Source organism: Dendrobates tinctorius, unplaced genomic scaffold (assembly GCF_039654945.1).
Source record: "Dendrobates tinctorius isolate UK_male_01 unplaced genomic scaffold, ASM3965494v1 ptg000059l, whole genome shotgun sequence".
Taxonomy (NCBI): Eukaryota; Metazoa; Chordata; class Amphibia; order Anura; family Dendrobatidae; genus Dendrobates; species Dendrobates tinctorius.
The window spans coordinates 10,268,786-10,412,964 of record NW_027361727.1 but is presented as its reverse complement, the minus strand read 5'-3'; the positions used below and the strand labels follow the sequence as shown (position 1 = coordinate 10,412,964).

Sequence of the window (144,179 nt, the reverse complement as noted above, 5' to 3'; positions counted from 1 at the left end):
TTCCTTTGCTGCGTCTGCCCAAGCCTCTGCTTGTTTTGTTAGCTTATTGTCAGCAATCCATCCCCTGCTTCCTGCTAAAGCAGACTCCCAGAGAGAGCAATCCAGTGGATCGTTCTCCATTCCTAATCCTTTTAACAACTTCCTTGCGTCTTTTACAGCAAACTTTCCTTTTCTTTTCTCAACTATCTCACACGCCTTGCAACCCTCCTGATGCTCTGAACTTTCTGCATTTCCCATTTTGCCTAGTCTCTCTGCCTGCCTCTTTCTCTGGTTGTTACTCACTATTTTCTTGATATACGCTGTTACTGTGTGCCCACCTCTCAACTATTCTTCTTCTTTATCACTGTGCTTAGCAAATATCTATGCCGACTGTATACATAGACTGCGTACCGTTGTTATATGAGGTTCCCGCTCAATGTTTGAACTTGCGTGTCCTAAACTGAAACTGATCAGTTGATAGGCATCAAACCCATGGGAACCTTGATAAGAAGGTTAACTATTTAGTGGTCTGACCATGACCCTCCTGGTCATCTAACACTAAATCTCTACGTGTTGAGTATGAGATGGCACTTCTCTATAATTAGTCCTAGTGTATTCAGCAATTCTATATATCAACCAGAGAGCAAATCCAAGTAACCATAGGCAGGCTAATATAACCCAGATCCTCTCATAATCTTCTAATCCCATATGAAGCAAGGCAGAAATGGAACATGGAGGGTGCACTCATACATAACCCACACAGTTGCAACTTCCCCAAGATATTAGCTAAGTTGTTGCAAAACCATAGGCCACCAGGAAAGCACGGACAGGACAAGCCCGACTACGTGTAACCCAGTCTTTCTGCGTAGCTCCGCAACAATAGCAAAATATATTGGTTTCAGCTTATCTCATTCACTCAGGTGTGACTATGTGTTTAACTTCCTAGTGTTCCTCCACTCTATTTCTGGTACCAAGGTACCAAGTAACCAATTAGCATACCTAACGGACTCCCTTATACATTCAGGATTGTATGTGACAATCCGTTTGTCATGCATACAGTCATTCAATTCATTCAGGGAGTCTCATTGTCCACATGTGCATCATATGCATACACATACACACCTCCAATCCGGTATACCATTAATATATCACAAGGATATTCTACGGTTCTTTAACAAAACAACTGGTCATTTAAGAAGACGGCTATACTTATACCCGGGACCTGGCTGCAGATGCGGCAAGAGGAGGCACAGAGGGATGTAAGAATCAATGGCTCTTACCTTCACCGGTGATTTTGGTCTGTGAGTCCTCTGTAAGCCTCAGTCTGCGGGTGGTGCCGGATCTCGGATACTGGATGTCTTCTGGTTGAGACCAGCCCACCCAGGGACGCCAACTGATGGGTTTATCTCTCAACGGGAGATCTTTAGGTATGCCGGATGGTAGCCAGATTGATAGCGTGTTGCCCGGGCAAGGTGACAAACCGACACAGAGACAGGGTATGTATCTGTAAGATGCCACGCTACGCCTGGCTAATTTTAATCAGGTCAAGCTTATATGCTCATTTGAGTAGGCGGTTACATTACATAATCATATTTCATTGGACAATTGATCATTCAACAGTAAGCATAAATGGTTCCAACCAATCATATTCATATTCGTTAACCAATCAGATTGTACTAGGCTGTTAATTATTAGTATTTGTGTAGACGTGCTGAGAGCTTTAATAGGTCTTGGGTAAATTACACAAGACCCCAATATTATTCTCATTAATCTATCCTCATGACAGTTAAAGCTCTATTAGCCTCATTAACCTGTCTTACTAAGTATTCATAGCCCCTTTATCTATAGTGATTTATCTATTTCTAAGAGTATGAACTCATTAGGCCTACGTGGAACTCGTGATGTATCCTTCAGTTACATGAATCATAAGTATTACAGAGGTAAGAGGAGAGAATAACAGGATTAGGTGAGAAGTGATTTCTTCTGTCAGCTAATATCATAGAGGTATGGAGTGTGAGACCCTAAGAGTGTATGAAAGGACCCCACAGAATCATGATTCCCCTATCAAGTCTAATTTAGACGTTTTATGGCTCAGAGTCTAATTTAGACGTTTTATGGCTCAGCTTATATGCAGAATGTGAAGTGGAAAATCTGAAGTTAGATTCCAAGCTTTTCAATAGAGAAAGAGAGAAATTAAAAAATATTCTACAAATTGTAGATGTATTTTATAGGTCGGTGTCAGAGAAATCCAAAAATGATTGTTGTGTGAAGGAAAATAGTGATGTTCCCGAGATTGGCTGTAAAGTTAGGGAGATTGAACAAGACTGTAATCAAGTGTCTGTAGCAGCCATTGAAGGTGACCTTGCAGACGTGAAACAAGATGGAGAAGTAGGAGGAGACTTCAGAACTGACGTAGATGCCGTACAAGGGAAAGATGTACCACTAAAAATAGACCACTCACAGGCCCAACTCCGAAGTAAAGTAAGGAAAAATTTGTTAAAAATATGCAAAATCATTCCTGCATATGATAACAAAATCCATGTTTGTAGAAACTCTGAGGTTTTTGAAAGCTGTGTTGACAAATTTGATTTAACTATGGAGGAAAAAAAACAGTTGTTTAAAATGTGGGTCTCTGTAACCTTTGCCAGGTGGTTATCTTTAAAGATATCTGGTGAAACACATGTGAACTTAAATGATAAAGACTAGAGTTGAGCGAAACGGGTCGAAAAATTTCAAAAGTCGCCGACTTTTCGTTTCATGAAACGAAACCCGACCCTAGGATGAGGTCGGCCACGAGGTCGGTGACTTACGCGCCAAAGTCGCGTTTCAAAAGTTTGTTTTGCGCTCTTTTTCAGCCAATCAGGATCCACGGACACTGTGGGCAACGTGATGACATAGGCAGGGGTCACCACCATCTTTCAGAAGGGCATGCAAGTGATTGGCTTGCTTTGGTGGGCATCACAGGGGTTATAAAAGGGCGTGCACGCCGACCGCCATCTTACTTCTGCCGATCTTAGCATAGGGAGAGGTTGCTGATTCTGTAGGGAGAGCGTTAGGCAGGGAAGAAGAAAAAAAAAACTGCTTCTGCTGCTAGCGATTTTGCCTGTACAACACACCAGTCACTGTGTGTGCAGTGCAAGGGGAGGCTATATTGTGGTGGATCAGCGGTGTTGGTTGTTAGGCTGCCTTCTAAGGCTTCCTGACAGCTGCATTGCTGTTTACCCACTGCTCTGCAAACTGCTTTTTTAAAAGCAATCCCAATTTTTTTTTTTGTCCTGCTGAGGTACTGAGCGTGCATTTTTTCACACCATACAGCATCAGTGGGCCTCACACAATCCAAAAGTGTCCAGTGTCCACTAGTGTCTGCAGAAATTCAAAATCTCCCTTATCCTGTAGTCACTTTTTTCACACCTGTGCCATCGAGCCTGTGACATAGCGCTCTGATATTCAGTGGGCCTCACACAATCCAAAAGTGTCCAGTGTCCACTAGTGTCTGCAGAAATTCAAAATCTCCCTTATCCTGAGGTCACTTTTTTCACACCTGTGCCATCGAGCCTGTGACATAGCGCTCTGATATTCAGTGGGCCTCACACAATCCAAAAGTGTCCAGTGTCCACTAGTGTCTGAAGAAATTCAAAATCTCCCTTATCCTGTAGTCACTTTTTTCACACCTGTGCCATCGAGCCTGTGACATAGCGCTCTGATATTCAGTGGGCCTCACACAATCCAAAAGTGTCCAGTGTCCACTAGTGTCTGCAGAAATTCAAAATCTCCCTTATCCTGAGGTCACTTTTTTCACACCTGTGCCATCGAGCCTGTGACATAGCGCTCTGATATTCAGTGGGCCTCACACAATCCAAAAGTGTCCAGTGTCCACTAGTGTCTGTAGAAATTCAAAATCTCCCTTATCCTGTAGTCACTTTTTTCACACCTGTGCCATCGAGCCTGTGACATAGCGCTCTGATATTCAGTGGGCCTCACACAATCCAAAAGTGTCCAGTGTCCACTAGTGTCTGCAGAAATTCAAAATCTCCCTTATCCTGTAGTCACTTTTTTCACACCTGTGCCATCGAGCCTGTGACATAGCGCTCTGATATTCAGTGGGCCTCACACAATCCAAAAGTGTCCAGTGTCCACTAGTGTGTGCAGAAATTCAAAATCTCCCTTATCCTGTAGTCACTTTTTTCACACCTGTGCCATCGAGCCTGTGACATAGCGCTCTGATATACAGTGGGCCTCACACAATCCATAAGTGTCCAGTGTCCACTAGTGTCTGCAGAAATTCAAAATCTCCCTTATCCTGTAGTCACTTTTTTCACACCTGTGCCATCGAGCCTGTGACATAGCGCTCTGATATTCAGTGGGCCTCACACAATCCAAAAGTGTCCAGTGTCCACTAGTGTCTGCAGAAATTCAAAATCTCCCTTATCCTGTAGTCACTTTTTTCACACCTGTGCCATCGAGCCTGTGACATAGCGCTCTGATATTCAGTGGGCCTCACACAATCCAAAAGTGTCCAGTGTCCACTAGTGTGTGCAGAAATTCAAAATCTCCCTTATCCTGTAGTCACTTTTTTCACACCTGTGCCATCGAGCCTGTGACATAGCGCTCTGATATTCAGTGGGCCTCACACAATCCATAAGTGTCCAGTGTCCACTAGTGTCTGCAGAAATTCAAAATCTCCCTTATCCTGTAGTCACTTTTTTCACACCTGTGCCATCGAGCCTGTGACATAGCGCTCTGATATTCAGTGGGCCTCACACAATCCAAAAGTGTACAGTGTCCACTAGTGTCTGCAGAAATTCAAAATCTCCCTTATCCTGTAGTCACTTTTTTCACACCTGTGCCATCGAGCCTGTGACATAGCGCTCTGATATTCAGTGGGCCTCACACAATCCAAAAGTGTCCAGTGTCCACTAGTGTCTGCAGAAATTCAAAATCTCCCTTATCCTGTAGTCACTTTTTTCACACCTGTGCCATCGAGCCTGTGACATAGCGCTCTGATATTCAGTGGGCCTCACACAATCCAAAAGTGTCCAGTGTCCACTAGTGTCTGCAGAAATTCAAAATCTCCCTTATCCTGTAGTCACTTTTTTCACACCTGTGCCATCGAGCCTGTGACATAGCGCTCTGATATTCAGTGGGCCTCACACAATCCAAAAGTGTCCAGTGTCCACAAGTATCTGCAGAAATTCAAAATCTCCCCTGTCCTATAGACACCTTGTACCTTGTTTTACATTACTATATAGTTTGTTGGATTTTGTCTACATTTCTACCAAAAATGAGGAAGGCTGGTGGAAGAGGCCGTGGAATTGGGCGGGGGTTGACAGCTGGTAATGTTGGTGTTGATGGTGGATCTGATGGTAGTGTCAAAAGCAAAATAGGACCGAATGCAGGAGGTGTTGAGCCTGCGTCATCGTCTGGCTCCACAAGGCCTCGAAGGCTTAGTTTTCTAGGAGTTGGCAAACCGCTTTTAAAGCCAGAGCTTCAGGAAAAGGTTTTGTCTTACATTGCTGACTCAGCCTCCAGCTCTATCGCCTCCTCTTCTGAAGTTGTAAAAAATAAAAGCACTGAGTCGTCATTGGAGGCTCATGTTCATGAACCACACCTTTCCTTGTGTCCTTCACCCCAACCAAGATTGAAGGATGACGCAGGCCATACTACTGATTACTCCATGGAGCTGTTTTCACATACCATGCCTGGATTATCAAGTGAAAATGGTGAATTACCCAGGCCAAGATGAATCTGACATGGAGTGCACTGATGCACAGCCGCTGATAGATCATTCTGCTGGTACATTCAATCAGAGCACTACATTGTCCTCGCAGTGTACAGAGCCAGATTCTGACCCTGATGAGACTCAGGTGCCCCTTCCCGCACACTATACCACCATACACGGTGACACAGAGGAAGGTGCACATGACATTGAAGAGGAGGTGATGGATGACCCAGTTGTTGACCCAGATTGGCATCCATTGGGGGAAGAGGGTGCTGCTTCCAATAGCTCAGATGAGGAGGAGCATCCACAGCAGACATCGACATCGCAACAGCTGTTATCTGGCAGGCCCGGAGCACTCCAAAGACAGGTTCCAAAAATCAAAAGAGTTGCTGGACAGCTTGTCCAGAGGGTCAAAAGATCACAGCGTGCTAGGCCGCAAAATGTCTGCCAAAGTAGGAAGAGTGCAGTGTGGCACTTTTTTGAACAAAATCCTCATGATCAGGCCAAGGTTATCTGTGAGAAGTGCGCAAAGACCTTTAGCCGAGGGAAAAATCTGAAAAATTTGAATACCAGTTGCATGCTTAGACATTTAACCAGCATGCACTTGCAAGCGTGGACACAACACCAAACCTCAAGTGCCACATGTGCAACTGATCACAAAGAAGGTAGTCAACAACGCTACATTGTTTCCCCCACTGTAAGCCCACCGGATAGCACAGCAGCAAATGTTGAGGTGTCGTTGCAAGGCCACAGCAGTCAGGGAATCCCACTGTTATATCAACGAAATACTGAATCTAGGCCATCAGAAAGAACACCAACTCCATCACCATCATCAACCCTCTCTCAGTCCGCCCTGTCCACCGCTACTTCCACCATATGCAGCTCTCAAGTCCAGCTCACCCTCCCAGACACTATGAGTAGGTCAAGAAAGTACTCAGTCTCTCATCCGCGTACTCTGGGTTTGAACGCCCACATTGCCAAACTAATCTCGTTTGAGATGATGCCCTATCGGTTGGTGGAAAGCGCAGCTTTCCGCGAACTCATGGCCTATGCAGTACCACGCTATGACCTACCCAGTCGCCACTTCTTCTCTCGCAAAGCCATCCCAGCCATCCACCATCATGTAAAAGACCGCATTGTCCATGCACTCAAGCAGTCAGTGAGTGGAAAGGTGCACCTCACAACTGATGCATGGTCCAGTCTGCATGGCCAGGGCCGTTACGTGTCCATCACTGCGCACTGGGTTAATGTGGTGGATGCAGGGTCCACAGGGGACAGCGGTGGTGGGACAGTGCTGCCTAGCCCACGGTATAGGAAACAGTTGGCTGTAGGCGTTCGACCCTCCTCCTCCTCCTCCTCCAGAAGCGAAAGCTCGTCCACAGAGCGCAGTCGTACGAGCACTCCATCTGCAGCTGCCACTGTTGCACACGAGGTGTCCCCCTATCGAGCAGCTAGTGGAAAGCGTCAGCAGGCTGTGTTGCAGATGATGTGTTTGGGCGACAGACACACCGCCGAGGTGCTGGCCGAGTACTTGAAGCGACAAACTGAGTCATGGCTGGGCAGTGTACATCTTGAGGCAGGCAAGGTAGTTAGTGATAACGGCCGTAATTTTGTGGCAGCCATAGCCCTTTCAAAACTCAGCCACATACCTTGCTTGGCTCACACCTTGAACCTGGTTGTGCAGTGCTTCCTCAAAAATTATCCGGAGTTAACAGCCCTGCTCCAGAAGGTGCGAAGACTGTGCGCGCACATCCGCCGGTCGCCTGTACACTCCGTTCGTATGCAGAAGCTGCAGCGATTGCTCCACCTTCCCAACCACCGCCTCATTATCGACATTGCAACAAGGTGGAACTCCACCCTGCACATGGTGGAGCGGCTGTGCGAGCAGAGGCAGGCCATAATGCATTTGTGGGAGGATACAGGGCCAGGCACTTTGAGAGCAGACATGGAGTTGACAGGTGTGCAGTGGTCGAAGATGAAAGACCTCTGTAAAGTCCTTCAGTGTTTTGAGGAATGCACACGGCTGGTAAGCGCAGACGATGCCATCCTGAGCATGAGCATCCCACTTATGCGTCTGCTCATGCAAACTTTGACGCACCTTAAGGAGCAGGCGTCTGCAGCCAATGTTGATGAGGAGGAAGAGGAGGAGGGAATCCTTGATGACATTCAGCCATTGTCTGCTCAGGGACCTCTCCTGGACGAGGTGGAGGAAGAAGAGGAGGAGGAGGAGGATGATGGGGATGATTACTTAGGGGAGGAGGATGCATCTCGTGGGGCAAGTGAAAATGTTGGCGTGGCAAGGTCTGGTACAGGGTTTGTGCGTGACTGGAGGGATGTGGATTTGCCAGAAAGTGCTCCTCCACCCAGCACTCGCAGTGCATCATTGACACCGGGAACATTGGCCCACATGTCAGATTATGCCTTGCAGATCCTAAAAAGGGACCCCCGCATTGCCAAAATGATGAACGATGACGACTACTGGTTGGCCAGCATCCTGGATCCACGCTATAAAGGCAAATTACAAAACATCATGCCACAGGAGAACCTTGACCTAATATTGGCTAATAAACAAGCAACTCTGGTAAATCGGTTGCTTGAGGCATTCCCAGCACACAGCAGCGGTGATGGTTCTCACACGAGCCGTAGGGGCCGGGGGCAGCTTGGCAGAGGTGTTCATGGTGCACACAGCAGAAGTGGCGTTGGAGACAGGGGTTTCATGACAATGTTGTGGACTGATTTTTCACAGACTGCTCACACAACTGGTAATACTGCATCGATGGAAAGTGACAGGAGACAGCAGTTGTCAACTATGGTTACAAACTACTTTTCCTCCCATATCGATGTTCTCCCACACAGGTCATTCCCCTTTGACTATTGGGCCGCTAAACTGGACACCTGGCCTGAATTGGTACAATATGCCTTACAGGAGCTCGCTTGCCCAGCTGCAAGTGTGCTATCGGAAAGAGTCTTCAGTGCAGCTGGATCAATCCTGACAGAAAAAAGGACCCGTCTGTCAACCCAAAATGTGGATGATCTAACCTTCATTAAAATGAACCATGCATGGGTTTCCAAGGATTTTGTCCCACCTTCCCCTGATGACACATAGGGTGACAGAAAAATGGCTTGCTTTAGTCCACCTCTTCCTGGGACTTGACCTATTTCGCCTTTTGCATCAGCTGAATGTCCAACATCAACATATGCCACTTTCTAAAACTCCCTAACTGTGCTACCTCCCCCCCCCATGGCCGGGGTCACCACCTAGCGCACGACACCGTGCGAGTGCCGTTGCCCTGGACAGGTGGGTAGGCCGACTCTTGGGCGCGGGCACTGGCACAGGGTCCCTCATAGTGCAATCAAGTGTCTCTGACGGTGGTGGTGCACACCCGCCGTCAGACACACCGCAGTACTATGAGGGGCCCAGTGCCAGTACCGACGCCCACGAGTGGGCCCCCCTTGCTTGGGCAGGGCCCCAGCATTTGCAATCTTTACCTCTCGCTGCTCCTCCGCTGTGTAGTCTGGGCCGTCAAATCCATACTGTGCCTGACACCGTCTGAGCCTGCCTCCTGATGTATAGACATATATTTTGAATGTGTACGCTATCCATACATGTTATCCTGGGATACGGTACCCTTTCTCACCTTTGTGCAATCACGTGCAATCCATACTGGGCCTAACACCGTCTGAGCCTGCCTCCTGATATATAGACATATATTTTGAATGTGTACGCTATCCATACATGTTATCCTGGGATACGGTACCCTTTCTCACCTTTGTGCAATCACGTGCAATCCATACTGGGCCTAACACCGTCTGAGCCTGCCTCATGATGTATAGACATATATTTTGAATGTGTACGCTATCCATACATGTTATCCTGGGATACGGTACCCTTTCTCACCTTTGTGCAATCACGTGTAATCCATACTGGGCGTGAGAACGGCTGGCGAGCTGTTAAGCAAGCTACAGCACCTGTGGTTTGCACACGTAAGTTTTTCATTTTTTCAGGAATGACGGTTAGGCCTAATTCCGGAACTGCGGTTGACCTGCACTTACTGGGAAATCATCGTTCGCGGGTAATAATTGTAATCAGTGATCCCCATCACTAACGTTGTTCAGCGGGTTATCTGCACCTGTAAGCGACAAATGCTGGCCTTTTCAGTGTAGCGCACATGCAGCCACGGACATGTAAGGGCATGATACACCAGTTATTGGCCAATCTCATGTGCCAGAGCCTCACGTGTCCCTCTAGTAAGCCGGACTCGGACCGCGGGGCATGACGGAGTCTCGTTCGTTAACGGAATTAAGCTTGCAATGTGTGCATCTGTTCTGTAGCTGGCATGGTTGAGGTTTCCCAGGTGGAGTCGAATTTAACCGTAGGCTCCACTCCTGGTGGTGCCCTTCTGGACATTCCTTTAAGGTTCAGCTTTGCAACCATACTGCCCACGTAAAACAAACACTTTGCCTTCATGAAAGCTGTTTGGAGGGTCATGACTCGTAGGAATAACGCCGCCCAATCAGTTAACCTGCTAGAGAGATCCTTCGTTGCTCCCAAGCATGACATCACACTCCCTAGGAGGAAGGTAATGCCACTGTGGCGACCGTACTCCTGGGGGCGACACAAGTGCACTAATGCCCAGCCACTGCTCGATGAATCTGCTGGTACATTGACCCAGACCACTACATTCCGCTCGCACGCTACACGGCCTGAATCTGACCCTGATGAAACTCAGGTTACCCTTCCCATATACAGTTCCATCTTACACGGTGACAAAGAGGAAGCTGCAGATGAAAGTGCAGGTTCGGCCCACCCGCCATCAGACACACCACCGTACTATCAGGGGCCCTGTGCCAGTGCCGTCGCCAACGAGTGGGCCCCCCCTGCTTGCTCAGGATCACAGCACTTGCAAGGTTGAAATACTGTGCAGTGAGATGGAAGATGGGGACGACGAGGAGTCCAGACTAGTACAGGGATTCCCTAGCGAGGAGACTTATTTGATTGTTTTCAATGTTGGGACAGCAATTTTTGGGGAGCACTATACTCTGGAGAATGATAGATGGGGCCCACCATACACTGGAACATTCCAAAGGTGGACATCAGACACTGGAGCAGCATTTACAGGGCCCATTATACACTAGAGCGTTAGAAATGGGGCCCATTATGTTTGGAGCATTATTTGGGCCCATAAGACAGTGGAGCTTCATCCATGGGGACCAACATATACTGTAGCATTATGTGGAGCTCATCATATACTGTTTCAAACATATGGGACCAATGATTCTGTATGGAGAAATAGATGGGCCTCGTCATGAGATGTAAAAAGTGAAGTATTTTTCATTGTACTATACCGCTATTTCTCAGCCGTATCGGAGCATGATGAGTTGTGGTATGTGTTAAAGGGGCGCTCTTTGGCCCAGGGCACATGAAAACCTGGAGCCAGCCCTACCCCCCCACAACTTTAGCCAAATAACCCCCATTTTTCAGTGCGTAACTTGTATTATGAAGTTAATTAAGGTTGACAATCTTAAGTAAGAAGAATTGATGCTTTTGGCATTCAAATGGGCACTGTAGGTGTGTTTCCTGTCCTCCTCTCACTGCCGACTTTTATTCCCCATTGACTTACATTGGGTTTTGTGTTTCGGGACGACCCCGACTTTTCCCTATAATCGGCCGATCTTGCTCGACCCGACTTTTGGAAAAGTCGGGTTTCACGAAACGAAACTCGACCCTAAAAAAACCAAAAGTCGCTCAACTCTAATAAAGACAGATTAAAAATTCTGATTTTTTGTGCATCAAATGAAAATTATCCAGATATTGATATTCTTCAAAAATTAAGGATTGGTCGGAAGGAATGCACTTTCACATTCATGTCCATATTTGAACGCTTGTACAAAATGCTGAGTGAGAATGTCAAAACACAGTCCCTCATAAAGACTTTTGTAACCAAATTTTGGTTTCTAAATCCTGCATCTCGTGTTATTGCGTCACAAAAAGATTCTTTAGTTGAATGTGCGCAATCCCTTGATTTTGCTAGGAAACACGAGAATCGTGAAAGGAAAATAAATCGTGCTAATTTTGAAAAGACAGGCAGAGTAAAATCTTATCAGAAGCCTGTATCAAACTGTCATGGTCACATGTGTCTGGACGCAGCGAGTACCGCAAGGCGAACCCATATGACACACGTGACCCTGGATACACCGCCTCCAGAGGGACGAATTTAAATAATAAGACGTGCAGCTGGATACGCCACCTCCAACAGGCGAATTTAGGTATTACACGTAAATCTGGAAACCCTGCCTCCAGTAAGGCGAATTTAAATAATAAAGGGGAACCTGGGTAACATTAACAATGGTGGGCCCTGCGATAGGGAATAGGGACATGGAGACCTCCTGTACTCCCCTGAGCCAGTGTCCCTGCACTCCTAACGTTCTCTATGCCGGTTCCACACCGGGCGACGCACAGGATACCTTTTAACCCTAGCTCGCCCTGACCTAAACCCTCACTAGGGAATTGGTCAGTGCGGAAACTAATCCCACCACTGCACTAAACACACATGAGGGAAAATGACAATACAGGGGAAACACCACTTAGCTTTGCTCTGTTGCGTACGCTCCTAGCAACAGAGCCCACCACCTGCGTGCATCTTCTCCACCCGGATCCATCACCATAATCGGATCCATCACCATAGTGCAGCCTTGGAGCAGAGTCCACCACCAGTTGCAGCTGCCCAGTAAACAGAGTCCCAAAGATGAGTTCAGCTCCTGCCCAAAAAGTCAAGCATGCTTGAGTCCAGCTCTCAGCAACCAAGTCCCGCATGCTGAGTGCAACTCTCTCAATAGTCGCCACTCCACCAAGCCATGCAAGCACTTCCTGCCGATACCATAAACTGTGACTCCACCACGCCATGCCAGCCCTTCTTGCAGACCACATAGCTGCCACTCATCCCCTCTGGATGGGCTGCGCAGGACTCATGTTCAGCTCCTTCTTTCACCCAGGCTCCCTTGTGAATGACTAACACACAATATCACCAACCGTGATTGAACACACCTGGCTCTCTTTTATAGAGCCTCACACCTGATTTATAATTACGTGTTCTAAACCAAAGAAACTAAAGTGCACTACCACTCACCACCACCAGGGCAACTTAGAATGAACGACACCACGTGTAATAATTCTAATGGCCACCGGGGGGCAATCAACCCACTTTGGCACCTAGCCAAAGGAAAAAAAAGTTCACTTATCCATTTAATCTGTCAGATCCACGCTGGATCATGACAGTACCCCCTCCTTAATGAGGGGCCTCAGGACCCTCAAGACCACTCCTCATCAGGAAAACACCTACAGCGGGGACGCCCAGATCCTGGGTTCACCCCACCACCCCCTGAAACTACAGGTTTAAGACAAATGCACCGCTGGTATTGGCAATAATGTTCGTTTTGGAGGCACCACTCATCTCCACAGTGCTGACCTGGGGAACGAGGTTATGTATGTGAATGTTTAGTATGCGCTGGTAACACTTCGCAACACACTTCCACTGATGTTTTTTTTTTTTTTGGTGGCCACCCATACACGCTCGTTCACACACAGGTCCGGGCCTGAACGTTTATTGCCACACATTCGTTTGTCATATTTTGGTGAACTCATTCTGGACTCGACAACTGAGGCGCCCCCCTGCTGTCACCACACTCACACCCCCGCTATTTACCAAGGGACACCACCCTCCAACCCTTTCACCATGAGGTCTGCGTCTCCCAGGGTTGGTTAATGGCGAGGGTGGAGATTTGTCCCTACTCCCCCGCAGCACACCTGCTGCTCACACCTGGAGGAGAAGGGGACAGGAATATGGAGGAAATATACACTCGCTGGTCGCCTTCCTCCAAACGACCAGGAGGGGGCGGCCTCTTCGGTGGTATAGAAGATTTGGCGTCAGCCCCGTGGACTATAACACCAGTCTGCTCACTACAGGGACGAACCCCTTCACCTCGGGGAACCCCAGACAGCACCATGGGGATCACTAACTCCACCCACCTGTCTGGTTACATCCGCCTGTATGAACAAGTCCCGCTCCCCAGCAGCGACTCTAGGGGGCTTTTGCCAGACCCGCAATTTGCCAAAGCCGCCATTTTGATTTCCTGGTTGCCTGAGCAGAGGCCCCAGACCCTGATAACTGCTGCTGCAGCAGCTCTAACACACCTTGCCGCTCCCCACTCACCTCAGTGAGGCCCGGTAGCAATTGCTCACAGGTCTCCACATGGCCAAAGCTCACCAGAAAAAAAATGTAAGGTTGGTGATAATGTCACGGTCACGTGTGTCTGGACGCAGCGAGTACCGCAAGGCGAACCCATAAGACACCCGTGACCCTGGATACAGCGCCTCCAGTGGGGCGAATTTAAATAATAAAGGGGAACCTGGGTAACATTAACAATGGTGGGCCCTGCGATAGGGAATAGGGACATGGAGACCTCCTGTACTCCCCTGAGCCAGTGTCCCTGCACTCCTAACGTTCCCTATGCCGGTTCCACACTGGGCGACGCACAGGATACCTTTTAACCCTAGCTCGCCCTGACTTAAACCCTCACTAGGGAATTGGTCGGTGCGGAAACTAATCCCACCACTCCACTAAACACATGAGGGAAAATGACAATACAGGGGAAACACCACTTAGCTTTGCTCTGTTGCGTTCGCTCCTAGCAACAGAGCCCACCACCTGCATGCATCTTCTCCACACGGATCCATCACCATAATCGGATCCATCACCATAGTGCAGCCTTGGAGCAGAGTCCACCACCAGTTGCAGCTACCCAGTAAACAGAGTCCCAAAGATGAGTTCAGCTCCTGCCCAAAAAGTCAAGCATGCTTGAGTCCAGCTCTCTGCAACCAAGTCCCGCATGCTGAGTGCAACTCTCTCAATAGTTGCCACTCCACCAAGCCATGCAAGCACTTCCTGCTGACACCATAAACTGTGACTCCACCATGCCATGCCAGCCCTTCTTGCAGACCACATAGCTGCCACTTGTCCCCTCTGGCTGGGCTGCGCAGGACTCATGTTCAGCTCCTTCTTTCACCCAGGCTCCCTTGTGAATGACTAACACACAATATCACCAACCGTGATTGAACACACCTGGCTCTCTTTTATAGAGCCTCACACCTGATTTATAATTATGTGCACTAAACCAAAGAAACTAAAGTGCACTACCACTCACCACCACTGGGGCAACTTAGAATGAATGATACCACGTGTAATAATTCTAATGGCCACCGGGGGCAATCAACCCACTTTGGCACCTAGCCAAAGGAAAAAAAAAGTTCACTTATCCATTTAATCTGTCAGATCCACGCTGGATCATGACACAAACTATCCCTGTAATCAAATCTATAAAGAATGAAGAAAATCACATGCTTGCTTTAAGCCTTATGGAATGATGCAGACCACCAAAAAAACTTCACAGTTTGAGTTAAGAAAAATTCAAAGGTCTGATCTTTCTGTAAAAAAGATGGTGAAATTTGACAGACAGAAGCAGGTGGTGAGTGACATCATGGCCTGTAAACTGAACACTTTGCTCAGACAATCCATCAGCTTCAAGAACTTTTCAGGATATTTTTTGCAGAGAAATAAGTTTGGGTTTAGGAATTGGCTAAAAAAGTAATTATATGTTGTGTAAAAGTGTTATACAATGTATTAGTCAGTTATATGTAATTATTATATAGAGCATAATTCTGTAGTTCTATAGTTTTGTAGATATACGTATTCATACAGTATATATAGAGAGTTTGTAGAAGTAGAGATTGTAGAACTGTATTTTTTAGTGAAAATTAAAATCTACTCCAGTAATAATATTTAGAATTATGAATATGATATTAACCTTATCTTTTATTTTTCCTTAGAATTTTCATTTCAAAGGACTTAATTGGGAAAAATTCTCTTTCAAGGATTTATGCCTTTATTTACACAGGAAGTTGCAATAATTGCATGATTTCATATATTTAACACTTAAAAGAAAATAACTAACTGCATTTTAAATGTGTTCTGTGTGTAGCCTTTATTGCATGGCTTGACATGACAAACCACAGCATGTGATATCTGAACCTTGTTATAATAATACGTATACCATGTGTTAGGAATCTGGTTTCTATCATGCCTATGCGGCAATCCAGATCCTCACATTTGTCTCCAGAGGCTAAGTCCTTCTTCCCAGCTTCTGAGCATGCTCATGGGACGAGCTCCCATTGGAGTTCAGGAGTCAGGTGCTCAGGTCCTGCTCCTGATTCCATTGATTCTGCTCAAGGCTCTGGAGATTTCCGGCAGGTCCCGTACGCTATAAAAAGTGCGCATGGCCGTTCCGCCATGTGCTAGTATTTCATACTTGCTGCTGTATGTTTGCTGATGGATGCTTGGACTGGTGAATGACTCATTAAATACCCTCCTTGGTTATTACGTATGTGTGAGTGATTGTGTTCAGCCAGTATCAGCGCCAGCACGCCCAAGCTTCAGCCTTGCCAGCAGCTAAGCGTCCTGCATCGCGCTGCCAGCGTAGCGGTGCCTTTTCTGCGGCTCAGTTCTCTCCGTGCTGCGGTAGCAGCTGTTCGGGCGTTCGCAGTCCTATTTTTATGGCAGGTCTAGAGGGGATAGTCCTGGTGTTTAAGGCTATTTCTGTGACCTCTAATACCGTGTCCACATCGCTGAAGTCTGTGACCCTATACAGACTCAGCGTTATTCATGTTTTTGTTGGCAGCTCTGTGCATATAACAGAGTCTGCTTTAGTGCACTGGGTGCAGCTAAAACCCTGTGCACATTACCGCCTGAGTGCCCTGCCTCTTTTAGCAGCGGTTACTCCATCTACCGCACGGTGGACCCCGAGCGGTGAACGCACTTTATTTTAATTTTATTTAGTGCGTTCCACCGCTCATAACATAATACTAGCACCAGGGTCTGGCTGGAGATGGCAGATCAGCAGCAATTGTTGCAATGCGTGCGATAACTCAAGGCTCGCTTGGCTACCCTTGAGAGGGCCCTCGCAGCTTCGCAGGCAACAGATGCTGCTGTTCAGGCACTCACAGATGCGGTAGGGCGTATGTCCATGTCCGCCCTTGCGCCGACAGTTACCCACCTCCCGTTACCCGAGAAATATTCTGGGGATGGTGCCTCTTGTAGGGGTTTTATCAGTCAGTGTTCGATCCACCTGGAGCTGCTGGCTGTGCAATTCCCTACGGAGCGGGCCAAAGTGGCCTTCATTATATCCCTACTGTCGGGCAAGGCGCTGGAATGGGCTACGCCGCTATGGGAGCGTGGTGACCCCGATATTCGGACCGCTGCCAACTTGCTAACTGCCATCAAGCAGGTAGTTTTCGGTCCGCGGGTCACGCACGACACGTCTCTGTAGCTACTCGCCCTTACCCAGGGGTCACTCTCGGTTAGCCGGTATGCCGTTCGTTTTCGGACACTGGCGTCCGAGTTGGAATGGTCTGACAAGGCCCTTATCCCCATTTTTTGGCGAGGTTTAGTAGAGCATGTGAAGGATGCTCTCTCCACTAGAGAGATTCCCACCAGATTGGAGGAGTTGATTTCCATTTCCTCACGTATCGACCTCCATTTTTCGAAGCGTGGTATGGAGCGGGCTCACTCCAAGCGAAGAACTGTTTCAGCTCCTAAATTTTTCGAACCTCTTGAGCTGTCAGAGCCGGAGGTCTTAAGCCCTGAGCCCATGGAGGTGTCTCGTACTAATTTTAATACGGACTCAGACCAGGAATCCGTTTGCGGTTGTCACCACGTATGTGCGGTTTCTCCGGAAGCCAGCTCCCCGCAATGGTCAGTGTCTGAGCCAGTTGTCGAGACCTTTGTTCCTCCTCATCTTAAGGCTCAGGTACTCGCCTGGGCGCATGACTCCAATGCGTCTCGCCACCGAGGCTACATGCAAGTCTCGAAGCTCTTGGCCGGAGCGTATTGGTAGCCCCATAGAGCTCAGGACATCAAAAAATGTATCCAGGCCTGTACCTCTTGTGCTTAGGACACCCTTCCTAGGCGGAGACCGGTGACGGTCGCCGATTCACGGCGGCGCTCTGCTACAGCGCCCGCTCCCGTTATTTCTCAGGTATCCCTTCTGAAACCTGGTGACCTTGATTCCACTAATGCCATCCAAGTGTCCTGGTTCACGGTAACACCTACCAGGACACTAAGCTCGCCTTTGGACGAGTTTGAGCCCTATGCCACTGTTGGGCACGGGATGGTGGACCGGAGGTTTCAGGGAGGAAGGGGCCCTAGGAGGGGGTGTAATGTTAGGAATCTGGTTTCTATCATGCCTATACGGCAATCCAGATCATCACATTTGTCTCCAGAGGCTAAGTCCTTCTTCCCAGCTTCTGAGCATGCTCATGGGACGAGCTCCCATTGGAGTTCAGGAGTCAGGTGCTCAGGTCCTGCTCCTGATTCCATTGGTTCTGCTCAAGGCTCTGGAGATTTCCGGAAGGTCCAGTACGCTATAAAAAGTGCGCATGGCCGTTCAGCCATGCGCTAGTATTTCATACTTGCTGCTGTGTGTTTGCTGATGGATGCTTGGACTGGTGAATGACTCATTACATACCCCCTTCCTTGGTTATTACGTATGTGTGAGTGATTGTATTCAGCCAGTATCAGCGCCAGCGCACCCAAGCTTCAGCCTTGCCAGCAGCTAAGCGTCCTGCATCGCGCTGCCAGCGTAGCGGTGCCTTTTCTGCGGCTCAGTTCTCTCCGCGCTGCGGTAGCAGCTGTTCGGGCGTTCGCAGTTGCGACGACCCGCATCCTATTTTTATGGTAGGTCTAGAGGGGATAGTCCCCGTGTTTAAGGCTATTTCTGTGACCTCTAATACCGTGTCCACATCGCTGAAGTCTGTGACCCTATACAGACTCAGCGTTATTTATGTTTTTGTTGGCAGCTCTGTGCATATAACAGAGTCTGCTTTAGTGCACTGGGTGCAGCTAAAACCCTGTCCACATTACCGCCTGAGTGCCCTGCCTCTTTAAGCAGCGGTTACTCCATCTACCGCACGGTGGCCCCCTAGCGGTGAACGCACTTTATTTTAATTTTATTTAGTGTGTTCCACCGCTCATAACACCATGTTCCTGTAGCCTTAGTGAAAAAAATTTTAAGGGGTCTCAGCTTTTGCAAATCAAATGAATTTTTTTACTAGGCCTAAAGTATATATTTATGTTATGTGTATTTGGGGAATATTCAAAGAAATATTAAGATAATAAATGTAATAGTTTACAATGCATTGATAATTAGGATACAATAATTTGGGTTAATATATATGAATTCATACCTCTGTATGTGGGATAATTTGGTTTAAAGTTATATGTGACACAGTCTGAGTGACATATGACAGATGCGTGTATGAGCAGCTGCTTAGGAGTAATGTGATAAGTTTGATGTATGTGAGGCCTCAGGATTCTGAATGCAAAAAAACCCCCGAAAACCTTTATTTTTAGGAGAAATATGCAGGTCAGTCAAATTATTAGAATATTAAGATATTTAATGCTGCACAGCATATATTTCTATATTTCTTTAGTAATTATTTCTTGATTTAGTTAATTGTGGATAGGTGCAATCGCACATCAAAATGGTTTATGAAGAAAATCTACATTTAAATTAATTTTTCCAAAGGAGAATTTTATGATATTCAAATTAATTTTAATGGTTACACATCTTTAGACAAATAAATGGTATAACGCAATAATAATATTCACACAATTTATAAATTAATTATTTTTAATTTGGGTTTTGATAAATGAATTATTTCATGAAACAATATTTTTTGGTATTAAGGGGGAAATATGTTTTTGATCCTGACTACATCATCACATTTGATTAATACCTCTTCTTCACACATTTTAATAAAGAAGAAATATTAATAAGGTACAATGGTATAAGTATTGGGGATAATAACATTGAGTATTATAAAGAGTCATTTCTTTACACTAAGAAGAGTATTACATGCAAAGTTGCATAATTTGAATATTTTGGTAACACAAGTTTATGACAATTATGAAATAATCCAGATCATGGAAATATTAAGGGTATATGTTACTGAGGACATAACTACTCTGCATTTGGTATCAACATAAAGGCCTTATTTTTTATTCTTATTTTTATTCTTATTTTTATTCTTATTTTTAGTTTTCATTTTCAATTTTTATTATTCTATTTTTATTTTAATTCTTAAATTTTTATTTTTTCTGTCAATCAAGAAAAAAACCATCAATATTTAATAAAGTAAAGTCTAGTATGAGAATATTGCTTCATTAAATATAGCGAGGATATGGTTCCATTACAAAGAAAAATGTTTCAATTCTGAGTTATATGCAACAATTCTTTCATTCATTCGCTCACTCATATATTCTTATTTTGGTTCATGGCTATACAGTCTTACATATTATTGGTATAATTAATATATTCTATTAATAAAGTTGATTAATAAAGATTAAAACACTTGTTACATAAAACACACTGACACCTATGGGTTGAAAGAGGTAATTACACCTATGGCATAAAAAATGTTCTATCACATGAAGAATATGGTTAATAATGTATTATCACTTATTATTGTTTTTGAAATCCATATATGGTACAAATTCTGATAATAATTATATGGATATTACTGATTGCTATGGTTCGCTGTGATATTATAGGTTAGGAAAATTGCCAGATTTGGTATAGAATAGGGAATGAAGACTTCAAGCAAGATACTGAAATTATGTTAATAAAGACTTTTCATATTTCTAAATTGATTCTTACCAGTTGCAAGAAGAAGAATGCGATCCAGAAGTCTCAGAAGGTAACAAAGCTATGATTTCTGAGTAATAGACTGTGTCAATTACAAGTGTAGTATCCACCACTGACAGTCACAAGTGCAGAATCCACCACTGACAGTCACAATTAAAGTGTCTAACCTGACACCTAGAGGACGATGATCCTATGATGCTGAGATGAACTGTGTTGTCACGCTCTTATCAAGTTTCAGTGGTTTCCAATCACCTGTAAAGCTTCAATGAAGGCTGGTGAACAATAAGGTAATTGTCAGGAAAACCCCAACCCTGACATGTGTCCTGTGCATTAGGACTAAGGACTGGTTATGGTGCTATGTTTAGCAAGGAAGAGTCATTTTAACCCTTGCTTTGCTGATCAAACACGTGACACCTGTTCAAAGACCAGTGCCGATGAAGGATTCCAGAATATCCAAGGCGAGCCAATGTAAGTCCAGGTTTTTAAAGGTGACACTGCACAGATATTAAAAGCTACATTTCATCTATAGACTTTGTTTTCTTATCAACATTTGAATTTATGGACTTTGATTTGATACAACATGATTCCTACAACATCTATATGTTATCTCAAAGGAATTATAATAGAGAAAAACTGTGTTTTTAAAAGAACCAAGAAGACAGAAGACATCAAAATGAAGACCAGATGACATCAGATGATGACTAGAGTTGAGCGATACCGTCCGATACTTCAAAGTATCGTATCGGATGGTATCGGCCGATCTTTAAAAAAAGTATCGGTATCGCCGATTCCGATACCGGAAGTCCCATTCAAGTCTATGGGACTTCCGGTATCGGAATAAGAAAAACCCTTTCCTGCCCTTGTACAGCCTCTCTGGGGTCTGTATGGGCCTTTCGGGGGGCTGTGCCGGCCTGCCAGGGGGTCTGTGCAGGCTCCGGTGGTCTGTGCCGGCCTGCCGGTGGTCTGTGCAGGCTCCGGGGGGCTGTGCCGGCCTGCCGGGGGGCTGTGCCGGCCTGCCGGGGGGCTGTGAAGGCTCCGGGGGGCTGTGCCGGCCTGCCGGGGGGCTGTGCCGGCCTGCCGGGGGGCTGTGCCGGCCTGCCGGTGGTCTGTGCAGGCTCCGGGGGTCTGTGCAGGCATCGTCCGATGGGACTACAAGTCCCATCGGGCGATGCCTGCTACCATGACAGTGATTGACACATTAGCCAATGATGGGACAGTAGTAGTCCCATCATCCGGCTAATGTGTTAAATGTAAAAAAAAAAAAAAAAAAAAAATTACATGCTACATTCATACTACATACTACATACATGCTACATTCATACTACATAAATACTACATGCAACATACATACTACATATATACTACATGCATGCTACATACATACTGCATGCTACATACATACCACATATATACTACATACATACTACATGCATGCTACATGCATGCTACATACATAACATATATACTACATGCATGCTACATACATACTACATGCTACATACTACATATATACTACATGCATGCTACATACATACTACATATATACTACATGCATGCTACATACATACTACATGCTACATACTACATATATACTACATGCATGCTACATACATACTACATGCTACATACATACTACATATATACTACATGCATGCTACATACATACTACATGCTACATACATACTACATATATACTACATGCATGCTACATACATACTACATGCTACATACATACCATATACATACTACATGCATGCTACATACATACTACATGCATGCTACATACATACTACATGCTACATACATACTACATATATACTACATGCATGCTACATACATACTACATGCTACATACATACTACATATATACTACATGCATGCTACATACTACATGCTACATACATACTACATGCATGCTACATACATACTTCATGCTACATGCATGCTACATACATACTACATACATACTACATGCTACATACATACCACATATATACTACATACATACAATACATTCATACAATACATACATAGACATACAGTACATATAACATAGAGTAACATACTTACCAATACTTGTCACATTGTTCCCCGAAGCCATTGTCTTTTCCGGAATAAATATTAACATAACAAACCACAAAAATACTCACCCACGATCCGAAGCAGTCCACGAGTGTGTCCCACGACGATCTTGGGTAGAGAACTGCAGCATCAGCTGTTGCTGCCGTTCTCTACGGGCTGCAGGAATCCAATGACGGAAGGTAGGTATCCTTCCGCACTGTATTCCTCCGCCACTTAAAAAAAAAAAAAAGTCCCTAGTCCCACGCAGCAATGGCATAAAGTGAGACTAGGGACTTTTTTTTTTAAGTGGCGGAGGAATACAGTGCGGAAGGATACCTACCTTCCGTCATTGGATTCCTGCAGCCCGTAGAGAACGGCAGCATCATCTGATGCTGCCGTTCTCTACCCAAGATCGTCGTGGGACACACTCGTGGACTGCTTCGGATCGTGGGTGAGTATTTTTGTGGTTTGTTATGTTAATATTTATTCCGGAAAAGACAATGGCTTCGGGGAACAATGTGACAAGTATTGGTAAGTATGTTACTCTATGTTATATGTACTGTATATCTATGTATGTATTGTATGAATGTATTGTATGTATGTAGTATATATGTGGTATGTATGTAGCATGTAGTATGTATGTAGTATGTATGTAGCATGCATGTAGCATGTAGTATGTATGTAGCATGCATGTAGTATATATGTAGTATGTATGTAGCATGTATGTAGTATGTATGTGGTATGTATGTAGCATGTAGTTTGTATGTAGCATGCATGTAGTATATATGTAGTATGTATGTAGCATGTAGTATGTATGTAGTATGTATGTAGTATGTATGTGGTATGTATGTGGCATGTAGTATGTATGTAGCATGCATGTAGTATGTATGTAGCATGCATGTAGTATGTATGTAGTATGTATGTAGTATGTAGCATGTATGTAGTATGTATGTGGTATGTATGTAGCATGTAGTATGTATGTAGCATGCATGTAGTATATATGTAGTATGTATGTAGCATGTAGTATGTATGTAGTATGTATGTAGTATGTATGTGGTATGTATGTGGCATGTAGTATGTATGTAGCATGCATGTAGTATGTATGTAGCATGCATGTAGTATGTATGTAGTATGTATGTAGTATGTAGCATGTATGTAGTATGTATGTGGTATGTATGTAGCATGTAGTATGTATGTAGCATGCATGTAGTATATATGTAGTATGTAGTATGTATGTAGTATGTATGTGGTATGTATGTAGCATGTAGTATGTATGTAGCATGCATGTAGTATGTATGTAGCATGCATGTAGTATGTATGTAGTATGTATGTAGTATGTATGTAGCATGCAGTATGTATGTAGCATGTATGTAGTATGTATGTAGTATATATGTAGTATGTATGTAGTATATATGTAGTATGTATGTAGTATGTATGTAGCATGCATGTAGTATGTATGTAGCATGCATGTAGTATGTATGTAGCATGCATGTAGTATGTATGTAGCATGTATGTAGTATGTATGTAGTATATATGTAGTATGTATGTAGCATGTAGTATGTATGTAGCATGCATGTAGTATGTATGTAGTATTTTTTTTTTTTTTTTTTTTTTTTTTTTTAACATTTAACACATTAGCCGGATGATGGGACTACTACTGTCCCATCATTGGCTAATGTGTCAATCACTGTCATGGTAGCAGGCATCGCCCGATGGGACTTGTAGTCCCATCGGACGATGCTTGCACAGACCCCCGGACATCAGCACAGCCCCCCGGCAGGCCGGCACAGCCCCCCGGCAGGCCGGTACAGACCCCCACAGGGTGCACAGACCACCGGCAGGCCAGCACAGCCCCCCGGCAGGCCGGTACAGACCCCCACAGGGTGCACAGACCACCGGCAGGCCGGCACAGCCCCCCGGCAGGCCGGTACAGACCCCCACAGGGTGCACAGACCACCGGCAGGCCGGCACAGCCCCCCGGCAGGCCGGTACAGACCCCGGGCAGTCCACACAGCCCCCCGGCAGGCCGGCACAGCCCCCCGGCAGGCCGGCAGAGACCCCCGGAAGGCCCAAAATGACGGCGCATCATGATGCGCACACACCGCGCATCATGATGACGTCAGTCTGTCAATCAACTTTGAACTTCCGATTCCGATGCCGAATTCTGATATTGAAAAAATATCGGAAGTCGGTATCGGAATTCCGATACAGCAAGTATCGGCCGATACCCGATACTTGCGGTATCGGAATGCTCAACACTAATGATGACTGAACCTGAGATGCTTCAATTTAGACTTAGGGAAGTATAATTATACATATTTTATATGAATATTGTTCACGGCTTACCATAACATGAATTCACATCAATTATGTCATTGAGTACGTATAACAATAATCTGATGTTTTTGATATTAAATTATTTTGTCAAAGAAGAAGAAAAGAAGAAAGAAGATCTCATTATATTTTGAGGGTTCCAATTAATGTCTTTCACCCGCAAAAGGGGAATTGTTAAATATTAATAATTTGGATATGTATTTCTTATTACAATTCTGTACTGAACAGTGCCTTCAGCTGACACTGCATGTGTTATTTTTGTAAGTTTAGCGCATGGTAAATGTCAACTCCATATATAGAGTTGAGCGAAACGGGTCGAAAAAATTCAAAAGTCGCCGACTTTTGGCAAAGTCGGGTTTCATGAAACGAAACCCGACCCTAGGATGAGGTCGGCCACGAGGTCGGCGACTTACGCGCCAAAGTCGCGTTTCAAAAGTTTGTTTTGCGCTCTTTTTCAGCCAATCAGGATCCACGGACACTGTGGGCAACGTGATGACATAGGCACGGGTCACCACCATCTTTCAGAAGGGCATGCAAGTGATTGGCTTGCTTTGGTGGGCGTCACAGGGGGTATAAAAGGGCGTGCACGCCGACCGCCATCTTACTTCTGCCGATCTTAGCATAGGGAGAGGTTGCTGCTGATTCTGTAGGGAGAGCGTTAGGCAGGGAAGAAGACAAAAAAAACTGCTTCTGCTGCTAGCGATTTGGCCTGCACAACACACCAGTCACTGTGTGTGCAGTGCAAGGGGAGGCTATATAGTGGTGTATCAGTGGTGTTGGTTGTTGGGCTGCCTTCTAAGGCTTCCTGACAGGCTGGCATTGCTGTTTACCCACTGCTCCGCAAACTGCTTTTTTAAAAGCAATCCAATCTCCCTTATCCTCTAGTCACTTTGGTCACAGCTGCGCCATCGAGCCTGTCACATAGCGCTCAGATATTCATTGGGCCTCAAACTGCTTAAGCAATCCCAATATTTTTTTTTTGTCCTGCTGAGAAGAAAAAAAAAACTGCTTCTGCTGCTGATAGCAATTTGGCCTGCACAACACACCAGTCACTGTGTGTGCAGTGCAAGGGGAGGCTATATAGTGGTGTATCAGTGGTGTTGGTTGTTGGGCTGCCTTTTAAGGCTTCCTGACAGGCTGGCATTGCTGTTTACCCACTGCTCCGCAAACTGCTTTTTTAAAAGCAATCCAATCTCCCTTATCCTCTAGTCACTTTGGTCACAGCTGTGCCATCGAGCCTGTCACATAGCGCTCAGATATTCATTGGGCCTCACACAATCCAAAAGTGTCCAGTGTCCAAAAGTGTGTGCAGACATTCAAAATCTCACTTATCCTCTAGTCACTTAGGTCACAGCAGTGCCATCGAGCCTGTCACATAGCGCTGAGATATCAGTGGGCCTCACACAATCCAAAAGTGTCCAGTGTCCAAAAGTGTGTGCAGATATTCAAAATCTCCCTTATCCTCTAGTCACTTTTGTCACAGCAGTGCCATCGAGCCTGTCACATAGCGCTGAGATATCAGTGGGCCTCACACAATCCAAAAGTGTCCAGTGTCCAAAAGTGTGTGCAGATATTCAAAATCTCCCTTATCCTCTAGTCACTTAGGTCACAGCAGTGCCATCGAGCCTGTCACATAGCGCTGAGATAACAGTGGGCCTCACACAATCCAAAAGTGTCCAGTGTCCAAAAGTGTGTGCAGATATTCAAAATCTCCCTTATCCTCTAGTCACTTTTGTCACAGCAGTGCCATCGAGCCTGTCACATAGCGCTGAGATATCAGTGGGCCTCACACAATCCAAAAGTGTCCAGTGTCCAAAAGTGTGTGCAGATATTCAAAATCTCCCTTATCCTCTAGTCACTTAGGTCACAGCAGTGCCATCGAGCCTGTCACATAGCGCTGAGATAACAGTGGGCCTCACACAATCCAAAAGTGTCCAGTGTCCAAAAGTGTGTGCAGATATTCAAAATCTCCCTTATCCTCTAGTCACTTTTGTCACAGCAGTGCCATCGAGCCTGTCACATAGCGCTGAGATATCAGTGGGCCTCACACAATCCAAAAGTGTCCAGTGTCCAAAAGTGTGTGCAGATATTCAAAATCTCCCTTATCCTCTAGTCACTTAGGTCACAGCAGTGCCATCGAGCCTGTCACATAGCGCTGAGATAACAGTGGGCCTCACACAATCCAAAAGTGTCCAGTGTCCAAAAGTGTGTGCAGATATTCAAAATCTCCCTTATCCTCTAGTCACTTTTGTCACAGCAGTGCCATCGAGCCTGTCACATAGCGCTGAGATATCAGTGGGCCTCACACAATCCAAAAGTGTCCAGTGTCCAAAAGTGTGTGCAGATATTCAAAATCTCCCTTATCCTCTAGTCACTTTTGTCACAGCAGTGCCATCGAGCCTGTCACATAGCGCTGAGATAACAGTGGGCCTCACACAATCCAAAAGTGTCCACTGTCCAAAAGTGTGTGCAGATATTCAAAATCTCCCTTATTCTCTAGTCACTTTTGTCACAGCAGTGCCATCGAGCCTGTCACATAGCGCTGAGATATCAGTGGGCCTCACACAATCCAAAAGTGTCCAGTGTCCAAAAGTGTGTGCAGATATTCAAAATCTCCCTTATCCTCTAGTCACTTAGGTCACAGCAGTGCCATCGAGCCTGTCACATAGCGCTGAGATATCAGTGGGCCTCACACAATCCAAAAGTGTCCACTGTCCAAAAGTGTGTGCAGATATTCAAAATCTCCCCTGTCCTATAGACACCTTGTACCTTGTTTTACATTACTATATAGTTTGTTGGATTTTGTCTACATTTCTACCAAAAATGAGGAAGGCTGGTGGAAGAGGCCGTGGAATTGGGCGGGGGTTGGCAGCTGGTAATGATGGTGTTGGTGGTGGATCTGATGGTAGTGGCAAGAGCAAAATAGGACCGAATGCAGGAGGTGCTGACCCTGCGTCATCGTCTGGCTACATAAGACCTCGAACGCTTAGTTTTCTAGGAGTTGGCAAACCGCTTTTAAAGCCAGAGCATCAGGAAAAAGTTTTGTCTTACATTGCTGACTCAGCCTCCAGCTCTATCGCCTCCTCTTCTTCAGTTGTAAAAAGTAAAAGCACTGAGTCGTCATTGGAGGCTCATGTTCATGAACCACACCTTTCCTTGTGTCCTTCACCCCAACCAAGATTGAAGGATGACGCAGGCCTTACTACTGATTACTCCATGGAGCTGTTTTCACATACCATGCCTGGATTATCAAGTGAAATGGTGAATTACCCAGGCCAAGATGAATCTGACATGGAGTGCACTGATGCACAGCCGCTGATGGATGATTCTGCTGGTACATTCACTCAGAGCACTACATTGTCCTCGCAGTGTACAGAGCCAGATTCTGACCCTGATGAGACTCAGGTGCCCCTTCCCGCACACTATACCACCATACACGGTGACACAGAGGAAGGTGCACATGACATAGAAGAGGAGGTGATGGATGACCCAGTTGTTGACCCAGATTGGCATCCATTGGGGGAAGAGGGTGCTGCTTCCAATAGCTCAGATGAGGAGCATCCACAGCAGACATCGACATCGCAACAGCTGTTATCTGGCAGGCCCGGAGCACTCCAAAGACAGGTTCCAAACATCAAAAGAGTTGCTGGACAGCTTGTCCAGAGGGTCAAAAGATCACAGCGTGCTAGGCCGCAAAATGTCTGCCAAAGTAGGAAGAGTGCAGTGTGGCACTTTTTTGAACAAAATCCTCATGATCAGGCCAAGGTTATCTGTAAGAAGTGCGCAAAGACCTTTAGCCGAGGGAAAAATCTGAAAAATTTGAATACCAGTTGCATGCTTAGACATTTAACCAGCATGCACTTGCAAGCGTGGACACAACACCAAACCTCAAGTGCCACATGTGCAACTGATCACAACGAAGGTAGTCAGCAACGCTACATTGTTTCCCCCACTGTAAGCCCACCGGTTAGCACAGCAGCAAATGTTGAGGTGTCGTTGCAAGACCACAGCAGTCAGGGAATCCCACTGTTATATCAACGAAAGACTGATTCTAGGCCATCAGAAAGAACACCAACTCCATCACCATCATCAACCCTCTCTCAGTCCGCCCTGTTCACCGCTACTTCCACCATATGCAGCTCTCAAGTCCAGCTCACCCTCCCAGACACTATGAGTAGGTCAAGAAAGTACTCAGTCTCTCATCCGCGTACACTGGGTTTGAACGCCCACATTGCCAAACTAATCTCGTTTGAGATGATGCCCTTTCAGTTGGTGGAAAGCACAGCTTTCCGCGAACTCATGGCCTATGCAGTACCACGCTATGACCTACCCAGTCGCCACTTCTTCTCTCGCAAAGCCATCCCAGCCCTCCACCATCATGTGAAAGACCGCATTGTCCATGCACTCAAGCAGTCAGTGAGCGGAAAGGTGCACCTCACAACTGATGCATGGTCCAGTCGGCATGGCCAGGGCCGTTACGTGTCCATCACTGCGCACTGGGTTAATGTGGTGGATGCAGGGTCCACAGGGAACAGCGGTGGTGGGACAGTGCTGCCTAGCCCACGGTATAGGGAACAGTTGGCTGTAGGCGTTCGACCCTCCTCCTCCAGAAGCGAAAGCTCGTCCACAGAGCGCAGTCGTACGAGCACTCCATCTGCAGCTGCCACTGTTGCACACGAGGTGTCCCCCTATCGAGCAGCTAGTGGAAAGCGTCAGCAGGCTGTGTTGCAGATGATGTGTTTGGGCGACAGACACACCGCCGAGGTGCTGGCCGAGTACTTGAAGCGACAAACTGAGTCATGGCTGGGCAGTGTACATCTTGAGGCAGGCAAGGTAGTTAGTGATAACGGCCGTAATTTTGTGGCAGCCATAGCCCTTTCAAAGCTCAGCCACATACCTTGCTTGGCTCACACCTTGAACCTGGTGGTGCAGTGCTTCCTCAAAAATTATCCGGAGTTAACAGCCCTGCTCCATAAGGTGCGAAGACTGTGCGCGCACATCCGCCGGTCGCCTGTACACTCCGTTCGTATGCAGAAGCTGCAGCGATTGCTCCACCTTCCCAACCACCGCCTCATTATCGACATTGCAACAAGGTGGAACTCCACCCTGCACATGGTGGAGCGGCTGTGCGAGCAGAGGCAGGCCATAATGCATTTGTGGGAGGATACACGGCCAGGCACTTTGAGAGCAGACATGGAGTTGACAGGTGTGCAGTGGTCGAAGCTGAAAGACCTTTGTAAAGTCCTTCAGTGTTTTGAGGAATGCACACGGCTGGTAAGCGCAGACGACGCCATCCTAAGCATGAGCATCCCACTTATGCGTCTGCTCATGCAAACTTTGACGCACCTTAAGGAGCAGGCGTCTGCAGCCAATGTTGATGAGGAGGAAGAGGAGGAGGGAATCCTTGATGACATTCAGCCATTGTCTGCTCAGGGACCTCTCCTGGACGAGGTGGAGGAAGAAGAGGAGGAGGAGGATGATGATGGGGATGATTACTTAGGGGAGGAGGATGCATCTCGTGGGGCAAGTGAAAATGTTGGCGTGGCAAGGTCTGGTACAGGGTTTGTGCGTGACTGGAGGGATGTGGATTTGCCAGAAAGTGCTCCTCCACCCAGCACTCGCAGTGCATCATTGACACCGGGTGGCCCACATGTCAGATTATGCCTTGCGGATCCTAAAAAGGGACCCCCGCATTGCCAAAATGATGAACGATGACGACTACTGGTTGGCCAGCATCCTGGATCCACGCTATAAAGGCAAATTACAAAACATCATGCCACAGGAGAACCTTGACCTAATATTGGCTAATAAACAAGCAACTCTGGTAAATCGGTTGCTTGAGGCATTCCCAGCACACAGCAGCGGTGATGGTTCTCACACGAGCCGTACGGGCCGGGGGCAGCTTGGCAGAGGTGTTCGTGGTGCACACAGCAGAAGTGGCGTTGGAGACAGGGGTTTCATGACAATGTTGTGGACTGATTTTTCAAATACCGCTCACACAACTGGTAATACTGCATCGATGGAAAGTGACAGGAGACAGCAGTTGTCAACTATGGTTACAAACTACTTTTCCTCCCATATCGATGTTCTCCCACACAGGTCATTCCCCTTTGACTATTGGGCCGCTAAACTGGACACCTGGCCTGAATTGGCCCAATATGCCTTACAGGAGCTCGCTTGCCCAGCTGCAAGTGTGCTATCGGAAAGAGTCTTCAGTGCAGCTGGATGAATCCTGACAGAAAAAAGGACCCGTCTGTCAACCCAAAATGTGGATGATCTAACCTTCATTAAAATGAACCACGCATGGGTTTCCAAGGATTTTGTCCCACCTTCCCCTGATGACACATAGGGTGACAGAAAAATGGCTTGCTTTGGTCCACCTCTTCCTGGTACTTCACCTATTTCGCCTTTTGCATCAGCTGAATGTTCAACATCAACATATGCCACTTTCTAAAACTCCCTAACTGTGCTGCCTCCCCCACCATGGCCGGGGTCACCACCTAGCGCACGACACCGTGCGAGTGCCGTTGCCCTGGACAGGTGGGTAGGCCGACTCTTGGGCGCGGGCACTGGCACAGGGTCCCTCATAGTGCAATCAAGTGTCTCTGACGGTGGTGGTGCACACCCGCCGTCAGACACACCGCTGTACTATGAGGGGCCCAGTGCCAGTACCGACGCCCACGAGTGGGCCCCCCTTGCTTGGGCAGGGCCCCAGCATTTGCAATCTTTACCTCTCCCTGCTCCTCCGCTGTGTAATCTGGGCCGTCAAATCCATACTGTGCCTGACACCGTCTGAGCCTGCCTCCTGATGTATAGACATATATTTTGAATGTGTACGCTATCCATACATGTTATCCGGTGATACGGTACCCTTTCTAACCTTTGTGCAATCACGTGCAATCCATACTGGGCCTAACACCGTCTGAGCCTGCCTCCTGAGACATATATTTTGAATGTGTACGCTATCCATACATGTTATCCGGTGATACGGTACCCTTTCTAACCTTTGTGCAATCACGTGCAATCCATACTGGGCCTAACACCGTCTGAGCCTGCCTCATGCTGTATAGACATATATTTTGAATGTGTACGCTATCTATACATGTTATCCGGGGATACGGTACCCTTTCTAACCTTTGTGCAATCACGTGCAATCCATACTGGGCCTATCACCGTCTGAGCCTGCCTCCTGAGACATATATTTTGAATGTGTACGCTATCCATACATGTTATCCGGTGATACGGTACCCTTTCTAACCTTTGTGCAATCACGTGCAATCCATACTGGGCCTAACACCGTCTGAGCCTGCCTCATGCTGTATAGACATATATTTTGAATGTGTACGCTATCCATACATGTTATCCAGTGATACGGTACCCTTTCTAACCTTTGTGCAATCACGTGCAATCCATACTGGGCCTAACACCGTCTGAGCCTGCCTCATGCTGTATAGACATATATTTTGAATGTGTACGCTATCCATACATGTTATCCGGGGATACGGTACCCTTTCTAACCTTTGTGCAATCACGTGCAATCCATACTGGGCCTAACACCGTCTGAGCCTGCCTCATGCTGTATAGACATATATTTTGAATGTGTACGCTATCCATACATGTTATCCGGTGATACGGTACCCTTTCTAACCTTTGTGCAATCACGTGCAATCCATACTGGGCCTAACACCGTCTGAGCCTGCCTCATGCTGTATAGACATATATTTTGAATGTGTACGCTATCCATACATGTTATCCGGGGATACGGTACCCTTTCTAACCTTTGTGCAATCACGTGCAATCCATACTGGGCCTAACACCGTCTGAGCCTGCCTCCTGAGACATATATTTTGAATGTGTACGCTATCCATACATGTTATCCGGTGATACGGTACCCTTTCTAACCTTTGTGCAATCACGTGCAATCCATACTGGGCCTAACACCGTCTGAGCCTGCCTCATGCTGTATAGACATATATTTTGAATGTGTACGCTATCCATACATGTTATCCGGTGATACGGTACCCTTTCTAACCTTTGTGCAATCACGTGCAATCCATACTGGGCCTAACACCGTCTGAGCCTGCCTCATGCTGTATAGACATATATTTTGAATGTGTACGCTATCCATACATGTTATCCGGGGATACGGTACCCTTTCTAACCTTTGTGCAATCACGTGCAATCCATACTGGGCCTAACACCGTCTGAGCCTGCCTCCTGAGACATATATTTTGAATGTGTACGCTATCTATACATGTTATCCGGTGATACGGTACCCTTTCTAACCTTTGTGCAATCACGTGCAATCCATACTGGGCCTAACACCGTCTGAGCCTGCCTCATGCTGTATAGACATATATTTTGAATGTGTACGCTATCCATACATGTTATCCGGTGATACGGTACCCTTTCTAACCTTTGTGCAATCACGTGCAATCCATACTGGGCCTAACACCGTCTGAGCCTGCCTCATGCTGTATAGACATATATTTTGAATGTGTACGCTATCTATACATGTTATCCGGGGATACGGTACCCTTTCTAACCTTTGTGCAATCACGTGCAATCCATACTGGGCCTAACACCGTCTGAGCCTGCCTCCTGAGACATATATTTTGAATGTGTACGCTATCCATACATGTTATCCGGTGATACGGTACCCTTTCTAACCTTTGTGCAATCACGTGCAATCCATACTGGGCCTAACACCGTCTGAGCCTGCCTCATGCTGTATAGACATATATTTTGAATGTGTACGCTATCCATACATGTTATCCGGTGATACGGTACCCTTTCTAACCTTTGTGCAATCACGTGCAATCCATACTGGGCCTAACACCGTCTGAGCCTGCCTCATGCTGTATAGACATATATTTTGAATGTGTACGCTATCCATACATGTTATCCGGGGATACGGTACCCTTTCTAACCTTTGTGCAATCACGTGCAATCCATACTGGGCCTAACACCGTCTGAGCCTGCCTCATGCTGTATAGACATATATTTTGAATGTGTACGCTATCCATACATGTTATCCGGTGATACGGTACCCTTTCTAACTTTTGTGCAATCACGTGCAATCCATACTGGGCCTAACACCGTCTGAGCCTGCCTCATGCTGTATAGACATATATTTTGAATGTGTACGCTATCCATACATGTTATCCGGGGATACGGTACCCTTTCTAACCTTTGTGCAATCATGTGCAATCCATACTGGGCCTAACACCGTCTGAGCCTGCCTCCTGAGACATATATTTTGAATGTGTACGCTATCCATACATGTTATCCGGTGATACGGTACCCTTTCTAACCTTTGTGCAATCACGTGCAATCCATACTGGGCCTAACACCGTCTGAGCCTGCCTCATGCTGTATAGACATATATTTTGAATGTGTACGCTATCCATACATGTTATCCGGTGATACGGTACCCTTTCTAACCTTTGTGCAATCACGTGCAATCCATACTGGGCCTAACACCGTCTGAGCCTGCCTCCTGAGACATATATTTTGAATGTGTACGCTATCCATACATGTTATCTGGGGATACGGTATCCTTTCTCACCTTTGTGCAATCACGTGTAATCCATACTGGGCGTGAGAACGGCTGGCGAGCTGTTAAGCAACCTACAGCACCTGTCCAGACAAGTACAGGGATTCCCTAGCGAGGAGACTTATTTGATTGTTTTCAATGTTGGGACAGCAATTTTTGGGGAGCACTATACTCTGGAGAATGATAGATGGGGCCCACCATACACTGGAACATTCCAAAGGTGGACATCAGACACTGGAGCAGCATTTACAGGGCCCATTATACACTAGAGCATTAGAAATGGGGCCCATTATGTTTGGAGCATTATTTGGGCCCATAAGACAGTGGAGCTTCATCCATGGGGACCAACATATATTGTAGCATTATGTGGAGCTCATCATATACTGTTTCAAACATTATATGGGACCAATGATTCTGTATGGAGAAATAGATGGGCCTCGTCATGAGATGTAAAAAGTGAGGTATTTTTCATTGGACTATACCGCTATTTCTCTGCCGTATCGGAGCATGATGAGTTGTGGTATGTGTTAAAGGGGCGCTCTTTCGCCCAGGGCACATGAAAACCTGGAGCCAGCCCTCCCCCCCCACAGTTTGTAGCCAAATAACCCCCATTTTTCAGAGCGTAACTTGTATTATGAAGTTAATTAAGGTTGACAAGCTTAAGAAAGAAGAATTGATGCTTTTGGCATTCAAATGGGCACTGTAGGTGTGTTTCCTGTCCTCCTCTCACTGCCGACTTTTATTCCCCATTGACTTACATTGGGTTTCGTGTTTCGGGACGACCCCGACTTTTCCCCATAATCGGCTGATCTTGCTCGACCCGACTTTTGGAAAAGTCGGGTTTCACGAAACGAAACGCGACCCTAAAAAACCAAAAGTCGCTCAACTCTATCCATATATATATATAGACCACGTGCTTTTAGAAACGTATACAATTCATGGCTCACTCTAGGGGTCGCTCTCTCTTCTTCCTTCACCACCATGAGAGACAGACTTGAGGAGACATCTTTGCTGGAGCCACTACGGACAGCAGGTATTTAACTTGATCACTATGTGTAACTTCAATAGAAGCTAACAGAGACAGAAGCCATTTACCATGAGAGTTCCAGGAAAGAAGGTTACAAGCTTAGCTATGAACAAATGGACAATCTCTCTTTCACCTATTTTTATGTTTTCCTGTAATAATCTTTTCTTTGATGGAAGAATCCAAGTAAACCACTACATTTTTTTATAAGAACATTTGCATTGTCATATCGCATCTGGTAACGAGCCCTAAGTATTTTACAAGAATACGCATTTTTTTACAATCCACATGCGTAATATCAAAGGGAGGGGAATCTTAATGAGTCAGTCACCAGAATCATCCATCCATCACCATTCACACATCTAGCAAGTAAAGCCTATACTAGCGCATGGCCGAGCGGCCATGCGGACCTTTTATAGCCGTGCGGGACCTTCCAGATCTCTGGGATGGACCAATCAGATCAGGAGAAGGACCTGAGCACGTGACTCCCGATCTCCAATGGGAGATCGTCTCGTGAGCATGCCCAGTAGCTTGACGAGAGGACTTAGCCACTGGAGTGACTTGCTGCAGGGCAGCCTGCGCTGCTATTGCTGACCCAGAGGTGGCAGCAACAACCAGTCCTACAGAGCTGGTCTGAGTAGAGCGCCTGCGATGCCGAGATTGCTGTGCAGGCTCCTGAGCGGTTGGAGAAGAATGTGAGACCGCAGGATGCAAGGCTCTGGATTCCCACTGTGCAGCTTCAGGAACCCGATGCCTAACATTACCCCCCCTCCTAGGGCCCCCTCCTCTCTGAGCCTCGGCACGGTCAAACGCTGCGATCAGGAGCGGGGCGTGGATGTTCTCCACTGGCTCCCAGGTCCGGGCCTCTGGACCTTGATCCTTCCAGTCCACCAAAAAAATTTTTGCCACGCACAATCCTGTGTCCCACAATGGCGTTGACCTCAAACTCATCCGAGGACAGGTCTGATGTCCCGGCAGATGACTCGGAAAACCGAGCCATGTGAACAGGCTTGAGAAGGGACACGTGCAAGACGTCAGAGATGGCCAAGTGTGGTGGAAGAGCCAGTCGGTAGACCACTGAGCTGATGTGCTCGAGGACCTTGAAGGAACCAATGTATCGCGGAGCGAACTTGGAGGACTCGGCCCGCAGCTTAATATTACGCGTAGAGAGCCACACCAAGTCGCCAGGGGTAAAAGTTGGAGCGGGACGCCGATGTGTGTGAGCTGACGCTCTAATTCTCTCTTTAGAGGCTCGAATAGCATCCTGGGTGCGATCCCAAATGTCGCGAGCCTCCACTGCCCAGTCTGCCACCCTGGAATCAGTGAAAGATACTGGCATCGGGACAGGGACGCGTGGATGCTGGCCGTAATTGAGAAGGAACGGCGTCTGACCAGTGGAATCAGCCACTGCGTTATTCAGGGCAAATTCAGCCCACGGTAGTAAGGATGCCCAGTCATCCTGCCTGGTAGAGACAAAATGTCGCAGGTATGTGACCAGAGTTTGATTGGCTCTCTCAACCAACCCGTTCGTCTTGGGATGATATGCAGAGGACAAATTGAGCTCGATACTGAGTAGACTGCAGACCTCCCTCCAAAATCGAGACGCAAACTGGGGACCTAGGTCACTGACCATTTTGTCTGGCATACCGTGCAAGTGAAATACGTGCTTTATGAACAGTGTGGCGAGACCACGAGCGGAAGGCAGCCATGCGATTGGCACCAGATGCACCATTTTAGATAAATGATCGGTGACCACCCAGATGACCGTGCTGCCACCAGATTTGGGCAGGCCGACGACAAAGTCCATGCTGACCATCTCCCAGGGTCTGTCTGCCACCGGCAAGGGATACAGTAACCCAGCCGGCCTCTGCCTAGAGGACCTGTTCCGAGCACAAGAGACGCATGCTTGAATGTACTCTTTAGTGTCCCGAGTCATGTGCGGCCACCAATAAGACCTTGTCCGGAGTTCTTTGGTCCGCTTAATGCCAAAGTGACCGCCCACCCTGGACGCATGTGCCCACGCGAGGACCTCCGGCCGCAGGCGAGGAGGGACAAAGGTCTTGCCCGGCGGAACTGCCTCAAGAGCAACCGGAGCCACGGTCCTCAGGCTCTCTGTGGGGACAATTAGCCGAGGCTCAGCCTCCTCTTCCTCTGCTGAGACCACCGAGCGAGAAAGAGCATCCGCACAGACGTTCTTCTCTCCAGACAGGTAATGCAAGGTGAAGCGGAAGCGGGAGAAGAAGAGCGACCACCTTGCTTGACGAGAGTTCAAGTGCTGGGCCATTTGGAAATAGACCAGGTTTTTATGGTCAGTGTACACCTGGAAGGGAAACCGGGCTCCCTCCAGGAGATGTCTCCACTCAGAAAAGGCCAATTTCATGGCCAGAAACTCCCTGTCCCCGATGAAGTAGTTTCTCTCCGCCGGTGAGAAGGTCTTTTAGAAGAAGAAGCAGGGATGCTTCCGACCTTGAGCATCCTTCTGGAAAAGGACTGCTCCTGCACCAACGGACGAGGCATCTACCTCTAGGATAAAGGGTTTATCCACATCGGGACGGTGGAGGATGGGAGCGCCAGCAAAATGGGTTTTCAGAGACGAAAAGGCCGTGGAGACCTGCTCTGACCAAACCTTTGGATTGGCTCCTTTCTTGGTGAGAGCGACCAAAGGAGCTACCAGTGTGGAGAAGTGGGGAAAGAACTGGCGGTAATAGTTAATGTGGCGCCCCTGAGGCTCGGTCGCCACAGAGGTACTGCACCTTCTCCTAAGGTGTAGTGCCCCACCATCCAGGTAAGGTGGGAACTACTTGCCACGCTCCAACACCTACATCCCACACACAGGATAGTTCAGCAGGACCACATTGCAGCTTCAGGCTCAGGGTAGCAGAGCACCCTTTGTGGAACCCTGCTTCGTAACACGAGAGGTGCTGGGAGGTGGGTGGAGTTAGTGTAAGAGAAGGGGAAAGTGTAGGATAGAGAGACAGATGGAGAGATCAGTCTGAGGTCAGTCTGCGGAGAGGGCAGGCGGAGTTGGAGAGGACAGTCACTCGGTGAAGAGTGAGGATCCCTGGGAGAAGGGATGGAGGAAGGAGTGCTGCAGCTGCCTCAGTGACCTGAGCCAGCTGGCACGGAAAGGAAAGTGACGAGAAGAGACGTAGACCTGAAACTGCAGCTTCCATAAGAAGGATAAGCATGGAACGAAGGAGAGAGAACAGAGAGGAGTCGTGGGTTGAGAGAGGAACCCTGCCTATAGGTTCTCAGCGCAAGGCCGGGGCTCGGTCTCCGAGGTTGTAAGAACACTTATGGTTCTGCAGCAGACACCGGTGGAGTAGCTGGCTGTAAATGCACTACTCCCATCAAAGACTTGGGACACAACAGCAACCGAATAGACAGCCGGGATCCAGGAGGTCCCCGAAGCAGGCTACAGCTGTCTGTCATACAAGTAAAGAGCTAGGAACATCTAGAGAGAGGCATTCCAGGGTAACTAAGTACTGGAGTGCTTTGCACTAAAGGCGCATTAGAGGAGTCGTTCAGAAAGGCACATGTTGGCGGAGAGGATCCTATCTTGCCTGGAGGTTGGTCGAGTGTCTAACCCGGAGGACACGGCACAGAGGCGGGTGCAGGGGTGCACTATGGACTGAGAGTAAAGCCTTGGAACTACAACCCCTGGTGTTCCCCATTCATTCTGCGCCGACACACTCAGCCATGCTACATCTGGGCACCAGTGCCTACACTGCCCTGGGACTACAGCTTTACCATCCATGCTGCACACACCATCAGTCCCAGCGGATCTGCATGCAGCGTTGGCTTAACATCTTACTTGACAAACACCACGGGTGGCGTCATGAACTATTCCTATAAATCATCACATAAAAACCACCACTTTATTTGGGTACCCAGAGCCATGGACCGGGTCACCGCCGCTGTGACACATCCCCCTGACACCGGCCCGGTACCGAGTACCCCGCAGCCCTGGGAGGGCGACCCAATTTTGGCATCACGAACAGGATGACGAGACCCGATACCATCGGGTTCTGTGCGCCTACGATTTGTTGGACTTTGAACTTTTACAAATGTGTAGAAGACCAAACTTACTAGACTGTGACATGAACCATAAAAATGGCCGCTGGCGCGGAGAAGAAGGGCGTGAAGAGATGGGAGGTCCTAAGAAAAGACCGCAAAGAGTATTGGGCCTTCCCTGCCTGAATTACTATGTGACAGATACATGGCCTACCCCCCGAGGGGTTCGCATACTGGCTTGGTATGGAGGTGTTGGAAGAAGACGCCACCCCCGGAAGGAGGGGCAGAAGAAGCCAGTGGCGGGAAAGGGGCCGAGGCAGGAAGAAGAACGCGAGAACGCCATTTTGGGAAGAGAGGGAAGGAGGCCTGCGGAGCGCGGGGAACCGAATCTCCCCGGCGCCATGGCTGACGGCTCCATCCCTGACTCCAGAATGAACTGCCGGCAACTAGAAGACGAGATCACAGAACTGATTACCTGTCTGCAGCTGAGGAAAGAAGCCTTAGAGAAGCTGAGACGGCAACGTGCCCCGGCAGGGCCTACAGCTGCGGTACCCTCTTCATCGGTACCCTCTGCTACCACACTGGACTGCCCCCGGGCAGCGCTGACTTACACTTCTACCCTGACCATACGGCTGAGTACCACCTGCCCGGAGGAGTCACAGGAAGACCCGGGAGTGAAAGCGGAGCTCCCGTCCGGACCTGACGCGGCTGTGCAGGTCCCCGCCGAGACCCCTGCGGACCTGGAACCACCATCCACTCTACTACCACCTGCACCGGAGCAGAGACTGCACCACCGGGAGGCCCCAGGTATGTCAGATGTCCCTTCACCTGGGAAAGCCCTGGTGTTATGATTGAGTCACCGAGGAGGAAAAAACAAAAATGCAAGCTCAGCCCAGAAAATTAGAGAGGTTGGAAACTAGCGGATTGCAGACCCCTAATCCTATCACACAACTAGCAGTAGCCGAGGAGTGTACCTACGGCGATCCTAGACACCTCGTCACAGCCGGAGATCTAAATAAGCCTAAAGAGAGAAAAGGGAAAAACTGACTGCCCCAGAGCAGACCCCAAAGCAATAGGCAGCCCCCAACATATAATGACGGTGAAGCAAGATGAAAAACACTAACACAGATAGAAACATAGGATGAGCAAACGATGGGGCCCAAGCTAGCTAAAAAGGACAGGACAGAAAAGCTGCTGTCTGCAATCTGAGAAAACCCTGCTAAAAATATTGCCAACACAACTGATAAGCAAAAAGGACCCTGAAGTCACTAGACTTCAAACCCTATATCAGCACTCAGAATATTCTGAAAGCAGAGCAAAAGAGACCACTGATCAAGGAATAAGAATCCAGCACACCCCCAGCCAGGGATGAACTCCAAAACAAGGTAAACAAAACCAACACTAATAAGTTCAATAGCAGAGCAAAAACTTATCTTTGGGAAGCAGGAATCAGAGTGGTCTCCAAGAATCCTGCAGAGAAATCACCAGCCATTCAGGAGGGCGTCGGCTGCCTTATATCCAGTCTGAAGTTCCTGTTACCCAGTCACAATCCACCTGATCAGGTGTTTGGTTTCTTTCATCCAAATCAGCCTCACTACCTTCCTTCACCAGAAGAGGGAGATCCTCGGACACAAAAGGTGAATGAACAGATGAGCTCACAACAGAACCTCGCCCTTGAGGAGGGGTCACCGAACCCTCCTCCAAGCCACCAGGCCGATCAGGATGAGCCTGATGAAAAGCACGCACCAATCTTTCGGCATGAATATCAGAGGCAGAGACCCAGGAATTATCCTCATGACCATAACCCTTCCACTTAACCAAATACTGGAGTCTCCGTCTAGCCAGACGGGAATCCAGTATCTTCTCTACCTCATATTCCATGTTACCTTCAACCAACACAGGGTCAGGAGGTGCCACCATAGGAACCAATGGTTCAACAAACCTCTTCAACAAGGACTTATGAAACACATTATGAATCTTAAATGTGACGGGAAGAGCCAACCGAAAAGAGACTGGATTAATAATCTCCAAAATCTTGTAAGGTCCAATAAATCTAGGTTTAAACTTTGGAGAAGCCACCTTCATAGAGATATTCTTTGATGACAACCAGACCATATCACCCACCTTAAACCGGGGACCAATGGTCCTATGCCGGTTAGAAAATCGCTGGGCCTTTTCCTGGGACAGAGATAACTTATCCACCACTTGGTCCCAAATCTGCTGCATTCTTTCCACCACAGTGTCAACCCCTGGACAGGCAGAAGACTCCACCTGCCCTGAAGAAAATCGAGGATGAAACCCAAAGTTACAGAAAAAGGGTGACATCAAAGTGGCAGAACTAGCTCTATTATTTAAAGCAAATTCGGCCAAGGGTAAAAATGAGACGAAATCATCCTCATCAGCAGATATAAAACATCTCAAATAAGCCTCCAAAGTCTGGTTTGTTCTCTCCGTCTGCCCATTGGTCTGAGGGTGAAATGCAGAGGAGAAGGACAACTGAATTCCCAACTTGGAACAAAAGGTCCTCCAGAATCTAGAGACAAACTGAACTCCTCTGTCCGATACAATGTTCTCAGGAATCCCGTGCAAGCGAACCACCTGTTGCAAAAACAAGGGCACCAACTCTGAGGAAGATGGCAACTTAGGGAGTGGTACAAGATGGACCATCTTAGAGAATCTATCACAAATCACCCAGATAACAGTCATCCTCTGAGAGACAGGCAGATCAGAAATAAAATCCATTGAAATATGGGTCCATGGCCTCCTGGGCACCGGCAAGGTCATCAACAACCCACTAGAATGAGAACAAGGCTTAGATCGGGAGCAAGTCCCACAGGACTGCACAAAATTTCTGACATCACGAGACAAGGCAGGCCACCAAAAGACCGACTCACCAAATCTCTAGTACCAAAAATACCTGGATGACCAGCCAACGCGGAGCAATGAACCTCAGACATCACTTTCCTCCTCCATTGGTCAGGAACATACAACCTACCACTGGGACAACGCTCAGGCTTATCCTCCTGAAACTTCTCCAGAGCATGTCTCAAATCGGGCGAGATGGCAGAAAGAACCACCCCCTCACCTAAGATGGTAGCAGGCTTGGTCACAATAGGAGAATCAGCCAAAAAACTCCTAGAGAGGGCATCAGCCTTAACGTTCTTAGTGCCCGGAAGAAAGGAGACCACAAAATCAAAACGCGTGAAAAACAAGGCCCACCTGGCCTGTCTCAGATTCAAGCGTTTAGCTGACTCAAGGTAGATCAAATTCTTGTGGTCAGTGAGGACCACAACTTGATGTCTAGCTCCCTCCAACCAATGTCTCCACTCCTCAAATGCCCACTTCATGGCCAACAGTTCTCGATTCCCCACATCATAGTTGCGTTCAGAAGGAGATAACTTTCGGGAAAAGAAGGCACAGGGGTTCATTTTAGATGTTACAGGATCCTTTTGGGACAAAACAACTCCTGCACCAGTCTCTGAAGCATCCACCTCCACCTGAAATGGAAGTGAGACATCGGGTTGTTGCAAAACCAGAGAAGAAGTGAACCTCCGCTTCAGCTCCAGAAAAGAAGAAACAGCCTCTGGAGACCAATTCAGCAAATCAGCGCCATTCTTAGTCAAATCAGTCAATGGTTTGGCAATAACAGAAAAATTGGCTATAAACTTACGATAAAAATTAGCAAACCCCAAAAACTTCTGGAGAGCCTTCAAAGAAGTGGGCTGAACCCAATCATAAATGGCCTGTACCTTGGCCGAGTCCATATCAATAGTTGACGGAGACAAGATAAATTCCAAAAATGAAATCCTCTGTACACCGAAAAGACATTTAGATCCCTTAACATACAGGGAGTTTGCCCTCAAAATCCGGAACACAGTCCGAGCATGTTCCACATGAGAGTCCCAATCCCTGGAAAAGATCAAAATATCATCCAAATAGATGATCAGAATCTTATCCACAAAGTCCCAGAAAATATCATTCATGAAGCACTGGAAGACAGAAGGGGCGTTAGTGAGCCCAAAAGGCATCACCAGCTACTCAAAATGTCCCTCCGGAGTATTAAACGCTGTCTTCCATTCATCCCCATGCTTAATGTGAATAAGATTATACGCCCCCTGAGGTCAAGCTTGGTAAACCAGCAAGCACCTTCAACTCTAGAAAATAGGTCAGAAATCAGGGGTAACGGATACTGATATTTAACAGTAATTTTGTTAAGGGTGCGATAGTCAATACAGGGCCTTAATGAACCATCCTTCTTGGCCACAAAAAAAAACCCAGCACCCTTCTCCAATGACTCCTTAATATAAGAACGCATAGCCTCATGTTTGGGTACAGATAAATTAAAAGTCGACCCTTGGGAAATTTACACCCCGGACTCCGCTCAATTGCACAGTCATAACTCCTATGAGGAGGCAAAGACGCAGACTTACTCTCACTAAACACATCATAAAAATCAGCCAAATAGTCAGGAACCTCGACTGGGGAGAGGTGGAGAAAACAGGAGTGTCACTAAAAGCACACCGACAACCCTAACTCACCACAGACACAGATTTCCAATCCAAAACTGGATTATGGATTTGCAACCAGGGGAACCCCAGAACGATGGTATCATGCAAATTATGCAACACCAAAAATTTGCAATTTTCTTGATGGTCTGGGGCGACCCGCATTACCACCTGGGTCCAAAACTGAGGTTTATTCTTCACCAACGGAGTAGCATCAATACCCCTCAAAGGAATAGGCGTCCGCAGGGGTGTCATAGGGAAACCACAACGTTTAGCAAAATTCAAATCCATTAGATTCAAGGCCGCTCCTGAATCCACAAAGGCTTTAGCGGAAAATGTGGACAGGGAGCAGATCAGAGTAATTGCCAGAAGAAACTTAGGTTGTACACCACCTACAGCAAATGTGTGTGCAAAACGTTTCTCTCGTTTAGGGCAGACAGAAATAACATGAGAGGCATCTCCACAGAAAAAACACAGCTTATTACGTCTTCTAAACTCCTGACGTTGCGCCCTAGACAAAACTATCACATTGCATAGGTTCAGACATTTGTTCAACAGGTGGCAGCATTTCCTGTGTAATTTTACGTTCACGTAAACGCCGATCAACCTGAATGGCTAATGACATAGAATCGGCAAGACCAGAGGGAACAGGAAATCCCACCATAGTATCTTTTAGTTTCTGACAAACCCTTCCGAAAGAGAGCTGCCAAGGCACCATCATTCCAAGTGGTGAGGACCGCCCACTTTCGGAATTTTTGACAGTACAGTTCTGCAGAATCTTGACCCTGGCTCAATGCCAACAGGGTCTTTTCAGCTTGATCAATCGCATTAGGTTCATCATACATCAACCCCAAGGCCTGAAAAAATGCGTCCACATTTGTTAGAATAGGATCATCTGGTACCAAAGAAAATGCCCAATCCTGGGGATCGCCGCGCAGCAAGGAGATGACAATTTTAACCTGCTGCGCAGAGTTCCCCGATGAGTTAGGCTTCAAGGCAAGAAATAATTTACAATTATTCTTAAAATTCAAAAATTTAGACCGATCCCCAAAAACACATCAGGAGTGGGGATTTTTGGTTTAGCAGTGTGTGAATGAGCAAGATAGGCGGAAATTCCTCGCACTTCAGCAGCAAGCTGCTCCACACGATCAGACAATTGCTTAAACTCCATCAGAAAAACAAAATATTCCTCCTACGGCCTCAGAGAAAAAGAGGAAAAAATATACACACACAAAAAAAAATCTGACACTTTTTTCTTATTTTTTTTACAATTCTTTCCTGCTATTGAGTACCCTAGAATCTGCGGTATGGCTGGTGATTCTGTTATGATTGAGTCACCGAGGAGGAAAAAACAAAAATGCAAGCTCAGCCCAGAAAATCAGAGAGTTTGGAAACTAGCGGATTGCAGACCCCTAATCCTATCACACAACTAGCAGTAGCCGTGGAGTGTTCCTACGGTGATCCTAGACACCTCGTCACAGCCGGAGATCTAAATAAGCCTAAAGAGAGAAAAGGGAAAAACTGACTGCCCCAGAGCAGACCCCAAAGCAATAGGCAGCCCCCAACATATAATGACGGTGAAGCAAGATGAAAAACACTAACACAGATAGATAGGATGAGCAAACGATGGGGCCCAAGCTAACTAAAAAGGACAGGACAGAAAAGCTGCTGTCTGCAATCTGAGAAAACCCTGCTAAAAATATTACCAACACAACTGATAAGCAAAAAGGACCCTGAAGTCACTAGACTTCAAACCTTATATCAGCACTCAGAATATTCTGAAAGCAGAGCAAAAGAGAACACTGATCAAGGAATAAGAATCCAGCACACCCCCAGCCGGGGATGGCTGAACTCCAAAACAAGGTAAACAAAATCAAAACTAATAAGCTCAATAGCAGAGCAAAAACTTATCTTTGGGAAGTAGGAATCAGAGTGGTCTCCAAGAATCCTGCAGAGAAATCACCAGCCATTCAGAAGGGCGTCGGCTGCCTTATATCCAGTCTCAAGTTCCTGTTACACAGTCACAATCCACCTGATCAGGTGTTTGGTTTCTTTCATCCAAATCAGCCTTACTACCTTCCTTCACCAGAAGAGGGAGATCCTCGGACACAAAAGGTGAATGAACAGATGAGCTCATAACAGAAATTTGTGTCTGTGGTTACTTGGGATTGTCAGTGTGTTCTTAGTGACACTCCTGTTTTCTCTACCTCTCCCCAGTCTCATGATGTCCCTGACTATTTGGCTGAGTTCTCTGATGTGTTTAGTGAGAGTAAGTCTGCGTCCTTGCCTCCTCATAGGAGTTATTATTGCGCGATCGAGATACTGCCCGGTTGTAAATTTCCCAAGGGTCAGCTTTTCAATTTATCTGCACCTGAACATGATGCTATGCGATCCTATATCAAAGCGTCATTGGAGAAGGGTCATATCAGACCGTCCTCTTCATCTTTAGGTGCTGGCTTTTTCTTTGTGGCCAATAAAGATGGCTCATTGAGGCCATGTATTGACTATCGTCTCCTTAATAAAATCACTGTTAATTATCAGTATCCGTTACCCCTGATTTCCGATTTATTCTCCAGAGTGAAAGGGGCTAGTTGGTTTACCAAGCTTGACCTTAGGGGGGCGTATAATCTTATTCGCATCAAGCACAGTGATGAATGGAAGACGGCGTTTAATACTCCTGAGGGGCATTTTGAGTACCTGGTGATGCCTTTTGGGCTCACTAATGCCCCTTCTGTCTTCCAATCTTTCATGAACGATATTTTCTGGGATTTTGTGGACAAGTTTTTGATCGTTTATTTGGACGATATTTTGATTTTTCCAATGATTGGGATTCTCATGTGGAACATGTTCGGATTGCATTCTGGATTTTGAGAGAAAATGCTCTGTATGTTAAGGGATCGAAATGTCTCTTTGGCGTACAAAAAATGTAGTTTTTGGGATTCATTTTGTCCCCGTTCTCTATTGAAATGGACCCGGTCAAGGTCCAGGCCATTTGTGATTGGGTTCAGGCCACTTCCTTGAAGGCTCTCCAGAAATTTTGGGGTTTTGCCAATTTCTACCCTAAATTCATAAGTAATTTTTCTGGTATTGTTAAACCACAGACTGATTTGACCAAAAAGAGCGCTGATGTGGTGAATTGGTCTCCAGAGGCAGTTTTGGCGCTTCAGGAGCTTAAGCGGAGATTCACTTCTGCTCCTGTTCTACGGCAACCTGATGTTTCTCTCCCATTTCAGGTGGAGATACCATATTTTTCGGACCATAAGACGCACTTTTTTCCCAAAAATTTTTTGGGGAAAATGGTGGTGCGTCTTATGGTTGCAATATACTTACAAATCCTGTTGCAGCGGTCCCGTGGCGGCGGTCCCAATGCAGCCTTCCTGTGCTCTGTGGTGCAGTGGTGTCGGGGCTCTGTAGTGTGGCTGCAGCGGGGCTCTGTGCTTAATGGGGGGCTCCGCCGGCATTTCGTTAAAGCCTGAAAGCCCCTTGCAGCTCCATTGCAGCAATGCGGTGGTCTTCAGAAAGATGGCCGCCGGGAGCGGCGCATACTCAAATTCAAATCTCGGCAATGAGATCTCATCCCGAGATCTCGAGACAAGATCTCGTTGCAGAGATCTGAAACTGAGCAGCGGCCATCTTTCCGGAGGCCCCTGGCGGCCATCTGTCTGGAGGCCTCCGCGTCGCAGCAACAGAGCTGCGAGGGGCTTTCGGGCTTTAACGAAATGCCGGTGGAGCCCCCACGCAGCACAGAGGCCCGCGGCAGCCACACTACAGAGCCCCGACACCACCGCACCACAGAGCACAGAGAGACTGCATTGGGACCACCGCCACGGAACCGCCGCAATAAGATTTGTAAGTATATTGTGACCAGAGCACAGCCACCCCACGGACACAGTCACCCACAGAGCACAGCCACCCCACAGAGCACCCCTGCAACACAGAGCACCACCATGGACCACTGAACGACCCCTGTGACCACTCCTACCTGTGCTGATCCCTTCGCTGATAAGCTGAATTTGGACTGTAAGACAGACCCCGATTTGACACATTATTTTTTTTTTCCCTATTTACCATTACTACCCCAAAATTTGGGGTGCGTCTTATAGTCCGGTGCATCTTATAGTCCGAAAAATACGGTAGATGCTTCTGAGATTGGTGCAGGAGCCGTTTTGTCTCAAAGAGATCCGGTAACCTGTAAGATGAATCCTTGTGCCTTCTTTTCTCGAAAATTTTCCCCATATGAACGTAATTATGATGTGGGGAATCGGGAATTGTTGGCTATGAAGTGGGCGTTTGAAGAGTGGAGACATTGGTTGGAGGGGGCCAGACATCAAGTTGTGGTCCTCACCGTCCACAAGAACTTGATCTATCTCGAATCAGCCAAGCGACTGAATCCTAGACAGGCTATGTGGGCCTTGTTTTTCACGCGTTTTAATTTTATGGTCTCCTTTTTTCCGGGCACTAAGAATATTAAGGCGGATGCCCTCTCTAGGAGTTTCTTTGAAGATTCTCTTGATGTGACTGAGCCTACTACCATTCTAAATGAGGGTGTGGTTCTTTCCACTATTTCACCCGATTTGAGAATTGCCCTGCAGGAATTTCAGGAGGACAAACCTGAACGATGCCCTATAGGGAAATTGTATGTCCCCGACCAGTGGAGGAGAAGAGTAATGTCTGAAATTCATTGCTCCCCGTTAACTGGTCATCCTGGTATTTTTGGTACCAGAGATTTGGTGAGTCAGTCTTTTATGTGGCCTACTTTATCTCGTGATGTCAGGAATTTTGTGCAGTTCTGTGGGACTTGTTCTCGGTCCAAACCCTGTTCTCGTTCTAGTGGATTGTTAGGCCACTGCCGGTGCCCAGGAGGCCATGGACCCATATCTCAATGGATTTAATTCCGACCTCCTTGTCTCTCAGAGAATGACTGTTATCTGGGTGATATGTGATAGATTTTCCAAGATGGTCCATCTTGTACCACTACCGAAGTTGCCATCCTCTTCTGAGTTGGTGCCCTTGTTTTTACAGCAGGTGGTTCGTTTGCACTGTATTCCTGAGAACATTGTGTCTGACAGAGGAGTCCAGTTTGTTTCCAGATTTTGGAGAGCTTTTTGTTCTAAACTTGGAATTCAGTTGTCCTTCTCTGCGTTTCACCCTCAGACCAATGGGAAGACAGAGAGAGCAAACCAGACTTTGGAAACCTATTTGATATGTTTTGTGCCTGCTGATCAAGATGACTGGGTCTCTTTTTTGCCCTTGGCTGAATTTGCTCTAAATAATAGGGCTAGTTCTGCCACTTTGATGTCTCCTTTTTTCTGCAACTTCGGGTTTCATCCTCGGTTTTCTTCAGGGCAGGTGGAGGCTTCGGCCTGTCCATGTGTTGATTCTGTGGTAGAGAGAATGCAGCAGATTTGGGATCAAGTAGTGGATAAGTTGTCTCCCTCTCAGGAGAAGGCCCAACGGTTTGTCAACCGGCATAGGACTATTGGTCCCCGGTTTAAAGTGGGTGACATGGTTTGGTTGTCCTAAAAAATATTCCTATGAAAGTTGCGTCTCCAAAATTTGAGCCACGGTTCATTGGACCTTATAAGATTTTGGAAATCCTTAATCCCGTTTCTTTCCATTTGGCTCTTCCAGGAATGTTCAAGACTCACAACTTCTTTCATAAATCTTTGTTGAAAAGGTTTGTGGAGCCAGTAGTTCCCATGGCTGCGCCCCCTGATCCTATATTGGTTAAGGGTACTATGGAGTATGAAGTAGAGAAGGTATTGGATTCTCGTCTGGCTAGACGGAGACTCCAGTACTTGGTCAAGTGGAAAGGTTATGGTCAGGGTAATTCTTGGGTGTTTGCTTCTGACATTCATGCCGAGAGATTGGTTCACGCCTTTCACCGGGCCCATCCTGATCGGCCTGGTGGCTTGGGTGAGGGTTCGGTGACCCCTCCTCAAGGGGGAGGTACTGTTGTGAACACTTTTGACCTGATTTCTGAGTCCGGGCTCCCTCTCGCGGTTGCTGCTGGTAATGGAGCTGGTCTGCCTGACAGAAGTCAATCACCTGAGGATGATTGGAGGTCGGGTGTTACAGACTGGAGAGATTTAAGTGAGCAACCTTCTCTCAGTATTGCCGGTGATTTGGTTTTCTTCCTGAGCTTTTGGAAGTCTGCTTGCCTCCTGCTTTGTCCTGCATCTTTCAGATAAGTTATTTGTCTGTTTGAATCTTTTTGCACTTGATCCATTTTTTGCTTTTCTCTGATTTCTGCCTTGCTGGTGTGAGTTCAGCCTTGTCCCCTGCTGGGACTTGTGCTGGACTCTGTTTCATTTTACAACAGCTTATGTCAGTCTTTTCAGTATTTCTAATCCCGTTATATCAGTATCTTTTGTTTTGCGTCCAGTTCACACCAGAGTTCAGATCTAGTGAGGGAGAGGTCGTGTGGCCTCAGTATTTTTGCATATCAGACGTGTTGGAATTTTTTTTAGGGTTTTTGCAGACAGTATCCTTTCCTGTCCTGTTCTATCTAGACAGTTTGGGCCCCATCCTTTGCTTACTCTATTTTCTGACTGTGTTTTGTGCCTCATCTTGTCTCACCGGCAATATATGTTCGGGGGCTATCTATTCCTTTGGAGTTCTACTCCGAGGCAGTTTGGTTTTCCCCTTTCGCCTTAGTTAATTCTTTGGCTGTGCCGAGGTGTCTAGGGCATCGTAGGTATGTCCCACGGCTAATTCTAGTTGTGTTGTCAGTTTAGGGGTCTGCAATCCGCTAAGTTACCAACCTCTCTGGTTATCTGGTTGCCTAGTCTATTCCCCTGCTATCCTCCTCGGTTACCTAATCATAACTATTCTCCTTCAGTGTTGATATTGGCGACTGGCCAGATGGTAACTGTGTGTCATCACCATCAGCCTCCACCTCTTCACCTGGTATATCACGTGGATGAAAGTGGCTTTCTTCTGGCCGTGGGGTTTCAAATATTTGGCCATCATCAACAGACGATACCCCCTCACGTTCCTCTTCAATGTCGTGTGGTGAGAGGCCAGAGGCAATGCAAGGAAATGGATCAAACAGATCCTCGGAGTGACCAAGGTTGGGGTCAAATGTTTACTGTCTCCTGACCGGGTGATGAACTAAAAACAGGTTGAGAATAGGATGACCCAGCGTTATCTGTATGGACAGTAGACTGTTTTGTCATGGACAATTGGGTGCTGCTAGAACATTTTATTGAGGCCTTATCAGCCATCCAAGACAGTATCTGCTCTTGTTCTTCTGACTTCCAGGCCTGTTTATGTTCCAGACCGGGAAATTTCGCCAGGAAACTAGATGCATCAACCGTCTTCGATCTCCCAGACTCTGTGCCTTGTTGGGCACCAACAACCCCATGTCCACGTCCCTGTTCCTTTACAGCCGCCTTTTTAGGAATTTTGAATTTTTCTGCCATCGTTGCAGATGTTCAGATGCAGATATTGGGGGAACAAGGACCAGTTAGTGCATTGTGGAAGGTAGCACTACAGCCTAGTACTGCGTTGTGTTTTACAAATAGCACCGCAGCAGAATAAAATTGCCCTGAGGTTTAAGGTGAGATTATGCACCCCAGACACCACACAAGACAGCGGTGCTGGCTGCGTGTTAGTTGTGCAGTAGCGTGCGTACTATTCGCTGTGAAAACAGCACCGCAACAGCACAAAAAAACTGCCCTGCAGGGGTAAATGTGACCCCCCCAAAAAGCTGGGAAGACGGTCAATACTCAGTCCCTGACCTTATAGTTTCAGCTCTGAAGAGCTTTAGGGTTTCACAGAGGATTTCTGGATGATTTGCATCAAAAAACACAACTCTCCCTAGCAGCTGCTCACATTCTTCCTACACTGTGTTCTGCATACAATGTGCAGAAAATGGCGGCAGCAGGGCTTAGATAGAGCCAGGCTATGATGACTCATAGCCTATGACGCTGGGAGGCCAGCCAGTCATAGTAATGCCGCCCACAACCAAGAAGGGTGCAGTGTTACTGTGATTGGCAACTGCTGGGCAGGAGAACCGAATAGTGCGAGGCAAGTAGTGAAATACTCGCTATGTTCCAAGTACAGCGAATACCGAATACCCACAAATATGCTCGCTCATCCCTAATTACTGATCCTGAGTTACATCCTGTATTATACTCCAGAGCTGCACTCACTATTCTGCTGGTGCAGTCACTGTGTACATACATTACTGATCCTGTGTTACATCCTGTATTATACTTTTCTTTCTTTTCTTCTTGGAAGGAGGATGGGGTCTTCTTCTGTCATTTTCCTCAGCAGAGGGAACCAACTCCTCTTCAGCCAGAAGGGCACCATCAAGACAATCTTCTCTTTCCTCCTGTACTTTGCTGAGCACCCTCAGTACCAGAGGAAGAGGTATAAATGCCTAGCACAGCCCGTCTCCCAATGGTTGGGACAGTGTCGACTCCTGCTGAACCATCTAAAGGGGTTTAGGGAGAATCTTCTGACCTTCGCATTCTCTCTGGCAGCGAACAGATCCACTTGTGGCACCCACCAGCACTGACACAGCATACTGAACACTTTAAAAGAACCTGGGAAACCTTGGCAGCCATAAGGAGACCATCCGCCTTCCGGTCAATGGGTTCTTTCAAGCTGGAGGAAACGTCAAATGGGATCGAAGTTCTCTTCACCACATCTTGGGGATGTCTTCGCAGGCTTTGACGTCTTCAGACACAAAGGGCAGGCGGAGCTTAAAGTGTCTCGGAATGACCAGTCTTGTCTCCGCATCTTCCCACTCCTCCATGATCATAGAACAAATGTGACTGTTGACCCGGAACACTCTACTTCTCTGGGATCGTAACCATCCAAACATCTCATCCTATACGGAGAGGGGTTTTAGGGTTTCCAGCACCTGCATGGTATCTTGTACCGCACAAAGGAGTTTGTCCGTGTCCTCGGAGGAAAAGAGGTACCCCTTTCCTCCTAGTCAGATTCCTCCAACATCTCATCAGAGGACACTTATGATTCCCGTGGTCTCTTACAGGACCCTACCTGGGATTCGGATTGTCAGGTATGAGTATACAATCCCGGACATTGACGCCTGGACCCCTTAGGCTGCGTGCACACGTCTGTGATTCCCGCAGACTTTTTATGCGTTCTTGCAGCAAAAACACATAAAATGAGCAACCCATTGAATTCAATGGCATTCCGCCCATACTGTGTGTTTTTCCGTGGCGGAATCGCATTGCGGAAAAATATGCAGCATGCTCATTCTTTTTGCGGAATTGAATTCCGCACACATAGGAATGCTTTGTTCCGCTTACTTTCTGCATGTGGCTATGCCTACCATGCACAAAGTAAGCAGAAAATGTGCGGATGGTACCCAGGGTCTGGAGGAGAGGAGACTGTCCTCCAGGCCCTGGGTATCATATCCCTGTAAAAATAGAATTAAAATAAAGAATCGTGATATTCTCACCTTCCGCAAGATCGCTATGTCATCAAAGGTCATTGTTGCAAGGCATCGCTGGGAACGGGACTTGCCGGGAGCGACGCTGCGTGGGACGCCAGGTGAGAATATCACAATTTATGTTTCTTTATATCTTTTTACTATTTATGCTGCATAGGCAGCCTCAATAGTAAAAAGTTGGTCACACTATGTTTGACAAGTGTGACCAACCTCTCAATAAGCTAATTACGCGTGCAAAACGCTAGACGTGTGCACATAGCAAAAAAGTCTGCTCTTCCCCAATGATCTTTGAAGTGCAGGGTTCACATAGGTGTTTACCAGGTTGCTGGTAGTTTGGCATTACAGATAGCACATCTTTTGAGTCTCCCTGAATTCCTGTTAACCTTCTTTGGAGTTGCTGAGACAGGTGTTCCCCCCCAGAATACACAGAGTATATGCCATGTGTTTCTAAGTGTAGGGTAAAGCCTAAAGTGGGTATTGCTTTGCAAGCTTACTCACATTCCCCGCCTTTGTTCCAAGCCAATGTCTGCTTTAGCAGAATCCTCCATGTAGGATTTTCTGGTATGAAGTCCTATCTTACAGTAGGGTAGCCAACATACACGAGGACCCTATTTATACGATACCGATGCGTCCGAAGTCCTTGCCGGATCCTCTTCCTGCATTTCCCTGTGGAACACACGCCGGCAGCGACATGTAAATGCCGGAAGCACACCCGCAGGAGGCAGACACCCAAGCAGGGGGAAGCAGCTCGCAACTCAGGAGCAGCACTGAGCCGGTAGGCTGAGGGACCCCCATTGGAGGGTGTCAGCGCAAGATCTCTTGCTAGCAGGAAAGGCTGGGCCCCCGATCCACGCTGATCTGCCTGATGCAGTTAGGGATAGGAGCTTCCTCTCGCCGTTCCTATCCTCATTGGGAGAAGGGGGGTTTAAAACACTGAAGTGTGCAGATGGGAGTCTCCTTTTAAATTCTCATTGTTTCTGGTCCCAATGAGGATAAGGACGTGCTCCATGGTGCCATCAGGATTGTTGAACTGGAAACATGGTATTAGAGTTCAAGACCTCTTCCTCTATACATATGCAAATTGTGTCAATTTCCCTAGAGGAATATTGCATGGCCTTTAAGGCTCCTTACCCTGGCACAGATACTAAGCAGGAGAGGGGGCTGGTACCCGTTACCCGTTTCAGATGACATGGGCTGCCACAAATTGCCCAACATCAACCCAGTGAGATGGATTAGACAAAGAAGTGAAGGCAAAGCAGCCAATAACCGCTTGGTTCCTTTGGGAACTCCATCAAGACTGTTAGCAGTCATTGTAGGCGAGAACCTGCTGGAGAGATGCCAAGGGGATGCAAAAGGTGTAATTACAGTTTAAAGGAGGGGGTTATTTAGTAAGATTTAACACATTTGAGTTTGTTACTTGGGTTTCTGTACCTCCACCACTTTGTGGCTTTGCCACCTACAGTCAGAATCTACAGGTGCACATTCCAATAGAAACCAAATGCATGAACAGCAATTTTCAAACTAAATCCGATACTGTACCTTACTTCTCTTCTATTGTTCATGGAGTGCAGCTCTGGAGCTAACAAAACAGGCAATCCCTACATGTGTTCCAGCTGTCAAACATCCACAAGATATGCAGCCGTGGTAACTTGAATACAGTTCTCGGACAACACCCCAAAGAACACTCGCTCATCACTAGCGATTTATAATGACTGGACACCAAGGTTTGACAAATATATTTTAGTCTTGCTTTACTGTAGATGCATTAGGCATTAATGTTTATCATTTACATCCATAAAGACCCAAGAACTAGTCCTGTGCAGAGTCCTCCTACCTAAACATTGTATAAAAAGACAGGCGCAGACAAGGAGTAGAAATGAAAGGATTGCACTTTAATAACAAGATTCTTACATAAGATCTAAAGTATTAAAAGCAAAAAACAAAAACAAAACACAACACACGTAGATCCATCAGCGGCACACTCCATCCGTCGCCTGCAGTCTCCGCGTGCAAGACAGTCATAGATCACTACATGTATAGATGTCCACACATTCTTTCCCCCACAATGTAACATTTACACAAGTCATGTCCTGTACTCCCATATGTTTAGAGGAGCTTCAAAGGAAAAAAAAAAAAAAAAAAAAAAAAAAAAAAAAAAAAACTGTACTCCAGAGCTGCATTTGTAACTCTGCTGGCTTGAGTCAGTGTATGATCCGCTGTGGCAGACGGTGTCAGGCCATACTGTACTTACAAGTGACAGACCTACTGTAACACAGGAGCATTACATCAAGGGTATGGTCATAAGTAGCAGAACTGTGAATACAGCTCTGGACAGGACTTAAAAACCAAGAAGGAAATGCAATATTTCACTCGTTTATAGGATCTCCGCAGAAGGGACAAAGTAAACAACTGTGACAGCTTGTCAACAGTAATCAGATTTAAAAAAAAACAAAAAAAAACAAAAAAAAAAAAAACAAAAAACACAGCTCTGGTTGCTACTAGAGGACACAAAATGCAATGTAGACTCAGTAAAATGCAATATATTCAGCGACTATCCGCTCAGCTGAGAAAAACTGCAATCTACAAAGCAGCCTTAGCTCATGTCTCCTCCAGAGCTGCACTCACAATATCACAGCTGGATGTGATATTCAGTTCATTTTTGTTAGCAAGTTGCAATACAGTATGTTATAGAATATCGTACAAAGGCAGGTAATGCATCATCGGCTGCAACATATTGCAAACAGAATTATGAATGCAGCTCAGGATGTGACCGCAGCATGTTTCTCAATTACCAAGTGTAGAGCTTTATCTTATTTTTTTTAACCCAGCTCTCATGCAGATACCATCACACACGTCAAGTATCACAATGTTTATTTAATAGATACAAGTTTATAAAATCAGGGCATGAACAGGTTTTGATAAATTACTCAATTTCAATACTACCAGGGCCAATTCTTTTTTTTTTTCCCCCTCCCCTCAGCATTGTAAGCGTCTCTTTCCAGGGCAGAGATTGATCTTTCAAAATGGAGCAGAATTTGTGCAAGTAAACCAGGTGTATATATATATATATTTTCTTTTTTTAGATTTTTTTTTTTTTTTTTTTAAATTTTAAAGATTTGTGCACTTGCCCAGGCTCGAAGATATTAAAATCTAGCACAAAGGGGAAAAAAAAAAAAAAAAAAAAAAAAAAAAAAAAAAAAGCCCATTTACTAGAGGTAGAAATACAGGCAATATATACTATACGGCAACCACCATCGACTTACAGTTATAGATTCACTGTAACAACCAAATATTGCAACGACTCAAGTATCACTGAGCAAAGTGCATCTACAGTATTCAGTGTTGCTAATTAATCAGGTTTTGTTGCTTTTTTTCCTTCTCAATTTTGGCAGCAGAGTCCTTGCCACTGACCAGCGTCTGTTGAGAACTTTGGGGGTAATTATTGCATGCTGCTTATTATACATGGATCTAAACATTACAGATACTCTAAAAATATTGCATGGCTGACTGATTAAGACGTTACACTTTAAAAACCTGTTTTGTTTTTTTTTTTTTTTTTAGGCAGAAGGATCCTTAGTCGACATGCCTCTCTCCATTAGATATTGCAATGAAAAAAAAAAAATAAAAACAAAAAGTTACAGCGGAATGGTGCTTTCGCAGTGGTTAGGTCAAAAAAAATGCAGTTTACATCATAGCAACAGTATGTCTGCACAACGTTTAAGGCTTTGGCTGGTTCTTTAGTCGGCCTCTTCCTCCGATTCTTCTTCTTCCGCAGTCTCCAGCCATGTCAGCCACTGGTTCACCTGCAAAAAAAAAATTAAAAAAAAAAGAATAAAAAATTATTGTATAATATTTTTATTTTTTCATTCAATCAAGTAGGACTTGAGCCTCACATGTGGCTAACAGATAAAAGAAAATCACACTTTCACAAAACTGCCATTCCAGATCCATCTAGCTATGAGGAAAGCCATCGCACTATTAGTTACAGTTGACGACTACTAGAAAAAGTTGCAAGGAGATAGATCTACAAAAATTATGTAGAAAAAAAAAAAAAAAAAAAAAAATTGTAATATCCAGCTGCATGCAATTTTACAGAAGTTATTAGATGAACTTGCAGCTGCAAGTGAACAATCATGGTATATACACACTAGGAGGCACCAACCTAATTAATGTTGCGGACCCCCCCATGATCATTTTCACACAATGTAGCCAATAGGTCTTAGTATATTTAGTTGCAAGTCTGATTATTACAGAGGAAACCCTCAACAATGACACTTACCCCAGTTACAGGGGAAATCCTCAACAATCCCAGCTGTGTTACACATCTGGATTTAACAGTTTATCCTTTCATGCCTCACAAAAAAAATGCAGAGTGCCTGTAGACTGTCATGGCAGCCAGGGGAGTAAAATTAAGAGCCTTGCCTTTAATGTTAATATCAGTAAGGGTCTGAGCACACCTTGTGGTTTTATTGCATTTTTTTCTGCGCAGAGGTCAAAAAACCATGAAGAGTCTTAGTACCAGCAAAGTGAATGAGATTCTTGACCTCTCATGCACATTTCTTATTTTACTCTTCGCCACGACAGCACCCACTTGGAGAGAGGGATCCGCCCATAGGAACAGGAAACCTACAGAGATAAAAGAGGGCGGTCCACCTCTCCCCCTCAGTTGGTTTCCTGTTCCTAAACGGAACCGCAGGGCCGCAGTCTGTTCAGTCCTTCCTGGGCCTCGAGCTAGACTCCATAAGCCAAAAGGTGTCTGTTGTTGCAGGAGAAGCACGGATAATCCTAATAGCACCATTCTGGCCCAGGAGGCCGTGGTTTTCATGCCTACAAGCGATGTCAGTGACAGACCCGTGGGTGCTTCCCTCAACCCCCAGGCTCCTCTCACAGGGGCCTTTCTTCGATCCTCAAGTGGACAGTCTCCACTTGACGGCCTGGAACTTGAAAGGGAAATGTTGAGATCAAGAGGCTTCTCGGAGGGACTAGTCAATACACTCCTACAAAGTCGGAAAATAACGACAAGAATTTACACCAGAGTATGGAGAAAATTCCTAGAGTCCCACACAGGCCCCGAGTCTGGAGAAATCCCGATTACGGCGATCCTAGAATTCCTACAGAAAGGAAAGGAATTAGGGCTAGCTGTCAACAGACTAAAAGTCCAGGTGTCAGCTCTAGAGGCCCTCTATAGCTATAATGTGGCAGGCAATAAATGGATAAGCAGATTCATCTCGGCCTGTGAGCGGAGCGAGCCAGTACACATACCTAGAGTTCCTCCTTGGGATCTGAACCTGGTTCTGGAGGCCTTAACACGTCCACCCTTTGAACCTTTAGATTCAATATCCCTTAAACACCTATCCTTCAAAACAGCACTGCTAGTTGCACTAACCTCAGCCAGAAGAGTTAGCGACATACAAGCACTTTCAATAGAACCCCCTTTTCTAGTGACATTCCAGGACCAGCTAATACTAAAACCAGATCCCTCATACTTACCAAAAGTAGCAGGGAAATTTCATAGGTTACAAGAAATCCATCTCCCTTCATTCTTTAGTAACCCTTCTACTCCAGAGGAAGAAAGATTCCATACACTAGACGTTAGAAGAGCAGTATTACAATACATTGAGAGGTCTAGCAGCTGGAGGAAGAGTAGGGCTCTATTTGTTTCCTTTCAGGGCCAAAAGAAGGGATGTGAAGTCACAAGGGGTACCCTGTCTCGATGGATCAGAGACGCGATTAGGCTGGCATACTCAGAGAGCAATGAGAATCCTCCGGAGGGTATCAAAGCACATTCCGCCAGATCTATGGCTTCCTCTTGGGCAGAAAGGGGAGACGTCGCAATCGAGTCTATATGTAAGGCGGCAACCTGGTCTACGCCCTCTACCTTTTATAACCACTATAGACTTGATTTATCATGCTCATCCGACCTAGCCTTTGGTAGAGCGGTCCTCGGCACGGTGGTCCCTCCCAGGTGAAGGTCTCTGAAAGTCTCTCCAAGTGGGTGCTGTCGTGGCGAAGAGTAAAAAGCCGGATTACTTACCGGTAATGCTCTTTTAATGAGTCCACGGCAGCACCCGTTCACTAACCCTCCCTAGAAGTTAACATAATGTATATACACCTTCTTAGTTGTAAAGTTAATAAATTTAGAATATTTGATAATATAATGGCCTAATAATTGGCGGTCCTCCGGGTACTCTGAAATCCAACTGAGGGGGAGAGGTGGACCGCCCTCTTTTATCTCTGTAGGTTTCCTGTTCCTATGGGCGGATCCCTCTCTCCAAGTGGGTGCTGTCGTGGACTCATTAAAAGAGCATTACCGGTAAGTAATCCGGCTTTTTTTCCCTTGCATGTCACTTTGTTCTGCTTTTTTTTTTGGACGCAGACATCACCCATGCTAATGAATGGGGAAAAGCATCAAAAATTTTATGTGGCATTTTTCCTGCCAATACATCAATTTACAGATTATTCTACTGCAAACACTGAACGAGTACATACTCCAAGGTTCCCCTCCATAGTTATAGAGGAGCGCTAATTTGCAAGTCCCCCCATGGAGCATCGCTAATAGGTCTCTAGTTGTGTGCAGAGTCCTTAGACTAAAGCCCCTATCACACACAGCAATCTCACCAGCGAGATCGCTGTGTATGACACTTATCAGCGACCGGCCCCCCTGCCGGGTATCGCTGATCGTGCTCAAATGGCCTGGACTTTTTTTTTGGATCGTTGGTCTCCTGCTGGCCAGCATGCATCGCTGCGTGTGGCAGGCGGGAGAGCAGCGATCGGCGAGCTCCCAGCTCGTAACCAAGGTAAACATCAGGTTTCTAAGCGTCGCGCGGTGCTTAGAAACCTGCTGGTATCTAAAGGTACACAGCGAGCGCTCGTAGTCGCTGGTGAAGCTGCCTGTTTGGCAGCTCACCAGCGATCATGTAGCGACACACCAGTGATCCTGACAAGTTCATATCGTTGTCGGGATCGCTGGTGAGTCGCTATGTGTGATGGGGCCCTAAGGACTCAAGAGTGTATTTTCAGTCCATGTGCGCAATGGACCTTACATGGATTGTTCACCCATGTGCAAGTGAAAAAACAGCCCCCAGTTCATGAACCAAACAAGCTAGTGTGCAAGCACCAGTTGTCTATGCAGATACGTGAGAGGAGACCTTCCCGTCCATGACATGCACATGTGATTGATTTTGAAAGTACAGTGTTTGTCCAAACTTAGACCTTTTTAGTGGCCAAAAAACTTTTGCTACCTTCTTACCTGGAATAAAGCTTTTCCTTTCCCTGGAAATTCTTGTGTGATGTCTTCCTTCCATGCCAAAAAGGCTTCCTCTTCTAGAATCTCCATGTCGTAGAAATGGACAAAGAAGCGCAGTAACATGCCTGAAAACACAAGACAATACATGTTAAGGAGGCAGGAGATGCACGACAGCCACCATGCAGGTATGACGAGGCGAGTGGTGACCGTACCTTTGGGGAAGTTTTTACCGTAGCAGTGCACCTGAAGGGCGTAGAGGGCACTGACTTGCAATTCCACATGGTCATGGAGGAACTTCTGCATCACTGGCTTAAAAGACAGCAGCAGCTGCTTCTCCTGCTCCAGCAGCTCCTTTGATGGCGCTGCCGTCTGATCATCGTCATCCATTGGGCAAACATCATTAGAAATATACTGTAAAAAGCTGAAGGGGAGGAAAGTGGGAAAATAAGTCAAAAGTGATCATCTCACATCATTGCATGTATGGCCACCGCCAAGTATGAACACGCCTCTTCAGGAGACTCACCTGGTCATCAAAATATTCACAAATCCTTTATCTACATGAAGTTTAGGAGAAATGTTATCCTTAATCCACTTGTAGATGGTTTGTGGAGACGGATCCATCTTGATTTGTTTCAACAACTCTTTCTCCAGTTTCATCAAAGGAAATAGGAAGCTCAAGCCCTTTCCTTCAAGGATCTCCAGCATGCGGTCCTTGTTCTGGTCGATTTCTAGGAGTAAGGAGGAACAAGGCTCAGTCGTGCGCCATTGTGGTGCATCATGTATTCATACCAAAAGGGGGTGACCATTTTATAAAGTGATGGCACCCTGACACAAAGCTGCGATATACGCTACTGCGGTTCCTAAATTTACGAGAGGAACAATTGGAAAACCCCTGTACGTGTCCCCTTCACAGGATGCAGCTCGTGGCACAGCAAGGTGACCCAGGCAGTGTACAGAGGAAAGTGAACGTTAGTCAAAAGTTGCAGCCCCTTCATTCTCAAGATCAGTGAAGGACCCCCATGTTTTAGACAGTGATGGCATGTCCGGTAAGGTTCTGTTTAGACCGTGCAGTTTTCAGGGCATGCCACGTGCAGATTTTGCAATCATAAAGGAAACGTGGTAGGTCCGGACCTCAATTTCACAGCCACAATACACTCACCTGGTAACATCTTCTGCATATTCACTTTGCTCTGCTGGAACAGCTCCGTCAGCCAATCCCGATCTTTAAGCTTGGCCAGTTGTTGAAGGCAGAGTAGGAACAAAGGAAAATGGGTGCCATTCTCCAAGGGCTGAGCCAGTTCAGAAATGCTCACCAGGTCAGCAATTATGGCACGAGCTGCAAATTGTGCCAGGTAAGATTTCACCAAGGGTATGTCCACCTCCAGTTTTGGGCACTGGTCCAGCACATTTAGAAAAGCCTGTACAAGACGATGTGGTCAGTGACAGGAGCACACAAAGTCTCGGCAGACTTGAACAGGACCACCCTGCTTTACCTGCATGAAGTTGTCACTGGTGGCCACACCTTCTTGCCGTAGGACCCCGATCAGAGAGCTGGCGCGCTCCTTGTCTTCATCGGACCGGTCTAATGATTGAAGGATGATCCTACTTATCATTTCAGGGATGAAGTGTTTGGGAGCCCTCATTTCTTTCACGCTGTTTATGGCATCGGCAGCATTCCCATTGTTCAAGTACTCCGTCACAAATGCTTCCTGAAATGAGAAAATCATCTATAAAAATAACAAAATGCAAAGTATTAAAAGATCATAGATTCCTTTGGATGGCAAAAAAGATGGTGACTCAATGTGGGCATGACAATCGGACTAGTAACCAGGGCTGTGTAGTCAGAGCTCATTTTGGTGGAGTCGGTATAAAATGGTCCGACTCAGACTCCTAAAATATATAATAAATTGGGTACAGTAATTCAATGCAGAATGCACTGAATATTTTCTCATAGGAATTTGGGAAAGTTATGAAATGTCCTATAAATGGCTGTTCTATTCCTGATCTAAGGCTACATTCACACACAGCGTTTTTCCTGTGTTTTTTTGAGGATATGTTTTTCAGCTGCAAAAGCAGATGCGGATTTTTTTTAAAAACCGCATCACCTGAAAGGTTTTTGAGCTCAGATGTTTTCAACAGCAAAAGCAGATTAGAAATCTGCTCTATATATCCATATCTTATCTGTACCAAAAAGAATGAAAGCCAGGTAGCTGACTAACTTTTTTTTTTTTAGCACCAGTCAGGGACACCTCATAGCTACCCAAAAGGACGCCCAGGACAGGCATTGCACATCATCAGTAACACATCAACATCAATTGATAGTTGGAATAGACTGCATTCACCACATCTTAAGGTGCAGGCTTTATTTTCCAAGTGTAGGGGTGTGCAGTATAAGGTTCTGCAGCAGCTGAGGTGTGCAGTATGAGATTCTGCGGAACAGTATGAGGTTCTGCCCCCAAACCCCTCCAGTTTTGATCCTGGCTAAAACAGTTTCTTATAGATATGGTGAACCCTCAGGTAACACTAAATGAAGGTCAATGGACACAGGTGGCTGAATTGAAGGAATTGCTTAATCACCCATTTACCGTGACTAAAAAAACATTACAAGCTGAGGATTTAACTCCTGGCATTTTCATAAGGGAGTGGAAGAACTTGCTATTTTGCCTGTCCCAAAGAGGAGGTTTCATCACAGATGGCATTTCTGCGTCAATGAAATGGAGAGAGACACAGCTATTGGAAAATAAAAGTTTTCCGGCAGCTGTTTACGTGGAACCGAGTCATCATATATTGCTTGATGATCAACAGCTTACTAAAGGAAAAGAAGCTCTGACTGAGGTAGCAGTTCGGATGAGTGGCCTACAGGAGGACTGCCAGGCGCAAGAGGACTTGGGTCCTGACAGTGCTACTGCTGCCATATTTTCATCCTCAGATGAGGAGTTTGACTTTGACAAGTATTTGGATGACATGGAGCAGGCAAAGCGTTGCTGCTAGGAAAAAGATTTCACTCCGTCTCCTATAGCAAGCAGATTGACCATATTTCAGCAAAATGTTTCACTTGCTCTCAAAGAAAAATTCAACAGTTGATCAAAACTGACTGTGCATGAGGCAATTCCTTTATACTTGGAAATTGTTAGAGATGTTGCCCATGTGGTTACGGCTTTTCCTCCAACCCAAGTTAGTGTAGAGAGGTTGTTCTCTAGCCTTAAAATTATTAGGTCAGATTTTCGGTCATCTATGATGGAGGCAATTCTATATCATAGAACAAATTCATAGACTGCACAAATGTTATTTAGTATGTTTTTGTTGAAAACTGTTTTTTGCCACTTAAATAGTTTAGTACATATATATATATATATATATACACACACACACACACACATACAGTATATATGTAATCAATATTACATAGTGTATTACATATTTACAATTTTACAGTTTTATGTTCTAAAGTTGTATTCCAATAAATATATATTATGTTCTAAATGTCTTGATTATTGTATCATAAAAATGATCAAATGTCTGATGTTCACATGTACTACAATAAGTTTTTCGCTTAAATATAAGCAATATATGTTGGAGTCGTGGAGTCGGTGGAAGGGAAATTGAGGAGTATGAGTCGCAGGTTTGGCTTACCGACTCCACAGCCCTGCTAGTAAGCTCACCTGTAAGGGGTTCATGAGGTCCAAGAGAACTATTGCATCTGGGTATTTCCACTCTTGAAATGACAGTTTAACTCTTAAAAGGGAAATCGGTCAAAATTTTTGCCATGTGATCAGAGCAGCATGATGTAGGGGCAAAAATCCTGATTCCATCTTTGCATAGTGTCAATCTTCTAGTGGCAGCAGCATACACTCAAGGTTTCCTGTGTCCACCAATGAAGAGATAGATAAACAATGATTCCAGCTATGTGTACTTACTAGGCTTTTTATTAGGAGATCATCACTAATGGATAGGAGTCTCAGGTCTCCTGGTCAAGCCGCACCCCCAACACAGATTGGCAGCTTCCTGTGTACACTGTGCATAGGCAGAAAGCTGCTAATCAGTGGTGTCGGCGGGTTTATACAGACCTCAGCATTCTGAGCTCTGCAGCACCGAATACTCATTCCAGCGATGTGTCACTTAGTTTGTGTATAAGTAGTCGTGATGGAATCCGCATTCTCTGCTCCTACATCATATTTCTCTTAGATTACATAGCTGCAGCTTTCACCGGCAATGTGAAGACCGGGTGAGACGGACTGGCGTGGTGGGGAGGATTTGTTACTGTGTGAGGATGGCTTCTTTATGTGGACGGGGAGGGCCTGTAGCTATGGAGGGTGGGGTTGTTGCTATAGAGGGCTTGTTTTTAGTAGAGTAGGAGGAAACGACCAGTTCTCATTTCAATGCCATAAACCCCCCCCCCCCCCCCCCTTGGACGTTCTGTTCAGAATATCTAGAAAACCGTGCAAACTGGTGACAAAATAAATTACTTATTGTCACAATTCTGCAGCCCAGATATGCACTGAGATTATGTGAAAAGCCCGGACAACCCCTTTAACCTCTAGAGTGTCGTCAAGGCCATGTTCACACCAAGCATTCAGTGCAGAAATCCTGCAGCTGATTAGAGGTCAACTAATCTCATCGACACATTGGTGATATTTTCTGCAGAGTAGTCTTATTCCCGCTATATGTCTTTTCTTAGTGCAGTGTGAAATCTGCATGTAACGCGTGCAGATATCGCTGTGCAAACATGCCCAACTGTTCAGAGACCCGGACATCCCCTTCCAACCTACTATTGGAAGAGTCTCAATCACCATGTGCCACATTGCTTGCTTTCTAGCCATCGGTGGAGTCAGCAGTGCCCCACAGATTATATAAAAAATTGGGAAGGGGAAAGGGAAATTTGTGCTCACCAAAATAGTCCTATAAGCCGGTCGTGCCTAGGGATCAAATGGCTGACCACCATGTGTTGCAAACATGAAGAGAGAAGGAAGATCCGGCACTGGAGACTTGATAAAATCCACGATAAGTTTTATTCACGTAATTTCATGATAAAGCCATAAAGGGGAAAACAGACCCCCACGCCTGACGCGTTTCGAACCTTAACCAGGTTCTTCCTCAGAGACATGTCTGAGGAAGAACCTGGTTAAGGTTCGAAACGCGTCAGGCGTGGGGGTCCGTTTTCCCCTTTATGGTTTTATCATGAAATTATGTGAATAAAACTTATCGTGGATTTTATCAAGTCTCCAGTGCCGGATCTTCCTTCTTTCCCCACAGATTATAGTTTTTGGCTTCAATTTGACCAACTTTTTGCTAGTAACGCTCTACACGCCAACAACCCGTCTCCTGTCACTTACAGTCAGTTTAAGTAGCTCTTCTTTTGACGGCGGAGGCTTCTTCACGCTCTTGGCCGGCTTCTCTTGGATGGGTGGTGGATTGGTTTTCAGGCCAAGCTGAGGAGTCTGTCCCATGGGTGGCGTTTGCGTGCGAGGGGGCATAATGCTTATCTGAGGCTGAAGCTTTGGCACTTGGTTTTTATTCATTAGGAAAGACTGAGCCGGTCTCAAGCTGATCTGGAAAGGATATTTTTTTTGTTGTAGAAATGATATAATTAGCCTTTAAACAAAACCCACACATTTCAATTACTGAATGGTAAGAATGCCCTCATATCTCATAATCTTGCTCAAAGGACACTGGATACTCCAGAAAGAGGAGATAGCTGTGAATGTGAAGATTAGGGTGAAAGGACAGAAGATAGAAAGGACAGAAGATAGAAAGTAAGAAAAACATGAGGGGGGGGGGGGGGGGGGGGAGAAGGGGAAAAAAAAAAAAAATAAAAAAAAAAAAAGAGAGGAGATGCCAGTTTCTGTCCTCGTAATAACGCGTCTTTTCTTAATCATTGGGCGTAGTCTTCATCCCTCCATTGTCAGGGATACGTACCTCATCCGCATTAAGCTGCCCTTTTTTAATGAACCGAGGAGGCATATCTTTGGACTGTCCTTGCTGCGATAAGAGCCCCTGACTCTGGTACAAAGGACCTTGTCCCTTGAACAAAAAAAAAAAAAAAAACAAAAACAAAAAAAAAAACAAAACACACGATATATTCATGAGCACAATTAAGTAGGAAGATTCAATCTTGACCATGCAACTTTTACGCTTTAGGACTGCCTTTATAAAAACAGAAGATACTGAATATTACTGCAGACATGAGGCTTTTTCCAGAAGCAGATACATGAAGTAGTAGCCCAAAAGTAGTGAGTTTGCAGGTTTATTGGCCCATTGGTGCTCTGCATCAGACTGGATATTCTTACAGAGTCTAGTTAGAATTGGCATCAAAACCCTACCTGGCTTTTCATGAACGTTTTTCCTCCAATTTCACCAAACTGGGACTGTACAGGAGGTATGATGTGTCCACCATGCCCATTGAACAGCTGATTTGAGCGATGACGTCCTAAGGTTGGAGAGAACCTGTCCTGTATAACCCCAGGACCAGTGCCTATTCCGCTGCCTGAAGAAATATGTGGTCGTCAGTACCAAAATCAGGTTAAGAAAAGTTAGGAATTAAAGCAAAAAGCACCCACCTGGCATCTGCCTAAACATGTCAGCAAGTCCTCCAAGAGGGTCCCGGTCAAGCTTCATTCTTGGTGGCATGAATGGTCCTTCCAAAAAGAAGTCAGTACGCATTCCTTGCGACATAGGAGCAGGAATAAAGACTCCTAGATCCTATGGAAAACATGGGAAAGAACAGCATTGACGCAACAGATCCCACAGGGGCAAAATAAGATATACTTGTACTTGTGACAGATCACTACCCACTGGAAGGACACGAAAAGGTTTTGCCCAAATCACTTACTTTCACTGCATCTTGACGGATTTGTGTGATAGTCTTTGGTCCATTGTCAATGAAAGCTTTGCGAGGAACCCAACCGTTTTCTCGCAACTCCACAGTATCCTACAAAAGACAATATTTTAGAGGCAGGAAACCTAAAATATGAATTAAAAAAAAAGTGCAAATCTTCTAGAAATTGGCTATGAACCTGCACATAAATTCACAAAAAACACACTTACTTGCAGCAGGAAACGAATCCTTGCTGGCAAATCCTTACAAGACTTCAAGGCGCACATCCGGGCAAAGTACTGATCCATTAAGGACTAGAGGGAAGAAACACAAAGCGGTCACATTAGTATTCTTGAAGGTTTATAGCGATGGTGACCATATATAAAATAACCATATAAATACCTTGGCTTTTTCATGGTCTAATCTAGGCCCCACAGTCCTCATTATCTGACAGAGACACTCCAAATCCTCTCCCATATCCTTAAGTTGGACTCTCTTCTTCTTTTCCAAAAGCTAATAAATGTAAATCACAGTGTGAATAGACTAAAAAACATTCACAGAATAGTCTATGAAATCAAACTATAGGGTACAATTTGTAACAACTTATAGGGGGCTTTGAAGTGCATGCGACAAATGCACACACTCCATGCCGATATATTAAAGGCTCATTATAGGTACTGCCCAATGTGTGCAAGTCCTCACTGAGCCTTAGGGAACTTGGAAAATACCATTTACCTGTAGATACAGGGTTAATCTGCATGCCAATGCTGCTTGGCCACCTTACAGAAAGAGCGGTTATTGAGAGAACAAACAAACAAAAATATAATTTCCTCCCGGGAGCCGCCAGTTTTCAGTCATGAAGCCAGGCACGGAGTGGCTAGTCATCGCTCACTATACTGGACACTTGGGAGTTTGATTGACCGCTCGTTCAGCAGTGCATTTGTGCAGAGCTTGCTAACTAAGCGACAGGCCGAACTTACAGTATAGCAAGCGGTGCCTGTGGCCGATCTGTGCATGACTGAAAGCCGGCAGGTTCTGGGAAGGAATAAGATCTCGCAGTAGCAGCTTTCTAGAAGGCAGCATTCTAATGCTATTAACCTGCAGATTAATAGCATTCCCCCACCCCCCATACATCAGGCTCTGTTAAAGGACCCAAAAAAGTCCAGACACAACACCTTGGACTTGCTAGCTCACCAGCCTATAGATTTAATCATTAGCCAGATTCTAGTGCAAGGTACAAGAGCTGAAGATTTTACAGCATCCCCATACTCACTGTTTTGATGCACTTATGAAGGATAGATTCATGAATAAGGTCAAGCTTGCCAAGTTCTCCAATAAACTTGATGTTTCCCAGCATCTTGATCTTGGCAATAGCTCTTTGTTCCTCCTCCTCAGGGAGGAGGGGGCTGTCTCTTTTGTCATATACTGCAGAAAACAAAAAGTGGACACCATGTTACAGACACATGAAAAAGGCCCTTCCTCCAAAGAGCCACTTTACATGCACCGTGGACACGCTGCACACTTACCATCAACATTTTTCGATCTGTTCTCAAACTCATCTTGAAGTTTTGAAATTAGGAGGCGTCTAAACGTCTAAGGAAAGATTAAAACGAGCACCGTGTGGTTTGTACATATTGATAGAAGGTATAAAAATACACGAAAACAACAATGAAACAGATACATGAGGCTACAAGATTGGTAGGGGACCACACTCACTGTGCTTTGCTTCTGCCCTGGTTGACCCTCGGATGGTGGGCCGTCAAAGTTTGGTGCATCTTCTGCTAATCGCAGACATAGCTGAGCGTAGAGTGAGCTGTACTTTGGCTCTTCGAGGGCTTTGTCTACAATCTGAGAAGACAGATCTTGCATTAGTAATGAGAGCAGGCTTAATCTGTGCACTTACTTTTTTTTACAACTTATTCCAGAGTTAAGCCCCCGTCACACACAGCAGTCTCGCTAGCAAGATTGCTGCCGAGTCACTAGTTTTGTGACGCAAAAGTGATCTGACCAGCGAGATCGCAGTGTGTGACACTGACCAGCGACTGGCCCCCCTGCTGGGTATCGCTGGTCAGCACGCATCGCTGCGTGTGACAGGCGGGAGACCAGCGACCAGGAGCTGGTAACTAAGGTACACATCGGGTTTCTAAGTGACGCGCACCCCTTAGAAACCCGATGTGTACCTTAGTTACCAGATCCTTGCATCAGCGCGCTGGTAACTAAGGTACACAGCGTCACTGATCGCTGGTGAAGCTGTCTGTTTGACAGCTCACCAGCGATCATGACACGTTGATATCGTTGTCAGGATCGCTGGTGAGTTGCTATGTGTGACGGGGCCCTTACACAGGGCTGATTTCTGAGCATCAGACTAAAAGACAGTTGTCAAACAAGTGCCCCCTTGGACAGAAGTCATACCCCAACTAACCCATACACATGAACACTCGACAGAGGGGAGAGTGGAGTAAGCAGGTATCATATCTCCCTAAATTAGAAGCCCCCATCCCACCCCTATACATAACAGATGGTGCACATCACATCACTATGAATGATTCCATTAAAAATGTTTTTTTTTTCCCAGCCACGGCTGCAGTTGTTACCGTTAAAAGCACTGACCAAGTCCATCGTTGTCATTGTGACTTCAGCAATTCAGACAATAAAACAGCAGCTGAAAATCACTGAACCCAGGGAGGGTGATGAAGTCATATATATATATTTTTTTAACACAAACTGAAGTGGGGGGGGGGGGAGGGATAAATGTTATCCCCGAAAGAAATAGTAAACCCAAACCAACCGGGGGTGCAAAAAAATAAATAAATAAAATAAAGTAGAATTGTGGGACTATGATCAGTTTTGATATCAGTTCTGTAAGACTGAAGATAACAGAGCACAAGATCTGAAATGCCTTTAAGGGTATGTGCACACTTTGCGGTTTCTGCTGCGTTTCCGCAGCGTTTTTGGCTCTGCAGAAACACAGCAGATTTTGCTGCGTTGTACAGTACCTTTATTTCCTCTGGAAATAAAAAAAAAAAAAAGCTGTGCACATGCTGCGTTTTTTTCCGTGCGGTTTTGCTGCGGTTTTCAAAACGCAGCATGTCAATTGGTGCAGAAACGCTGCAGTTTTACACCTCATCCATTATGAGGTGTAAACCGCAGGGCAAAACCGCAGAAAAAACGCAGATAAACCGCAGCACTTTGTCCTGCGGTTTTCTCTACAAAATCCGCAGAGACAAAAAAAACTATGTGTGCACATACCCTAAGGAAAGAAAAGCTATTCCATACATCTTGGGCTTTTCTGGCAGCAGGTGCATGGACAGATATTTCTGATGTGTGCGAACACCATGTGCTACTGAAAGTATCTTCCCCCTTGGACAGCAGCCCCCCTAGGTCTTACTTACAAGCAGTATGACTCCTTTGAGGATGAGTTTGGAATCTACACCCACATTGAGGAGCTCAAGGCATAGCTTGTCAAACTTCTCAGGAGCAAGCTTGTTTAGGATGCTGGAGAAAAAAAAAAAAAAAAAAAAAAAAAAGTTAATAGCAGCGGGGGTCCTGGTATCATTGCTCATCTATTAACTCATTCACATCTAGAATATCCCAATACGACAAACTTTGATTATTTTCATGGCGATCAGAGGGTCCAATCAGCTCAGACCCACCCCATCACGTTCATGGAAACTGTCCCATTGCTGAATGAACAATCGCTGGCCTATTTTTGGCCATCTTAAAGGGGTCAGACACTTTTTAATGCAGCTTTCCACACAATGATTACTGATGGAGCAGCACGTGACCAGACAAGTCCATCGTCCCCCAGAAGGAAAGCAGCTCTCCCGTGTTAGGGGTTTTACAATGGGCTCCACTATGGTAGAGAAGACGGTCTTGATTTTCAGCGAGGAGTGCTCCACAGAAGAACTTGTTCGTATTAGACCTTAAATAACCATCACCTCTAGCAAATGACTTTTCACCCCCCCCCACACACCTATACTGGGGTCTCTCTCACTTACCCTCTTACTTTCCTAAAGATTGCATCGTGCCGTTCTTTTTCACTTGCGGAGGTGTGCGCAGTGTTGTTGGCAGAGTTACTTGTGGAGTTAACATCTCGTCTAGTGCTTCGTGAAGGAATCCATCTTTGAACGCCAGGCCCTGGGGTTTTCCCCAGGTACTCGCTGCAGGAGAGGAAAAAAAATAAAATCCAAAATTCAGTCCCATTATCTCAAAGTCTCCATTCCACCCAGCACAAGTGAACGGCAGTAATGCACAGATCCTCTAATGAAGATGCTTGTACTCCCTGCGTGAGTGGCCGACAGTCACCGCATTAAACACACATTATAGGAGAAGAATCCGACGAGACGTCAGATCAGATGCAGAACGCCTTGTTTCAAATAGCAAGCAAGATTCAAGATCACTGCTTGCTGTAAGCAATTTCTATCTGTATACATTTGGACAATGAAAGCCCCATCCTCGCTTACTACTTGTCACAGCTGAGGGTTTGTTTCAATGCATTGGTCCAATGGGGGTCTGCAACCAGCAGATATCTAACTTTTATAAGCCCAGTGGGTGCTATGGGACCGACTTGTGAAACTACAATTCGCAGCGTACCTAGAGTGGTATTATTAAGAGGGGATGCTGCTGAACAGCTGGCGTGACCCCCTAGTATGGAGCAATGCTCTGCAAGGCAAGCAGATAAGCCACGGATATTCACGACGGTCAGAAAAAAGGGCCACCATGGGGATCTAGCCTGAAAATCTGCATGTGGAGCAAGACCACGACACCACAATAAATGTGCAGCATTTCCTCCAAGGGCTGTGGAAGCTTTATACAGTCAGTAAATTTGATAACATTGCAACAAATCCTCTGCTGTGAGAAAATGTAGGTACAGTCTATTAGAGCGATATTTTTTTCTGCAAATCTTAAAGGGAACCTGTCAGCAGGATAAGGGGGCAGGTCAGTGACCGGTCAGCAGTCTGCATTATAAATATCTAATTAGAGCACCACATGAAGACCCCCACAGGCCACCCCAGAGCTCAAGCATATAATGAATTCAAAACTGTAGGTTACTGTGCACAATCCTGCTGACAGGTTCCCTTTAAAATGAAGTGTACAATCAATAATGGGCAGAGGAAAACTGCACGACCTCTGGGTATAGATGCATGCTCATTCATAGTTACAGGGGTCTCCGAAGGCAGCCCATTAAATTAAATAGCAAAGATGACAGCACCGAGAAGGTAGAGGGGGTCTTCCTTCACCGTATAGAAGTATACACACCAGCGTTTCCGCGAGGCTGAGTCACTGTGCGTTACAGGCGCACAACCCGCGGAGTCCGCTCCAACTAACGCGCGCTGCATGCAACTGCACGATGCGCGGATGTATTAAAGAAATACACCAGCGAGTTAGAGTCTGGGGGACGTGGGGGAACGTTTGGGCCTCTTGGACGATCTTCTCTGGGCAGGTAATGTCACTCAATCAAAATCCTGGCAAAACACTGCAGATCACAGCTGTCCACCTGCCAACGATCAAACGTGGGACAAAGAGCCAAAGTAAGGGACAAGGTACACAGCCAATCTGGATTATAGCGACGATAAAGCAGGACCCCCAAGCCCCCCCCCCCATTATCTCATACAAGGTCATGAGGTTACAGGAAACTACAAGGGGGCCATTAATCACATGGAAACCACCATTATAACAGAAACACCATGAAGAAATCAAATTAAAGCCTAACTAACAAAACCCTGGTGGGACGCAAGAACTACCGCAGCAAGGGTGCACTCAGTGTTTGTATTATGGGAGCAACATGCCAGCTATTAAAAGGGACTGTCAGCACAGAAAGACCATTCAAACCAAACACAGACACTTGGGCACCCTTGGTGTGGCCAAATAGTTCAGCACCCTTCACACCTACTTGTTTTCTCTCCTACTGGCCACACGAAGGGTGCACCGAGCACCTACGCTTGGTTTGAACAGTCATCCTACGCAGACTCCCTGGATCCGCAGGACCAGGACAGGTCCGCTTTGTATGTTGTCTGACAGCTGTGTATCAAAGAACCAATCTGACGTGGATGGCCGAAAATTTCTTGGCAACTAACCAGGATTTGTTTAGGGGCCACATCCCCCTATATACAGAAACATGCTCAACAGGACTGTATATGGCGCACAGTATCTAAGTTGCTGCGGAACATGTTGGCAGTACACAAGTTATCTAGTGCTTTGGGGGGAGGACAGACCCTTTAAGGTGTGTGCACACGTTGCAGATCCGCCGCAGATTTGGCTCTGCGGATCCACAGCAGTTTCTGCTGCGTCGTACAGTACCATTTAAGTCTATGGAAAATGAAAAATGCAGTGCACTCGTTGCGGATTTACTGCGGTTTTAAATCCGCAGCATGTCACTTTGTGCTGAATCCGCAGCGGTTTGACATCTACTCCATTACAGGTGTCAAACCACAGGCTAATCATTTGACCTGCGGATTTAGCCAAATATGCGCGGAAAAATCTGCAACAGAATCCTCAACGTGCGCACACACCCTTAAAGCAATTAGACTTTTGTAGTTGTATTGGTAAATAAAAGGGCAGCCACGACATCAGTGCCGCTCACGTCACCATACAATACTTAAGGGGTTAACCAGATTTCGATCCCCATGGAATCAATACGACAGGTTTGGAAATTGCGGTCATAATACAGAATGTGACGTGCACCCATAATACGGACTATCTGGCACCATAAATCTGTTCTCAGCTCAGACATTCACCAATTTCACATTTATTACACAATATACAGGATATATTCCCACCGAAAGTTCAGCAACTGCCCCAATTATCTGAAGAACGGAACAATTTCTGGTTGCAGAAATTTCTGAAACAGAATCTGCAGCGTGTGAATTCACCCTTCAATACAGCTTCTTAAAGCCAAGGCAGAAGTGGATGCACAAAGGTGATGGGTTCTCCGTCCTGAAGGATCCACGTCTGACTGACTTGAAAAATCTGCACCAAAAGTTTCTACAAACCAAACATGTGCAATCCCTCCTGTCGACATGTCGTGCGGTATATGCGGGACTCGACAGAGCAGATCCCCATCTACACAGTCTGTGTAATCTACTAAATTCTTCACAGATATCCGTTATTGACCCTCACCTCTGTAAGTGACCCTGCCAGCAGGACGTCAATCATCAGTATGTTCGGAAGTCAATGCATCACTGCTTTATAAGGTCATCGGACATACAGCACGACAGGTTCCCCAAGACGCGTTGCTGACAATTCTCATCCTTAATTGCTGAACAGACACCTACCTGTTGCCGACAGTTTTGGGATAGTGCTGAGAGGCACCCCTACCTCCTCCACCCGACGAAGCACTGCAATGAGAAAGAGCGAGAGTTACACCACAACGCCAAGCAGGAATCACTTCACCACCGCAGATTTATACCCCTCCACGTCCACCCCAGGGCACTCCACCACCGCAGACTTTTAGAACCGCCACGCTGAAGCATTACCTGGTGCAGTCAGTGACCTACCTGAAACGAGAAGCACCCCCTTCTGCAATCGCACTCTCCACTTTGGCGGCTTGATAACAAAGAATGTTCAAAAAAAGAATAAATACTCAATGGGCAGGGCGGGGAGGGGGACACACGCTGCAAGACAAAAAAAACAGGAAGGGGGGGGGGGGAGAGAAGTGAGAACAGATGACCGGCCATGTCTCCACAAAATTTACACATAATCTGATGGGTGTTGTAGTATCAGAGAGGATTCCTTAAGCACAGTGCGAGAGGATTCTGGTCGGCCCCTATATGGGGGTGGTCCAAGATGAATCTCTCAATCAGAAACATGCTTCAATATGGTGCTAGAAACAGAAAACCAATGATTTAATTTAACATTTGTTGAAAGCAGCAGTATGAATTTCTCCCTGCTATCAGCCATGCAGGTCGGGGGACAAGCCATAACTGCAGCATTCATTGACTGCTTGAGTGACAGGAGGTGTACAAACCTCCTCCACAAATCCAACTTACGCCCTTCTAAAATGGCTGGTACCTGGGAGAAGTAGACTGTCCTTAGCTACTGGCTATATGGAGATTTCTGTTTTGCAGATTCAGGACGACATCCAGCAGTGCAGACAAAGGCCGCAGATCAATACTTGTTTCCCTGCCCATGGCCGGGTAATTAACGTGACGGCCCTGGTTGTATAACTGGGTCCAATGCAGGAGGGAGAGGAAGGTGGCGGCGGGGGGGGGGGGGGATGTGAAGCAATGAAGCTTTTGTTTTAGGCCAATGCTGCAAGTTTGTGAAGTAAAAAAGGCAGGATTAACAAAGGAGCGTAGGATCGGCAGCAGGAGGAGGGGGCCGGAGCCAGGGGTGTACAATGGCTGAGGGAGGGAGGTGGTGCCGGCAACCAGGACCTCGGGGCGGACGCCTCCTTTGTTCTCCAGGAAGGAGACAGAAAATAAAGGCCTCAAAAAAACAGCCAGCAGATGAGAACCAGGGTGCCTCCTCATCACCCCCATCTCATACCTGGCAGTGGTAATATACAGGCGCTAGGTGGTGCATGTGGAGGACAAGCAGACAGCACCACAATCTGCAGCACAAAAAAAAAAAAAAATATATCTGCATTTATGCAAGTCATAGTGTATGAGGACGTCAGGGTCGGAGCCCCCTATGTACCAGTGCTCAAAGTGATCTTAATATCCTATGGGACCCCATTACCGCCATCAGGGAGGTGGTCACATTCAGACACGATAGCAGATCCTTAAAACCCTGTGGGGTCCTGGTCACTGCAGAGATCAGGTCATCTCAATGAAGCCAGGAACCCCCCCCCCCCCCTACAGCACGGTGGTGCCATCTCTTCCCTTCCACGACCCTTCTCTGCCTCTTGGTCATTATGCCCTCTGGGGTAAACCATGGTCTGCACCACACAGAGCAAGCTGCACTACTCTGTGTATCCTGACCTTTATCATAGCTCCCTGCTCTCCTTCCTGGAACCCCCATCTGTAGCATCCACCATTTTGGAGACCCAGTCGTCTAGACATCACATCTTGGTCCGCGTCCGGGTGCCTTGCAGACTTACACCTTCAGCCTACGATGCCCAATATATCCGCAGTCACAAAACAGCAATGTCTCCCCCATGACCTATGTGGTCGGCAGGCAAGCCTTGCACCTTATACCGGGACCTGCGATCCTCTATATACCACTGTGAGCACATACACTGTATATCACTAGTCACAAGCCTGATGAGGAAGCCACCACTTTGTTACCATTTTGGCAGTATGCATCGGGTCATTGTCCATCTGGAAGACCCATTACTGCCCAAGCTTTAACGTCCTGGCTGATGTCGTGAGATACTGCTTCAGTATTGCCACATAATCTTAGGTTTCCAAGCTTCCCCTTTTCCTCCAAATGCAACGATGCCCAAAAAGTTCCATTTTAGTTTCAGACCACAGGACAGGTTTCCAAAAAATTAAGGTCGTTGTTCCTGTGTGTATTTGCAAACATTAACCTCTTAGTGACCACCAGTACGTCTTTTTACCGACGTGCAACATAAGAATAGCATCCCCCATACAGGTGCCTGTCGGCGCGCGAATTTTGGCTCATCTTTCATCTTTTTAAGAAATCTCAAGATGGAAGAGGCCAGGAGCCATTTGGTGAGCTGCATTTCTTGCTACATGTTCACAGATTTACCAGTGGAAAAGCCAAACTTCACATGCCACAAATGCAAGCTTGTGTCCCTGTTGGAGGAAAAGTTGCAAAATCTCGAAGAGAGGTTAGCTACGTTGAAGATCATTAAGGAAGGTGAAGAGTTCTTGGACAGAGCAGAATTATCTCTTCATGTTACAGAAAGAGAAGAAATTCGAAGTGCACCTGAAGAAACAGAGGAATGGAGACATGTGACCCAGAGAAGCAGGAGGATCAGGAGGCAGTCAGCACCCATACTGCTCAGAAACCAGTACCAGGCTCTCACGCAGGAAAACGATGAAGAAATACATCAGGATAAGACTTTGCCAACAAACAGCAACCTTGTACGCCTTCAGAGTCCTCCTGGATGGAGAAAGAAAAATGTTGTGAAGAAGAAACGGAGAGTGGTGGTCATGGGGGATTCCCTGTTGAGAGGAACAGAGGCCGCTATCTGCAGACCGGATATAACTTCAAGAGAAATGTGCTGTCTTCCAGGTGCAAAAATTAAAGATGTGTCTGACAGGATATCAGGACTCTTCAGACCTACAGATGACTACCCATTCCTGCTACTACATGTGGGGACAAATGACACCGCAAGAAACGACCTGGAAACCATCTGCAGAGACTTTGAAGACTTAGGCAAGAAAGTGAAAGAACTGGGAGCGCAGGTGGTCTTCTCTTCCATCCTCCCAGTGGATGGCCATGGAACAAGGAGGTGGAATAAGATTCTGCAGGTGAACAACTGGCTACGTCGATGGTGCCGTCAGCAACGATTTGGATTTCTGGATCACGGAGTGAACTACTTATACGATGGACTACTTGCTAGAGATGGGGTGCACCTTACGAAGACTGGAAAGCATGTATTTGGAAGTCGCCTTGCTACACTTGTAAGGAGAGCTTTAAACTAGAACAACATGGGAAGGGAAGCAAAAGACCAGAAAAAGCCATACACCTGACAAATGCTACTGAGAACTCTGCTATTAGAAGTGGAAAGGAAGAACAAAGACGAAAGAATCTAATTAATAAAAATATTGGAGAAAGAGAAACCAATCACAAACTAAAATGTTTCTATACTAATGCACAAAGCATGGGCAACAAACAAGGAGAATTGGAACTACTAACACAGGAAAAGAAATATGATGTCATTGGAATCACTGAAACTTGGTGGGACAATACACATGATTGGAATACAAGACTAGAAGGATACAACTTATTTGCAAGAAACAGACTTTATAAACGAGGAGGAGGTGTCGCATTGTATGTTAGAAATGCGTATATCTGCACAGAGATTGAAGCTTCAGAGACTGGGAGTTCTGTGGAAACTGTTTGGGTAAGAATACAAGGACAGAACAATGGAAAGGACACCATTGTAGGCATTTACTACAGGCCGCCTGTGCAAGCTGAAGATATGGATGAACTCTTTATGCATCAAATGGCCAAGTTCTCCCAAAAATATGACATAGTTGTCATGGGAGATTTCAACTATCCAGACATTTGTTGGGAATCTCTCTCAGGCAAAACTAACAGGTCAAGGAAATTCTTATCCTCTCTTGCTGACAACTTTATCTTCCAAAAGGTAAAGGAGAAAACAAGGGGAACTGCTACCTTGGATCTAATCCTTATAAACAGGGAGGAAATGGTTGAGGAGGTAAAAGTGGCTGGGACCCTAGGAGGTAGCGACCATGCTATTTTAGAATTTTGGATAACTAGAGGCGGAAGACCTGTGAAGACTCAGACGTCAAGGTTAGATTTCAGAAAGGCAGATTTTAAGGGATTCAGAAAGAATTGGAGGGATCCAATGGCTGGATATCCTTAAAGACAAAAATGTCCAGGAAGGATGGGAAATCTTGAAAAATGAAATTCTCAAAGCACAGTTGTTAACAATTCCGAAAAGAGGGAAGAATAGGAAGCATTTAAGGAAACCAGGATGGATGAACACAGAACTTAAGCACATGCTAAAAAGGAAGCAAAAAATGTTTATAAAATGGAAAGAAGGAGGCATATCTAAAGAAGAATATAATGCTGTCTGCAGAACCTGCAAGGCACAAATCAGATTATCTAAAGCTGAAAATGAATTGAGGCTTGCAAGAGATGTCAAAAGCAATAAAGGATTTTGGGGATATGTCAAAAGTAAAAGAAAAGTCAAAGATGCTATAGGATTTTTACAGGATGAAAATGATGAAATGGTAAGACAGGATGTTGAGAAGGCTGAACTTTTAAATTCCTATTTTGCATCTGTTTTCTCTCAGAAAGGAAATGTAACATCAACTGTTATTCACTGTCCTATTAAGGGAATAGAAGAATCCAGGATATCTATAAACAGAAAGATAGTGAGGAAACACTTAGCTAACCTAAATGAATTCAAGTCTCCAGGTCCAGATGAATTACACCCCAGAGTACTGAAGGAGATAGCAGAAGAAATTTTTGAACCCCTCTCCATAATCTTTGAAAATTCTTGGAGAACAGGAGAAGTGCCAGAAGACTGGAGAAGAGCAAATGTTGTTCCTATCTTCAAAAAGGGGAAGAAGGTGGACCCAGGCAACTATAGGCCGGTGAGTCTGACTTCTATACCAGGAAAGATCTTTGAACAAATTATTAAACAACATGTATGTCAATACCTGGATAAGAATGAAGTGATTAAACAGTCAGCATGGGTTTGTAACTAATAAGTCATGTCAGACTAATTTAATTTCCTTCTATGATGGTATTACTGATTGGGTGGATCAAGGAAATGCTGTAGATATAGTATATCTTGACTTCAGCAAAGCATTTGACAAAGTCTCTCATACAATCCTTATTGAAAAAATGACTAAGTATGGAATGGACAAGGCAACTGTTAGGTGGATTCATAACTGGCTTAGTGATCGGACCCAAAGAGTGGTCGTAAATGGCTGCACATCCAGTTGGAAGGTCTCAAGTGGGGTACCACAGGGCTCTGTCCTGGGCCCTGTATTGTTCAACATCTTTATCAACGATTTAGATGAAGGAATTGAGGGTAAACTGATTAAATTTGCTGATGACACAAAGCTAGGAGGGATAGCTAATACTAGAGAAGAGAGAGAGAGGATTCAAAAAGATTTAAATAAACTGGAGAAGTGGGCAGCAACTAATAGAATGGTTTTTAACAGGGAGAAATGCAAAGTACTACATCTGGGCAATAAAAATGAAAAAAGCATATATAGAATGGGAGGAATAGGGCTAAGTGACAGCACATGTGAAAAAGACTTGGGTATACTAATAGATCACAGACTGAATATGAGTCAGTGTGATGCAGCAGCAAGAAAGGCAAATGCAATTCTAGGATGTATTAACAGAAGCATACAGTCTAGATCACGTGAAGTAATTATTTCCCTCTACTCCTCTTTGGTCAGACCTCATCTGGAATATTGTGTCCAATTTTGGGCACCACATTTTAAAAAAGACATCAACAAACTGGAGCAAGTTCAGAAAAGAGCGACCAGAATGGTGACCGGTCTGCAAACCCTGTCTTATGAGGAAAGGTTGCAGGATTTGGGAATGTTTAGTTTGCAAAAGAGAAGACTGAGAGGAGACTTAATAGCTGTCTACAAATATCTAAAGGGCTGTCACATTGTAGAAGGATCAACTTTATTCTCATTTGCACAAGGAAAGACTAGAAGCAATGGGATGAAGCTGAATGGGAGGAGACACAGATTAGATATTAGAAAAAACTTTTTGACAGTTAGAGTGATCAATGAGTGGAACAGGCTGCCACGAGAAGTGGTGAGTTCTCCTTCAATGGAAGTCTTCAAACAGAGGCTGGACAGACATCTAACTGGGATGATTTAGCGAATCCTGCTTTGAGCAGGGGGTTGGACCAGATGGCCCAGGAGGTCCCTTCCAACTCTACGATTCTATAGCTGACAACTTGCTGCATCAGCCATCATCAGTGTTGGCAGTCTATGGCCATTTAAACCTTTAAATTCTGCTGTCAATAGGGACTACAGCATCTAGTGAACAGTGTGGGGGCTCCCTCTGTAACACCAATGGCACCCCAAGATCTTGATCATGTGGTCCTGATGTTTGTCATAGCAATTCACTGCCAAATAACAGATTTGTATTCTGCCGCCTATAGTAGCCTGTTCAAGAGTTATCAAAATTTAGGTGGCAAAAATAAACTTCATTCCCATCATGCCATTTTGCATTAATTCCTGAACAGCACCTGAAGCATTAAAGAACTATCCGAAAGCAGTTTTGAATAAGTTGTGGGGTGCAGTTTTTAAAGCGGTGTCACTTTTTTTTTGTCCTTGGGGTCGTATGCACCTGTGGGACCAAACCACGCTCACCTCTGGGACACACAAAGTCTCCTTCCAGAGCAGTATGAGTGGACATTCTCATCCTGTTTGTACAGATAAACGAGGCACCTTCAAATTGTACCCAAAGATGAGCAAGTTCACAATTCTCTTCCCGATATCGTGGCCAATTTCTTTAGACTTTCCCATGACGCTACACAAAGAAGCAGTGTGTTTCAGGTGTGCATTAAAATACATCCACAGGTGTGCCCAATTAACTCAGATGTTGCCAAAAAGACTATCAGAAGCTTCCAAACACGACATCATATGGGCACTCCAGAATTGTTTAAAGGCATAGTAATCTTAGTGTATGGGAACTTTTGACTTTGTAGTAAGTAATAAAAATGCCTTCAAACAGTCTCTCATTTTTCTGGCATTTGGGAAATTATGGTAATCGTTATGGACCGAAAACAGGAAAGGTTTAATTTCATTGTGTGTCAGATACTGATAAAAACATGCAGATGCGTCTTTTATATCGTGTATGGAATCCTCTGGTTTCAACTGTAACCAGGGATCATAGTGAATAAATAATGAACGGGGGGGGGGGGGGGGGGGGGGGGGCTGATCTATAACTAGCGATCATGGTGACTAATGGATTTGGGGGGGGGTATATGTGCTCCAAAAGACACACGTGCTCCAAAAGACTATCACGTAAGGTTTTTAAGGAACAGTTTATAGTCTACATTATGACGTCTGTTGTGAGTTCATTCTCGGGTTCCCCTTCTGAACTCCCTCTGGTGGTGTCGGGAGGTGGTGCGGCTGGTTTGATCGGTGGAGATATGCCACCCGAGAATGAGGATGATGATTGGATCTCAGGATTCTCAGATTGGATTTAAGACAGCCGACGCCCTATTCAGTTGCTGGTGATTCCTTCTGGCTTGTCAGCGCTTGGTTTTCAGCTCTGTTCCAGTCACCTAAAGCTGAATTTCCACTCTTTATTTATCAGTATTTTGCCAATTGGCTTTTTGTCCCTTACTAGTTCGGTCTCTTTTTGCTCTGTCTCAGAATATTCCAGAGTGCTGATATAGTGGGAGAAGTCTAGTGACTTCAGGGTTAATTTTGCCATCAGAAGAGTTGAACATTATTTTTGTAGGGTTTTTTGCAGGTTGCAGACAGTGACTTGCCTTTCCTGTCTAGTTAGTTTGGGCCCCAGTTTGCTCAGCCCATTTTCCTGCCTGTGTTTGTGCCTTCATCTTTTTTCACCATCAATACATGTGTGGGGGCTATTCTTTTGGGGTCTCCTCTGGGGCAGTTAGTTTTCCCTTTTCTTGCTTTAGGCTTATGCAGTCCTCCGGCCGTGACGAGGCGTCTAGGAACATCGCAGGCACGCTCCTCGGCTACTGCTAGTTGTGTGGTAAGATCAGGGATCTGCATAGTTACCAACTTATCTGGTTTTCTGTGGCTTAGCTTGTTTTGTTTTCATCCTCGGTGACCCATTCATAACAGAATCACCAGCCATACCACAGATTCTAGGGTACTCAAAAGCAGGAAGGAAAAAAAAAAAAAAAAAAAGTAAATTTTTTTGGTGTATATTTTTTCCTCTATGTCTCTGGGGCCGTAGGAGGATTTTTTTCTTCTTAATGGAGATTAAGCAATTGTCTGATCGTGTGGAGCAGCTCACTGCTGAAGTGCGGGGAATTTCCACCTATCTCGCTCATTCACATGCTGCTGAACCAAAGATCCCTACTCCTGATGTGTTTTTTGGGGATCGGTCTAAATTTTTGACTTTTAATAATTGTAAATTTCTTGCCTTGAAGCCTAACTCATTGGGGAGCTCTCCGCAGCAGGTTAAAATTGTCATCTCCTTGCTGCGCGGCGATCCCCAGGATTGGGCGTTTTCTTTGACACCTGAAGATCCTATTCTGACTAATGTGGATGCATTTTTTCAAGCCTTGGGGTTGTTGTATGACAAACCTAATGCTGTTGATCAAGCTGAGAAACCCCTATTGGCATTGAACCAGGGTCAGGATTCTGCAGTTATACTGTCAAAAATTCCGAAAGTGGGCGGTCCTTACTACATGGAATGATAGTGCATTGGCAGCTCTCTTTCGGAAGGGTTTGTCAGAAACCTTAAGATACTATGGTGGGATTTCCTGTTCCCTCTGGTCTTGACGATTCTATGTCATTAGTCATTCAAATTGATCGGCGTTTACGTGAACGCAAAACCACAAGAGAGGCGCTGCCACCTTTGGGACAAATGTCTGAACCTATGCAATGTGATAGTTTGGTCTAGGGCACAACGTCAGGCATTTAGAAGGCGTAATAAGCTGTGTTTTTTCGGTGGAGACGTCTCTCATACTATTTGTCTGCCCAAAACGAGAGAAACGTTTTGCACACACATTTGCTGTGGGCAGTATACAACCTAAGTTTCTTTTGGCAATTACTCTGATCTGTTCCTTGTCCACATTTTCCACAAAGGCTTTTGTGGATTCAGGAGCAGCATTGAATCTGATGGATTTGGACTTTGCTAAACGTTGCGGTTTTTCCATGACGCCGCTGCGGACGCCTATTCCTTTGAGGGGTATTGATGCTACTCCTTTGGCAGAGAATAAATCTCAGTGTTGGACCCAGGTGACGATGCGGGTTGCCCCAGACCACCAAGAAAATTGTAAATTTCTGGTGCTGCATAATTTGCATGATACTATTGTTCTGGGTTTTCCTTGGTTGCAGACTCATAATCCAGTTTTGGATTGGAAATCTGTCTCTGTGGTGAGTTGGGGTTGTCAGTGTGTTCTTAGGGACGCTCCTGTTTTCTCCACCTCTCCTCAGTCTCATGATATTCCTGATTATCTGGCCGATTTTTCTGATGTATGTAGTGAGAGCAAGTCTGCGTCTTTGCCTCCTCATAGGAGTTATGACTGTGCAATTGAGTTGATGCCTGGGTGTAAATTTCCCAAGGGTCGGCTTTTCAACTTATCAGTACCCGAACATGATGCTATTCGATCCTATATTAAGGAGTCATTGGAGAAGGGTCATATTAGACCATCCTCATCACCTTTAGGTGCTGTTTTTTTTTTGCGGCCAAGAAAGATGGTTCATTAAGACAGTGTATTGATTATCGTTCCCTTAACAAGATGACGGTTAAATATCAGTACCCGTTACCTCTGATGTCTGATTTATTCTCCAGAGTCAAGAGTGCCTGCTGGTTTACTAAGCTTGACCTCAGGGGGGCGTATAATCTTATTCGCATCAACCACAGGGATGAACGGAAGACAGCGTTTGGACATTTTGAGTACCTGGTGACGCCTTTTGGGCTCACTAATGCCCCTTCTGTCTTCCAGCCCTTTATGAACGATATTTTCCATGACTTTGTGGATAAGTTTTTGATCCATCTATCTGGATGTTATTTTGATCTTTTCTAGTGATTGGGATTCTCATGTGGAACACGTCCGGACTGTGTTCTGGATTTTGAGAGAGAATTCCCTGTTTGTTAAGGGATCGAAATGCCTCTTTGGTGTACAGAGGATTTCATTTTTGGGATTTATCTTCTCTCCATCGACTATTGAAATGAACCCGGCCAAGGTACAGGCCATTTATGATTGGGTTCAGCCTACTTCTTTGAAGGCCCTCCAGAAGTTTGTGTTTTGCTAATTTCTAGGTAATTTTTCTGGTATTGTCTATTGTGCTGAATTGGTCTCCTGAGGCTGTCTCAGCATTTCAGGAGCTTAAGCGGAGGTTTACTTCAGCTCCAGTTTTACGGCAACCTGATGTCTCACTTCCAATTCAGGTGGAGGTAGATGCTGCTGAGATTGGTGCAGGAGCTGTTTTGTCCCAAAAAGACCCTGTGACTTCTAAGATGAATCCCTGGGCCTTCTTTTCTCGAAAGTTCTCCCCATCTGAACGCAACTATGATGCGGGGAATCGGGAACTGTTGGCCATGAAGTGGGCATTTGGAGTGGAGACATTGGTTGGAGGGAGCTAGACATCAAGTTGTGGTCCTCAACGATCACAAGAATTTGATTTATCTGGAGTCGGCCAAACGCTTGAATCCTAGACAGGCTAGATGGGCCTTGTTTTTCACGCGTTTTAATTTTGTGGTCTCTTTTCTTCCGGGCACTAAGAATGTTAAGGCAGACGCTCTTTCTAGGAGTTTCTTTGCCGATTCTCTTAGTGCGACTGAGCCTACTACCATCCTAGGTGAGGGGGTAGTTCTCTCTGCCATTTCGCCAGATTTGAGACACGCCCTGGAGGAATTTCAGAAGGATAAACCTGAGTGTTGCCCTATGGGAAAATTGTATGTTCCTGACCAGTGGAGAAAGAGTGAAGTCTGAAATTCATTGCTCCGCATTGGCTGGTCATCCAGGTATTTTTGGTACCAGAGATTTGGTGAGTCGGTCCTTTTGGTGGCCCGCCTTATCTCGTGACGTCAGGAATTTTGTACAGTCCTGTGGGACTTGTTCTCGGTCTAAACCCTGTTCTCGTTCTAGTGGGTTGCTGATGCCCTTGCCGGTGCCCAAGAAGCCATGGACCCATATCTCAATGGATTTTATTTCTGATCTTCCCATCTCTCAGAGAAGGACTGTTATCTGGGAGATTTGTGATAGATTTTCGAAGATGGTCCATCTTGTACCACTCCCAAAGTTGCCATCTTCTGCTGAGTTGATGCCCTTGTTTTTACAACAGGTGGTTCGGTTACATGGGATTCCTGAGAACATTGTGTCCGACAGAGGAGTCCAGTTTGTTTCCAGATTCTGGAAAGCCTTTTGTTCCAATCTGGGAATTCAGTTATCCTTCTCCTCTGCGTTTGATCCCCAGACCAATGGGCAGACTGAGCGAACAAACCAGACCTTGGAGTTTTATATCTGCTGATCAGGATGATTGGGTCTCTTTTTTGCCCTTGGCCAAATTCGCACTGAATAGAGCTAGTTCTGCCACTTTGATGTCACCCTTTTTCTGTAATTTTGGGTTTCATCCTCGATTCTCTTCAGGGCAAGTGGAATCTTCGTCCTGCCCAGGTGTGGACACTGTGGTTGAGAGAACGCAGCAGATATGGGACCAAGTGGTGGATAAGTTGTCACTCTCAGGAAAAGGCCCAGCGATTTTCCAACCGGCATAGGACCATTGGTCCCCGGTTTAAAGTGGGTGATATGGTTTGGTTGTTGTCTAAGAATATTCCTATGAAGGTTGCATCTCCTAAATTTAAGCCAAGATTTATTGGTCCTTATAAGATTGAGAGATTCTTAATCCTGTTTCTTTTCGATTGGCTCTTCCAGTTACGTTCAAGATCCATAACGTATTTCACAAATCTCTGTTGAAGAGGTTTGTTGAGCCAGTAGTTCCTGTGGCGGCTCCTCCTGACCCTATGTTGGTCGAAGGCAATGTGGAATATGAGGTAGAGAAAATATTGGATTCTTGTTTGGTTAGACGGAGACTCCAGTATTTGGTCAAATGGAAGGGTTATGGTAAGGAGGATAATCCTTGGGTCTCTGCCTCAGATATTCATGCCAATAGATGGGCCCGGTGAAAAGCACGAACCAATCCTAATCGGCCTGGTGGCGTGGATGAGGGTTCGGTGACCCCCTCCTCAAGGGGGGGGGGGGGTACTGTTGTGAGTTCACCAGAGGGAGTTCAGAAGGGGAACCAGACAATGGTGTCGGGAGGTGGTGCGGCTGGTTTGATCAGTGGAGATCTGCCACCTGAGGATGGGGATGATTGGATCTTGGGATTCTCAGATTGGATTTAAGACAGCTGACGCCCTTGTTCAGTTGCTCGTGATTCCTTCTGGCTTGTCAGCTCTTGGTTTTCAGCTCTGTTCCAGTCATCTAAAGCTAAGTTTTTCTGCTAATGTTCACACTTGATTTTGTTGGTTTATTCAGTTTTTTTGTGTGGTCTGCCAGCCCCAGCTGGGGGCTGAGCTGAATTTCCACTCTTGTTTATCAGTATTTTGCCAAATTGGCTTTCTGTCCCTTACTAGTTCGGTGTCTTTTTGCTCTATCTCAGAATATTCCAGAGTGCTGATATAGTGGGAGAAGTCTAGTGACTTCAGGGTTAATTTTGCTATCAGAAGTGTTGAACATTATTTTTGTAGGGTTTCTTGCAGGTTGCAGACAGTGACTTGCCTTTCCTTTCCTGTCTAGTTAGTTTGGGCCCCATCATTTGCTCAGCCTATTTTCCTGCCTGTGTTTGTGTCTTCATCTTGTTTCACCGTCAATACATGTGTGGGGGCTATCTATTCCTTTGGGGTCTGCTCTGGGGCAGTTAGTATTCCCTTTTCTTGCATTAGGCTTATGTAGTCCTCCGGCCGTGACGAGGCGTCTAGGAACATTGTAGGCACGCTCCACGGCTGCTAGTTGTGTGGTAAGATCAGGGATCTGCAATCTGCATAGTTACCAACTTCTCTGGTTTTCTGTGGCTTAGCTTGTTTTGTTTTTCTTTCCTCCTCGGTGACCCATTCATAACAGACGTCCTAGACACTACATACATGTGTATCGATGTCAGTAGCCAAAGCAATTGTTGAAAAGTGTTTTGCAGACTTTCGTTTATAATCCGTGTCAGATGCTTCTCGAATAAGATTCCAGCAATAGTCGGCCAGAATTGACGTACTCCACTTTCCCTGGTACCTTTCCTCCATCAATGTCTTGGTGAAATCTTTCACCGTGTTCATCACTAACACAATCGGCTGGAAAAAAAAAAAGTCCAAGTGAGAATGTAGAAAATGCATTTTTAGTGACATATTGCATTTCAGCAAATGATATGCTGTGAGCATGTTGTCCACGAGTTGTTCAAAGTTCAGTGCCTTGCTGTTGCCAAGGAAGTTGAAGGTCACATCTTTAAAGGCTCTCCATGCCACTTGTTCAGCACCTTGCAAAAGACTAAAGATACAGTCATTATATCTCTGATCTGTGGGCCAATAAAAAATACCTTCTTTAATCTTTGAATCACTTATTCTTGGAAATTTGTCACAAGCAAGAAAAGGCTTCCAATTCTTTGTTCATTGCTTGGACAAAATTCTTCATAAGCCCAAGTTTAATATGCAAAGGAGGGAGTAATATCTTTGCTGGATCAACGAGAGGATGTTTAACATTCTCCTGTCCAGCAACCAGGTTTTTGCGGAGTGGTCAGTCCTTTCTGAAATAAAGCATTTCTGGTACACGACTGTCCCACTCACAAATAAAACAATACTTGGTATATCCAAGCTGCAGTCCAAGAAGAAGTGCAACAACTTTTAGATCACCACATATGTTTGTTATAATTTCTACAATTAATGTGGGTCAACAGTAACTCCATATTCTCATACGTTTCTTTCATGTGTATGGCATGTCCAATAGGTATAGAAGGATAGATATTTCTGTTGGGTAGTAAAACAGCCTTCACACTTAAAACGGATGAGTCAATGAACTGTTGCCATTCCTTCAGGTCATGTTCGCATCCAAGAGCACCAAACAACCCCAAGACGTCGCTGCAAAAGGTTAAACTGTCGACATGGTTGAAAAATTGCTTAAGGTCTTCGTGACGACTGCGAAAAACAAACTCTTGTTCCTGGTAATAAGAGATTCCGTTCTTGTAGCCTTGATCCCAATAATTCTGCCTGCCTCTGACAATTTCAAATCTCTGCCCAAGTCACTCAGATCAGCTTGGCAGATGTCAAAGGCTCAAAGTCTGGGTCTGCAGCAGTTTCATTTTCAACTGACATTGTTAGTTCTTCTTTGTTGTCCTCCATTGTCCATACTTTGGGCGGCTTTGGAACACAAAGACTTTCATCGTGTGGCACTGGTCTTATGGCTGAAGGAAGATTAGGATATTCTATTGATTTCTTGCTCTTTGCTGAATATCCTGTTACATTTGTAAGGCAGAAGTAGCAATCTGTTACATGATCTCTCTGCTCTCTCCATATCATTGGGACAGCGAATGGCATTGAAGGTCGTGATCCATTCAGCCATGCTCTAAGGCTTCTAGAACAAGATGCACAGCATATGAGGTGCCCACTGTTTGTCCTGATCTCCAATTGAACATTCAAAGTATAGTTCATATGCTTTCTTAACAAGTGGAGTGATTTTCTTCTTTTGTGCTTTCATTGTATATTCTCCACATACGTAGCAGAAACTATCACTGCTGTTGAGACACCGATGTGACATTTCAAAATAAATCTTCAGTTCTTACAATGCAAAGTATTTAGGCGAATCGCATATGATAGTAACTATATTGAAGCCCGATGCTATCGCATCGGGAGGGTGGTAATGTCATGATGGGGCAGGCTTTGCAGCATTGAAAATCTCTCTCCCTCATGTGCTCACAGCTCCTGGGCAGGGGAGGAAGCAAAAGACAATACTGATCACAGAGGATTCATTTTGTGAGGTAAAATATTGTTTAAAAACAGTCAGTGAAATATTTTACCTCAAAAAATGAATCCTCCCTCTGTGATCCCCTGCTGTAATGTCAGTATTGTCTTTTGCTTCCTCCCCTGCCCAGGAGATGTGGTATGCTTCGTACACAGTCAGCCGAATGATTCACTGCGCCTGAGCGGAATTCGCATAATAAGTGCTTGCATATGTGTACATCAGCGATTTATGTTCTTTCAGTGGAAAATTCAGAATATACTGCTTCAGATAAAGTTCATACGAGTTTTTAGAACAACAGAATATAATGTTTCGTATCCTTCTCAAAAACCTTACGTGATAGGAAAAATCTGAAGTCATTTCTGAAATCAGCATGAAAAAAAAAAATCTATCACGAACACTTAAAATTGTCTAAGGGACAAAACCTTGGTAACCGTGAATGGACGAGGGAGAGGTGGATACACGACTAGTGATCATGATGAAAATAGTGGATGGGGGGGGGGGGGGGTGGATACACGACTAGTGATCATGGTGAATATAATGGACGGAGAGGTGGATACACGACTAGTGATCATGGTGAATATAGTGGATGGGGTGAGAGGTGGATACACGACTAGTGATCATGGTGAATATAATGGATGGGGTGAGAGGTGGATAAACGACTAGTGATCATGGTGAATATAATGTATGGGGGAGAGGTGGATACACGACTAGTGATCATGGTGAATATAATGGATGGGGGGAGAGGTGTATACACGACTAGTGATCATGGTGAATATAATGTATGGGGGAGAGGTGGATACACGACTAGTGATCATGATTAATATAGTGGATGGGGGGAGGTGGATACACGACTAGTGATCATGGTGAATATAATGGATGGGGGAGAGGTGGATACACGACTAGTGATCATGGTGAATATAATGGATGGGGGAGAGGTGTATACACGACTAGTGATCATGGTGAATATAATGTATGGGGGAGAGGTGGATACACGACTAGTGATCATGATGAATATAGTGGATGGGGGGGAGGTGGATACACGACTAGTGATCATGGTGAATATAATGGATGGGGGAGAGGTGGATACACGACTAGTGATCATGGTGAATATAATGGATGGGGGGGGAGGTGTATACACGACTAGTGATCATGGTGAATATAATGTATGGGGGAGAGGTGGATACACGACTAGTGATCATGGTGAATATAATGGATGGGGTGAGAGGTGGATACACGACTACTGATCATGGTGAATATAATGTATGGGGGAGAGGTGGATACACGACTAGTGATCATGGTGAATATAATGGATGGGGGGAGAGGTGTATACACGACTAGTGATCATGGTGAATATAATGTATGGGGGAGAGGTGGATACACGACTAGTGATCATGATGAATATAGTGGATGGGGGGGAGGTGGATACACGGCTAGTGATCATGGTGAATATAATGGACGGAGAGGTGGATACACGACTAGTGATCATGGTGAATATAGTGGATGGGGTGAGAGGTGGATACACGGCTAGTGATCATGGTGAATATAATGGATGGGGGAGAGGTGGATACACGACTAGTGATCATGGTGAATATAATGGATGGGGTGAGAGGTGGATAAACGACTAGTGATCATGGTGAATATAATGTATGGGGGAGAGGTGGATACACGACTAGTGATCATGGTGAATATAATGGATGGGGGAGAGGTGTATACACGACTAGTGATCATGATGAATATAGTGGATGGGGGGGAGGTGGATACACGACTAGTGATCATGGTGAATATAATGGATGGGGGGAGAGGTGTATACACGACTAGTGATCATGGTGAATATAATGTATGGGGGAGAGGTGGATACACGACTAGTGATCATGGTGAATATAATGGATGGGGTGAGAGGTGGATACACGACTACTGATCATGGTGAATATAATGTATGGGGGAGAGGTGGATACACGACTAGTGATCATGGTGAATATAATGGATGGGGGGAGAGGTGTATACACGACTAGTGATCATGGTGAATATAATGTATGGGGGAGAGGTGGATACACGACTAGTGATCATGATGAATATAGTGGATGGGGGGGAAGGTGGACACGACTAGTGATCATGGTGAATATAATGGATGGGGGAGAGGTGGATACACGACTAGTGATCATGATGAATATAGTGGATGGGGGGGAGGTGGATACACGGCTAGTGATCATGGTGAATATAATGGACGGAGAGGTGGATACACGACTAGTGATCATGGTGAATATAGTGGATGGGGTGAGAGGTGGATACACGGCTAGTGATCATGGTGAATATAATGGATGGGGGGAGAGGTGTATACACGACTAGTGATCATGGTGAATATAATGTATGGGGGGGGTGGATACATGACTAGTGATCATGATGAATATAGTGGATGGGGGGGTGGATACACGACTAGTGATCATGGTGAATATAATGGATGGGGGGGGAGAGGTGGATACACGGCTAGGGATCATGATGAATATAGTGGATGGGGGGGAAGGTGGACACACGACTAGTGATCATGGTGAATATAATGGATGGGGGGAGAGGTGTATACACGACTAGTGGTCATGGTGAATATAATGTATGGGGGAGAGGTGGATACACGACTAGTGATCATGATGAATATAGTGGATGGGGGGGGAAGGTGGACACACGACTAGTGATCATGGTGAATATAATGGATGGGGGGAGAGGTGTATACACGACTAGTGATCATGGTGAATATAATGGATGGGGGAGAGGTGGATACACGACTAGTGATCATGATGAATATAGTGGATGGGGGGGGAGGTGGATACACGGCTAGTGATCATGGTGAATATAATGGACGGAGAGGTGGATACACGACTAGTGATCATGGTGAATATAGTGGATGGGGTGAGAGGTGGATACACGGCTAGTGATCATGGTGAATATAGTGGATGGGGGGAGAGGTGTATACACTACTAGTGATCATGGTGAATATAATGTATGGGGGGGAGGTGGATACATGACTAGTGATCATGATGAATATAGTGGATGGGGGGGTGGATACACGACTAGTGATCATGGTGAATATAATGGATGGGGGGGGAGGTGGATACACGGCTAGTGATCATGGTGAATATAATGGACGGAGAGGTGGATACACGGCTAGTGATCATGGTGAATATAATGTATGGGGGGGGAGGTGGATACACGACTAGTGATCATGGTGAATATAGTGGATGGGGGAGAGGTGTAAACACGACTAGTGATCATGGTGAATATAGTGTATGGGGGGGAGGTGGATACATGACTAGTGATCATGATGAATATAGTGGATGGGGGGGTGGATACACGACTAGTGATCATGGTGAATATAATGGATGGGGTGAGAGGTGTATACACGACTAGTGATCATGGTGAATATAATGGATGGGGGAGAGGTGGATACAGGACTAGTGATCATGGTGAATATAATGGATGGGGGAGAGGTGTATACACGACTAGTGATCATGATGAATATAGTGGATGGGGGGAGGTGGATACACGACTAGTGATCATGGTGAATATAATGGATGGGGGGAGAGGTGGATACACGGCTAGTGATCATGGTGAATATAATGGACGGAGAGGTGGATACACGACTAGTGATCATGGTGAATAGTGGATGGGGTGAGAGGTGGATACACGGCTAGTGATCATGGTGAATATAATGGATGGGGGGAGAGGTGTATACACGACTAGTGATCATGGTGAATATAATGTATGGGGGGAGGTGGATACACGACTAGTGATCATGATGAATATAGTGGATGGGGGGTGGATACACGACTAGTGATCATGGTGAATATAATGGATGGGGGCGAGAGGTGGATACACGGCTAGTGATCATGGTGAATATAATGGACGGAGAGGTGGATACACGACTAGTGATCATGGTGAATATAATGTATGGGGGAGAGGTGGATACACGACTAGTGATCATGGTGAATATAATGGATGGGGGGAGAGGGATACACGACTAGTGATCATGGTGAATATAATGGATGGGGTGAGAGGTGGATACACGACTAGTGATCATGGTGAATATAATGGATGGGGGGAGAGGTGGATACACGACTAGTGATCATGGTGAATATAATGTATGGGGGAGAGGTGGATACACGACTAGTGATCATGGTGAATATAATGTATGGGGGAGAGATGGATACACGACTAGTGATCATGGTGAATATAATGGATGGGGGGGAGAGGTGGATACACGACTAGTGATCATGGTGAATATAATGGATGGGGGGAGAGGTGGATACACGACTAGTGATCATGGTGAATATAATGGATGGGGGAGGTGGATACACGACTAGTGATCATGGTGAATATAATGGATGGGGGAGGTGGATACACGGCTAGTGATCATGGTGAATATAATGGATGGGGGGGGGGAGAGGTGGATACACGGCTAGTGATCATGGTGAATATAATGGATGGGGGGGGAGAGGTGGATACACGGCTAGTGATCATGGTGAATATAATGGATGGGGGAGAGGTGGATACACGACTAGTGATCATGGTGAATATAATGGATGGGGGAGAGGTGGATACATGAATAGTGATCATGGTGAATATAATGGATGGGGGAGAGGTGGATACACGACTAGTGATCATGGTGAATATAATGGATGGGGGAGGTGGATACACGACTAGTGATCATGGTGAATATAATGGATGGGGGAGGTGGATACACGGCTAGTGATCATGGTGAATATAATGGATGGGGGGGGAGAGGTGGATACACGGCTAGTGATCATGGTGAATATAATGGATGGGGGAGAGGTGGATACACGACTAGTGATCATGGTGAATATAATGGATGGGGGAGAGGTGGATACATGAATAGTGATCATGGTGAATATAATGGATGGGGGGAGAGGTGGATACATGACTAGTGATCATGGTGAATATAGTGGACGGGGGAGAGGTGGATACACGACTAGTGATCATGGTGAATATAATGGATGGGGGGAGAGGTGTATACACGACTAGTGATCATGGTGAATATAATGGATGGGGGGAGAGGTGGATACATGACTAGTGATCATGGTGAATATAGTGGATGGGGAGAGGTGGATACACGACTAGTGATCATGGTGAATATAGTGGATGGGGAGAGGTGGATACACGACTAGTGATCATGGTGAATATAGTGGATGGGGAGAGGTGGATACACGACTAGTGATCATGGTGAATATAGTGGACGGGGGAGAGGTGGATACATGACTAGTGATCATGAATATAGTGGACGGCTGTAATAGAGTGGGCGGGGGTATGAATATAATCGATGAGGAGTCTGGATATATTGCCATCAGATATATGTATACGCATAATGGATGTATACGCATAATGGATGTATACGCATAATGGATGTATACGCATAATGGATGTATACGCATAATGGATGTATACGCATAATGGATGTATACGCATAATGGATGTATACACCGACTCCACGACTCCCACACATATTGCTTATATTTAAGTGAAAAATTTATTGTAGTACAATGTGAACATCAGACATTAAATCATTTTTATGATCCAATAATCAAGATATTTAGATAGAACAGAATATATATTGGTGTACTACCCGGTTTTCATTCTTTTTGGTACAGATACGATATGGATAGACAGATATGGATAAATGGATATATAGATAGAGCAGATTTCTAATCTGCTTTTGCTATTGAAAACATTATCTATGAGCTCAAAAACCTTTCAGGTGATGCAGTTTTTTAAAAAGATGATCAGCTTTTGCAGCTGAAAAACGTATCCTCAAAAAACGCAGCAAAAACGCTGTGTGTGAATGTAGCCTTAGATCAGGAATATAACAGCCATTTATAGGACATTTCATAACTTTCCCAAATTCCTATGAAAAAATATTCAGCACATTCTGCATTGAATTACTGTACCCAATTTATTCTATATTTTAGGAGTCGGAGTCGGTCCATTTTATACCGACTCCAACTCCACCAAAATGAGCACCGACTCCGACGCCCTGATACGCATAATGGGTGTATACGCATGTAATCAGCTATAGGGCCAGGATCAGATACAGGGGGTGTCAGACCAGTTATAGGGATGATCATAATATATGGAGGGCACGACTATACTACATGATGGCATTATATAGGGTGGGTACAGGTGTAATCAGCCATGATTATATACAATATGGGGTGGGGCACAAAGAAAAAGATAGGGTGTAGTATTATACCACATGAAGACTTATATAGGGGGAGTCCAAGTAATATATCGTGTGTGGGACCCATTATACCACATGAAGCCTTATATTGTGGGGGGGCCCCCATTTCACCATATGATGCCTTATATAGGGGGTCCAGGGAACATTATACCCCATGATGCCTTATATGGGTTAAGGTGGTATTCAGGTAATATATGAGGGGGTGCATCATTACACCCTGGATTATACCATATGAAGCCTTATACAGGCGGGTCAAGGTAATATATGGGGGGGCATCATTACACCCTGGATTATATAACATGACTTCTTATATAGGGGATCCAGGTAATATATGGTGAGCACCATTACACCCTGGATTATACCATATGATGCCTTATATAGGGGGTCCAGGGAACATTATACCCCATGATGCCTTATATGGGCTAAGGTGGTATTCAGGTAATATATGAGGGGGGTGCATCATTACACCCTGGATTATACCACATGACTTCTTATATAGGGGGTCCAGGTAATATATGGGGGGGGGGAAGCACCATTACACTTCTACTAAACGATGCCTTATACAGGGCGTGCAGGTAATATATGGGGGGGGAGCACCTTTACACACTGGATTATACCATATGATGCCTTATACAGGGGGAGTCCAGGTAATATATGGGGGGAGCACCTTTACACCCTGGATTAAACCATGATGCCTTATACAGGGGGGTCCAGGTAATATATGGGGGGAGCACCTTTACACCCTGGATTATACCATATGATGCCTTATACAGGGGGGTCCAGGTAATATATGGGGGAGCACCTTTACACCATGGATTATACCATATGATGCCTCATACAGGGGGGTCCAGGTAATATATGGGGGGGGAGCACCTTTACACCCTGGATAATACCATGATGCCTTATACAGGGGGGGTCCAGGTAATATATGGGGGGAGCACCTTTGCACCATAGATTATACCATATAATGCCTTATTACCTGGACCCCCCAGTATATATGGGGGGGGCACCTTTACACCCTGGATTATACCATGATGCCTTATACAGGGGGGGGGGGGGGGGGGGTGTCCAGGTAATATATGGGGGGAGCACCTTTACACCCTGGATTATACCATGATGCCTCATACAGGGGGGTCCAGGTAATATATGGGGGGAGCACCTTTGCACCATAGATTATACCATATAATGCCTTATTACCTGGACCCCCCTGTATATATGGGGGAGCACCTTTACACCCTGGATTATACCATGATGCCTTATACAGGCGGGGGGGTTCCAGGTAATATATGGGGGGGGGCACCTTTACACCCTGGATTATACCATGATGCCTTATACAGGGGGGGGGGGTTCCAGGTAATATATGGGGGGGGGGGGGGTCCAGGTAATATATGGGGGGGGGCACCTTTACACCCTGGATTATACCATGATGCCTTATACAGGGGGGGGGGGTCCAGGTAATATATGGGGGGGGGGGAAGCACCTTTACACCCTGGATTATACCATGATGCCATATACAGGGGGGGGGGGTGGTCCAGGTAATATATGGGGGGGGGAGCACCTTTACACCCTGGATTATACCATGATGCCTCATACAGGGGGGTCCAGGTAATATATGGGGGGGGGGCACCTTTACACCCTGGATTATACCATGATGCCTTATACAGGGGGGTCCAGGTAATATATGGGGGAGCACCTTTACACCCTGGATTATACCATGATGCCTTATACAGGGGGGTCCAGGTAATATATGGGGGGGGCACCTTTACACCCTGGATTATACCATGATGCCTTATACAGGGGGGTCCAGGTAATATATGGGGGAGCACCTTTACACCCTGGATTACACCATATGTTGCCGGATATAGGGGGTGCACATCTGGAGACAAAGGGCCAATGCCGGGGCCCCATAGCCGGGGGGATGCTGGGCCCCGCTGTCCCTTTGTCTGACATCCACCCTTATCCCCAGCCATTACAGCAGTGATGTGAGGAGATACAGATAGACGGACCCCCCCGTCCACAGCCCAGGCCCCGCCATCCCCATCCAGCCGCCGCCATTTTCTCAGTGTCCGCCATCTTAGGCGGAGAGCCGCTGCTTCTCACCTCTCCTAGAGCCCGGCAGTTTCCTGATGCGGTGTGGAGCGTATCCCAGAGAAAAAAAAAACGGGTCAGAGGGAACGGGGGAAAAGGGGAGCGGCCGGGTCCCGTGTACGGAGCAGCAGCCGCGATGCCGACACCTCGGCTATCACTCAGCGAATCCCGGGGAAGCACACTGGACAAACTTTATCAACGAGCTCAGCCTAACCTGATCTCTGACTGCAGGGTGGTGAAAATATTAGCGGTCCGGCCAGTCACACTGCGAGGACTGATGAAGGACGTGGCCGGTGGGGGGAGGAAGGCCAATCAGAGAGCAGGGGGCGTGTTCGTGCTAGTGGGGTGAGTTGAGGCGCAGCACAGCCGCAGTGCAGCAGCGCTATTCACGAAGATGTGTAGTGTGCGTAGATTGCGTACACACACTGTGGGGGCTGTGAGGGGGCGCCGCCGGGTTTTGGGGTCTTCTTTCAGGATGGAGAGTGTTAATGGCCGGCCCTGGTCATAGGAGGGTGTTTACTGGGCAGCAGCCGGGCTGTGGGGTGAGGGAGCCTCCCATTTCCGGGCTCCTTTGTCTGTTTGTGTGTAGTCACCCTGATTGTGTAACTGCCTGAGGCGACCCTCATCCTCCATCATCCTTGGGGCTCCTCTCCGCCTGCCTGTGATCATGGCGGACGCTCGCTGCACCATTTCCATCATTTTTTTATGAGAAAATCGAAGGAGACGCTGCAGCTTTTTAGGGCGGTGTTCATACTGCATTCATTCCTAATAAATATCCAGAAATGGAAAATGGCGGCGCACGGGCCCGAGTGCAGCAGGCGGCGTCCTCGCCGACGTATCCAAGCGAATCGCTCACTGGCATTGCCCAGATTGCTAGCACGGTGGGTATACGACCTGCTGGGTATATTGGCTCGGTGGGCACACGGCCCAGTGGATATACGGCGGCACGGTAAGTATACAGCCTGGTTGGTATACAACTTGGTGGGTATATGGCCTGGTTGGTATACGGCTTGGTGGGCACACGGCCCAGTAGATATATGGCAGCACGGTGAGTATTCAGCAGCACAGTGGATATACGGCGGAACAGTGGGCATACAGCAGCATGGTATTTGGCATTGGGTTTACGGCTTGACGTTATGGCTGCAGAAGCAAAACCTGCACGAGGGGCTATCAGAAATACATATGGGGATATGGATACACGGGAGGGCTATCAGAGAGACGGGAGGATTGGATACAAGGGGGAGTTATCGGATATGTGGAGGGGGGACTGGATACACAGAAGGGTTATCGGATACATGGAGGGGGGATCGGATACACGGGATGGTTATCAGATGCATGGGGATGTTTCTTGGCTTCACAGGGTTTATCGGATACACAGGATTATCAGATACATGAAGGGATTATCGGATACACGGGGTTATCAGATGCACTGGAGAGGGCTATCGGATACAACAGGGGGTTTGTCGGATACATACTAAATCTTTTACACGCATAACCTAATCCTGCCATGGTGAACTCCAGATTTGTCTCCCAGCGAGCACATTGGGGGTGTCATTAGTCGGTGATAACTCAGGAGCTGTCAGCAGGGGATTTTGATGATTTACGCAAGTGAATTCAGCGGCAGAACTCCTCAGACAACCATTAAAAGGGTGTTAGGTGTCGGGTTCCGGGCGCTGCACAGTAGGAATCCCGAGCCTTGCCATCGACAGTCTTCCATTCCCCTCCAGCCGAAGTGGAGCCTGCTCAGCAGACTCCACGATATCGGCGTTCTGCCCACACCAGCATTGTGGGTTCGGTGGCAGCTGCCACATCTGGTCCAGTTATGGCAATGCAGCCTGGCCAGCAGCAAAAGACTCCAGGAGTCTGTCCTTCCTTTGGTCCACTGAGCATGCTCATGAGACGATCTCCCATTGGGGATCAGGAGTCACATGCTCAGGTCCTTCTCCAGTTCTGATTGGTCCATCTGGAGGATCAGGAAGGTCCCGTAGGGCATGGCTATAAAAGGTTCGCATGGCTGCCCCGCCATGCGCTATGATAGTCTCTGAGGCTATAGTACTTAGTGTATGCATGATGATGGATGAATGAGCCTGGTGACTGACGCATTATAATTCCCCCTCCTTGGACATTACGCATAAGTTAGGGTTAGGAATTAGAGTCAGCTCAATAGCTCAGACACTGCACAGCGCCGCAGTGTTATCCTCATCTACCTTCAGTGCCTAGGGTGTCGGCCGGTACTGGCCTCCTCGACACTGCTACCACAGCGTCCGCCACAGTAACGCCGTGTGTGCGCTTTCCAGCACCGTTGTTAGGCTGGTTAGTGGCATCCGTCAGGGCGGACATTGCACCCGTCATAAGCAGTGGTTAACACTACCCTGACCTGTGACGTAAACAGGTTGTGGTTGTTCGCCAGCTGGCACGTGCTACATGAAGCAACGAAGTTCGTGCCTGCTAGCACAGGGTCAGGGGTTACCTACCGGTGTCCGTTTTTTCTCCTAAACGCCTTCCCCTCATTGTTTAGCAGCAGTTGGTCACCACTGCATGGTGGGCCCGGGCTGTGAACGCACCCCTTATATTACTTCATCTTAATTTATTTGGTGCGTTCCGCCAGCCCGTAACATCATAGCGCCAGGGCCTGGCTAACAATGACGGACGAGCAGCGCTTGCAGCGATATGTCCAGCAGCTGGAGGGCAGGTTGTCCGCTCTTGAGCGCTCAGCCTCAGCTGCGGACGTCACTGCAGTCGCCGTCCAGGCGGCAGCAGAGGCGGTCTCCCGTGCCTCTACATCCATTCCAGTCCCAACATTGTTCCGTTACCCGACAACTTCTCGGGCGACAGCGTCACCTGTAGGGGTTTCGTGAGCCAGTGCTCTATTCAGCTTGAGTTACTGGCCACGCGATTTCCTTCAGAGCGGGCTAAGGTGGGGTTCATCATCTCCCTCCTGTCGGGCAGGGCTTTGGAATGGGCCACTCCACTGTGGGAGCGTGGTGACCCCATGGTTCTGAGTGCTGCTCAGTTCCTGACCTCCCTAAAGCAGGTCTTCTTGGGGCCACGGGTCACACACGACACCTCTCTCCAGTTGGCACTAACACAGAGATCCCTCTCGGTCAGCCATTATGCCGTCCGCTTCCGGAGACTGGCTTCCGAGCTGGAATGGCCTGATAAAGCACTCCCTGTGTTCTGGAGAGGTTTGGCAGAGCGCGTTAAAGATGCTCTAGCCACCAGGGAGGTTCCTGTTAGTCTGGAGGAGCTGATTACCGTTTCCACCCGCATAGATCTCCGTTTTACGGAGCGCAGGTTGGAGCGTTCTCAGTCCAGACCGAGGGTTAGGTTGGCTCCCGCCTTCTCTAAACCCCTTGAACCCCCCGCTCTGGGAGTCATGCCCCCGGAGGCCATGTAGGTGTCTCGCACCGGCTCCTAGTCGCGCCCGGTGCGAATCTCAGCATGCTGTTTCCAGTGTCGACAGCCTGGTCACCTGGCCAACAGGTGCCCTCAGCGGTAGGGAAACGATCGTGTCTAGTGGTAGTCGGAGGAGGCCTACTAGATACTGGAACGTTCTCCAAACTGTCCTTCCGAGGGACGTTAGAGAGCGGTGCTTCCACCTGGGAGGTAGAGGTCTGTGTGGACACCGGGCAGAGGGAAACTTTATGACCTCGGCCTTCACCCAACGGCACGCAATTCCCTTGGTGCCACTTCCTCACCCTGTGACCATCAGGGTGGTCAACGGTTCGACCTTACCATCCCAAATTACACACCAGACAGCACCCTTTGGGCTCTCAATCTCTCCGTCCCACCATGAGACGTCTCTGCTCATTATGCCTGAGGGCATCGACCAGGTTCTCCTAGGAGTTGCTTGGCTCCGTTGCCATTCTCATATCGAGTGGTCCTCGGGGAGAATACTGGGTTGGAGCAAGTCCTGTGAGGGTAGATGCATGAGGGACTGTGTTCAGGTAGCCTCCACCGAGGTGCCTGCGGATCTCTCCGCACTCCCCAGACACTACCAGCAGTACGCGGACGTGTTTTCTAAAAAATCTGCGGAGACCCGCCCCATCGTCCTTATGACTGTCCTATAGACCTTCTGCCAGGCACGGAGCCTCCTCGAGGCCGCGTATATCCGCTGTCCCTCCCGGAGACGGAGGCCATGTCACAATACAGAACCTCGCAAGAGGGTTTATTAGGAAGTCGGTGTCACCAGCGGGGGCAGGGTTCTTCTTCGTGCAGAAGAAGAGTGGAGAGCTGCGCCCTTGCATTGATTACAGAGGCCTCAATGCCATAACCATCAAAAACAAATATCCTCTTCCCCTGATCTCTGAGCTGTTCGACGGGTTGCGATGGACCTGGATCTTCACTAAGCTATATCTACGGGGGGCTTACAACTTGATCCGCATACGTGAAGGGGCCGAGTGGAAGACAGCCTTTAGTACCAGGGATGGCCACTATGAGTATGTGGTTATGCCCTTCGGCCTCTAACGCACCAGCTGTCTTCCAGGACTTCGTGAATGATGTCTTTCGCGATATGCTTTCCACCTCGGTGGTGGTCTATCTGGATGACATCCTCATCTTCTCTCCAGATTTGGCCTCTCACCGGAGAGACGTCTGCTAGGTCTTCGACCGTTTGCGAGCGAATTCTCTCTTCGCCAAGTTGGAGAAGTGTCAATTTGAGCAGGAGTCTTTGCCGTTCCTGGGCTATATCATCTCGGCCCAGGGGTTGGCTATGGATCCTGCCAAATTGCAGGCGGTAATGGACTGGCAGGTGCCCCACTCTCTTAAAGCGGTGCAGCGTTTTTTGGTGTTCGTTAATTACAACAGTCAGTTCATTCCCCACTTCTCCACACTGGTGGCTCCTTTTGTCACCCTTAGGCCTGTTTCACACTTCCGTTTTTTCAAATCCGTCAAAATCCGTTGGTTTCCGTAAAAAAACGGATCCGCCATTTTTTTGCAGGATCCGTTTTTTGTCCCATAGACTTCCATTAGTGGTTACCGCGGATCCGTCAAAAAAACGGATCCGGGTTTTTAAAAACGGATCCGTTTGCATCAGTTTCCGTCAAAAAAACGGAAACGGATCCGTTTGGCGGACACAAAAACGGAAGTGTGAAACAGGCCTTACCAAAAAGGGAGCTAATCCTAAGGTTTGGTCGGACCAGGTCTCCGCTGCCTTCTCGTCTCTTAAGACCCATTTTGCTGGCGCTCCTATCCTCCATCGTCCCTATGTGGATAAACCCTTTATCCTAGAGGTAGATGACTCATCAGTCGGTGCAGGAGCAGTCCTTGTCCAGAAGGATGCTCAAGGTCGGAAGCATCCCTGCTTCTTTTTCTTCAAGACCTTCTCACCGGCGGAGAGAAACTACACCATCGGGGACAGGGAGCTGCTGGCAATAAAGTTGGCCTTTTCCGAGTGGAGACATCTGGAGGGAGCCCGGTTCCCCTTTCAGGTGTACACCGACCATAAAAACCTTTTGTACTTACAAACGGCCCTGCGGTTGAACTCTCGCCAAGCCAGGTGGTCGCTCTTCTTCTTCCGCTTCACCTTGCACTATCTGTTGGGTGAGAAGAACGTCCAGGCTCATGCTCTCTCTCGCTCGGTGGTGTCAGTGGAGAAGGAGGAGGCTGAGCCTCGGCTAATCGTCCCCTCTGAGAGTCTGAGGACCGTGGCCCCGGTCGCTCTTGAGTCAGTGCCGTCGGGCAAGACCTGCTTTTAAGGTGGTAGTGAGTGACCCTCTTACCTCTTGGACCTATGTACGGCTGCACGATTGCACCAATGACATGTCCGACTGATTTCCATATTCGTAATGTTCATCCATCCAGTGATTTCCATAGTTCCATGACTTTTCCTTCTTGCTGTTGCAGTTGCAATGTTCAGGAGTGTAGCTATCACAGGCCATGAAAGAAAGGCCCGGTAGCCCCCTGTGTATGGTTTACAGTTGTGCTCAAAAGCTTTGCATACCCCACCAGAATTGTTGCTTTCTTGGCCTTTTTTTCAGAGAATGTGAATGATAACACCAAAACTTTTTCTCCACTCATGGTTAGTGGTTGGGTGAAGCCATTTATTGTCAAACTACTGTGTTTTCTCTTTTTAAATCCTAATGACAACCCAAAACATCCAAATGACCCTGATCAAAAGTTCATATACCCTGGTGATTTTGGCCTGATTACATGCACAGAAGTTGACACAAATGGGTTTGAATGGCTACTAAAGGTAACATCCTCCCCTGTGACCTGTTTGCTTGTAATCAGTGTGTGTGCATAAAAGCTGAGTGAGTTTCTGGGATCCAGACAGACTCTTGCATCTTTCATCCAGCCACTGATGTTTCTGGATTGTGAGTCATGGGGAGAGCAAAAGAATTGTCAATGGATCTACGGGAAAATATAGTTAGTATAAAACAAGAAAGGGATACAAAAAGATATCCAAGGAATTGATAATGCCAGTCAGCAGCGTTTAAACTGTGATTAACAAATGGAAAATCAGGGGCTCTGTAAAAACAAAACCATGGTCAGGTAGACCAACAAAAATTTCATCCACAACAGCTGAAATACTGGACTCTCTTAAAACTAGCGGTGTGGCTGTTACAAGATGCAAAATAAGGAGGCACTTTAAGAAAAATGGGCTGCATGGTCGATTTGCCAGAAGAAAGTCCTAACTGCGCAAATGCAAAGGATCTCGGCTACAATACACACAACAGCACAGAGACAAGTCTCAAAACTTCTGGAACAAGGTAATTTGGGTTGTTGAGACCAAAATTGAACTTTTTGGCCACAACCATAAACGCTACATTTGGAAAGAGGTCAACAAGGCCTATGATGAAAGGAACACAATTCCTACTGTAAAGCAAGGAGGTGGATCACTGATGCTTTGGGGGTGTGTGAGCTACAAAGGCACAGGAAACTTGGTCAAAGTTGAAGGAAAAATGAATGCAGCACGTTATCAGCAAATCCGGGAGGCAAGTTTGCAATCATCAGCCCGGAAGCTGCGCATGGGACGTACTTGAACGTTCCAAAATGACAACGATCCAAAACACAAGGTCAAGTCGACCTGTTATTGGCTATAGCAGAAGAAAGTGAAGGTTCTGAAGTGGCCATCTCAGTCTACTGACCGCAATATCATTGAGCCACTCTGGGGAGATCTCAAATTCTCTCAGTTCATGCTGGACAGTCCACGAATTTTCAATTTTTTTTGCCAAGTGTTACAGCCACCACCGCCGCGCGCCCTGCTCCGGTCTCCACCGCGCACTCTGCCGCTTGCCTCCATACTGACCTGTCGGCACCGCAGCGTTCCTCCTCCCAGCGTCGGCGGCAGCGTCCTCCTCTGGCCGGTCCGCGGCCTGTGACGTCACTGCGACTCCTGCGCATGCGTCCTAGGCCGCGGCCGGCTGTCCCTGGCTGACTCACTATTCCGGCGGTGCCCTGAACGGCTAGCACCGCCGGACCAATAGGAGCGGGTCCCTGCCTATATCAGGCCGCCCTCCCTTAGTGGAGGCGCCTGATCGTTAATGTTCCATTAGCACCCTGGGCCCCCTTGCGTTAACCTCTCTGCCTTGTGCTCCCTGCAGCCTCCGCTCCTGTTGTCCATGCTCCAGCCTCCGTTCCTGTTGTCCGTGCTCCAGCCTCCGTTCCTGTTGTCCGTGCTCCAGCCTCCGTTCCTGTTGTCCGTGCTCCAGCCTCCGTTCCTGTTGTCCGTGCTCCAGCTTCCGTTCCTGTTGTCCGTGCTCCAGCCTTCCTTTCTGTGGTCCGTACTCCAGTGTCAGTCCCGCTGCCCGTGGTTCGTTCCTACCATCCTACTCCAGTTCGCCTACCCGGGCCTAGCTTCCCAGCACGCTCCGAGCCGCCCCTCTTGGTTCCGGCTACCGTGGCATCCGAATCCCCAGACCTGCTCCTAGCGGTCCCTGTATAGGGGTCGGTTTCACCTGGTTGCTCGTCCGGGGCCCCTCGGTGCCGCGGTCCAGAGGGTCCACTCCGGGACTCCCACCTTGCCTAGCGCGAAGGTAACAGTACGATCAGGCCATGGACCCCGCCGGCACCTCCGCACCCACTCAAAAGGAGTTGCTTTTCCTACGGGAGAACCAAGGGCGGATCATGTCCATAATGAAGTCTATGGAGTCACCTCTGTCAGCTCTCCAGGCCGCCGATCCGGGGAATGCTGCCCAGCTGGCCAGTCTCCAGCAGGAGCTGGGTCAGCAGCGGGATGCTCAGTCCCATATCTTGTCGTACATGGCTTCCGTGGATAATCGTTTGGTGGCCCTCCAGTCCGCCGCTGCGGCCGCTGTCGCACCTCCTAGTCCCGCGCCGTTTCCTTCTCCCCGCCTTGCCAAACCCCCCCGATTCAGTGGGGACCCCATGCAGTGTAGAGGGTTCTTGAACCAATGTAGCCTGCACTTCGAGCTTCTGCCTCATCAGTACCCCTACGATAGGGCCAAGGTGGCCTTTGTCATGTCCCATCTGGAGGGAGAAGCCCTGTCTTGGGTCAATCCTCTTTGGGAGAGGGATGATCCCGTGGTGTTAAATATCCAGCTCTTCTTGGACACCTTTCGGAGGGTATTTGATGAGCCAGGCCAGGTAGCCTCCCTTACCGAGTCCCTTTTCAACCTTCACCAGGGCACCCTGACGTCGGTCAGTATGCCATCCGGTTCCGCACAATGTCGTCGGAATTGGGGTGGAATAATGCGGCTTTGGTGGGAGCCTTCTGGCGGGGCCTGTCGGGCAGGATAAAGGTCGAATTGGCGGGTCGGGATACTCCCTCCACTCTCGAGGACCTCATCTCCCTGGCTACCCGCATAGACCTCCGTTTTCAGGAACGCGCACGGGAGTCTGCTAGGGATAGGAGACCCCCCAGGCCAGCTCCGCCTTCTGATCGGTCCTTTACGCCACGACCAGCGAGTTCTGCCCACGCTCCTCTTCCCGAGCCCATGCAGGTAGACCGGGTACGGTTAGCTGAGACACGTCAGAGAGAGAGACGGGCGCAAGGTTTATGTCTCTATTGTGGAGGAGCCTCGCATTTAATCCGTTCTTGCCCTGAGAGGCCGGGAAACTCCTCCGCCTAGGCCAGGTAAGAGAGGCCTCCCTAGGTGAATATGATTCCTCTCAACCACTTACGTTATCTGTTCTTTTGCTTTCAGGGGAGAGGCGTGGGTCTGAGGTGGCCTACGTGGATTCGGGCTCGGCAGGCAACTTCATCTGGCGTGATGTGGTGGATAAATACCGGATTCCCTTGGTGGCCATGAAGAATGCTCGTTGGATTGCCTCCGTTGATGGCAGACCACTACGGGAACCCATTTCCATGGTCACAGAAGAGGTTGTCTTGCAAGTCGGTGCTCTCCATCGGGAGAGCGCGGCCTTCTACGTGTTACCCGATTTGTCTCACGCCATTTTGCTTGGCCTTCCATGGCTCCGGACTCATCAGCCGGTCCTCGACTGGTCGTCTGGGGAGGTGTTGCGCTGGGGTGACCGGTGTCTAGCTCGGTGTCTGAACTCTATTCGTCCTGTCGTCTCTGCACGCTCCCCTCCGGGACTCTCGGGGCTTCCGGCGGCCTATTGGTCCTATGCCGACGTCTTCGACAAGAAGGAGGCAGAGGTCCTTCCACCGCACCGCCCTTTCGATTGCCCAATCGAATAAATCTCCGGTTCCACTCCTCCCAGGGGTAGGATCTACCCGCTGTCTCCTGCAGAGACTACAGCTATGTCCGAGTACGTCCAGGAGAACCTCGCCAAAGGTTTCATTCGGAAGTCTTCCTCTCCGGCGGGAGCCTGTTTTTTCTTCGTCAAGAAGAAGGACGGTTCGCTGCGTCCATGCATCGACTATAGGGGCCTCAACAACATCACTGTCAAAAATCGGTACCCTCTTCCTCTCATCCCGGAGCTGTTTGACCGCCTCAGAGGGGCAAGGATCTTCTCCAAGCTGGACCTCAGAGGAGCTTACAGCCTTATCCGTATCCGGGCCGGTGATGAATGGAAGACCGCCTTCAACACCCGTGACGGTCATTACGAGTACCTGGTGATGCCCTTTGGTCTGTGCAACGCTCCGGCTGTGTTTCAGGAATTTGTTAACGAGATTTTCCGAGACCTCTTGTACTCCAGTGTCGTGGTATACTTGGATGACATCCTTGTCTTCTCCCCGGATCTTCCGTCTCATAGGAGGACTGTCCGTCTGGTTCTGCAGCGTCTCCGGGAGAATCGTTTGTATGCCAAGATGGAGAAATGCCTGTTTGAGCAGACCTCACGACCGTTTCTGGGTTATATCGTCTCCGACGCCAGGCTGCAGATGGATCCCGAGAAACTGTCTGCCATTCTCAAATGGCCCCGTCCCATCGGCACAAAGGCTATCCAGCGATTCCTTGGATTCGCCAACTATTACAGACAGTTTATCCCGCACTTCTCCTTACTCTCCAGGCCAATCTCTGCCCTTACCCGTAAGGGGGTCTGTTGTGAGTTCATTTTCCCCTTCACTACTGAGGCCCGAGGAACTCCCTCTTCTGGTAAAGAAAGGTAGTGAGCCTGATTATCAAACACCTGAGGCTGATGATGATGACTGGCTGAGTGGAGTTACTGACTGGATATAAGGCTGCCGACGTCCTTCTGCCCTGCGGGTGATTTCTCTGTGGGATCCTTGGAGACCAGTCTGAATTCCTACTCCTCTAAAGCTAAGTTTGCTGCTCGGCTTTTTGCATTTGTGCTTAGACTTTGTTTTGCTTTGTTTTTCTGGATTACTGCCATTCCCTGCTGGGTGTGCTGAATTCCTTTAGCTCTGTCTTCTGAAAATACCTGAGTGCTGATTTAGTTTCTGAAGCCTAGCTGCTTCAGGGCCTTGTTCATATCAGCTTGTTGGCTTATGTCTTTGATAGGGTTTTGGCAGATTGCAGACAGCAGCCTTCCTGTCCTTTCCTATCTAGGTAGTTTTGGTCCCCGTCTTTGCTCAGTCTATCTTTCTGTCTGTGTTAGTGTTTTCATCTTGCTTCACCGTCATTATATGTTGGGGGCTGCCTATTGCTTTGGGGTCTGCTCTGGGGCAGTTTAGATTTCCCCTTTCTTTCTTTAGGCCTATTTAATTCTCCGGCTGTGATCGAGGGGTCTAGGGCATCGTAGGAACCCCCCACGGCTACTGCTAGTTGTGTTGATAGGTTCAGGGGTCTGCAATCTGATAGTTGCCAACTTCTCTGGTTTTCTGGACTTAGCTTGTATTTCTGTTTTTGCCTCCTACGGTGACTCATTCATAACAGAATCACCCGCCATACCGCAGATTCTAGGGTACTCAATAGCAGGAAAGAATTGTAAAAAAAAAAAAAAGGTGTGTAGATTTTTTCCTCTATATCTCTGAGGCCGTAGGGGGAATTTTTTTTCTCTCAATGGAGATAAAGCAATTGTCTGATCGTGTGGAGCAGCTCGCTGCGGAAGTGCGGGGAATTTCCACCTACCTTGCTCATTCACATGCTGCTGAACCAAAGATTCCTACACCTGATGTATTTTTTGGGGATCGGTCTAAATTTTTGAATTTCAAAAATAATTGTAAATTATTTTTTGCCTTGAAGCCTAACTCGTCAGGGAGCTCCGCGCAGCAGGTTAAAATTGTCATCTCTTTGCTGCGTGGCGATCCCCAGGATTGGGCGTTTTCTTTGAAACCAGATGATCCTATTGTGACTAATGTGAACGCATTTTTTCAGGCCTTGGGGTTGTTGTATGACGAACCTAATGCCATTGATCAGGCTGAAAAGACCCTGCTGGCATTGAACCAGGGTCGTGATTCTGCAGAATTGTACTGTCAAAAATTCCGAAAGTGGGCAGTACTTACTACCTGGAATGATAATGCCTTGGCTGCTCTCTTTCGGAAGGGGTTGTCAGAAGCCGTAAAAGATACTATGGTGGGATTTCCTGTTCCCTCTGGTCTTGACGATTCTATGTCATTAGCCATTCAGGTTGATCGGCATTTGCGCGAACGCAAAGCTGCACGAGAGGTGTTGCCACCTGTTGAACAAATGTCTGAACCTATGCAATGTGATAGAGTTTTTTCCAGAGAGCAGCGTCAGGAGTTCAGAAGGCGCAATAAGTTGTGTTTTTACTGTGGAGATGCCTCGTATATTATTTCTGTCTGTCCTAAACGAGAGAAACGCTTTGCACACACGTTTTCTGTTGGGGGTGTTCAACCTAAGTTTCTTCTGGCTATTACTCTGATCTGCTCCCTGTCCACATTTTCCGCCAAGGCTTTTGTGGATTCGGGAGCAGCCCTAAACCTAATGGAGTTGGATTTTGCTAAACGTTGTGGATTTCCGATGACACCTCTGCAGACGCCTATCCCTTTGAGGGGGATTGATGCTACTCCTTTGGCTAAAAATAAACCTCAGTTTTGGACCCAGGTGGTAATGCGGGTCGCCCCAGACGATCAAGAAAATTGCAGATTTTTGGTGTTGCATAATCTGCATGATACTATTGTTCTGGGGTTTCCCTGGTTACAAATTCATAATCCAGTTTTGGATTGGAAATCTGTGTCTGTGGTGAGTTGGGGTTGTCGGTGTGCCTTTAGTGAGGCTCCGGTGTTTTCCACCTCTCCTCAGTCGCATGATGTTCCTGATTATTTGGCGGACTTTTATGATGTATTTAGTGAGAATGAGTCTGCGTCTCTGCCTCCTCATAGGAGTTATGACTGTGCAATTGAACTGAGCCCGGGGTGTAAATTTCCCAAGGGTCGGCTCTTCAATTTATCTGTACCCGAGCACGAGGCTATGCGATCCTATATTAAGGAGGCGTTGGAGAAGGGTCATATTAGACCATCCTCGTCACCCTTAGGTGCCGGTTTTTTTTTTGTAGCCAAAAAGGATGGATCATTAAGACCTTGTATTGATTATCGTGCCCTCAACAAAATTACTGTTAAATATCAGTATCCGTTACCCTGATTTCTGATCTATTCTCCAGAGTTAAAGGTGCTTGCTGGTTTACCAAGCTTGACCTCAGGGGGGCGTATAATCTTATTTGCATTAAGCATGGGGATGAATGGAAGATGGCGTTTAATACTCCGGAGGGACATTTTGAGTACCTGGTGATGCCTTTTGGGCTCACTAATGCCCCTTCTGTCTTCCAGTGCTTCATGAACGATATTTTCCGAGATTTTGTCGATAAATTTTTGATTATCTGGATGATATTTTGATCTTCTCCAAGGATTGGGATTCTCATGTGGAACATATTCGGACTGTGTTCCGGATCTTGAGGGAGAATTCCCTGTATGTCAAAGGATCTAAATGCCTTTTTGGAGTACAGAGGATTTCTTTTTTGGGATTTATTTTGTCCCCGTCAACTATTGAAATGGACCCGGCCAAGGTACAGGCCATTTACGATTGGGTTTAGCCCACTTCTTTGAAGGCCCTCCAAAAGTTTTTGGGTTTTGCTAATTTTTATCGGAAATTTATAGCAAAATTTTCTAGTATTGCCAAGCCATTGACTGATTTGACTAAGAAGGGTGCTGATGTGTTGAATTGGTCTCCTGAGGCTGTTGCTTCCTTTCAGGAGCTGAAGCGAAGATTTACCTCCACCCCGGTTTTGCGGCAACCTGATGTCTCACTCCCATTCCAGGTAGAGGTGGATGCTTCTGAGATGGGTGCAGGAGCTGTTTTGTCCCAAAAGGATCCTGTAACATCTAAAATGAATCCCTGTGCTTTCTTTTCCCGAAAGTTCTCTCCATCTGAACGTAACTATGATGTGGGGAATCGGGAACTGTTGGCCATGAAATGGGCTTTGAGGAGTGGAGACATTGGTTGGAGGGAGCTAAGCATCAAGTCGTGGTCCTCACTGACCACAAGAATTTGATTTACCTAGAGTCGGCTAAGCGCTTGAACTCTAGACAGGCTAGGTGGGCCTTGAATCATAGAATCATAGAATCGTAGAGTTGGAAGGGACCTCCTGGGCCATCTGGTCCAACCCCCTGCTCAAAGCAGGATTCGCTAAATCATCCCAGTTAGATGTCTGTCCAGCCTCTGTTTGAAGACTTCCATTGAAGGAGAACTCACCACTTCTCGTGGCAGCCTGTTCCACTCATTGATCACTCTAACTGTCAAAAAGTTTTTTCTAATATCTAATCTGTGTCTCCTCCCATTCAGCTTCATCCCATTGCTTCTAGTCTTTCCTTGTGCAAATGAGAATAAAGTTGATCCTTCTACAATGTGACAGCCCTTTAGATATTTGTAGACAGCTATTAAGTCTCCTCTCAGTCTTCTCTTTTGCAAACTAAACATTCCCAAATCCTGCAACCTTTCCTCATAAGACAGGGTTTGCAGACCGGTCACCATTCTGGTCGCTCTTTTCTGAACTTGCTCCAGTTTGTTGATGTCTTTTTTAAAATGTGGTGCCCAAAATTGGACACAATATTCCAGATGAGGTCTGACCAAAGAGGAGTAGAGGGAAATAATTACTTCACGTGATCTAGACTGTATGCTTCTGTTAATACATCCTAGAATTGCATTTGCCTTTTTTGCTGCTGCATCACACTGTTGACTCATATTCAGTCTGTGATCTATTAGTATGTTTTTTACACGTTTTGATTTTGTGGTTTCTTTTCTTCCTGGAACGAAGAATGTCAAGGCAGACGCCCTCTCTAGGAGCTTCTTTGCTGATTCTCCTGTGGTGACCAAGCCTTCTACCATCTTAGGCGAAGGGGTAGTTCTTTCTGCCATCTCGCCCGATTTGAGACGTGCTCTGGAAGAGTTCCAGGAGGACAAACCTGAGCGTTGTCCCAGTGGAAAGTTGTATGTTCCTGACCAGTGGAAGAAGAGAGTGATGTCTGAAGTTCATTGCTCTGCTTTGGCTGGTCATCCAGGTATTTTTGGTACTAGAGATCTGGTGAGTCGTTTTTTTTGGTGGCCCTCCTTGTCTCGTGATGTCAGAAATTTTGTGCAGTCCTGTGGGACGTGCTCCCGGTCTAAATCGTGTTCTCGCTCTAGTGGGTTGTTGATGCCTTTGCCTGTCCCCAAGAGGCCATGGACCCATATTTCAATGGATTTCATCTCTGATATGCCTGTCTCTCAAAGAATGACTGTTATTTGGGTGATTTGTGATAGGTTCTCTAAGATGGTTCATCTTGTACCACTCCCTAAGTTGCCGTCTTCCTCTGAGTTGGTGCCCCTGTTTTTACAACAGGTGGTTCATTTACACGGGATTCCTGAGAACATTGTATCTGACAGAGGAGTCCAGTTTGTGTCTAGATTTTGGAGAACTTTCTGATCCAGGCTGGGAATTCAGTTGTCCTTCTCCTCTGCTTTTCACCCTCAGACCAATGGGCAGACAGAGAGAACAAACCAGACCTTGGAGTCATATTTGAGATGTTTTATTTCTGCTGATCAGGATGATTGGGTTTCATTTTTGCCCTTGGCCGAATTTGCTTTAAATAATAGAGCTAGTTCTGCCACTTTGATGTCACCTTTTTTTTGTAACTTTGGGTTTCATCCTCGATTTTCTTCAGGGCAGGTGGAGCCCTCTGCCTGCCCAGGTGTTGACACTGTGGTGGAGAGAATGCACCAGATCTGGGACCAAGTGGTGGATAAGTTATCTCTCTCCCAGGAAAAGGCCCAGCGGTTTTCCAACCGACATAGGACCATTGGTCCCCAGTTTAAGGTTGGTGATATGGTGTGGTTATCATCAAAAAATATTGCTATGAAGGTGGCTTCTCCTAAGTTTAAGCCTAGATTTATTGGACCTTACAAGATTGTGGAGATTATTAATCCGGTCTCTTTTCGTTTGGCTCTTCCTGTCACATTTAAAATCCATAATGTGTTCCATAAATCTTTGTTGAAGAGGTTTGTTGAACCTGTTGTTCCGGGGGTGGCACCTCCAGACCCTGTATTGGTTGAAGGTAACATGGAATATGAGGTAGAGAAAGTACTGGATTCCCGTCTGGCTAGACGGAGACTCCAGTATTTGGATAAGTGGAAGGGTTATGGTCAGGAGGATAATTCCTGGGTCTCTGCCTCTGATATTCATGCCAAAAGATTGGTGTGTGCCTTTCATCGGGCTCACTCTGATCGCCCTGGTGGCGTAGTTGAGGGTTCGGTGACCCCTCCTCAAGGGGGAGGTACTGTTGTGAGTTCATTTTCCCCTTCACTACTGAGGCCCGAGGAACTCCCTCTTCTGGTAAAGAAAGGTAGTGAGCCTGATTATCAAACACCTGAGGCTAATGATGATGACTGGCTGAGTGGAGTTACTGACTGGATATAAGGCTGCTGACGCCCTTCTGCCCTGCGGGTGATTTCTCTGTGGGATCCTTGGAGACCAGTCTGAATTCCTGCTCCTCTAAAGCTAAGTTTGCTGCTCGGCTTTTTGCATTTGTGCTTAGACTTTGTTTTGCTTTGTTTTTCTGGATTTCTGCCATTCCCTGCTGGGTGTGCTGAATTCCTTTAGCTCTGTCTTCTGAAAATACCTGAGTGCTGATTTAGTTTCTGAAGCCTAGCTGCTTCAGGGCCTTGTTCATATCAGCTTGTTGGCTTATGTCTTTGATAGGGTTTTGGCAGATTGCAGACAGCAGCCTTCCTGTCCTTTCCTATCTAGGTAGTTTTGGTCCCCGTCTTTGCTCAGTCTATCTTTCTGTCTGTGTTAGTGTTTTCATCTTGCTTCACCGTCATTATATGTTGGGGGCTGCCTATTGCTTTAGGGTCTGCTCTGGGGCAGTTTAGATTTCCCCTTTCTTTCTTTAGGCCTATTTAATTCTCCGGCTGTGATCGAGGGGTCTAGGGCATCGTAGGAACCCCCCACGGCTACTGCTAGTTGTGTTGATAGGTTCAGGGGTCTGCAATCTGATAGTTGCCAACTTCTCTGGTTTTAGGCTGGTTTCACATTAGCGTTTTTTTGCGCAGTGCATCGGGCGCATAAAAAACGCAAAGAAAAACGCAAAACAAACGCGCGTTTTTTTAACGTCATGCACACGCTGATGCATCAAAAAAATGCAGCGTTGCTTGCGTTTTACATGCGTTTTTGCATGCGTTTGCGTTTTTTATGCACATGCGTTTTTAGGTGAGACATTTTTTCCATTGTCTAGAGAACATTCTAGACTTGTTCTCAAAAAAGCATGCGCAAAAAACCGCAAGCATGCGCAAGACCATGCGCACGCATGCGTTCCCATAGACTTCAATGTGTTTTTTGTGCGCATTCCGTGCGCAAGCGTGCGCGTGCGTTTTTTTGCCGAGACAGGGCGCACCAAAAAATCCAACATGTTGCGTCTGGCGCGCCTGGCGCGAAAGACAAAAAAACGCATGCGCACGAAAACGCAAGTGTGCGCAAGACCATGCGCACATCATGTTAAACATAGGTGCGCAGTGCGCATGCGCACGGGTGCGCGCAAAGCGCTGCGCACAAAAGCGCTAATGTGAAACCAGCCTTAGGCCGGTTTCACATTCGCGCTTTTGAGCGCAGCGACGGCCTGCGCACGGCCGCCGCTAAGCCCCGCCCCCTGCCCTGCCTCCACCGGTATCTCCGCCTCCTGGCGCATGACGTTGCATGCGTCGTGCGTCCCCTATCTTCATCACAGAGGGCGCAGGCCGTGCGCAGTCTGCGCACAATCTGCGTTTGGCGGCGCATGCGTCCTTTTGACGGTGCGCCGAGCAGCGCCAAACACAACCTGTTGCATTTTGGTTGTGCTTGGCGCACCGTCAAAAGGACGCATGCGCCGCCAAACGCAGACTGTGCGCAGACTGCGCACGGCCTGCGCCCTCTGTGATGAAGATAGGGGACGCACGACGCATGCAACGTCATGCGCCCGGAGGCGGAGATACCTGTGGAGGCGGGGCAGGGGGCGGGGCTTAGCGGCGGCCGTGCGCAGGCCGTCGCTGCGCTCAAAAGCGCGAATGTGAAACCGGCCTTAGCTTGTATTTCTGTTTTTGCCTCCTACGGTGACTCATTCATAACAGGGGTCAGTTCTAACTTCTGGCCATCGGAGGCTGAGGAGGCCTTCCACTCGCTAAAACAAACTTTCTCTACGGCTCCAGTGTTGTCCCGTCCGGAGAATAACAAACCCTTCGTGTTGGAAGTGGATGTATCCACGACAGGCGCCGGGGCAGTTCTGTCCCAGAAAACCCCCTCTGGTCGCCTACGTCCCTGCGGGTTCTTTTCCAAGGCCTTCTCCGCTTCGGAGTGCAATTACTCGATTGGCGACCGGGAGCTCTTAGCCATCAAGTTGGCCCTGCAGGAGTGGCGCCATCTTCTGGAGGGCGCCGTCCACCCGTTTATTATTTACTCGGACCACAAGAACCTGGCTTACCTGCAGACCGCCCAGCAACTTAACCCTCGACAGGCCAGGTGGTCCTTGTTTTTCGCTCGTTTCGACTTTGAGCTCCACTTCCGTCCTGGAAACAAAAACACCAAGGCCGATGCCCTGTCCCGAGCTTTCCAACCATCCGAGGCTAGGGAGGAACCATCTCACATCATCGAGCCTGCGAAAATGATCACTGTGGCTCCGTTGAATTTGCTTTCTCCACCGCCAGGCAAGACGTTCGTGCCGGAGAGTGCCAAGAGTAAAGTCCTACAGTGGGGGCATTCCTCCAAATTGGCTGGTCATGCCGGAATACAGAAGACCCTTGCTCTCGTGTCCCAGTACTATTGGTGGCCGACTCTCCACCAAGATGTAGCAGACTTTGTTGCCGCCTGTTCCTCCTGTGCCAGAAATAAAGTCCCACGTCGGCCTCCGTTTGGTCGGCTGCTCCCTTTACCGGTGCCTACATCTCCTTGGGAGAGCATCGCCATGCACTTTATCACTGACTTGCCCCGCTCCTCCAACTGCACGGTGATCTTAGTGGTAGTGGACCGCTTTTCCAAGATGGTGCATTTTATTCCTCTGACCGGTCTTCCCTCTGCGCCCGAATTGGCCAAAGTCTTCGTCCATCACATTTTTAAGCTTCACGGCCTACCCCGTCGTATTGTGTCGGATCGTGGAGTTCAGTTTACGTCTAAGTTTTGGAGAGCGCTATGCCGGCTTCTGGATATTTCCCTGGACTTCTCTTCAGCCTACCATCCACAGACCAATGGGCAAGTGGAGCGAACTAACCAGACGCTGATCGCGTTCCTTCGTCACTTCTCCAACGTTCACCAAGATGACTGGGTGGACCTACTTCCCTGGGCAGAGTTCGCTTACAACAATCATGCCGGCGAGGCCACTACTAAGTCTCCGTTCTTCGTGGTATTTGGCAAACATCTCAGCATACCCCTTCCTGTAATCCCGGTTTCCGAGGTACCCGCAGCCAACGTCTTGTCCCAAGAATTTTCGGAGGTCTGGTCCGAGACCAACTCTGCCCTCAGAAGGGCCAGTGAACGGATGAAGAGACACGCAGACAAGAAGAGGTTAGATCCTCCACCATTTCGCATCGGAGATAAAGTCTGGCTCTCTTCCAGGTATATCCGGCTGAAATTACCTTCTTACAAGCTGGGTCCCCGGTACATTGGTCCTTTTGAGATTCTGAAACGTGTCAACGAAGTTGCCTACAAGCTGAGGTTGCCTGCTTCGCTCCGTATCCCGAACACCTTCCACGTCTCTCTCCTGAAACCCGTGGTGCTGAATCAGTTTCAACCCTCACCTTGTCCTGTTCCCCGGCCGGTGGGTTCTGACGACACCTTCGAGGTAAGGGACATTCTCGACATGAAGAGGGTTAGAGGTAGAACCTTTTTTCTTATTGACTGGAGAGGTTTTGGTCCTGAGGAGAGATCCTGGGAACCCCGGGAGAACATTAACGCTCCCCACATTCTTAGGAGATTTTTTGCCAATCGCAGTAAGGGGCGGCTTAAGGGGGGGGTACTGTTACGGCCACCACCGCCGCGCGCCCTGCTCCGGTCTCCACCGCGCACTCTGCCGCTTGCCTCCATACTGACCTGTCGGCACCGCAGCGTTCCTCTTCCCAGCGTCGGCGGCAGCGTCCTCCTCTGGCCGGTCCGTGGCCTGTGACGTCACTGCGACTCCTGCGCATGCGTCCTAGGCCGCGGCTGGCTCTCCCTGGCTGACTCACTATTCCGGCGGTGCCCTGAACGGCTAGCACCGCCGGACCAATAGGAGCGGGTCCCTGCCTATATCAGGCCGCCCTCCCTTAGTGGAGGCGCCTGATCGTTAATGTTCCATTAGCACCCTGGGCCCCCTTGCGTTAACCTCTCTGCCTTGTGCTCCCTGCAGCCTCCGTTCCTGTTGTCCGTGCTCCAGCCTCTGTTCCTGTTGTCCGTGCTCCAGCCTCCGTTCCTGTTGTCCGTGCTCCAGCTTCCGTTCCTGTTGTCCGTGCTCCAGCCTTCCTTTCTGTGGTCCGTACTCCAGTGTCAGTCCCGCTGCCCGTGGTTCGTTCCTGCCGTCCTACTCCAGTTCGCCTACCCGGGCCTAGCTTCCCAGCACGCTCCGAGCCGCCCCTCTTGGTTCCGGCTACCGTGGCATCCGAATCCCCAGACCTGCTCCTAACGGTCCCTGTATAGGGGTCGGTTTCACCTGGTTGCTTGTCCGGGGCCCCTCAGTGCCGCGGTCCAGAGGGTCCACTCCGGGACTCCCACCTTGCCTAGCGTGAAGGTAACACCAAGAAGAGTGTGCAGCTTTACCATCTGAGAAAATAAAGAACCTCATCCACAATTCCCACAAAAGAGCTGTCATTGACTTTAGAGGGGGAAATACACGGTATTAATGGGGTATGTGAACTTTTGATCAGGGTCATTTGGATGTTTTGTGTTGTCATTATGATTTAAAAACGGAAAACACAGTCATTTGACAATAAATGGCTTCACCCAACCACTAACCATGAGTGGAGAAAATAAAAAATCGTTTTGGTGTTATCATTCATATTCTTGGAAAAAAGGCCTAGAAAGCAAAAATTCTGCCGGGGTATGTAAACTTTTGAGCACAACTGTGTATGCTGTATATTCTTTTGATTCAATAAATGCATGTGATGGCGGCACTATGCCGGATAATGTGTGCAGAGGCCATAGGTCACCTGAGCATGGCGGCACACTGTCTCCATTCTAGGCGCGCATGCAGTACAGGACGATTTCTTGCTCACCTTTGGTGAGATAGCGTTTCCCAAAATAACAATAGGAACTGCAGCCCATAATGTAAATTTGCACTGCGGCCTACTAGAGTGAGAAAAGATGGTGCCCATCGCCAAGACCTAAGATGGTAATGAAGTTCTTTCTGGCTGAGGTTGCGAGCAAGACAGCAGACTGGGATCTGCTGGATGTGTGAGGATCTCCCAATTTTTTATTTATACCCTGAATTTATATGTGATTATTATGCTCTGATCCTGCGATAGAGCACCTGTGGGCCTTTTGGGGTGTAACTACAATACTATGATATAACCTCCAAGCTGTGTATAGTGCCCGCATGTCTGCCTGCAGTCCTTCTCTCCCTTTAGAGACATCAGCGTACTCACCGCCAAGGCTCCTGTCCTGCCCCTTCCGAGTCTGCTGCTGCCTGGGGTGCATGCACTCCTAGCAGGTCTCCAGGCTCTGTGCTTAGAGTGTGTGCGCACACCCTTCCTCTTTCTTAAAGGGGCCCACGAGTTCCTCTAAAATAAAGTGTCCCCAGCCAATTGATGGAGGTCTCTTTCTATTTAAACTGCCTCCTCCAACATGGAGATGCCTGTGCAATGTTGTGAGTTTGTTCCTGACACGCTTGTCAGTTCTCAGGTCCCAGCACTTGTATCCGAGTCTGCCGCACCCGCCAGTGCTCACGTCAACAGCAACAGAGCCAGCTGCACTCGCCAGTGCTCACGTCAACAGCAACAGAGCCAGCTGCACTCGCCAGTGCTCACGTCAACAGCAACAGAGCCAGCTGCACCCGTCAGTGCTCACCTCAATGGCAGCAGAGCCAGCTGCACCCGCCAGTGCTCACCTCAATGGCAGCAGAGCCAGCTGCACCCGCCAGTGCTCACCTCTACGGCAGCTGAGCCAGCTGCACCCCGTCAGTGCTCATCTCTCTGTTAGACTGTCCTGTCTGCACCTACGGTTCCAGTCATTTCTCTTCCTGTCTGCATCTGTTGGACATTTCCCGGGCCATTCCAGCTATCCACTCCTAGGGATAAGCCGCCATCTACCCAAGGTCAGTCATGGAGTAGCACCTGGATCACCTTGTCTCTCCACGGACTGCGGTGTCAGCTGCTGCATGTTCGTGGTCGGAATGGGTGAGGCTCCTAGTCACGCCCCTTCAGGTTTTCCTTGAGCTTTGGCACGGTGGTTCAACTGTGTGCCACTGTCTACTAGGTTACTGTTACCACCAAGCTAAGAGACTGTTCCTGTTATTATGGAACTGCCGAGCTCTGTATGGAAGCAGAACTGCCAGAATTTGTGCCAATGTTTAACACTTACTTTCACACCTGCATATGAGATACTGTAACCATTGTGCTTGGTTGTCTCACTTCGAGTTGACCAGTTTAAGTTCACCCTTCCGTGTTTGTGTCTATCATTCCCTCATCCTCCACCTGGTAGCTCTGGAGTCCACAGTCGGCAAGATCCTAAGCTGAGAATTGGCCTGCAGTTGTATTGGAGTAACGATCTGACCTGGGTGTAAGTCCTGGCTGACATGGTGGTACTGATGGTAATAAGGATGTCCTGAACAAACCACAACCATAGTTATGGACTCATCCAATTGAATAGTGATGGTTAGAAAGTGGCCATTCACAGAAGAGCAATTAGATGAAGCTCGTGCTTGAGTACTTAGTGCATCTATTAACGGGAGACCGAGACTTTATCCTGATGGAGAAGAGCTGGGTCACAGCTGCCACCTTTGCAGCCTCCAGTGACTGGTGTGAAAGCCGACTTCTGCTCCTATTGAAGGCCAGCTCGTGCCACATGCTTTCCCAGGATGGAGGACCCGGGTCAACTCACTCAGGCCATTGGTGGAGTACGTGGCTTAGCAGAAATGTAATTGACGAAATACAAAGGCCACTTTGGAAATTTGATTTTACAGCAGCAGAGGTGGAATAATGGGCTGAATACTGACTCGAACTCATGGTGTAAGTGTGGTGTAAGTGTCATAGGGAACCTCATTCTGTTGTGAATGAGATCAGTGAGGGGCCATATAGTCCTCCATGTCCTCCGCTTCCTCAATTATGTACCTATTGGAGACTAAGGACATTCATGGCCAACCTCTGGTGCTAACAGTGCTGCTGCTGCTGCGATTTGTGGCTCCCACATTCTTGCTCCACAATGTTTGTCTAAGAATCAGGGATTGGATCCAGAGTTTCTAAATTGCTGCAAAATTAGATATTTTACCTTTTCTCAAGAAAGAGAACTAAGGTGCATATTTTTCTCACCATGGAACATTGCCTGTAAGACTCCATACTGAGCAGGACTCTTTAAAGAGAAGCAGTACTTCTCCCACGTAGAGTTCTCGTTAAAATGCTAAATAGAAAAGTTCTAGTTTATTCTACATTTCCATTCCTCTGTTTTTGGGTCGGTCCGAGACATCCATTTATTTGCCACCAATAATCGACTGGTAAAGAACAGTTTGACAGACCTTTCAATAAGCTAGGAATTTGTACCCAATCCATATCCCAAAATAAAACATAGCTCTTCACACAAAGGGATTGTTCGGACGTAGGCTACAAGTCTGCAGTCACACTTTAACTGCAGACTTGTGAATCCTCCCATCGCTTAAACTGAGCACCGTGACAATTCTCCGGTGCTGGGAGCGACGGGTGCATGACCGCAAGTATACGATTTGCATACATGCTGTCACGTGCTGACTAGACGTGTACGGACTCGCTTAACGCAATATTATTGAGCAAGGCCAGGCATATCTAGTCGTAATGTGGCTGTAAGTATGCAAATTGCATACTTTGGAGTTTGATACCCCAACGGCCAATCATGTACCCCAAGTAACTGGCTTCCTCGAGATTTATTACACATTTTTTGGAATTCGCTGTCAAGCCTGCGGCTCTGAGCAAATCTACTACCACTTGTACCTGGGACAAATGAGTATGCCAGTCATTACTATCTATATATATATATATAAAAATGAGTGTATGTCTGTGTGTATCAAGCCATGCCCACTCCACATAGCCACGCCCACTGCATAGCTCCGTCCCTTCTGGTTAATCCCGCCCCTTTATTGTGATGTTACAGTAGAATGTTAGCTTATAGCTCTGCCCCCTCCAGTTAGTCCCGCCCCTTTATTGGGATGTCACAATGTTAGCTTATAAAATGCCGTTTTATGTCGCTGCCTTATGTGATGTAGTAACCACTGAGTCCGCTATTGGGCGCTGTGCGAATGTCCCAGAACAAAGGATGAATGGCAGAATACGGAATGGCCATTATGTATCCCAAAGTGGGTGGCTTTGGGATGGAGACTTATGTGTTGTTCAGCAATTATATTGCTGAGGTGTTGCTTCAATTTATAAGGGAGAAGTCTCCAGGTAACTAGAGAGATGGGCGTGCCTGGTTACCTACAAACCCACCCAGGGGTGTGTTTAAGAGTGTCATAATAAAGTATATGTGTGGCTGTGTGTAATAGGACCTTTAGTGAGGTCATAACAATGTGTTCACCTGTGGGTGTGGTTATGTACCATATAAGGTACCTGAGGTCCGGTCACATGAGAGAGAGCGCATGGATCTGATTGGGCCATGTGAAAGGTCCCGGCAGGCCTAAGTGGAGGAAGGTGTGCTACCTTCCTGAAGACCACGTGCTGAGGCTGCTGACCCGGTGAGGCCTGTGTATATTGGCTGTATGCGAGGAGGGATAAGCCTCCTGTGTTTGCTGAGGCTCCAGGACTGAGCCTGAAACAATGGACACTTATATTTGCTTTCGCCTGAGCTAAAGGCTATTCCTTGTGTTATGTGCTGGCTTATGGGTTATGGAGCAATAAACCCTATGAACTTTTAAAGGAACGTGCCTCCTGATTGTCTCCCGTTGCTCCTGAGCGAGTTGAATCCCTACAATTAAAAAAAGAAAAGAAGCCAGCGCTGCTTAAGGTTAGAACGCATAACATAAAGTGCATATGCACATAATATCTAACTGTATTCAAAATGAGATATTTGGCAAAAAAATTGATCAATTCAATTGAGCCACCCCGCCGCGCCAAGGCAATCTCATGTGGGGGGTCCTACTCTACGTTTTTAATAAACACTGTGCCATTACGGCCTCCTAGATACATTAAAAGCAAGACCACTTTAAGTGCAATCCGTACCTGAGCATTTCTGGATCGCTCCCATGAAGCCAGAAAAAGCAAGTGCAGATGAAGGCCAACCAGGTCTGAATGCAGACATATCAGGTTTAGCCTCCACACATTGACATTGGGAAATCCCGAAAGGGGGCTGTGGCCCAAATCGGGGTGGTAGCCCAAAAGGGGTGGAGTCCCAGAGGGGGCGGTGACCCAAATTGGGGTGGTAGCCCAAAAAGGGGTGGAGTCCCAGAAGGGGGAGGCGACCCAAATTGGGGTGGTTCAGGAGATGGCAGCACTGGTTGCCTCAGTGGGTATGTCTGGGGAACCGCAGTGTGTGTGTATGAGTTTTGAGGAGTGCGGCATGTATTTTCCTGATAACGATGGGCCACAGGTGTGCACCGTGATGCTGCATCGGGAAGGAGTCCCGGGTAGGCTGGACTCAAAGAGTCAGGTGACTCTGACAGGAACTCCGCTCGTTTTATCTCTGACCAAGAAAAACGTCAGGGTTCGCTGCGACCATTGGGTCATTGTGAATTATACGGTGGACAGAGTTATGATTGAGATGACAAAGGGGAAGTGTCAAGGTGGTAGTATGCCACCAAACTTAGTGCATACCTTTGAGAGGGGCCGAGACTTTGTCGTGTTTGATGACATATGGTCGGACGATGAAAAAGTTTCAACTGTGGGGCCAGCAGACACTGAAACAGTGACGGCTCTTGACGTGGACATGGACAGGTCAGAGGTAGAACTGACCGGGAAAAGAAGTACATCTGCCCAACTGACGGACCTGACGTCTCGTGACAAGACAGATGGTGGGCTGGGAGATGAGGTGACTGGAATGGACACACGGTCAGAGGGTAACTGGAGGGTTGACTTGGATGATCGGCGTGACTCAGACTCTAGGGGTGACTGTGGCTCTGAGAGAGAAAAGAGAGAAAGGGAGCACAGACTGGATGAGCTAGAGAAAGAAGTCTTCGAGCTCAAAGGTCATCTGGCATCATGGCAAGGTCTGAATAAGTCCCTCAGAGAAGAGGTAGGAGTACTAACAGAAGCTGTAAGAGGTCTGCGGGAGAAGAAGTGGGACGAAGACTTACAGCGGCCAGGCCTGAGTAAGGAACAGTGTGAAGACAAAAAGAAACTGAAAAGTATGGAAGCAGAGGTGATTCGTTTGCAGATGGAGCTTGCTGCTGCAGAGCATGCTAAAAGACAAGCACAGTAGGAAAAAGATGAACTGGCTGATGTGATTGCCAACAACAGAGGTGAAGGTGCTCTGGCTTTGGAAGAAAAGAGGCGGTTAGAGTCTCGCATTGTTCAGCTTGAAGAAGAAGTGGAGGAAGAACACGGTAACGTTGAATTAGCCAATGACAAGCTGAGAAAGGCCACACTTCAGGTTGACCAGATGGATGCTGATCTGAAGACAGAACGTAGTAATGCTCAGAAGAATTCGAATGCCCGTCAGCAATTAGTTCGCCAGAATAAGGACTTAGAAGCAAAGGTTGCACTACTGGAGGAACAGCTTGATGCAGAAATTAAAGTGCGACAATCTGCTAGCAAACAAGTATGTCGTACGGAGAAAAAACTGAAGGTTGTACTAAGGCAATTGGATGATGAAAGGCGTAATTCTGAGCAGTACCAAGACTTGGCGGAGGGAAATGATGTGCATCTGAAACAGTTGAAACGCCAGGTGGAAGAAGCAGAGAAAGAGGTTCAACTTGCCAATACGTTGCACCGTAGATTACAGTGTTAACTGGAGGTTGCTACAGAGATAGCAGATGCAAAGAACTGTGAGGTTAATGCACTGAAAAGTAAACAGATGTGGTGGTGTACCATGTTACAAGACGCGTAGATGGAGAAAGGATGGTGACTAACCAGTGTCTGATGATGCAGACAGACCGTGACTGGAGGGTCAAAGCCAATGACCGATATTCTGACCACTGAAGGCGGGGGCAGTCTAACGTAGGAACGAGGCCGTATGACAGATGAAGACGGTTCTCTCGACCTGTGGGGCAAGGTGGAGTGAGTGCCCGGTCGCGAGACCCTGGTGTGATGTTATGTGTTCAACCCCACAAGTTTGAACACAGGGGGGAGGTATGTGGTGTAGTAACCATTGAGTCCGCTAAGGGGCGCTGTGCGGATGTCCCAGGAGAAAGGATGAATGGCAGAATACGGAATGGCCGTTATGTATCCCAAAGTGGGTTGCTTTGGGATGGAATTTATGTGTTGCTCAACAATGATATTGCTGAGGTGTTGCTTCAATGTATAAGGGAGAAGTCTCCAGGTAACTAGAGAGATGGGCGTGCCTGGTTACCTACAAACCCACCCAGGGGTGTGTTTAAGAGTGTCATAATAAAGTATATGTGTGGCTGTGTGTAATAGGACCTTTAGTGAGGTCATAGCCATGTGATCACCTGTGGGTGTGGTTATGTACCATATAAGGTACCTGATGTCCGGTCACAGGAGAGAGAGCGCATGGATCTGATTGGGCCACGTGGAAGGTCCTGGCAGGCCTAAGTGGAGGAAGGTGTGCTACCTTCCTGAAGACCACGTGCTGAGGCTGCTGACCCGGTGAGGCCTGTGTATATTGGCTGTATGCGAGGAGGGATAAGTCTCCTGTGTTTGCTGAGGTTCCAGGACTGAGCCTGAAACAATGGACACTTATACTTGCTTTCGCCTGAGCTAAAGGCTATTCCTTATGTTATGTGCTGGCTTATGGGTTATGGAGCAATAAACCCTATGAACTTTTAAAGGAACGTGCCTCCTGATTGTCTCCCGTTGCTCCTGAGCGAGTTGAATCCGTGCAATTGGTGGAGAATGCGGGCAGCGGTTCCAAGAAGCATATGTTGCCGTACTGGCGGCTCTGAGCCAGGAGAGCAGACGGTCTGGAAAATCGTGAGTAATACTGACCAGGGTCAGAGAAAGTGACTGTTTTGATAGAAATTAATGTCGTCACACGCTAAGAGAAAAGCTGTATTACGCCTCAATGAGCTAGACTTACAGAAAGAAGAAAGGGAGGCAAGACTTACAGAAATGAGTACAGAAATGGACCACGTAGCCCCGCCCACTCCGCATTGCCACACTCCACACCCAAAGCCCTGTATAAGCACTGGACTATGAGATGGAAGGATATGTATGATGGGTATATGGACATGGGACTATGGGATGGAGGATGTGTGATGGGTATATGGGCACTGGACTATGGGATGGAGGATGTATGATGGGTATATGGGCACTGGATTATGGGAAGGAGGATGTGTGATGGGTATATGGGCACTGGACTATGGGATGGAGGATTTGTGATGGGTATATGGGCACGGGACTATGGGATGGAGGATGTGTGATGGGTATATGGGCACATGACTATGGGATGGATGATATGTACAGTATGATGGGCATATGGGCACGTAACTGGGATGGAGGATGTGTGATGGGTATATGGGCACTGGACTATTGGATGGAGGATATCTATGATGGGTATATGGGCACAGAACTATGGATGGAGGATGTGTGATGGGTATATGGGCATGGGACTATGGGATGGAGGATATGTATGATGGGTATATGGGCACGGGACTATTGGATGCAGGATGTGTGTTGGTTATATGGGTGGGCATGGGACTATGGGATGGAGGATATGTATGATGGGTATATGGGCACGGGACTATGGGATGCAGGATGTGTGTTGGTTATATGGATGGGCAAGGGACTATGGGATAGAGGATGTGTGATGGATATATGGGCACGGGACTATGGGATGGAGGATATGTATGATGGGTATATGGGCACGGGACTATGGGATGGAGGATATGTATGATGGGTATATGGGCACGGGACTATGGGATGGAGGATATATATGATGTGTATATGGGCACGGGACTATGGGATGGAGGATAATCATTATAATTTGTTATAACTAACCACAGTTAGTTACTATGCCCGGGCAATGCCGGGCTCTTCAGCGAGTATATAATAATATCATCCAGGTACGCAGACGCATACTTCTGATGGGGCTCTAAAACTTTGTTCATCAGCCTCTGAGACGTGGCCGGGGACCCATGTAACCCAAAAGGCAAGACAACATAGAGATAGACACCCTTCATTGTAATGAAGGTGGTCTTTGCTTTTGCTGACTCTGTCAGAGGCATCTGCCAGTAAGCCTTGGTTATATCGAGCATCGAGAAGTACTGGGCCTGTCCCAGTTTCTCAAACAGCTCATCCACCCTGGGTATTGGATAAAGGTAAAATTTTGACACTTCATTTAATTTCCATAAATCATTAAAAAAACGTAGCAATGCATCCTGCTTTGGAATCAGTACAATGGAACCGGCCCACTCCTGTACTCCTCAGTAACTCCTAGCTGGAGCAATTTTTTCACCTCCTCCGCAATGGCTTGCCTCTGGAACACAGTTCGGCTTCATTTTTACCCTTACCTGAGGCTCTGTAACAATGTCCTGGTGGATCACAGAAGTACGTCCGGGCAGTGAATACGTCCGAATTGTACTACACTAAGTTCTGAGCCTCTCGTCACTGCTGTTTAGAGAGAGTGTCGCTTATCTTGACCTCATTGCCGGTCTCTTCCCGAGTCGGTGTCAGAGGGTTTAAAGTAGATAGAACCGGAATCGCATCTGTAACCAAACATTCCAAGTCTTTCAACACCTTTAACAGATTTACATGATATGGTTCCTCGGGTTTCCTTTTCCCGGGCTGATACACAATGTAATTCACCTCCCCAACCTTTTCCAAGACTTCATATGGCTCTTGCCACTTGGCCATGAGCTTACTTTCTGCGGTGGGCACCAAAACCAATACCCGATCCCCTTTTTCTAGGGACTTGACTGTGGTCTTTCTAATATACACTCGGCTCTGCGCTGCCTTGGTCATTCACCAGATGCTCCTTTACAATAGGCATCACAGCTGCGATTATGGTCCTGCGTATTCGCAACATACTCTATCTCACATTTATGGGGAGTATGCTCCTGTTCCTATGTCTCCTTGTCAAGGTGTGCCATATAATAGAATATAATCGAATGGAGAGAACCCCATTTAGGACTGCGGTACCTCCCGGTCAGCAAGCATTAAATGGAACAGCAACATATCCCAATCCTTCCTATCTTTGGAGACTACTTTTGTTAATATAGTTTTGAGTTTTTTGGTAAATTGGGGGTGGTACAACGACTTACGCAATTGTTTGATCTGGAGCAACTTACGCAGTACCTTTGCTACCTTGGACATAAAAGGAGTCCCTTGATCTGCAAGCATCTCCTTAGGTAGCCCAAGATGGCAAACCATGGCAAATAGCTCCTGGTGATAATTTTTGCCGAGGTGTGATGAAGAGGAATTGCCTCCGGGTAACGAGTAGTGTAGGCTACTACCACTAATGTGTGTTGATGTCCACGGACTGACTTTACTATTGGCCATACCAGACCCATGGCAATCCGCTCAAAAGGTATCTCTATAAGAGGCAGAGGAACCAGTGGACTACGGAAACTTGGGGTGGGTGTGGTCAGTTGACACTCAGGCAAGACACGCAACATCTCTGAACCTCTGCATATATAATGGGGCCTCTGCCCCAGTTTGCTGAGCCACCCTATTTATCTCTATTACCCTTTCCCATGCTCAGACAAGTGTAGGATCCTGGAGCTGAGCCATCCCAAGGGTCCCATGGGATACTTCCAGCTCTGAGATTGATGTGGTCTCCTTGATCTCTCCTGCCAAAACCTCTAGGGGAAACCTATCAAGTTTACACTCTCTCCCTATGAGGGTGACCCCTACAGCAGGCATCCTTGACTCGGGATCTTCTGGTTCCATGCCCTGACTGACCTTTCCTTGGGAGGGTAAGTTTTACTCTCCCATAGGGACAAGAACAGAGGCAAGTCTCTTCCCAAAATAGTCTCGTAAGGAAGGGTGTTTACTACTCCCACCTCATGTTTAACCTCCCTGCACAGGGTGGTAAAGGTAACCTCTGCTGCAGGGCTAGCTGGCAGCCACATGGTCCTGGCCCTTGACACCACCAGCACCTGACAGTGGTGGCACCGCTAGTCCACAAGACCAGTTTAGGGGAAATTGGTCTTCTGCTACCCTCATTCTGGTAAACCCCTCATTATGGACTTGGTTCTGACTGACTCCAGCAGAGGGTCATGCCCCTTTTGCGGGTTCATTAACTTGAAGGGGCTATTGTGATAACTGCAGTGGGGCAGAGTCAAATACCGTAACCTGGGCGGCCAATATAACATTGCCTCACTAGAGACTGCAGAGATTTTAATATTTTCTTTTACAGTTATCATCCGATTCGCAGCCAGAATGTCTGTATCAGTCTATTGCTGTGGGCGACTGCACCACCGTATAACTCGTGGGTGCACTATTGGCTTTGCTCTAGTCTATGGCTGTGGTCTGTGTTCAGTCTCACACAGGCATACACAAAGCTTCTTGCTCTGCTGCTTGCAAAATAACACTGACACACCCAACCCTTACCTGCAGGATTAAATGTGAATCGTGGCCATGGGCCCCTTCCAACTCCCTGACTGGAGTGAGAGATCTGTCCCACTACCTTCCTACATATGTCTCCAAATATAAAAGTATATATTAGATTTTCCTAACTGACTTGGTCAAATAGCTTGACACAGTCCACACTCATTTTTATTCTACTTTGTAACCACAGCTGTGGCTGTAATTACAAGGCACTCCAGCCGGTTCAGTATGTTTCCATACACATCCTGGGGGACACATAATGACCCTCGAATATGATTCCCATTACTTCCTCACACTTTCTTTAGTTCTAAAGTGATATCTGCATGTACGGTTTATATTAGTTTTTTACCTAAATCTGATTGATTCCTTCAAGAAGTTAAGCCATCTTTATTTCTGTTCCCCGAAATTCTGACATAATTTTTGATAAAAGCTAAGAATTGCATTTATTTTTTTCATCTGGCTTCTTTAGCTTAAAGGGATTGCTAGGTACTAAAATATTGATGAACTTGTGCTCTGCTTGCTTGTCTGCTGAATAACGATATGCTTACACGGATAAAAAATCTGAAATGATCAATTTTATAAACCCTCATACTGACTCTTTTCAGCCCATATATAGGGCCTTTTCTACTCTTGAAAAGGTTGACCACAAGGAGAGGAACATCTGTCTGACTTTTTGGCAAACATTTCAGACCAAAACCTCCATGTTCATTGCCTGTCCTTACTATATCACTTCAATAGAGGAAAAAGACTGTAACATCCCTGCCGGCATCACTGCATGGCTTCCCATCCCCCACCATGCAGGTTCACCGACTTACCACTCCTGGCCGTGCAGTGAGTTCTGTCCTTTTCTTGCTGTTTGCTGTAAGCTCCATGTCCTCTGCTAGTGTACATACTTCCTGGCTGTATACTTAGGGCAGCTGTGTCTGCCCTTTCTGATTCTTAAAGAGTCATCATGCGCATTCCTAATGTGTCCCCAGCCTATTGCAAAGAGGCACCTAATACTTAAGGCATCTCCACCAATGGGAAGATGCCTGAGCAACATTCTCTTTCAGTCTGTGGTCAACTACTGAGTTGCCAGGTCCTGTCATGTTTCTGTTCTTGTTTCTGCCACCCTGTGGCCTGTATACCCAGGCCTGTATCTTGAGTCTGTACCTGTAACTAACCTGTCTTGTTTCCGCCACCCTGGGGGCTGAGTACCCAGGCCTGAATCCTGAACCTGCACCTGTTTCTGTCCTTGTCTGAATTAGTACCTATTCTTGTACCTGTTTGTATCCAAGTCTGGATCTTTCCCTTTCCTGCTGTGTTTGTCCCTATCCCTTAAACTTGCAGTGTCTGAACCTGCTTCTATCTCTAAAGACCTGCAGTGTCTGTACTGACACTTATCTCAAAAAACCTGCAGCATCTAAACCAGCACCTATCTCTATTCTTTTGTCTCTGCACGACGATAGTGATCTTTGTTTACACTTGCTACTTCTTTGTAAATATCTGTGTGAATCTGGTCCTGTCTGTCTTGTTTCACACCTGCAGCTCTGCATCTGTTCTGCACCAGCGTTTCTGCATCTGTACCGCACCAGCAGCTCCTTGTCCCTCCAGTCTGTACTGCACGCTACCCCTCCCTGTATTCCACTCGTACGACTATGTCCCAGTCCTTCCCGAAACTGTTCCTGTCTCTCTCGTCTGAACCGTGCCCGCCTGCCTGCCAGAGTGTCAGCCGTGCCTGATTGCCAGTGTCAGTCGTGCCTGCCAGTCCCGGTCTGCATGTACAGCACCCATATCCGCCAGTACTTGCCTGTTTATGTATTAGCTGAGCCAGACAGTATATGTACAGTACTTGCCTGCACCTGTCATTACAATGTCTTGTCCCCCAGCTGCTACTGGAGTGGAGTGGTACCTGGAGTGGTACCTGGCAGCTACCTTCCACACAAGCCTGTGTGGCACAGTGGGGCCATAATCCTCGCTTGCGCCGTCCTGTCTGGGCGCAAGTGTTACAAAGATTTCTTCTTTCACTTCCCAAACATTTACAGACTGTTGTAAGAAGAAGAGGGGACTCTACAGAATCGTAGACACGGCCCGGACACAACTTTTTTTTAGATGGTTTACTACTGTCAATTTCTAAATGAGTTAATTTTTTCAAAAGAAATGGAAACATGTCCAATGTTCACTTTCTGATCTGTGTCCTGTGTTCTGCTGTGAATAACATAATGGCTGTAAGAGATTTCTAGATCATCGCCTTCTTATTTTCTTTACATTTTACACAGGTGCCCAACCTTGTTTTGGAATTGGGTTATATTAAATTACAGCACTTACTGACGCATCTCGAGTCTGACTAATTTCTGATAAATGCAGTCAGAGATGGTAACTTAATGCCCATTCTCATCTATTGAGCAAACTCTGCCCCAGAGAATTCACAAGAACATCTGCAAGGACACAAGAGATGATAAGGGGTAACGCTGAGCAGTCGTCACATCTAGCGAACAAGAAGCATAAGCAAGATTCCTATTTACTAAACATCTCAGATCTAATTATACCTGATACTTCTCTCACTTCTGAGAGTTTGTTACAATCCTTTAAGAACAAATTACAGCAGGAACAAATATCTCCCCTGTCCTGATAGTTTGTTACAATGTATCAATCTGGAGTTCAAGGGATTTTCTAGACAGGATACAATTGTAACAGAGAAACACAGTACAACAAATGTGAAAAAATACTCTGCTGTAAAAAAATTCCAACAATGAACAGCAAGTGCTAGTAAAAAGATAATAACAAAACAGGGTATTTAGTTGATACGTTTTTTGCAAAAAATGTATACTAAGCCGTCAAGGTATACCCATCTCAGAGCAGTCCTATCCAATGTATTTAAAACCATTGGTTTCTTGCTTTTGCAAGTCTTTGGGAGGTTTCCATCCCTCCCATGTGGGCCATGCACATATAAAGCCGTCTCACACAGCGTGCCCACATCAAACATTGCCTCTCCGAACCCTGCTCATATAGGTACTGTTCACATGGTCAGGTTTTAAATACATTGGATAGGACTGCTCTGAGGGGTATACCTTGACGTTTGGTAGAGCGGCTTAGTATACATTTTTTGCAAAAAACGTATCAACTAGAGATGAGCGACTTTGCCTTTTTTCGGGTCGAGTCGGGTTTCATGAAACCCGACTTTCGCAAAAGTCAGGTTGAACGAAATCGGCCGACTATAGGGAAAAGTCGGTGGCTGACTGAAACATGAAAACCCAATGCAAGTCAATGGGGAAGCAAAGTCGGCAGGGAGTGGAGGACAGTAAACACACCTACAGTGCCCATTTCAATGCCAAAAACATCAATTCTTATAACTGAAGCTTGTCAACCTTAATTTACTTCCTAATAATAGTTACGCATTGAAAACTGGGGGTTATTTGGCTAAAGTTGTGGGGGGGGGTATGGCTGGCTCCAGGTTTTCGTGTGCCCTGGGCCAAAGAGTGTCAGTGCGCCCCTTTAACACACACCACAACTCATGATGCTCCGATACGCCACAGAAATATAGGTATAGTACAATGTCAAATACTTCACTGCTTACATGACATGACTGATCAATTTTAAATTGTACAATAGCTCAAAAACAGGACAGTATATTACTCCATAGTGTTATGCCCACCACAATGTGCGCCATACATAATAATGAGCCCCATATATTTCCCCATACCAAATAATTAGTCACATATAATGTTCCATACAGTATCTGATGAGCTCCACATAATGCTCCATATATAATGGGCCCCATTTGTAATGCTCCAGTGTATAATGTGCCCCGTAGCTTCTGCTCCAGTGTCTGATCTGCCCCATTTACATTGCTCCAGTACATCATGGGCCTCATGGATGATGCTCCAGTGTATGATGGGCTCTAATAATGCTCCATATATAATGGGCCCCATTTGTAATGCTCCAGTGTATAATGTTCCCCTTAGATGCTGCTCCAGTGTCTGATCTGCCCCATTTACAATGCTCCAGTACATGATGGGCCTCATGGATTCATGGATGATGTTCCAGTGTATGATGGGCTCCAATAATGCTCCATATATAATGGTCCCCATTTGTAATGGTCCAGTGTATAATGTGCCCCTTAGATGCTGCTCCAGTGTCTGATCTGCCCCATTTACAATGCTCCAGTACATGATGGGCCTCGTGGATGATGGTCCAGTGTATCATGGGCCCTAATAATGCTCCATATATAATGGGCCCCATTTGTAATGCTCCAGTGTATAGTGTGCCCCTTAGATGCTGCTCCAGTGTCTGATCTGCCACATTTGCATTGCTCCAGTACATCATGGGCCTCATGGATGATGCTCCAGTGTATCATGGGCCCTAATAATGCTCCATATATAATGGGCCCCATTTGTAATGCTCCAGTGTATAATGTGCCCCTTAGATGTTGCTCCAGTGTCTGATCTGCCCCATTTACAATGCTCCAGTACATGATGAGCCTCGTGGATGATGCTCCAGTGTATCATGGGCCCTAATAATGCTCCATATATAATGGGCCCCATTTGTAATGCTCCAGTGTATAATGTGCCCCTTAGATGCTGCTCCAGTGTCTGATCTGCCACATTTACATTGCTCCAGTACATCATGGGCCTCATGGATGATGCTCCAGTGTATCATGGGCCCTAATAATGCTCCATATATAATGGGCCCCATTTGTAATGCTCCAGTGTATAATGTGCCCCTTAGATGCTTCTCCAGTGTGTGATCTGCCCCATTTACATTGCTCCAGTACATGATGGGCCCTATTTTTAACTAACCCAGGCATGTATGTGAAAAGAGCAACATGGAGTAATCTGAGGTGTGTGCTTCCACATCCTTCACTTTTGGTGTGGGTGAAGGACACAAGGAAAGAGGTTGCTCCTGACCAGAAGCCTGCAGTTGCGACTCAGTGCTTGCATTTTTTACAACTTCAGAATAGGAGGCGATAGAGCTGGAGGCTGTTTCAGCAATGTAAGCCACAAACAGTTCCTGATACTCTGGCTTTAAAAGCAGTCTACCTACTCCCAGAAAAGGGAGCCTTACAGGCCTTCCAGAGCTACACCATGACGCTGGCTCAACACCTCCTGCCTTAGCTGCTATTGTTTTTTTGGCACTACCAGCAGATGCACCACCACCATCAGTACCAGGTTGCGCTCCACGCCCACATCTGCGTCCTCTTCCACCATACTTCCTCATGTTTTTGAAAATGGACCCAAAATACCAGCAGATATATGGTAGTGTATCAGAAGCGTACAGCTCTATACAGTCTATGGATAACAGTAAATCTCTGTATATATTTCATGAAGCATACACAGACGCTCACAGGCTCAGTATGGATTACCCAATAAAATAACAAGTTGAAAAAGGGTACAGTATTACCAGATAAAAGGTATATATAGTATAGTGTAAACATTCTGTTTCTCCGTATACATTTCAGGAGGCAGACACAAACGCTCTCAGGCCCAGTATGGATTACACAAGAATATGAAAAGCTGTAAATGGGTTATGTAACACAAGCGTACAGCTGTATACAGTGTTGCAGTAATCTTAAAGTTCCAAATATATTGCCAGAGTAACAGAAAGACGTTTACCGGCTCATTATGGATTACACCAGAATCTAAATAGCTAAAAAGGTTACTGTATCAGAAGCATTCTGCTGTATACAGTGTTGGCCAAATTGAAAATATCGGTATATATTTCCGTAGTCACCCTCAGACGCTCACTCAGTTTGGTTTTGACCATAATAAAAAATGTTGTAAAAAAGTTCCTGGATAACAAGATAGCAAGTATATATGTTATAGGGTACAATTGAAATCTCCGTATAAATAGTCCTGTAGTCACTCTCAGACGCTTACACAGTATGGATTTGACCGTAATGATAAATGTCGAACAAAGGTACTGTATAACAAGATACAAGCTGTATCGAGTATAGTGTAAAAATTTGTTTCTCCGATTCACCGTATATATAGAAGGCGTAACCCACACACGCTCACTCACTATGGATGATGTAGGGAAGGTGGACTGACAGACAAACCAGCCTGTAGTGAGAAGCAGAGGTGTAGCGCAGTGTAGGTGTGAAACCGCTAAGATAAAGAGAAAGGGTGCAGTGTTTTAGTTTGCCCATTGGAGGGCAGTGGAGAGTGTAGGAGTGGGACTGAATAACTGCCATTGGTCAGAGAAACTGTTAGGTGATGGTGGGCGGAGTTGCCAGAACTGGAAGTATAAAAGGCTGAGGGAAGGTTCTGGAAGAGTCAGTCAGCGAAGGGAGCACAGTAAAGAGGAAGTTCTGCTGAGGAAATAGAGACAGTGGAAAGGCTCCAGAGAGGACTGACAGTTGAGGCGGTCACGGGGGGGGGTGGCCCAGAGGACTGTAGCCGCAGACAAAGACGGCCTGGGGCTATCATACGGACGGTGTGCTCAGACTGGTGCAGCGCTGTGGTGGTTGGGCCTAGGCCAGCCACAGTGGAAGAGCCACAGGGGACGCCATGATTATAGTTACAAAGGAAGTGAAGGTACTGGGGCCTGTGTACAGAGAAATGTGAAACGGCTGTGGTGAATTGCTGTTGTTGACAGAAGGATGGGCACTAAAAATGGACCTGTTCAATACAAACTCTGTCTCAGTCTCGTGTTTGTCTGCAGCAAGAAGAGGGTCCCCCCCTCCACAGTTGGTTATCCTACAGATGATACCTTAATACAAATTTTTGAAACAAGGTACTGTATCAGCACATACCAGGTGTGTCCAGTCTAGGGTTAAATTTCCGTCTATTCTTCCGGCGTCAGACACAGACACTCACAGGCTCAGTATGTATTACACCAGAATTAAAAAAGTAGAAAAAGGGAAAGGTATTCGAGGCATACATCAGTATACAGTGTTGTGGTACTTTTAAATCTTTGTATATATTGCAATCTCTGTAAGCCTGTCAAGAATCTCCGCTACTGGAAACTACATGGATACAAGTGTAGACGCAAAGTCGAGTGTTAGCAGAAATTTTGGAATTACTCATTGCGGGGAAACCTCCCGGTAGATGTTGCAGAGGCGATGCAGACCCTCAATTACTGTGTCTGTGGAGAAAGCGAAAAAGGTTCTTTGTGAAGAAAGGTTTGCTGTATCGCAGTAGCGTGGATCACATCACCGTTACTCGTCTCCATCAAATTGTGATTACAGGGAGAGATGTACCCATGGTCCTCACTGCCTATCATGATGTGTCTGGTCATTTTGGAGTGCAAAAGACAGAAGCCACAGGCCGTAGGCGATTCTATTGGATTGGCATGAGAGGAAACATTGAAAAATGGTGGCAGGAATGTCACACATCTGTGACTATCACAACTGTGAAAGGTGATCATAAACCACCACTGTATCCGCTTGTAAGTTGACGTCCATTTCAAATGTACTTGAAATTAGTCCAAATGCCACAAATATTCTGGCACTTCAAAATATCAGAAACAAACATTTTAGGGCCAATATACCATGACGGCACCAAAAATCATGAAGAGATCCAGTATGAGAATAAAATTTCAAATTTTATTGAAAAAACATTAAAAATATTATATAATTACAAAAATGTCCAGCAGGAGGCGCTCAAAACATTCATGCCATTAGTTATTATAGTCACACAGACAAATGTGAATCCTTGCACATAAGTAATTATAAATAATTTCCAACTAGAGTATAATATCTCTATAAATGTAGAGAATATTCACACCACAGTATTAAAAAATATATTGAATGTAAATCAGGCCCGATATATGTAACTTAATGAAATAACCTCAGTGTCAAAGTAACTGAATATATCGTGACTAGAAAAAAAAAAAAAAACACTGTGGAAATAATCTGTGACAACACTGCAGGCAACTCACGCTGAATGTAATAGAGACCCACATTAAATTGCACCTGAATGAAGGTAACCCAGTCTGATATATGCTGCAGGTAAAAATAACCTCAATGTCAGCACGATTAAATAATATCACAGCTGAGAAAGTACTAGAGGATTGCTGCATAAATCCGCAAAGGTTCAAAATAAAGGTAAAGGAGGGTATTACCTATGAAAACGCTGATGCCAGGTCTCTGGTGAATGTGAATGACGCGACTTCCTTCACCCCAACACGTGTTTCGCACTAGCTTCTTCCGGGGGCGTGAAGGAGGTCGCGTCATTCACATACACCAGAGACCTGGCATCAGCGTTTTCATAGGTATTACCCTTCTTTACCTTTATTTTGAACCTTTGTGGGTTTATGCAGCAATCCTCTAGTATTTTCTCAGCTGTGATAATATTTAATCGTGCTGACATTGGCCCGTAATCCAACAAGCAGATATATGGAACTGTTTGAAAAACGGACACGACTCTAAGGTGTAGGTCTGGAAAAACGGACAAACTCCTCGGCTTTTTTTTCCAGAGTCACACACAGGTAGCTTCTATTTGTCCGTGCTAGAAGGCGGTACACGGTAGTGTGTGAGGAGCGTACACCGCTGTATGGTGTATGTAAAATTGTCAAGCTCTGTGTATTTGTATACGGACTGACACACGCTGTCTGTGTCTAGTTTTGACTGTAATCAAACAGCAGATATACAAAACTGTTTGAAAAACGGACACAACTCTAAGGTGTAGGTCTGGAAAAACGGACAAACTCCTCGGCTTTTTCTTCCAGAGTCACACACAGATAGCTTCTATTTGTCCGTGATACCAGCCGGTATACGGTAGTGTGTGAGGAGTGTACACCGCTAGACGGTGTGTAAAAAAATGAACGCTCAGTAACTCACCAGGACAAAATAATAAAGCTTGGAGTGCTTTGAAAAAAGCAGTTTGAACAGCAGTGTGCACACAGCAATGCTGCTAGCAGGTAGCCTTATAAGGCAGCCTAATCACCACCAGCGCTGCTGCACACAACAAAAATCCTCCCCTTTCACTGCACACTAAAGGCCCTGTCTCACTAAGCGATCTCGGTAGCGAGATCGCTGCTGAGTCACAACTTTTGTGACGTAACAGCGATCTCACCAGCGAGATCGCTGTGTGTGACAGCGATCAGTGAGCGTCCCCCCTGCCGGTATCGCTGATCGCTGCAAGAAACCTCTGGACATTTCTTTGGTCGCTGGTCTCCCGCTGGCCAGCACGCATCGCTGTGTGTGACAGGCGGGAGACCAGTGATCAGGTGTAAAAAATAATAAAAAAATAAAAAATATAGTTATTCTCACCTTCCGACGTCCTGTTCAGCCATCCTGCCTCTCTCCACGCTCCGGTCCCAGTGATCCTTTGCACAAATGACCGTGAGACTTTGTTATCCCTCGAGACCGTGACATCTCGCAGTCATTCTCGCAAAGGATCACTGGGATCGGAGCGTGGAGAGAGGCAGGATGGCTGAACAGGACGTCGGAAGGTGAGAATAACTATATTTTTTATTTTGATTCTATTTTTTACAGCGATGGCCAGCGATGCCGGGCGCTCGGCATCGCTGTGCTGATCGCTGGTGAAGCTGTCTGTGTGACAGCTCACCAGCGATCACATAGCGACTTACCAGCGATCCTGACACCTTGATATCGGTGTCGGGATCGCTGGTAAGTTGCTTAGTGTGATGGGGCCTTAACTGTACACTGAAAAGCGCTATCAGCAGAAGCAGTTTTTTTTCTTCTTCCCTGCCTGACGCTCTCCCTGTTCAGAATCAGCAGCAGCACCTTTCCCTATTGGATACTGGAGGATACTGGCCAAGGTGAGCTACATGGTGCAGAATGATTCCCATCCCATGCATGAGACCGTGACAAAGATGTGCAGTACTGTCAGTGACCGGCTACTTCATCCTAAATGTGAGAGGGAGCGCTATCGAAAGTCCTTCCTTCCTGCTGCAGTTCTCCAAAACGGAGAACGACCCAAACAGTGAACTGATAGATCCAAAGTTGTGATAGTCCGGTTATATCTTTTTTTTTTCTTTTCTTCGTATATGTACCTACCTACTGTCAATGTAATGCCTTTATGCATCTGTATCTGTACTTGTTCCTGCCTTGCTGCTGTAATGCTCTGAATTTCCCCATGGTGGGACGATTAAAGGATTATCTTATCTTATCTTATTGTAAGATCGGCAGAAGTAAGATGGCGGTCGACGTTCACAGCCTTTTATACCCACTGTGACGCCACACAAAGCCAGCCAATCACTTCAATGCCCTTCTCTAAGATGGTGCTGGCCGCTGCCCATGTCATCGCGTTGCCCACAGTGTGCGTCCTCCATCATTGGCTGAGAAAAGGCGCTGGAAGCTTCATTTGAAACGCGACTTTGGCGCTCGGGTCGCCGACATCATGGCCGACCTCACGCTATGGTCGGGTTTCGTTTCATGAAACCCGACTTTGGCGAAAGTCGGCGATTTTTTAAATTGATCGACCTGTTTCGCTCAACTCTAGTATCAACTAAATACCCTGTTTTGTTATCATCTTTTTACTAGCACTTGCTGTTCATTGTTGGAATATTTTTTACAGCAGAGTATTTTTTCACGTTTGTTGTACTGTGTTTCTCTGTGTTCCAGTCTCTTGGTGGTGTGAACACCGTCTTACTGACTTGTTCACTGTATGTGCATGGCCCATGCGTTCGTTTTTATAGGATACAATTGTAGCATACTCTGTATTAGATCTTTTTATCCTCTGTATTTAAACTATACTGTTGGCATTTCCAGATAGAAAGCAGAGATCTTGAACATTATTGTAGAATTATTTTGCGGATTATAAGATGCACCCCAAATTTTGAGGAGAAAAATAGTAAAAGAATTTATTTTTAAGAAAATGGTGGTGCTTCTTATAATCCATGCCTCTTATTGCTTACCTGGGAGTGGTGACTGCGGTGAAGCGGGGTCGTAGGGTCGCTGCTAGAGGAGGCAAGAGTGGAGTGTTGCTGCAGGCCGCAGGCTGGGATGAGGGGATGTTCGGATGTGCGGTGCGCCGCTGTGGGTGTCTCCAGGTCTGCAGGCGTCCGGTGCTGCGGGAATGTCCGGTGCTGCTGTGGGTGTCTCCAGTGCTGCTGTGGGTGTCTCTGGTACTGTGGGGGCTCTGCTGACATTTTGTGAAAGGCCAGAGCCCCCCCCCCCGCAGTTCCATGGTTTCCTATGCGGTGGACTCCGGGAAAACGGACATGCGCAGATGGAGATCTCGGCACCAAGATCTCGGGAGATGAGATTTCAGCGCTGAGATCGCATCTCCTGAGATCTTGGTGCCAAGGTCTCCATCTGTGCATGCGCCGCCCCCAGAAGCCATTTTCCTGGAGTCCACCACATAGGAAACCATGGAACTTCGGGGGCTCTGACCTTTCACAAAATGTCGGCAGAGCCCCTGCAGCATCGGAAACACCCGCAGCAGTACCAGACACCTGTAGCAGCGTGCCGCACATCCAAACACCCCCTCATCCCAGCCTGCAGCAATGCTCCACTCTTTCCTCCTCCAGTCGCGACCCTGACCCCTTGCTCCACCATGGCCGGTAAGGTATATCCACATTATAAGATGCACCCCATATTCCCCCCCCAAATTTTGGGGAAAAAAAGTGAGTCTTATAATCCGAAAAATACGGTAATTTGAGAAATTCAGCACCCACCACCTCTATTTGGAGAATTACAAAAGAATTGATCATAACCAAAACCGAGGGCACACTGCACAGTATTAATAATCATCAATAATGAACATCGAGCCATCTGCTGTCTGCACAGCACGGTTTATACACAGCATAAGCCTGCATTTGTTGCATAATCCAATACCCCTTATCAACAGCTAAGGTTTAGTTTATTGATCAACTCTAAATGTCTGTCTCCGCTGTCAGTAACTTTGCAAAAAAACATCCATCATAGCTTCTATAAGTTCTCTGATCATCACCATCATAGTGTTCCTTTCAATGATTGTGATGTTGATTCCCTCCTCTTTTTCTTCGGTAACACTTTCTGTCTTGTGATGTTTCTTCTTCATGCATCTTACGCCCTTTCTCTTTATCTACCAGGCAATGTTTTATATGTTCCCTCAGAAGTTTAATCTGTCTTTCTCATCTACCTACCTCTATTTATTTGGTTCCATCCTTCTGAGAGTCGAAATTTGAGTTCCTGAAAAGTGGGTTCAGTTTGCTGGGTCCCTGTTTTTATATATCGGGTGTTATGTGTCCTTGGTTCCAGTTTTGGGGAAAGTAGCCAGCCTGCAGTACAATATTGAATAATTTTGCTATAGCAGCCTGGATATCTAGTGGACTATATTTCAGCATTTCTGGGAGGTTTCCATCTGGACCGCTGACTTTTTTTTTTTACCCTTTATTAGTGTGATCCTTTATGTTATTTCTGGAAATGTAATCGGTGGGTCGAGATTGTTTTGGAAGTCTTTGAATTTTTCCTCCATATCCTTCAGTTTGTTCACAAGCTCTTTTTGTGCCAAGTTCAGGTCTTCACTTGAGATGTCTTTGTAAAGGTCCTTGAAGTACTGGAGCCAGATGATGCCGCTCTGGATGTGGAGGTTGTTGCTTTTTTCGGTTGGTTCCAAGGTATTCCATAGTTCCCAAAAGCTGTTGTCTTCAAGGGCATCTTGAAGTTGGAGGAGTTTGGTGCAAATGTGGTTTTGCTTTTTCTTTTTGAGGATGGTTTTGTATTTTCTTTGTATGGTGTGGTAGGCTTCTCTCAGAGTGGGGTTGTTTGGGTCTTTATTGTTTTACATTTCTTGTCAACCCAGTTGTTGGGATTTTGTTTACTCAGCCTCTTGTTACTGCATCTTTTCAGGTCGGGCATTTCTATCATGGCATAGAGTATGTCATTAAGGTCCCTTACCGCTAGGTCTGGGTTAATTTCATACACATTATTATGGAAGCATTGGAGCTTCTTGATCTGTGGTCTGTTGATGACATCTGTATATTTTGGGGCCGACCTCTTGGACCATTTGAGGGATGGAGGCAAGGTAAAGTGGCCGATCTGCTGCGGAGTTTGTGTGGGTTATTTGTTTGTGGATTTGATGTCTAGGAGCAGTTGGTTGTGGTCTGGCACATGTGTTTGTGGGGTGACTATAAAGGCGCCGATGCTTGTAGGGTCCATACCTGTGATGGCATAGTCTATCACGCAGCTGCCCACGTAGGAGTTTGGGGTGTGTCTAGCCAGTGAGTCTCCCTTGGTTAAAGATACGAAGTCCGTGGTTTTGGCATCAGTTCAACAGTGTTCTGCCACTTTTATTGACTGTGCCGTCGTAGTTGTTCTTCTTGGAGTGCACCGATTTGTCACAGTTGGTAGCTGCCCCAAATATATAGATGTTTCCTTCAGTGGTCAAGTAGTCTCTTTCCTTTCCCGTTCTTGCATTGAGGTCTCTGTAGATGAGAAAGTTGCCCAGAGTCTCGAAATGGGCAGATTCGATCTGTAGGGTCTCAAAGCTGTCTGGGTTGAAGTTTGGAGACTCTGGAGGAGCTATGTATGCAGTACAAAGGTAGATGGCCTGAGAGGTGAGGATGGAGCGGCTTATTCTTACCCAGATGTGGCCGTCTCCCCACTTCACTTATCTGATATGTTCATGAAGCTCCTATCTACAACATATCTATGTATCTATCTATCAATCTATCTAACTGTTACGGACGTGGTTTGTGGAACTACTGTGCCACAGACCGTGGAGAGCCTGGAGGGGCGTGACTAAGCGAGCACCTGACTATTCACTAGAGCCTCTGATGGTGAGGTTAGACTTGGCTCCTGATGAATGCCAGGTGCCACTCCAGGGCAGACCAACGGACACGCAGCAGCTGGACCTAGAGGACAGACTGGATGAAGCCGCCGGCAGAGTTCACATCAGAGTGCAGCAGATAGAGTTCGCATCAGAGTGCAGCAGGCAGAGTTTGTATCAGAGTTCAGCAGGCAGGGTCTGCGTTATCAGAGTGCAGCATGCAGGGTCTGCATCAGAGTGCAGCAGGCAGGATTTGCACCAGAGTGCAGCAGGGACTGGAATGCAGCCTTACACAAAATAGCAAACAGGAAGGTTGCTCAGACACCTCCTCAGTGGGAAGGAAGCAATATATACATAATGCCTCTCAGCCATTGGCTGGGGAGGAAATAGCTAGTGCACGCACTGGCCCTTTAAGAGGGCGGGAGCGCACGCGCGCGTGCCCTAAGGGCATGACTGGAAGCCTGGCTGGAAGCTCTGCTGGAAGCATGCAGAGCATGAGGAAGGGGGGACACGCCAGAGACCCTGCCTGTCAGAGCAGGGATCCAGTGTGGTGCTAACACTATCTATCTATCTATCTATCTATCTATCTATCTCTATTATCTATCTACAGTTGTGCTCAATTTGTGCAGAATTTTTACTTTCTTGGCCTTTTTTTCAGATTATATGAATAATAACACCAAAACTTCTTCCCCACTCATGGTTAGTGGTTGGGTGAAGCCATTTATTGTCAAACTACTGTGTTTTCTCTTTTTAAATCATAATGACAACCCAAAACGTCCAAATGACCCTGATCAAAAGTTCACATACCCCATTTCTTAATATTGTGTATTGCCCCCTCTAACATCAATGATGGCTTGAAGTCTTTTGTGGTAATTGTGGATGAAGTTCTTCATTTTCTCAGATGGTAAAGCTGCCCACTCTTCTTGGCAAAAAGCCTCCAGTTCCTGTAAATTTCTGGGCTGTCTAGCATGAACTGCATGCTTGAGATCTCCCCAGAGTGGCTCAATGATA

The 144,179-nt window shown here is 46.6% G+C and overlaps 1 protein-coding gene, 1 long non-coding RNA gene and 1 other non-coding gene across 3 annotated transcripts; 1 reads left to right on the top strand and 2 right to left on the bottom strand.

Annotated features, from left to right (window-relative positions):
- Positions 1–55,244: 55,244 nt before the first annotated feature.
- Positions 55,245–98,240, bottom strand: EIF4G2 (eukaryotic translation initiation factor 4 gamma 2). Its single transcript, XM_073578385.1, has 22 exons — positions 98,009–98,240; positions 74,930–75,046; positions 74,708–74,770; positions 72,693–72,930; positions 71,432–71,593; positions 70,826–70,928; positions 69,150–69,281; positions 68,960–69,026; positions 68,707–68,858; positions 67,836–67,946; positions 67,664–67,747; positions 67,449–67,547; positions 67,177–67,318; positions 66,940–67,103; positions 66,536–66,640; positions 65,953–66,168; positions 62,113–62,328; positions 61,779–62,037; positions 61,143–61,347; positions 60,832–61,040; positions 60,623–60,744; positions 55,245–57,176 (listed from the first exon to the last, which is right to left on the bottom strand). The coding sequence occupies exons 4-22, from the start codon at positions 72,770–72,772 to the stop codon at positions 57,111–57,113; spliced, it is 2,694 nt and encodes an 897-aa protein (XP_073434486.1). The 5' UTR covers positions 72,773–72,930; positions 74,708–74,770; positions 74,930–75,046; positions 98,009–98,240; the 3' UTR covers positions 55,245–57,110.
- LOC141092467 (small nucleolar RNA SNORD97) lies at positions 66,254–66,502 on the bottom strand. The gene has a single exon (XR_012232809.1). It is a non-coding gene; the product is annotated as a small nucleolar RNA SNORD97 (small nucleolar RNA).
- Positions 91,088–91,522, top strand: LOC141092330 (uncharacterized). Its single transcript, XR_012232770.1, has 3 exons — positions 91,088–91,179; positions 91,228–91,324; positions 91,421–91,522. It is a non-coding gene; the product is annotated as an uncharacterized lncRNA (long non-coding RNA).
- Positions 98,241–144,179: the final 45,939 nt, after the last annotated feature.

What these genes read in the sequence shown, in the direction of transcription:
- EIF4G2 (XM_073578385.1), bottom strand. Translation starts at nt 72,772, where the DNA reads ATGCAGCGCGCGTTAGTTGGAGCGGACTCCGCGGGTTGTGCGCCTGTA. An exon ending in CAGGGCAGAAGCAAAGCACA is followed by an intron (nt 69,027 to 69,149) that starts GTGAGTGTGGTC and finishes ATCTTTCCTTAG; the next exon opens with ACGTTTAGACGCCTCCTAAT. An exon ending in GTGAATATTTTGATGACCAG is followed by an intron (nt 61,041 to 61,142) that starts GTGAGTCTCCTG and finishes CCTCCCCTTCAG; the next exon opens with CTTTTTACAGTATATTTCTA.